The sequence below is a fragment of the Prionailurus bengalensis genome, chromosome B2 (genome assembly GCF_016509475.1).
Source record: "Prionailurus bengalensis isolate Pbe53 chromosome B2, Fcat_Pben_1.1_paternal_pri, whole genome shotgun sequence".
In the NCBI taxonomy this organism is placed as follows: Eukaryota; Metazoa; Chordata; class Mammalia; order Carnivora; family Felidae; genus Prionailurus; species Prionailurus bengalensis.
Genome location: NC_057349.1, coordinates 110676737 through 110820915, shown reverse-complemented (window position 1 = coordinate 110820915; position 144179 = coordinate 110676737). Strand labels below are relative to the sequence as shown.

At 36.5% G+C, this 144179-nt stretch overlaps 1 protein-coding gene across 1 annotated transcript; it reads right to left on the bottom strand.

Annotated features, from left to right (window-relative positions):
• Nucleotides 1-39034: 39034 nt before the first annotated feature.
• On the bottom strand, nt 39035-110005 carry CLVS2 (clavesin 2). The gene is made up of 6 exons (XM_043592238.1): nt 109649-110005; nt 108245-109169; nt 96796-96970; nt 56726-56836; nt 50241-50461; nt 39035-45185 (listed from the first exon to the last, which is right to left on the bottom strand). The coding sequence occupies exons 2-6, from the start codon at nt 108631-108633 to the stop codon at nt 45098-45100; spliced, it is 984 nt and encodes a 327-aa protein (XP_043448173.1). The 5' UTR covers nt 108634-109169; nt 109649-110005; the 3' UTR covers nt 39035-45097.
• Nucleotides 110006-144179: the final 34174 nt, after the last annotated feature.

Sequence of the window (144179 nt, the reverse complement as noted above, 5' to 3'; positions counted from 1 at the left end):
GAGTCATTGCTGCTACAGAAAAGAAAATGCCCAAGAGGCAAACCTGGAATGTGCCATGTGTGGCTGTGGGGAACGTGATTCAGACCCAGGTAAAATAATTGAAAGTAAGCAAGAATGGTGGTCCAGAAGACAAGACAAGGCTGTGTTTAAAAACAGAGAGAAAAACGGCTTCATATGTTGCTGAAAAGTCTAGAAAGATAAAGACTGGAATTGGGATTTATTGGTGACCTTAATAAGAGCAGTTTTGTACAGAGGTGAAGACTTAAAAACTGGAGTCAGTTCAGAGATAATGGAGGTAAAGAAGTGGCACCCACTAAAACAAAGAATACTTTAAAAGAAATTTATAGATTTGCTATAGAGGAGAACAAAGAACTGGGCAGTCCCTGGAAAAAAATGTGAGGTCAGGGGAGGTGTTTTGCTTTTTTGTTTGTTTGTTTGTTTGTTTGTTTGAACAATGGGGAAAACTGTCACATATAAGTTTGCTATGTTAATGATCCAGAAACAAGGAAAAGATGATGAAGCAAGAACCGAGAATGGCTGAAGTCATTGAGTAGGGCGATGGATGCCAGGATCTCTAACACAAGCATGGATGGTCTAATCCAAGGACACCAGGGAATGAGTAAGTGCCAGATTTTCAAGCCACTGGAGCAGAAGTGAGGTCCTACAGGCCACTACAAAGGAATGACTTCAGTCTTACCACTCGAATTTGGTTCCGAAATAATAAACAATAAACATTGTTTAAGCAGCCAAAGGTATTTTTCAGGCCCCATTGTGAGTAAAGCATGGGCCACTGTAGATGTATCTTTTACACTGACTAAGGGATAAATTTGGACATGTTGGCTAGATGGATGGATACAATTATTCCCTGGGAAATACCATTCACTTAACAAAAGTTCAGCTACCACTTTCACTCAAAAATCATTCTCTATTTGCCTATGTTAATTTGTAAATACATTTACAAGGCAAAATAAAGTCCCCTCTTGTAAAACTCTACATCTCTTAATTCCAAACCTGTCCTATTTTATGTACTCAAAAATTTTCCTTATGGCCTAGTTCAAGTGCCATACTCCCAAGTGATAAAAAAGTGAATTGTCATGATCCTGAGAAAAATAAGAAGTAGGAATTTATTTTGCTCTATTTTGCAGCCAGATTTTTTTGCTTGCACTTAAAATTTTATTTTTAAAAAATACACCAGATAGCAATGTAATAATGACTATGAATATATGTCTTATGAAGTGACTTATAAAATAATTTTGCATGTTTTGTGATAACACAAACTGGGGAACTGGAGAAGTAACTTGCTTTTCTAGGTTTTAACTGCTTCTACAGATAGAAGGAGAGATCAGCCTTGATGATAATAATACATTTAGAATGAAGTAGTTACCAAATGCATATTGTTACTTTTGTTACATGGTTCAGCTTCATTTGGCTATATTTCTCCCTTAAGAATAGTTTATTGAAATGATGTCCTACAGCTAGGAACAATTCAGTTTATAAAATCTTATAATACACTTACTTGTAATCACAAAGTAGAATTTTTTTATACTTTTGAACCTTTAGAATATATGCAATGTATTACCTATCTGTTTCAATCCTACTCCTGAATACATTTGGTGTAATCTTTACTAACAGTCCTCAATGTAATACTAATTGGATCAAATTCCCGTAAGCACGTTTTTGTCTCCTAATGTGCAACAAGATAAAATGGTTTTCATTGTAGACAAAATAGAAGCTTAAAAAATGAAATAAGGAAAATAACATTGAAAATGTATAAAATGCTGGAGTGACCTTTCTGCCGGGTTGCTTCTTGTGGCTTTTTTTTCTTTGCTAATGTGGTTTTATCTTATCATCTTATCATTTTAACCATTTGACCTTCATTACCTTAAAGGAGGACATGGGTTTTCTATTTTATGTCTCCATTTTATCACCCTTTAATAATAAATCATAAGCTATCTATAATTGTCTGCTTATAAATAATGCTTATAAATATTCTTAGAGAAAGCATAATATTAAATCCAGAATTTAGCTCATCCACCAGGCACAATAAGAATTTCCCTTCCTTGGGCACCTGGGTCACTCAGTCAGTTAAACATCCGACTTTGGCTCAGGTCATGATTTCCCCATTGGGGAGTTGGAGCCCTGCATCGGGTTCTGTGCTAACAGCTCAGAGCCTGGAGCCTGTTTCAGATTCTGTGTCTCCCCCTTTCTTTGCCCCTCCCCTGTTTGCACTCTTTCTCTCACTGTCAAAAATAAATAAACATTAAAAAAATTTATTTAAAAAATTAAAAGATTTTCCCTTCCTGTTAACATTTGCGGCATAAAGAACTTAGAAACATTTTGGGTTTCAATTCCTTTAAAAATATTTATTGGTTATGGGGACTATCTCCTTTTCCATACTTTCTGTATGGGAGGCAAAGAAGGGACTCTGTATACAACATCCTTTTTTTTTTTCTTTTGAGAGAGAGAAAGAGAGAAAGAGACAGAGTACAAGCAAGAGAGAGGGGCAGAGGGAGAGAAAGAAAATCTTATCTGCGTGGAGACTAGTGCGGGCTCAGTCCTATGACTCTGGTATCATGACCTGAGCCAAAATCTAAAGTTGACACTCAACTGACTGAGCCACCCAGGCACCCTTTCATTTCCCTTTGGCAAATACCTTTCCCTGCTCCCTAGTCTCCCTGCCAAGGCCCATGAAATGTACTTTTGCATTTCTCTTCCCTTAACCCAAACACATAAGCCTTCGGCATATGAATATGTGCATATGTGTATATATACACATATACATACACACATATATAAATACACATACATATACATATATATTATTCACATATATGTCTTCTATGTACATATACTAAAATATATAACCTTTCTATATAACATTTTGATCAAGTCCATTCACCACTATAGATATAGAAATGCATAAAACTGTATGGTACTCACATCCATGAAGCCATCCCTAAAAAAAAAAGAAACCATCTGACAATGAACAGGCCCTGTGCTAAGCAATTTGTATTTGTTATTTTGGTTAGTGCTCACAACTGTACTTATGAATAATGCCATTTTATAAATGATTAAATTAAGGTTCAAAAATATTAAATAATTTGTCAAAGATCAGGCTGCACTGTTGGTGAGTGAAAATCTTAACCCAGGTCTACCCAGCTGAGAGAGTTCACAGTGCTTCCATCTATTAATCCATTTGACAAATATGTATTGATAATGTATTATGTGCCATACACTGTGCTAGGTACTGAAGTATATGCATGAATGAGACAGACATAATCCGGGTCCTCATGCACTTACAGTCTAAAGGGGTCAAATGTATTTTTTTTTAAATAATAGTACAATCACTTAAGACAAAATCTGCAAAGTAAATGCACAAGGATAATTTTTTTCCTGCAAACATATTTATTTGTTATGCGTAGTATTTGTCTGCAGAGTGTCTTTATTATTTCAGTTAATTAGTAATATTTATAAATCAGAAGATTTCATACTCAGGCAGGCATACACATGCTGGAAGCCGAGCTATCCCAGCCTGAGTGGCAGGGCCCGGGCTGTGGACGGATTGGTGACTGCAGGGCTGCCCGCCGACAGTGTGTACTCCAGCTTTTAGGTAATTTGGCCTTATTAAATTGGGTACCGTCTGTTGGGGAATTGCCCTCGGCAGGCCCCCTGGGAAAAGAACCATTAGGGAAGAAAATAAGGTTCCGCAAGAAATTGTGCAGCCCGGCCTTACGTTTAGCCCTTGCCATCCCCTAAGGAGACTCCTCTACTTACAAGAAGGATAGCCTCATACATTTGCCAGCAAAGAGGGCCTGTAAAGGAGAGACATATGGATTTGAAAGTCCCAATCTGGCAACTAAAGAGTGTATCTCTGGGCACAGGTGACTTCAACCCCTAGACCCACCTGGCCCCCTGGAGGCATTCCAGGTGATGACTGAACCTAGTCGGTTAAGGTACAGAATGGTTCATTGGTTCCTAGGTGCATTGTCTCTCTGAGAATGTGTGAGGCATGGGGGTTTCTAAGGCTTTTTCGGCCCCTTCCTGGCACCTCAGACCGAGGCAAACACATTGTTCTTCTGGCCTCATGTGGTTAGGAGGTCATGTCCCTGTAACTGTTCCACTTGAGGTGCTGAGAAATAGAGGGCCTTTCACGAGAACAGCAAAGCAAATGCTTTGTAGATTATGGATAAACGGGGGTGCATAATAGAATAATGTAAGGAATTAATCAATAATCAAAGGGTATGTGGGAACTTTACGAGAAAATCGCCATGTTATTTCTTAAAGGTCGATTACACATGAGAACATTTTCAAAATTAGGTTAGAAAAACATAGATGACGTATGTTACAAGGAAATCACTAGCATATATAATGCCACGTTTACTACAATAAATTGGCCAGTTCAACACACTGCTGTTTTCTGTGTCCGTTTTTATTTTAGTTTTAGTTTCTTATTTTAGTTTTGTTTTATTTTCACCGAAGCCTTTCTTCCTTCGGGAACCCCTGGACCTGCTGGAGCTGGACTGGGGCATACACATACGCACACATAAATCTGGATTTCTGGCTGATCTGAAAAACTCAGATGTGACTCACTGGGCTGGAATTGCCTGCAAGGCAATGATTGGCTAAAGCTGAGGAGATATGTGTTTTTTAGATGGCAAGAGGCTCTCTAATGCACCACACACTCTATGGCTTCTTCTTATCACTTCATTCATTAACAAAACCTGCCAGCCATTGTAGGCATTTGAGCTTATAATCCTTGATTTGATTAGAATTTTGGTGAGTGTTCAGATAAGGAAAGAATGCCCAAATGAAATTACATATCCAAGTGAGGTAGGCAGAATTCTAAGATGACCTCCAAAAAGTTACGCCCTTAGAAACCCCTTCTCTTGAGTGTGAGTAGAACCTGTGAAAGAATAAGATGTTAGGCTATATGGCAAAGGTAAAGAGATTTTGCAGATATAATTTAAGCCCTGAATCAGTTGACTTTAAGTAAAAGGGAGTTTTTTCTGGGTGGGCCTGTACTAATCTGGTCAGCATTTTCAGAGAGGGCCCAGGTTTCAGAGACTCCAAGCAACAGGGAAACTCTCCTGCTCACCTTGAACAAACTGTCATCCTGTGGGGTGAGCAATGTTGCAGGAAACAGCAGGCTACTTAAAGGAGCTGAGGGTCTCAGTCCTATGGCCACCAGGAACTGAATTTGTCCAACAACCAGTGAGCTTGGAAGTGCATTCGACCTTAGATGAAATCGTATTCCAGGTTTAAACCTTCATTGCAACCTTGTGAGATCCTAAGCCGAGGACTCAGCTAAACGGTGCCCAGACTCTTGCCCCATGGAAACTGTGTCATAAGCTGCTCAATTTATGGCAATTTGCTGCACAGCAATAGAAAACTCATAGATATTTTCTACTTAGAAACACAGGTTAAGAGAGCATTGGGGGGTGCCTGGGTGGCGCAGTCGGTTAGGCGTCCGACTTCAGCCAGGTCACGATCTCGCGGTCCGTGAGTTTGAGCCCCGTCGGGCTCTGGGCTGATGGCTCAGAGCCTGGAGCCTGTTTCCGATTCTGTGTCTCCCTCTCTCTCTGCCCCTCCCCCGTTCATGCTCTGTCTCTCTCTGTCCGAAAAATAAATAAACGTTGAAAAAAAAAAAAAAGAGAGCATTGGGAATGAAAGGAAGCAGTTTATGCAAAGGCTCTATGATAGAGATATGGGGGGGAGGGCTTGTAATAAAGGTGTGTGTACATGTGGAGGAGAGTGGACGGGAGCTGCTGGTGTGCAGAACATGCAGGGACTCATGGCCAACATTTTATGTCTAATCCCAACATTTTAAGAAAACTTCTTTGGAAGGGTTTTAATTTACAGTATGGTACACTCACTTTTGTACTTTAAAAGAATAAGTTAAATACAGGAAAACAAGTAAAAAATTATTGAAGCAGACTATGTAGCTAGGATTAAGAAAGAGGATATAGAAAGGTGAATGGATCTGAGAATTATTTAGGAGGCAAACCATTATGACTTGGTGATTAGATGCAAGAGTGTTACAGAGTGGGGTCTAAGAGCTAAAATCTAGGTACCTCTGTTCCTAACTTAAATCCAAGTCAGTTTCTGTTTCTGAACGACTTGTCCCTTTGTCAGTTTAATTTACCTGAAAGCCTGTTCACTGTTAAAATTCCACCATTTTCTGTATGGAGTAACCATTGCTTAGTTAAGGTTTTGAAGACAAAGGAAGAATATGGAGTAACAGTGACATTTAGCTTAGGTTCTTAACACCTAAACTTTAAAGATTCTCCCTTCTTGGAGGCTTTAGGATGGTGGAACAGTAAGGGGACCTGGGCTGGTCTCATCCCTTGAACACAGCTAGATCAACATCAAACCATTTTGAACACCTAGGAAATTGATCAGAGTATTAACAGAACAATCTGCATAATTTGAGGAAGAGAACACAGCAGCTTGTCTTAACAAACAGACCAAACACACTTAGGATCTAGCTTCCTTTATTTTATTTTTTTCAATTTTTCAATTTTTATTTCATTCTATTATTGTTGTTGTTGTTTTTCCTTCTTCCAAAATGATAAGAGGGAGGAATTCACCTCAAAAGAAAGAACAGGAAGGAATGATGGCCAGGGATTTAGTCAATGCAGATATAAGTAAGATGTCTGAACTAGAATTCAAAACAATGCTTACAAGGATACTAGCTGGTCTTGAAAACAGCATAGAAGACACCAGAGAATCCCTTTCTGTAGAGATAAAAGAAGTAAAATCTAGTCGGGCCAAAATTAAAAATGCTATAACCAAGATACAAACCCAAATGGAGGTCATAAAAATGAGAATGGACAAGGCAGAGGAGCAAATTAGTAATATAGAAGATAAAATTATAGAAAATAATGAAGCTGAAAAGAAGAGAGAAACAAAGGTCAGGGATCACGAAGGCAGAATCAGGGAACTCAGCAATTCATTAAAATGTAATAACATTCATATCAAAGGAGTCCCAGAAGATGAAGAGAGAGAAAAAGGGGCAGAAGGTATATGTGAGCAAATCATAGCTGAAAACTTCCCTAATCAGGGGGAAGGAAACAGATATCAAAATCCAAGAAGCACAGAGAACTCCCATTAAATTCAACAAAAGCTGGTCATCACCAAGACATATCATAGTCAATTTAACAAAATATACCAACAAGGAAGAATTATGAAAGCCGCAAGGGGAAAAAAGTCCTTAACCTATAAACAAAGACAGATCAGGTTTGCAGCAGATCTGTCTACAGAAAGTTGGCAAGCCAGAAAGGAATGGTAAAAATATATTCAACGTGCTGAATGGAAAAAATATGCAGCCAAGAGTACTCTATCCAGCAAGGCTGTCATTCAAAATAAAAGGAGAGATAAAGAGTTTCCCAAACAAAAGCTAAAGGAGTTTATGATCACTAAAACAGCCCTACAAGAACATTCTACTAAAGAATGAATGGGTTAACCAGGATTAAAGAATAAATTTAAAAAAAAATACATGGAAGCAAATAAAAATGAAAACATGACAGTCCAAAACCTTTGGGATGCAGGAAGGTCAGTCCTAAGAGGAAGTATATTGTAATTCAGGCTTTTCTCAAGAAGCAAGAAAGGTTCCAAATGCACAGCCTAACTTCACACCTGAAGGAGCTAGAAAAGGAACAGCAAATAAAGCCTAAAGCCAGCAGAATAAGGGAAATAATAAATATTAGAGCACCAAAAAAAAAAAAAAAAGATATAGAAACAAACAAAGAAAAACCAGTAGAACAGATCAATGAAACTAAGAGCTGGTTTTTTGAAATAATTAACAAAACTGATAAACCCTAGCTAGACTTATCAAAAAGAAAAGAGAAAGGAGACAGATAAAATTATGAATGAAAGGGGAGAAATCAACCAACACCACAGAAATATAAACAATTATAAGAGAATCCTATGAAAAGTTATATGACAACAAACTGGGCAATCTGGAAGAAATTCACAAATTCCTAGAAACTTCAAACTACCAAAACTGAAACAGAAAGAAATAAAAAAAATAAAAACAAAAACAAAAACAAAAAAAACCAATGACCAGCAAAGAAATTGAATCAGTTATCAAAAATCTCCCAACATACAAGAGTCCTGGGCCAGGTGACTTCCCAGAGGAATTCTATCAGACATTTAAGGAAGAATTAATACCTATTTTTCTCAAACTGTACCAAAAAAAAAATAGCAGTGGAAAGAAAAGTTCCACACTCATTCTACAAAGCCAGCATTACCTTGATTCCAAAACCAGACAAAGATCACACTAAAAAGGAGAATTACAGGCCAATATCCCTGATTAACATGGATGCAAAAATTCTCAACAAGATATTAGCAAATCAAATTCAACTGTAGATTAAAAGAATTATTCACCACCATCAAGTGGAATGTTTTCCTGGACTGTAGGACTGGTTCAATATTTACAAGTTAATCAACATGACACACCACAATTGAAAAGAAAAAGGGTAAGGACTATCTGATTGTGTCAATAGATGAAGAAAAAGCATTTGATAAAATACAGCATCCATTCTTGATAAAACCCTTCAACAAAGTAGGGATAGATGGAACATACCTCAACATCATAAAGGCTGTATACGAAAGACCCACAGCTAATATCATCCTCAGTGGGGGATAACTGAGTCTATCCCTTATGGTCAGGAACAAGACAAGATGTCCACTCTCACCATTACTATTTAACATAGTATTGGAAATCTTACCTTCAGCAGACAACAGAAAGAAATAAAAGGCATCCAAGTCAACAAGAGGAAAGTCAAACTTTTGCTCTTTGCAGACAACATAATACTCCATGTAGAAATCCTGAAACGTTCCACCAAAAAATTGCTAGAACTAATATATGAATTTAGCAAAGTCGTGGTATATAAAACTAACCTTACAGAAATATGTTGAATTTCTATACACTAATAACAAAGTAGCAGAAAAAGAAATCAAGAAATCATTTCATTTGCAATTGTACCAAAACCAATAAGATACCCAGGAATACATCTAATTAATGAAGTAAAAGATCTATACTCTGAAAACTATAGAATACTTAGGAAAGAAACTGAAGACCCAAAGAAATGGAAAAGCATTCCATGCTCAAGGATTGGAAAAACAAACATTGTCAAAATGTCTATACTATCCAAAGCAATCTACACATTTAATGCAATCCCTATCAAAATACCACCAACATTTTTCACAGAACTAGAACAAAGAATCCTAAAATTTGTATGAAACCGCAAAAGACTCTGAATAGTCATAGCAATTCTGAAAAAAGAAAAGCAAAACTGGAGGCATCATGATTCTGGATTTGAAGCTATATTACAAAGCTGTAGGCTTCAAGACAGTATGGTTTTGGCACAAAAATAGACACTTGGATCAATGGAACAGAACAGAAAACTCAGAAATGGACCCACAACCATATGGTCAGCTCATCTTTGACAAAGCAGGAAAGAATATCTAATGGAAAGAAGCCTCTTCAACAAATGGTGTTAGGAAAACTGGATGGCAACATGCAGAAGAATGAAACTAGACCACTTTCTTACACCATACACAAAAATAAATTCAAAACTGATGAAAGAATGGGGCACCTGGGTGGCTCAGTCAATCAAGACATCTGACTCTTGATATTGGCTTAGAATTATCTCATGGGTCTCATGTGGATTTGAGCCCCAAGTCAGGCTCTGTGCTGACAGTACAGACAGTGCTTGGGATTCTCTCTCACCCTCTCTGTGCTCCTCTCTCACTCTTACTTGCTCTCTCTCTTTCATAAACTTAAAAAAAAATGACGAGACAAGAAACCATCAAAATTCAGGAGGAGAACACAGGCAGAAACCTCTTTGACCTCAGCCAGAGCAACTTCTTACTAGATACATCGCCAAAGGCAAGGGAAACAAAAGCAAACATGATAAAAACTGCGCAGCAAAGGAAACAATCAACAAAACTAAAAGGCAGCCTACAGAATGGGGGAAGATATTTGCAAATGACATATCTGATAAAGATTTAGTATACAAAATCTGTAAAGAACTTATCAAACTCAACACCCAAAAAAACAAATAACCCAGTTAAGAAATGGGCAGAAGACAGCAATAGACACTTTTCCAAAGAAAACATCCATATGGCTAACAGACACATGAAAAGATACTCAACATCACTCATCATCAGGAAAATACAAATCAAAACCACAATGGGATACCACCCCACACCTGCCAGAATGGCTAAAATTAACAACACAAGAAACAACAGGTGCTGATGAAGATGCAGAGAAAGGAGAACCCTCTTGCACTATTGGTGGGTGTGCAAACTGGTACAACCACTCTGGAGAACAGAGTATGGAAGTTCCTCAAGAAACTAAAAATAGAAATACTCTATGATCCAGCAATTGCACTGCTAGGTATTTACCCAAAGGATGCAAAAATACAGATTGGAAAGAATGCCTGCACTCCAGTGTTTATAGCAGCACTATCAACAACAGCCAAACTATGGAGAGAGCCAACAGATGAATAGATAAAGAAGACTATATATATATATATATATACACACACACACACACACGTGAATATTATAAATATGAATATTATATATGAATATTATTCAGCCATAAAAAAGAATGAAATATTTCCATTTTCAATGACTTGGATAGAGCTAGAATATATTATGCTAAACAAAATAAGTGAATCAGAGAAGGAAAAATACCATATGATTTCACTTATATGTGGAAATTAAGAGACAAAACAAATGAACATATGGGAAGGGGGGAAGAGAAGAGAGGGAAACAAACCATACTAGACTCTTAATGATAGAAAACAAACTATGGGCTGATGGAGGGAGGTGGGTGTAAGATGGGCTAAATGGGTGACGGGTATTAAGGAGGGCACTTGTTGTGATGAGCACTGGGTGTTGTATATAAGTGATGAATCACTGAAATTCTACTACTGAAACCAATATTACACAGTAACTAAAATTTAAATTAAAAAAAATAAGGAAGGGCACCTGGGTGGCTCAGTTAGCTAAGCACCTGACTCTTGATTTCAGCTCAGGTCATAATTTCACACTTCATGAGATTAAGCCTCATATGTGCTGTAAGCACAGAACCTGCTTGGGATTCTCTCTCTTTCTCGCTCTCTCTCTGCCCCTCTCCCTCTCACACTTTCTCTCTCTCTCTCCCCTTCTCTCAAGATAAGTAAATAAACATTATTTTTAAAAATAAGTAAAATTTTAAAAAGGAAAAAAATAATTTAAAAAAGGAAAAAAGTAAAAGAAAATAAAATAATATTCTCCCTCTTTCTTGGAAACAAAGAGTGGGTCACTGATAGGATTTATCCTTCCAACTGACCCCTTTTTCCAAGCACATACAAACTTCATTATGTGTTATGGACATTTTCATTTACTCCTTCATATACTGGCCCCTCTCTTTACCTATTTAATTTATCTGCCATGATGAAAAAAGGAAAATGTCATTACCACAACAACAAAAGATAAGAGCAATACCCAGAATCTGGTTGTGTCAGTGGTGGATATTATCCTTCCCCACATCTCAGAAAGTTAGCATTGCTGGTTCATGAAACAATGGGATGAAGTAATGAGGTGTTCTGCATTGAGATTTGATTTGGAGGTTGGAATCAAACATTCAAAAGCCTCAAAGGATAAACTCAATGACACTTTTAAGGAGTTTATTCAAGAGAATATATGTGTAACAGGAAAAGAATTTGAAATTTCAGAGAGTGAAATTGCAAACCCCAGGAATCATGAACTTGGCATGGCAGCAACTAGGATGGGAAATGTGGAGGCATATATCATAACCTGAGTGCTCAGTCCCTCAGAAAGTCACAGGTACCCAAATCTGGCATGTGAACGTAGTAAGTAAGACTGCCAGTTTGAAGAAACCAATCAGAGAGAAGACAAATGGAGCCTTCCCCAAATGCGTGGAAGAACTAAACATACCCAAACTTGCCAAGAACCTGACAACCTCCTCTCATATCCTTTCCTCTTCAGTTTGTTCCTCTTCAGGTAAGTACCAATGTATAAACCTACTCTTTTATCTCAGCTTCAAATAGAACAATTCTTGCCCAGTAACTCCTGTCTTAACTAGAAAGAGAAATAGCATCCTCTTATGTCTTCCATCTATACTCCCTCTCTGGAAGATTTCATCTAAGCTCCATCGCATGAAAAATCTATGTCCCACCATTTCCGAATTTTTATTTTCATACCTTGGTTTCTCTTGTGAGGTCACTTCTACCTATCTGCTTATTTCTGCTTACATGTCTAATAACTATCATAAACTCAACATGTCAAAAGAAAACTACTGATTCCATATCACTGACAAAGTCATTTTCTTCCATTCTTTCCATCTTAATTGATGGCAATGCCATCTGCGTGGTTCCCAACCTAAACCTCAACTATGATGATTTTCACCTCATTCTCAATTGAACAGTAAAAGTTCTATTGATTACTCATCTGAAATATATTCCAAACACTACCTACCATTCCACCGTCTCTACTGCTACTTGCTAACGTAAGATATGATTATCCCACCTAGACCTCATTAGTGGCCTCTAGGAGGTCTCTAATTCTATGCTAATGCCTTATAGTCCATTCTCCTTATATTTTTAAACATAATCTTAAAACCCTTCAATGGTATCTGATTGCAAAGAGACCAAAATCCAAATCCTGTCATTTCCTGATTTTATCATTTACTATTCTCCACCCCTCTCACTAATTCCTCTCCAGAAATACTGGACTTCTTTCTGATCTCTTAATAGACCAGAATCTTCTCCTGGATCATGACCTTAGCACTCACTATTCCATGTGCCTAGAACTGTCTCCCCACTCCTCTCTTTTCCCAGATTGTTACATGTTTTTCCCTCCTAGGATTAGCTCAGTTGTCACCTCTTCAGAAAGCTCTTTCCTAACCATCCTCACTGAAGTGACCCTTCCTTCCACCAAGTTATTCTCTTTGCTATTGCCACCCTTATTCTATTTTCTCTACAGCACTTAGAAGTTATCACACTTACTTGTTTACATGATTATAGACTATTTTCACATTAAAATGTAAACCTCATAAAAACAGAAATGTTGTTTATTCCCTGAACCTAGAACATTGCCCAGGGTGGATAAATCTTTGTTGAATGGCATAGACAGAGTCTGACCTCAAATCATTCATCAAAGCTTCATGTGATTTGACATATACATCCTGAGAAAAACTTTGAGGAACTTTGTTGCTTCTGGATTATGATGAGATGTTACTTAGTCCCCTGGATTATTTAACCAGATAATAACATCTACTTCAAATTTAATAGGACATCAGAGTAATGGTAAAAGTCAATATGAATTAATAAGGAAAACTGTTTCAAATATAATTCCCTGAAGAGTTATTATCTCTTAGAGTTCCAAGAAAAAAAATTCTTACCCTACTTCAAAAATAAGACCTAAAGTTACTATATTTATTTATAAATTGGCTCAAAATTAAGTACTGAATTATAATTTTTATCTTGTGATCCAGGATAATGAGTAATAATTTTTATATGAGAATACTTGATGAAGCATAGTAAATATATATTTAAGTGTTTATTTTTCCTAAAAGGATATTATTAAGTTATACATCCCCAAAATAACTAAGCTTCTATTTATTTCATAAAATGGTGCTAATTGCTTTTGGATTGAGATTCAGTTTCCCTATGTCCCTAAACTGATTAATAAAAGAGAAAGAAAAATCAACTTTTTGATGTACCTTACCCAGATAAACTCCAAATAATGTATTAGCTAGATGCATATCGATCTGAATTGTCATAAAGCTGAGATCCAGTCTCTGGTTTAAAAGCCTTTACTTGGGCACCTGGGTGGCTCAGTCTGTTAAGCAACTGGATTTCGGTTCAGGTCATGATCTCACAGTTCAAGGGATGGAGCCTTATGTCCAGCTCTGTGCTGACAGTTTGGAGCCTGCTTGGGATTTCCTCTCTCCCTCTCTCTCTCTCTTTTTCCCCATCCGCCCATCCCCCACTTGCACACACACATACTCTCTCTCTCTCTCTCTCTCTCTTTCAAAATAAATAAATAAACTTAAAAAAAAAAAAAGCTTCTGCTTGCTTTACATCTCCCATAGCAGGAAGGGCAACACCACACTCCCTACTTGCCAACCCCATCCACTACCTGCCCCACTTACCCCATGACCTGGTCACAGTTTGCCTTTTCAGTCTTGCCTCTACACTGTCCCCACAAAACCTCATTTTATAGCCATTGCTGGTGGGTCATTTTCACTAAAATATTTCACACACAGGCCTCCTGTTCAGACATTGACCATGGTTTTCCCTAGACCTAGAATGTCTTTCTCCACTAGTTAACCTGAAAAATGGTTTTCTCAGGCCTGAAGAACAAGCACAAACATTACCTCAGCTTTTGGTAATTCTGTTTTTACTCCCAACTATCTAATCTTATTCAGAAAAAAAATTGTTTCATCATCAGGAAACATTTTATGTTATAACTCTACCACTTTTCTGCATAGCACTGGTGCTTAACACATACTTGTGCTTATACGTTTATCTCACGTACTGGGCCTTACGACCCTCAGGACACAAACTATTTCTTACTCATATTCCTATCATAGCAACTAGATGAAGCCCACCAAATATTAGATGTCCACGACATATTTGCTAAATTGAATGGGAATAAAAGTTTGTCATAGAGGAAATGGAGCCCATAGGTTTTATTTATCTAGGTAACCTACAGAGCAATCCATCTTGCAACAATTTGGAAGAATCGTAAAGGAGTCTAAAGGAGTCCAGCCTTCAGTAGTCTTGTCATTTGACAGAAGTGAGAGCAAGAGTTGATATGCAAGTTACCTAGATTGGTTTCGTTGTACATATTTACTATTGTAAATTTCCCCATAATTTGGATAAAATAATTTTTAAAGGGTATTCACTTAATAAATATTTGTTAAGTACAGATTTACAAGAGCTGAGGCATACACAGCCTTGCTCTCTTTAATTTCTCATGGACCAAATCATTTAAATCACAGCAATAAATTATTTTAAGTAACCTGACAGATATCAGCAAAGAATCAATTTTATTATAATGCCTTATGCAAAATTTTTTAGAATTATCATTTCAAATAAAAATGATTTCAATCAAAATTTAAAGTGGCATTCTAGATGCCAGAAAAAAAAAAAAACAACTTTCTTAGACTGGGAGGTGGAAACAAAAATTTCCTATATTCCAAGGTCAAGGATCATGAACCTAAAGATTCATATACAGAGGGATAAATCAACATATCTCCCTATGGCATTCCTGACAAATAGCTATCTGAACAATATAAATGAAAATTGTGTTCTTATTAAATAATGCCCTGGATAAATCTTAACAAATTTTTAACAAAGTCTGGCTTGAAACTCTTTCAAAGCCTTCTAATATCTCCAGGGATGATATAGATACATGTTGTTTTCATACCTCAAACTTCTATGGAGAATCAATTATTTACCTAAGTCTAAATGTTACCTTTGAAATTAAATTCTTTTTTAAAAAAACATTTTTTTTAATCTTTATTTATTTTTGAGAGAGTGAGAGAGAGACAGAGTGAGAGCAGGGGAGGAACAGAGAGAGAGGGAGACACAGAATCTGAAGCAGGTTCCAGGCTCTGAGCTCTTAGCACAGAGCCTGATGCAGGGCTTGAACCCACGAACCATGAGATCATGACCTAAGCCGAAGTCGGACACTTAACTGACTGAGCCATCCAGACACCCCTGAATTAAATTTTCTATGCACTTTTCCGTGGGTGAGATAGAGTTTGGGGCAAATGAAAGACCTAATTTTTCTTTTAATTTGTTAAATTCCTTATTTTAATATATAACAAATACAACATAACACAATAAAATTTGAATTTTGAGTAAGGACCATCTATCTGCTCACCTCATTTCTTCCCAGTTTAATAATATAGTAGTTTGACAGACCCAATATTCAAATACTGAGTAGCTCATCAAAAAAAAGTTAGCTTGTTATAAACTGAAATAAGCATATTAAAAAAAAAAAGATCTTAGGAAATTAAATGTTATCACCTCCTCAAAATATTGACCTCTCCAAAGAAGACATCACAGAGCCATTGCTTTTAATCATTTGTTTTAGGTAATTAATTCTAGCTTGTTAGCAGAAGGTGAAGTACTATTTCCTCACTTATAAAGACTAGTTTGAAAAGTACTCTTTAAATACTACTATAGCATGCCTTTGAAATAATGGCCCTCATTTTGAATAGAGAAAGCTGCCTCTTGCATTTTATGTCATTACTAATTCATAGTAATGAATGAGAACCCAGATCATTTTGAGTAAAGTCACAAGACCATGTGGCCATGAGAGAATGCACTGCTGTCTGCTGCTCTTGCTATTTCAATGTACTTAGTGTCACAACCAATACTCATCATGGTATGGTTCCACACCACAAACTAGCCAATATGCGTTCTTATTGGTCAGGAAGCCCCTTTCCCTCTGCCTCACTAATAATTAAATAATTTAGATATTACCTCTGAATAACATCCTATTAAAATAAGACTTATATTTGTCCCATTTACCACAAGCTGTGCAAGGCTATACACACCTATATGTGTGTAGGTACATTTATGTACACACACACAGAAATGTATGTATTTCTTAAATCATCCTTATAGGTTAATTTTTTTTCTCATTTTAAGATAGAGAGCATGAACCTGAGAAAAGATAATAACTTTCTCCATATCATTTTCTAAATAAGTGATACCAGCTACGTTAGTTTGATTTAAAATTCAAACAAAATATGCCCTGGGTATTAAACAAAATTCTCTCTCCAATTGTTCTCAGTATGTGACAAAAAATCATATTTTGCAGTATATAAAATTAAAGGTATATTTTGTCATAGTGCTAAGCCTGTGTTCATTGACACACGCTGTTGGAAATGCCAGGAAACAATCACAACTAGATGAGGTGGGAACGAACCCTCAGGCTGTCGCAGGAATATTTCGCCCCTGTCATTTGAAAGCCATGGAAAATTCCGACCAATCCTTGAGGATGTCCACACAATGCAGAAATGTAGCTGGACCCACCTAGCACTGCTGCCAACATGTAACCCCGAGCCTTTCCCCAGTGAGGAATCACTTGACTTCAGCATCATTGCTCGCTGTTGCCAGCATTGATATCCCACTGCACTGACAAAAGCCACCACTAGCAACCCTGATGCTAAATGGCAACTGTAAGGCCTTGCTTCCAGACTGCAGCTAAGTCCCTCAGTTCATAAGATCACAATCAGGACCAAGCATACGATATCTCTCTTCCCCGTTTATAGTAGCCATTGCCCAGAGTCCATACCTCTCAGATTAGTCAATCATTTCCTCCATTCTCATTGCCACAATGCTGGCAACATATTTTCTCCTAGCCCGATTTCTCATTCTAACATTCTTTCCTAAACCTTTCACAGGGACCACTGATATTCCCTAAATTATCTGTTATATAAACTACTTTAACCAAAACCTAGGTATTCCCAGAAAATGTAATTTCTTTTTTATCCTTCTCAGGCCAGGTATTTTTGTTTGGTTTTTGTTTGTTTCCATCCCACACCCTCAATGCCTAAGTGTGGGGCTAAGAAGTGGCATTAGGGTCCTCAAGGTTTTTATCAGGAAACATCCAAAGTTCCAGAACGTTATGACTTAATTCACCCAGCTTCACCACTCTCCCCAACTCCAAATTCCAGGTCCTTCTTAAAGACTTCAGCACCTGTGCACAATCTCCATCTTTACCTTGGTTGCTATAATCATCCAAATGAGTATATCAGCCTCACGGATGAACCAGCCAAAAGTCTTGAGTCTGTGTTCCCTGGGCTTCCGAAGGATTTCCTCTACTCTACCTAAGCCACCTACTCCCTCAATCACAACCTGAACTCTGTCCTCTCAAGAAACTCAAATTACTCCCTGGGGCACCTGGGTGACTCAGTCAGTTAAGCATCTGGCTCTTGGTTTCAGCTTATGTCATGATCTTGCAGTTGGTGAACTTGAGCCCCACCTCCAGCTCTGTGCTGACAGAGCCGAGCCTACTTGGGATTCTCTCTCTCCCTCTCTCTGGCCCTCCCCTGCTCTGTCTCTCTCTGTCTCAAAATAAATCAATGAACTTAAAAAAAATTAAGAAACTCAAATTACTCCCAAAGTACCCATTTCAGATATTCCACGCTGACCCAACTCCTGTTATTCCAGTCACTTGCTAAGCACGCCCTGTACCCCCTGAAGAAGTTGTCCGTAGAACTCTGAGATTGCCAACTCACCACTTGGTAGTGACCCTACCATTTTTACCGTATCTAGCAGCCTTTCTGTCTTACCGTCTTTGCCTACACATCTTCAGTTTGGAATCATCAGTTTGGAAGCTACTCGCTCTGTTACGCTGTTACAGATGCTGTGAATCCCGCTGTCCTGCCCTTGATCATCACACCCAGATGAGAAAACCACACCTCCAGACGAATCTAACTATAAATCTAACTATAAAACGTCTCTAAAAAAAGCTTTCTGCAAATGTTTCTTTAGTTCTTCACTTTCACTGCACTCTTCAGTTTAGTCTGGCTTCTGGCCCTAGCGCTTGGGGAAAAAAAATGCTCTTGCAAAGGAAACTAATGCCACCAAATGGCTAAATCACAGGAAAACCTATTTGACTTTCCTAGGATTCAACCAGCCAAGCACCAACTTCTTTTGGCTTTGAAAAAAAAAAAACAAACTATTTCTTCTTCTTTAACAAGTCATTCTCCTAGTTTTCCTCTTATTTCTCTGACAGCCCCTTCTAGTGACACTCGTGCATGCCTTCTCTGCCTCCAGACTTTTAAATGTTGGAATTTTGTAGGCTCAGACCTAGGCTATGCACATGTTTGAATTTACCCTCATTCTTTAAGTGTTTATATCCCTTCCTATTTTTTTTAAATCATCAATATAAAGCACATTTATATCTTGATTTCTCTTCTAAGCCTTAGACCTATAGTCAAATGCCTAAATGATATACCACTTGGATATTTCACAATTAACTTGTTTGTTTATTTAATTAACAATTTCCCTCGATCTGCCTGTCATGGTAGCATAATGAAAAGGCAGTTAGCTCCTATATAATTGACAGAATTTTATGTCACAAATTCAAAGGTTAAAAACTGCATTTCACAAAATAACCTTAATATTTGTTTTATTTTCCTGAATCACCATCAGGCCCCCTGTAGAGTTCTTCAAAGTATATTACACTTGGTTCTTCTGAAAAATACTGTTTTTCATTATTTTCCAAATGTAACTGATCTCCTTTCAAATGCATATTGTCAGCATTCCCTTTCAAAGAGACTTTGGAAGTTAGTTTACTTGGTGAGCACAAAGTTCTTTCTCCCCTATGAATTACAAAGTAATTCTTGAAAGCCTGGGGTGGTAGTGGTTGCCCTACACATAAATGAGAACCTGTGATCTTGATGTGTTAATGACTGAGGGGTGGTAGCTTCCCTATGTCTACCTGGTGGCTGTGTGCCTAATTTTTTGTGTATCTGTAGATCATGAGTAAACAATGCCAGCCATATTTTCAAATTCTGGGTCTGTGGTCCTTTTTTTTTTTCTGAGAATTAGGAATATATTGATGGCCATGTCAGTGAGCCAATGAATATTTCCTGCATGCCTACTATAGGTGTAAGCCCCCAAAAGACACGGGAGCTGGGTCACTATATGAACTACAGGAAAAGTAAGTCTGAAGATCCAATTCAAACTGTGCTGTGATAAATAACTTGCTAGAGTTCCTCTTGTGTGTGTTTCATTGAAAAGAAAAACTGTGCCCCTAGCACCGATCCATCTCCAACCTGGTGGAGGCCTGGCAGAGTGGCTTCTCTCTGCAAACCTCTCCATAATGAAGGCCTTCTAGCAGGAAACTGCATCCTGTCTGTCTGCCTCTCACTTTGGAAAACATGTTTATCAACTCAGAGATGAATCATTGCAGCATTTATGCTAAATGGACAATTCAGGGCCACATAGTGATTTTCCACTGCTTCAGCAGACTTTCTCTTCTATTTACATCTGACTCTCAGCCCACTCCTATTGAATAGAGAGCCTGGCCTCCTTCCAGACTTCCCAAATCTGATTCTGGAGTTCCCTGAGGATAGGTCTGATTGGTGTATACTACCTTGAGGGGCAGCTTCAGCTGGCGAGAGGCGTGCTGCTCTGCTCTAATTTGTGTGTTACAGAGATGTCAGCCACTCTGAGTCATCAGCAAACGTAAGTTGGAGTACAAAGTGTCCTGAAATGATGTAGGGCAAAACAGAGTCAGTCTTCAGCTTCGTTCTCCCCTGACTGCTGACAATGCACAAGACACTTAGGATAGAGAGTTTCACATTGACTTCTATAATTCCTTAAACATAGTATCTGTCCTTTGTAAAGCAGTGTTTCGTGGTGATTAAACACCTAGGTTTATGAATGAGACAGAACTGGATTCAGATCCTGACACTTACCAGCTAAGTGTCCTTGGGCACATTAAATTGATGTCACTAAATCAGTTTCCTTCTGAGAATTTTGTCTAAGTATCCACACTATAGAGTGGTTTTAAGGATTAAGATTTTAAGGATTTAAATGGAATACAGTATATAAAAGGCAGAACATAGAACCAGGTACAAGAGGAGAGTTCAAAAACTAGTAATACTATTAAGGGCATTCTATTCATTGTCTGTTTCCATAATAATCCAATGTTCTTCCAGCTGCTACTAACATCATTTATTTCTTTTTATTTAGTCATTCCTTTGGCTTAACTCACCACAGCACAACTCTTTAAATCTTATCTTCCCTTCCACCTCAGAACAATCCATTCATCTAAAGGAATAAAGACAGAAAACTATTCACGTCTAAGAAGAGGCAGGAAATGAAAAATACTGATATTACTTTAAAACTCAAACACTAACTTTTTGACATTAACTGGACCCAGGGCCTACCAAAAACCTGGGTGTGGTGTTTGCTTTATTTGTTTGTCTTTTGCTCTTGTTTGTGATTTCTAAAATATGAATGGGCTTCAGAATAGGCCATTGAGCACTAAACCATAGAATATTTATTAATATGCCAACATTCATGGGATGTTACATTAGAAATAATACAAATATAGGGCAAAACTCAAAGAAAGCCCCCATTCATAAAATAGCTGAAACAAAATTTATTTCTACCCGTAGATGGGATTTACACTTGGGTTTTCAGCCACATTGGCAATCACTTGATGTTTGAATAAGGCAATGGCCCACTTTGATGCCCCTGTGGATCTCTCTCTTAGCCAATCCCATACTGCTAAAGACTTTGCTGAGGTAGCTACTTGATGTTCTCTTGGCCTTTTCAGTTTCTGAGATTAACTGACGTTCCTACCTCTGGTCTTCAATCAGTTTCTGGGTTTACAATCTCATATATCCCCAAGTTTGAACAGTTGTATTAGTTTGCTAAAGCTACCATAACAAAATACCACAGACTGGATGACTTAAGCAACAGAAATTAATGACCTCACAGTCCTGGAGGCTGGATGTCCAAGATCAAGGTATTGGTACATTTAGTTGCCCCTAAGGCCTCTCTTCTTGGTTTGCCAACAGGCTCCTTCTTGCTATGTCTTCACATGGCCTCTTCTTTGGCATTCTTTCCTCTTCTTATAAGGACACCAGTCCTAAAAAGGCCCATACTTACAACCTTATTTATTAACCTTAATTACCTATTTAAAGACTTATTTAAAGACCCCCTTAATTACCTATCCAAATACAGTTATATTAGTGGTTAGGGCTTCAACATAAGAAATTTGGAAGAATACATTCCAGTCCTTAACACCCTTGCAGATTTTTCATTTGATAAAGATCAACCTCCTTGACCTTGTCTAGTGGTACCTGACATAGCTGGACATTATTCTATAGGTAGCTTCCAAGAAGCGTGGAAGCATGACATTCGCCCCAAGGGTAGATCTGGGACTAATGCAATCAAATTACACAGGGCCTGGAAAAGGCTGAGACATGTCAGTTAATTAGGAGACCAATATTTATTTAGTGAGTTGGATTTTAAAAATTTTTTCTTCTTTATACTGAAATATTTCAAACATATAGGAAAATGTCAAGAATAATAAAATGAAACTTAGGCACTCATCCAATGTAATCAAAACTTAAGAGAAAATATTTTTTTTATTTTTTTAACGTTTATTTATTTTTGAGACAGAGAGAGACAGAGCATGAACGGGGGAGGGCCAGAGAGAGAGGGAGACACAGAATCTGAAGCAGGCTCCAGGTTCTGAGCTGTCAGCACAGAGCCCGAGGGGGGGCTCGAACTCACGGACCGCAAGATCGTGACCTGAGCCGAAGTCGGCCACTTAACTGACTGAGCCACCCAGGCGCCCCAACTTAAGAGAAAATTTAAGATAATTATTTTAAAAGAAATATAGTTATTTTCAAAGAAATGTGTTTGAAGTCCCTGTGATTTTTACTTTATCATACTTCTTTTCTTCTTACAGGCAATCATTGTTTTGAATTTGGTGATTTTTACCATCAGGTATGATATTCTTATACTTTTGCTTCATTGAATAGACCGTTGTTTTTGCCATTATTATTAAATTTCATATAAATGGCATCAGAATATACATGTAGCTGGAGCTATTTTGTTGTATGTCCTTCCAGGGTAGAATATATCACAATGTAACTATTTATTCTTCTCCGGTGGACATTTACATTGTTTCCAATTTGCTGGTTGTTACAAATAACACTTGAAGAATTTTTGAATCCAGCCTCCTTTCCCAGCGTGTTCAAAAGATCCTCTAGAAACTGGAGGAGAAGAAAAAGTGTTCCCAGGTTTCCAGGTTCCCAGGTTTCTTCTTTTTCTCTTCAATCTTTTGCTCAATTTTCTATGGTATTGACTGTCTTTTCTTATTGATTTTCAGGAGTTTATATATTCTAGATTCAAATCCTTTGTTGGATATATTCATTGCAAATAGGTTTTGCTGGCCTCTAGCTCATCAGAAATAAATTTGTTTATGGTTTATAATTAAGTTTACCTTTTTTATGGAGAGAATTTTAATTTTAATATAATCAAATATATGTTTTCCTTTAAAAGTTTGGGGGGAGGGAGTTGAGAAATCCTTCCCTACCTTAGCTTCAAGATATTCATCTATATTTTTCTTCTAAAATTGTAATGTTTGATTTTCACATTTCAAATCCTAACCCATTGAATAAATAAAGGTGTGTGAATCTATTAAGAATACTCAATAATTAAATTGGTAGGCATGCATACTTATAATTCTAATAGTTGAAAATTTAAGGATGGTGATATCCTTGCTACTGTTTGTTATATCTCATTGATTCTTGTTCATAGTCAATTTGTTCCTCGTGGATTTTAAATTTTGTACTATGAACTTATTTTCAAGATTCCTTTGTATGTGGAAGTCCTGGGAAACAGGTTTAGTGTCTTCCTCCAGAGTGGTTCTGCTTTTGGTTTTCTGAACCACTCATGTAGTGTAAATTGGAACCCTAATTCCGTATGGTTACCAATTTTCAGTGGAGACACTTATTTTCCACCTGGGCCCAGAGTAATGCTTGTACCTTTCCTCATGGGGATAAATTTACCTACTAAAGTAACTATGTTATTCCTTTAAGGAGGGTATATCACTTTGCAGGGCTTAGCTGACTGTAGGATCTCATTTCTGATTTACTATCTCTTTCTTGGACCCAAAACCTCATTCTACTTTTATAACCAGAGCAAAATAGAGTAGAAACCTCTTCCACCTTTTTCTAATGGCACCTTCCCCTATTCCACAAACCCACTACCCAGTGTGATCATAGAGCTTCAATACTTTTACTTCATGATCTTGGATATCTCCCTTATTTTCTTGCTTGCTCAGCTATGCATTTAAAAGGACAAAAAAACATTGTGATCATTCTAGTTATCTTGTTGCTATTAAGTGTTGCTGTAAGTTGATGTTCTGCTTTTCTATTTATAAATGTTGTATATCACATAGATTCACTTAGTGATTCACTTTAATTGGGCAAAGCAGGATTTATATCCTAAAATAAATAAATAAATAAATGTTCTATAGTTTCTATTTTCTGCATTTTTATACATTTTTTTTCCTATTCAGAAATCACTTGGGAGGTATAGCAAAGGGTTTAAAATTCAGGTTAATTTCCTATAAACAGTACGATATCATGAATTATTTATTTTCAGAATTTCAGCTGACTGCCTGGCTGCCAAATTTCTGCTGTCATGCAAATTGTAAAATAAATACAATAAGTAAAGCCCAATATTGCATAACAAGAAATGTTTCTCATCTCCACCACTTGAAACTGAGAGCAGGGGCAATTCAAATTTTTCCAATTTATGTCAATAATGTTTTGGTGTCCCACACAGAACATCTCAAGGCACTTTCCCAGCTGATCTGCTCCCAATAGCACTTACCTAGCTATACCCAGAATCAAAGGATTCAGTCTATGTAACTTTTCACATCTCATTCTAGAGAGACCATCCAGGAAAAAAAGTAAAAATCAACCAAAAGTTATTTTACATATCTCATCTATCTTTGCTGCTTTTTTTCTTCAAACCCCCAATTCTTGTTTACCCTTGGGAGACTAGTAAATGCCATGTGAATAATATAATTAACCAAGTAAAGATCTGCTTCAATTGTTAGTATTCCCAGAAATCTGTTAAACACCTTTTTTTTTTTTTACTATGTCATCTCAAGGATTGGATGAGTAAAGACAATATAACAGATTTTCCAAAATTAAAAAAAGATAAAAGTAAGCATTTAAGTGCTTGTCATTTATGCCTTTCTTTTAACTCCACAAACCTGTCCTGTGAAGGAAGAGAGCAAGAGACCCTTCCAGTGTCTCCAGTCCCCACTCAGTGGAGTTCATAATGTATCTTAAGCAAATGCACTTGTTCATGAAGGTAAGTCATCAGAAAGTAGGTTTCTCACATTTTTCTTCTCTTATAAAATGCTTTTGATTAAAAATAAGTCTGTGAAAAGCTCCAACACATACCTGTCACATTTTTTCTCAGTTGTCAGGAACATTAGAAATCATTTCTGATGGTCATCCAAGTAGCTTCAGATAATATATGTTTCCAGCATAAATCTCTTTTCTGAGAACGTCCATTCTTATTTTCAACTCATATTTTTACTTTAGTTTTGCCTTGACATAAAAATAGTGACATTTGCCCTCCAGAACATTCACACCATCAGTCACTACACAGCACTGAAAGTACTTCAATACATGTAGATATTGTTGCTTTATGAGATCTTCTGTGTCTTAAATCTGTTTATTGACACATTTTGCAAATGTGCCAATAGTGAAAACTACATTGTGCTAATAAATATGAAATTGTTTTATTACTATAAAATGACAAAAATCAATTTCAATAGCAATTAAACAATTCAATTGTATGGATTATACAATACATGTTATATATAATATGCCTGATATGCTGCATTTTATAACACATGTTATGATACAAAATTTCGATTAATTAGAACTCTTCAAAAAACAGAATATCCTGATCTGATATATTTTTTTTTCAACGTTTATTTATTTTTGGGACAGAGAGAGACAGAGCATGAACGGGGGAGGGTCAGAGAGAGAGGGAGACACAGAATCAGAAACAGGCTCCAGGCTCTGAGCCATCAGCCCAGAGCCCGATGCGGGGCTCGAACTCACGGACCGTGACATCGTGACCTGGCTGAAGTCGGATGCCTACTGCGCCACCCAGGCGCCCCCTGATCTGGTATCTTTAAGTAGCAGAAAATTGTAGTATAAATAACTTCAGCATTAGATAAGCAGGTTTTAGAATCCTGCTCCTTCTACTTACTACTCTGAACTTGTCTTTACAAAATCTTTACTTCCATCAAAGTGAAGCATGAGTTAAAAATACCTTCTTTCCACAAAAACAAAACAAAACAAAACAAAACAAAACTACTTGGCACATGTGTCTCTCTTTTTCCATGTTTATTAAGAACATTTAAAAAATAGAATAAGCTATGTATTAAGTAATAATTAAGGTAAAGTAATATAATTCTCTCTCTTCAGTCTAATTTCATTTTCTGTACTGGTTATAATATTGAAAACAAAAATAAGCTATTGGGACTAAATCAAAATAAAAAGCTTCTGCACAGTGAAGGAAACAACAAAACTAAAAGGCAACCCTTGGAATGGGAGAAGATATTGAAGATATTTGCAAATGGCATATCTGATAAAGGGTTAGTATCCAAAATATATAAAGAACTTATAAAACTCAACACCCAAAAAATGAGTATTTCAATTAAAAATTAGCAGAAGTCATGAATAGACATTTTTTTTTCCAAAGAAGACGTGCAGATGGCCAACAGATGCATGAAAAGATGTTCAACATCACTTATCGTCAGGGAATACAAATCAAAACTGCAATGAGATACCACCTCACACCTGTCAAAATGGCTAACATTAACAACTCAGGCAACAACAGGTGTTGGCAGGATAAGGAGAAAGGGGATCCCTCTTGCACTGCTGGTGGGAATGCAAACTGGTGCAGCCATTCTGGAAAACTGTGTGGAGGTTCCTCAAAATTTAAAAATAGAAATACCCTATGATCCAGCAATTGTACTTCTAGGAATTTACTCCACCCCCCCAAAAAAAAATTCCAATTCAAAGGAATACATACCTTCCCATATTTATAGCAGTATTATCTACAATAGTCAAATTATGTAAACAACCCAGTATCCATCTATTGATGAATAGATGAAGATAAATAGATATATACAATAGAATATTACACAGCCATAAGAAAGAGTGAAATCTTGCCATTTGCAACAACATAGATGGAGTTACAGAGTATTATACGAAATGAAGTAAGTCAGTCAGAGAAAGACAAATACCATATGATTTTACTGATATATGGAATTTAAGAAACAAAACCAAAGAGCAAAGGGGAAAGAGAGAGAGAGAGAAAGAGAGAGAGAGAGGGAGAGAGGCAAACCAAGAAACAGACCCTTAACTACAGAGAACAAAGTGATAGTTACCAGAAGGGAGATGGATCGGGGATGGGTTAAATAGGTGATGGGGATTAAGGAGTACACTTGTGATCAGCACTAGGGGATATAGATGTATGGAAGTGTTGAATCACTGTATTATACGCCTGAAACTAATATCACACTGAATGCTAATGAACTGGAATTTAAATACAAACTTAAAAAATGATATTGATAGTGAACATAATAACCAATATTATTTAACATTCATCAGTATTTTAAGACTTTGTCAGAATTTTCAATGTTGCTTATAATACTCATCTCAACCAGGAAAGCCTTGGTCCTCTCTGGCTTCTAGTGTCATGACATTGTTGCTATTTCCCAAGTCCCCATTTGCCCTCAGTAAGTTGCATTCTCCATTGATGGGGCATGAGTTGTTTAGTGGCAAGAACACATAAGGATAGTTGGTCTATGAGGCAGAAGACATTGGTCAAAAGCACTGTAGCAGTTTCCTCTTTCTTCAGATGGGCTTCTGAGGCTTGGAAAAGGATTAACACACATGAAAATATAAAAGATAAAAGAAAATATCTGGAGCAAAAGAGACCTCCTCTTATAGATGTTCTCCTTTATACTAAGATCAGTTTACAATGACAAAAGGGTCAATCTCTCAAGAAGACATACCAGTTATAAGCCTTTAAGTACATAAGAGTAGAATCCCAAAATACATGAAGTAAAAAACTGACGGAATTGAAGGAAGAAATAAACAATTCAACAATAATAGTTGGAGTCTTCAATATTGCATTTTCAAAATAGATACAACCTCTAAGATCAATAAGGGAAGAGAATACATGAACACTACAAGCCCACTATCTTCAGAACATTTCATATTTTATGTTTTGTTTACCTAAATGTAAAAACAGAGAGCTTCCATTACAGAATAATTAGCACTAATAGTTAACATTTGCTAGGTACCAGGTGCTATCCTAAGTGTTTTGCATGTTTCTTATTTTTTTAATAGTCACAACAATCTTAAGAAGTACAAGGATTTATCTCACAGCTGGGAAATGATAAGCAAGGATGCTATAGTATGAATTATGTCCCCCCACTCCCAAATTCTTGTATTGAAATCCTAATCCCCAGTACCTAAGAATGGGGCTACATCTGGACATAGTGCCTTTAAAGTGGTAATTAAATGAAAAATGAGACTCTTAGAGTGGGTTCTAATCCAGTCCCACTCCTGTCTTATTAGAAGAGGCTCTTTGAACGTGGAGAAATAGGGGAGTTCCTGCACAAGAGGATAGACCATGAGAGGACACAGCAAGAAGGCAGCCAGCCATCTGCAAGTCAAAGAGAAAGGCTTCAAAACAAACAAACTACACCAACATCTTGATCTTGGACTTCTGCCTCCAGAATGGCAAGAAAATAAATTGGTTGTTCAAGCTACCCAAGCTCTGCTTTTTCGTAAGGCAGCCTTAGAAAACTAATACAAAGGACTTAAACTCAAGAGTCTGATCTGAGAGACCACAGTTCTAAATACTACTCTAGAATGACATGGCTTACATGATTATTTTTCTTTGTTCTCAATTTCTAAATATGTATGTGTTATTCTAATCCATCTATGTTACTAATTCTTACTTTGAACCTTTTTATCCAAACAACTGTAGAGAGTTATTTAAGAATAAAAGTTACCTTAGGTTCTGAGTAACCTTAGCAACCTCAGGTTTTGTGATGGTTCAAAAATATTGAATCCTATAAGAGACCACCCCTGATTCTGGACCACCCATTCTGAAATGCATAAAATGATTTTGTTAGAAATTGTTTTAAAGGCAACCTGGAGGTTTCTGAACACTAAAGAATTTAGAGATAGAAAGAATCCCACTTGAATATTTTGGTTACTATAACATTTCCTCCTATAATCCTGCAATGATTTTATCCTTGTTATATGATTATTTGAAGAGAAGAAATCAGGGGCACCTGGGTGGCTCAGTCAATGAAGCCACCAGCTCTTGATTTCGGCTCCAGTCATGATCTCACCATCATGGGATCAAGCCCCATGTTAGGCTCTGTGCTGAGCATGGACTCTGCTTAGGATTCTCTCTCTCCCTCTCTCTCTCTCTCTCTGCTCCATGCCCCCATCTCAAAATAAATAAATAAACTTTAAAAAAAAATAAAGAGAAGAAATCCAAGGGAAATTACTGCCAGTTGAATACTTCTTGTGTATCCATGACCTCAGAAAATCCTGAGGTCATAACATTATGAAAGAGTGCATAGAGTACAAGCAAAATCTGAGAGCTTTTTGCCTAGGCTAATGCATAAATTATCTGCAAGGGAAAAATAAGTGACAAGGCAATTGTTATTCCAAGAAAACTTACTGTCCATCCCAACTGATGTGGACTGACTCGCTTAATGTGCACCAACAATGTCTATGACATTTATTATTAAATCAGTAGGTATTTACCTTTCTACACCCATAATATCTTTTCTTTTTTTTTTTTTAATTTGCAATATTGGAACACCTTACATTGAGGTACATGTCAAAAATGTTAGTAATAAAAAACACATCACAAAGGGAACTCCCAAACCATGAGATCATGACCTGAGCCAAAAATCAGAGGCTTAACCGATTGAGCCACCCAGGAGTCCCAAAAAGTTCTTAAAATGGCAATCAATTTAAAAGACTTTTGCACTATTGATATATAAATACTCTGGCAATACCTTCCTCTACAGAACAAGTAGAAATGCTATATTTAAAAAAAAACTATTTAAATGCTGCTAAACTGTCAATAAAATAAGGGAAATCCTCAGAGGATAAATATAAGGCAGGTGTGAGAATCCAAAGAAGGATACCAAAGACTGATGACAGCCATTGACTTGGGATTTTTTACAAATACTCTTTCACCAGAAGTTTTGGTTTGAATAGTTACTGAAGGTACAAGAGATAAAGGAGGAGGCCTGTACAACCCTGGAGCATTGGAAACACAGAACAGTGAATGAATTCAGGACTGCCTAAGACTGTTAGACACTTGATGGGGGGAAAACAATATTTGATTTCCATCATTCACTACATAGAAACATCAATTCCACTGAGGTTGTCAAAAGCAAAGGTAAAATATTATGAAAAAAAAAAGAAAAAAATCATTTCCTACAAGAAAATCCATAGCTTTAACAATGTTTATTAAAAATAAGAAAGACTAATAGTTCAAAACCCAAATTACAAATTTATATTAAAAAGACAAGATTCACAAAATTTAACATTAAGAGGCAAATTAAAAAAAGAATATAGTGAAATTAATGAAATAGGAAGCAAAGCTATAATAGAGTTTCAACTAAGCTACATAAATTTATAAAGCTATATAAAGAAGGTCTAAGACAATACTAATAAAGACACATGTGAATAATCTGAGGAGTAGGAAAAGGAGATGAATACAAGCAAGGCATCTATATGTTAAAAGGTAGAGATTATTATAAAATTTCTGCAAATCAATTTGAAAACCTCATTGAAAATGGTCGCATTCCTAGAAAAAGAAAACAGTAACTGAAACTAACTTAACTACAAACTGGAAATTTCAATTGTCCTAAAATCATTGAGGATATAGGATTAAGAGTTTAAATATTTACATAAGGAAAATGCCAGTCCCAGATCATCTTAACTGAGTTCTGCCAGACATTCAAAGAAGAGATAACCCAATTTTACATGAACTAGAAGCAAAACTATGTTTTCTAGAGATATATACATAAGTGGTAAACTAGAAAGTAAAATTAAAAGTCAACATAATTTGAGATAGTTACCTTTAAACAGGAATCAGAGGGCATTATGTAGAGACATAAAGGAGGATTTAAACTATTGGTAATGTTCTGTATCTTAGGCTGAGTGGTGGATACATGGTGCTCCTTCTGTTTTCTATATGTATACTATATGTATTAGCAATGTCAAAATGCTTTAAGACAGTAAAAAATTCTTAAGCTTTTTTAATTTGATTTTCAATAAATAATACATTCACAAAGTTCAACAATAAAAAAATGTAGAAAGGTGAAGAATGAAAATTTCCTTCTCACCCTTACCTTAATCCCTCCAATTTCCAACTCCCCCAACAAACAACAAATGTTATTAATCCTTTATATTTTTCTGCATTTCCTTAATATACAAGCAAATATGAATTTTTTATTTCCCACCCCACTTTTTTACATTAAGCATAATATAGTCTCTACAATACTCTGTCCCTTGCTGTTTTTCTCAGCAACATATTTAGAGAGCTATTTCAGCACACACAAAAAATGTTTCCTCATTTTTTAAGATTTGTATGGTATTCTCATTTATTTAAACAGATTATATCAGATCTACATAGTATCCTTTCCATGGATATATCATATATTTTTGTTTTTTCTTCCAAATTTTTGGTTCTTGGAAACCATTATCCTATAAATATCTTTGGAAATATTTATTCTTGGAAACACATTTGAATATATCTTATGAAATATTTCTCATGTGTGCAAGTATGCCTGAAGGATAAATTCCCCAAAGAGTAGGTGGATCGAAGTACAGTCTCATTTGTAATTTTGATAGATTATGCCAAATTGTCATCCTTCCTAAAAGCAATATAAGGAGAGCTTATGTCCTCATAGCTTCCTTGAAAAAGAGTAGGTTATTAAACTAGTCCATAGTTTCAATTTCTATTTCTCTCATTTTGAGTATGGCATAGCAGTTTTTCATATTTTTAAAGACACTATATTTTCTGGGAACCATCTGTTCATATCAACTGCCTATTTTTCTACTAGGGTTTTCCTTTTCTTATCAATTTCTAGAAACCTTTTAATATATTAGAAAACTTGACTCTATGTCTGTGATATAAGTTGAAAATTTTCCCCAGCTTTTCATTTGCCTTTTGTTTTGATTTTGCTTATGTTTATTCCATGCAAAAATTGTCGAATTTCATTTTTTAATTTAGTCAAATGTACCCTTTTTTAAAACTTTTTGGAATTGGGGCGCCTGGGTGGGGCAGTCGGTTAAGCGTCCGACTTCAGCCAGGTCACGATCTTGCGGTCTGTGAGTTCGAGCCCCGCGTCAGGCTCTGGGCTGATGGCTCAGAGCCTGGAACCTGTTTCCGATTCTGTGTCTCCCTCTCTCTCTGCCCCTCCCCCGTTCATGCTCTGTCTCTCTCTGTCCCAAAAATAAATAAACGTTGAAAAAAAAAAACTTTTTGGAATTTAAATCATAGTATAAGGCCTCTATTCTAAGATTATAAAGGCATTCTTTCATGCTTTCTACCAATACTTCTGTGGTTCCCTTTTTTTAATTTGAAATTTTTAATATATTTGAAATTTATCATAATATATGATGTGATGTATGGAGCTATGCAGTTTTTCACAATTTCCTTTCCTGAAGAGAAATCATATCTAAAGTAGATCACTGTCCATCTAGAATATAATAGTATCATAAGTACATTTTTAAAAATGCATTATTTTAAGACAGCACGACTCTGGTTATTATTTATATTTTCAGTATACATCTAATACAAGGTCTTCACATAGTATTTTAAAAGCCATAAAAAAGCAGTTAAAAAGTCGCATAAATTGATTGTGGCCAAGTGATTCCAAAGCCACTGTCTTCCAAAGTCAGCAATAGCAATGCTAAAACAATCTCAAGTAAAATCTGATGCAGAGCCTTTTTTACTCCCTTTTAGTGAACTGAACTAAAGATTTTTTATGTTTAGATTAGCCAATTTATTAAGACCCTCATTTCTCTCCGTTTTTTTAAAGATTTCAGAAAATCTAATCTGTTAAAAAGTCCATTCCACAAAATTCCTGTAGGATATCCTATGAGAACTGCCCATCATAAATCAATACAGTAGGGAAAACACCTGAATAAACTCATGGGAAGCTCCCAAACAGTACCTCAGCTCTCCTATACATCTGCATGGTTGCTTGACAGGCATCATGGTAGTAACATCCTGTCCCACCTGCCCTAACTTACCAACAAATATAGAGAAGATGCTCAAGAGCTAAGTGGAGCACCTGTGTTGAGATGTTCCCGATCCCATTTTCTTCTTGAAATCAAGGAACACATGCTTCTAAACACAGTAGTTGGCTTTGTTGAATGACTATTTCTTTTAGAGATAAGCCTGATAAAGTTTCATCTTCCTTTAGGACTGGGTTCATCCTGAAGCTATTGATTGCTAAGATCCTGAATGGTTGGGAATAGTGGATATGCCCAATCATCTGCCTCTGATTTGAAAATCCCTGAGTCCTGCCCTCTTTGCATGAGTAGATGTTTACCGAATGTAATGCCAGTGGAGAATTCCAAGCACAGTAAACAGTATGGAGAAAATGAGACAGGTTCATTATGCAGGCAGAACAGAGTTACATAGAAAAAGGGTTAGGGGAACAAGGGAAAGTTATTAAAAGGAACAACAATATCACTGGAATGGTTGAGTCTTGGTTCTACCCTTAATTTGTCGTATGACTTCCAGCAAGACAGAGTATTTATAGGCCTCCGTTAATATGCTAATAAAATTGGCAGCTTGGATTAATCTCTAAAGGATCTTCCAGTAGTGGCATCTATTATTTTCAGAGAATGCAAGAACAGAGGTAGTTTTTGGTTGAGGTGAGGGTGCCATAGCTGAGGGATAATAATAAACTTCTTTTCCTTTTTTACTGAAGTGTTCATAATAATCTGTCAGTCTCCATTAATCAAATATATTTGTAATTGGTAAGTATTCTCATAATTATTCCAATTAAAAATATGTATACTTACATGTCTTTAGTTTTTTTTAAGTCTTGAATTATACATAGTTTGTTTTACTACTCTCGAGAATAGATTGTTAAAACATGTTTACAATGCCCATTAAATGACATAAGAGCAGTTGTGGCAAAATAAGATTTGAAATTCTTTTCTATAGAAAAATGTTTTCAATCACCCTTTAGTAATAAAGTTGTGTAAAAATCACTATTTTTTTCTGAGACTGGCTAAAATCCCCAGTATATATAATCAATGAGGGAAATAAATTTATAGAGACTTCATAAACAAATAAGTTCACAAAAGTAGGCAATCTGAATGGTGTCCATAACTTCCTGCTTCTAGAAACAAGATGCTTTATTATGACCATACTAAATTATGTTTTTTTTTTCCTTCATAAATGTAATGAGTCAATTGCTGGTGTTCTTAAATATCTCTTTATAAAAGTCAGTATGTGAAATAACTCAATTTTTCTGTTTATTGATTAACATAGAATCAGCCTGCCCTAACACAAGCGCTCACCTTTAGTGATTTTCTATACGAATGAAAATAGAGAAGCTCCGTTTCCTTAAGACGAAAGTCATTTGCTGGGTTTTTTTTTTCCTATGTTTCAAAAAGGGAAACTTTTATTTATTCACAGCTCCTTCTAGCTAAGTTATATTCAATATTCCTGATACCCTTATTTTGAGACTTGCACATGGTGAGTTTTTAAGGTATTTTATAATACGACCACTTTATAAAGGCAAAGATTCTCGTTTCACATACCAAGCAGGAAATAATCCTTTTAATGCTACCTACATTAGCGCCTCTGGAGCTACAATGGTCAGAGTTCCCCCTAAGAGTGGGACATAGAATACATCCAAACATGTCCAGGAAAATAGTGGCTTTGTGGTTCAGATTAAATGGAAAGATTAAATTGAACAGTCTATCGGAATTTGTTTATCTTTGGTTCCTCTTTGTCTTCTTTTCTGATGAAAATCAGTGTTCATTTTTCAGTTATAATGAGTTAAAGCAGTAGGAAATTGCCTGACAAGGGGCAAAACTGGGCAAGAGCTGACACCTCTGGGTCACCCCGAGAGGCAGATTGTGAGATGCTATACCCCTGAGTGTCGACAGCCTTGAACTACTACCAGTGCAGAGCAGAAAGGAAGGAACCAAAAACTGTAACAGTCTTCCCCAAAACAGCATGGATATGAGATGATACTGCATTTTTCCATGAAAAGGAAGGGGCCAGGTTATCAAAAATTAGTTCCTGATTCTGTGCTGACAGCTCAGAGCCTGGAGCCTGCTTCGGATTCTGTCTCCCTCTCTCTCTGCCCCTCCCCCACTCGTTCTCCCTCTCGCACGCACTCTCTCTCGCTCTCTCTCTCAGAAATAAATAAACATCAAAAGTTTGTTTAAAAAATTAGCTCATATTGTTGAAACAATAATTGCCCCATTTCACAGACAAGGAAATAAGGCCAGAGGTCACACAAATTAAATTAGGTGTGTTCATCACGCTTAACACACTATCTGATTTCCGGAAGGGCAGGAGCTTTGTTTCACTGCCATGTCCCTGGAACTTAGAACAGTGTCTGGGCAGAGCAAACACTCAATAAACATCTGTTAATGTTAAAATGAAATAAACTGAAATCATCATTCAACCCACTCCACTGCTTCAGGGCTGGACTGTATAACTCATGCTGGTTTGTATCTCCATTCCATCATTCTAGAAATCAAGATGTGACTTTACAGTGATTTGGAGTTTATATCAAATTTTATCAAAGATATTGGATCGAATCAACAATAAATTCAAAAGAACATTAAAATATACCCACACATGTTTAAAATCCATTTGAAAGCATTATATATTCCCATATGCTAACATCAATGCCATATCTCCATATTTTAATAACAAATCTATTCATAGCTATTTAATATGATAGGTTTTCTAAATTTACAGGAGTTTAGTTTATGATAAAAAGATTGAAAGAAATATATACACATTCACATTTCTGAATCTGAAATTTCATTTAGTGACATTTTATTTAGCAGAACTTCATTCATCTTCAGAGATCCAAAGGGACATGAAATAACCTTCACATGAAGTGAAACATTAATACTATGGTTTTAAGAATATAATAGAGGAACTGTAAAATTTCTAAATCCATTTGAAAGCAGATAGAATTAATAAAATTTACCAATGAATATATTCCTAGGATTCAATCATAAAAATGACACATTAAAAAAAACAACAAAATTCAGTATAAGATGATATGAACAACAGCATCTTCCATGCACTGTGTATACTTGAACTTGAACCCTTTATTTCTGATGTAATGCTAAACACATTCTTGGAAACTGGCAAAAAAGGATGTCACAGAGGCAAATACCTCCCACTGTCCAGAGAATTCACACAAGAGAATTCTGCCTTTTCCCAAGCACAGGCCATTTAGTCTGTTCTCTATAGAAGGTTTTCCACATTCCTCATTAACCCTGTCATATATTTGGGTAATCGGCAAGAAATATGATCTACACTGATTACCAATATGCTACATCATGCCTATTACAAAGCCACTGAAAGACTGGTTGTCTTCTGAAATATTTTCAAACATCTATTCTCATTTTTCACATTATAGTTCCTTCTTCAATTTCACATTCAACACCATACTTATTCTCAGTGTCTTGTTAATAGAAGACCTGGTAGCAGATTGTAAAACTGGAGGCTTGAATTATTACAATGTAGAGAAAGGCACACAGTGCAGTGGAGTAAAGGGAATAACATAGGTTTGGCGAGAAAGAGAAGATAAACTGCAAAGGATAAAAATCAGAAACCTATCACACCAAGAACCAGTATTGAAGATATTTAGTTACTAAGATTATGCCAGTCAGTCCAAATTGTAGGGATACAAAGTATGGGGATATTTAGGGGTAACAAATGTGATTATGAGTTTCAGAAAATGATAGCTGCAATCGTACAGAGGAGAAGAGAGTAAACCAGTTAGAATATATGAACAATTCCTGCCATGTGGTGTCAGAACTAAAATTTCCAAATTAAAAAATATACAAAAGGTATCAAATATAAAACCCAACTGATATGACTTCTGTTAAAGTGTTCCCAGACTAAATAGTTATAATACCTATTTCTAAGAATAGGTATCTTTTCTAATGAAAAGATTGTTTAGAAACACCATAAAACTTCATTTATGTTGTAATTGTTTCAGAGAAGGAGTGATCATAATTTCTTTTCCCCCCTTCTCTTCTCCTCTTTCTCCTTTCCAGTTAAACTAACTATCTTGGTGTTTTCTCTTAATCTAGTTTCCAATTTTGGAAGAGTTATGATCTTTTAACTTGTAAATTTTAAATTGGAACTAAGATAATCAACAAAGAACAATTTACTATGGTTTTGACCTCAAAGTGACTTTTCATCTGAGCTATCTTGTAGTCTTTCCAAAACTGAGTGTAAGCTATGCATATTATAGGTCAAGAATCAAATGATCTTAGAGTAACTTCCAAAGACAAAGCTCAAAGAGTCATGTAAAACTGAAGTTCTGGGGGAGACCAGATCTGAGGGAGAGGGGAATTTAATTATTGGTTCATGTTTCCATCATCATCAGAGAGGGAAAAATTCCCCCTTTGAAGATGAATAACAAAAAGAGGTTTCTTATTAAGAAAAAAAAAAAAAACTTTTCCTTGGGTATGTGGATGGCTCAGTTGGTTAAGTGCCCAACTCATGATTTCAGCTCAGGTCATGATCTCATGGTTCATGAGTTCGAGCCCTGAATTGGCATGGAACCTGCTTGAAATTCTCTCTCTCTCTGTCTCTGTCTCTCTCTCTCTCTCAAAATTAAACAAATAAATAAATAAATAAATAAATAACTCTCCTTAAAAGCATAACATAACACGCTGAAACAAATTAAGATCTTCATGTAGTCTTTTTGGATTTTCTGCTAAGTCCAGGCACTATTCAAGGCACCAGTAATGAAAGGACAGGCAAAAACCCCTGCTTGTGTGGAGTTCATATTCTGTTAGAAAAAGATGTAAAATAAACAAAATAAATAAGCTATTTGGTGTATTAGAAGGTGATGACAGCTATGGGGAAGCAATAGACCAGAAAAAGGAAGTATGAAGAACCATAGGGCCATATAATCTTAAATAGGGAAATTTAGAGAGTTCTAAGAAGGTGACTTTTGAGCAAAGATGAAGGAAATGAGGGAATAAGCCACATGGATTTTGGGGAGTTGGGGGAGAGGCAGAAAGAACAGAAGGGCAAAGGTTCTGAGCTGGAGGAATGCTTAGCAAAGTCTTGGCACAGCAAGGATGACAATTTGGCCAGAGTATAAAGAGTAGAAGAAATATTCTTAAGAAATCTCTAGAAAAGCCAAAGTCATGGGTGAGGGGGTATATTGCGTAGAACTTTAGAAGCAAGAAATTAAAGTATTTAACAATTACTTTTGCATTACACAGGTGACAAGATGCAACCCAACCAGAAAATCTGCTATTCTGCTCTTCTGGTGCTTACAAACTTCTTATCAACTCTGCTCATTCTCCATCATAAGGACATTGGTTTTTAGTCTTGCGGGTTTTGAGAAAGTGAAATGATCTCAGCTCACTCTCACTAATGTGTTATAAATCCACTCTAGGCGCCAAGGGCAGAAGCAAAGAGACCAGTTTTCAGATTATTAAAATATTCCAGGTGGAAAATGTTGAAGTCTTAGGACAGGGTAGTGATGTCCTGGTTAGAGAAGTGGTCAGCATGGATATTACATTTTGAAGGAGAGCCCACAGTATTAGTGAGCTGATTGGATGTGATTTTGAGACAGAGACAGGGAAGAGAGGATGACTGGAAAGTTTTGAGTCCTGGAACCCAGAAGGTTGAGTTGACACTTGGGGAGATGAGAAGGCTAAAGGGGAAGCAGGCTCAGAGTGAGAGAAGAGAAGTTTGTTTTTTTTGTAAATGTTAAACGTGACATGTTCATTAGACACCCAAATAAAAATGTTTAGATAAATGAATTCAAAAGAAAGAATATTACTGGTCTTCTCTGTGGATTGAAGATCCAAAAAACATTTCATAATTTTCTATCATGAAAATCTTATATGTTTTTGAAAAACATTTACTTAAGCATTTACAAATCAGTAGGCAAATACCCAATCCTATACAACTGACTGATTTATGTTTTTATGTGTATAATGGCACATTTTTTCTTAAAACGTAGCAAAGTGTTTATGGTTTCTGATACTTTTATGATTCCAGTTAGAAAAAAAAAGGGACAGAAGAGAGCATACTCATTTTTATTTTTAGAGAGAAGTGATATTCAGAGACAAGGGTTTTTGATGTTGTTGCTGTGTAAAGACAGACTACACATCAGAGCCTTGACCATCATGTCCCCATGGACTCTTTTATTGGCCAAGTATTTAAGTCTTGATATCAGAAACCCTTGACATTTTGAAAACGTTTTCTGTATGTACACTTTAATACACTTTAATGTACTTTTTAGTGCAGAAAGAATTCCATATCTCTGGTTTCTCTTGCATTCTTTGGTTGTCCTGAATTCATTCCCACTTGTGATGCTTCTTCAGTTGCTGCTAGAAACATGGCCCCTTCCTGACATGGCTTTACAAAGAGGCAGCAATAATGATCCTTAATAATCTCAAAAGCTGTGTACAGGAAAATCATCTGCATCTGAGCCAGAGAAAGTCATAAAGTCTATCACAGAGGGTTCTAGCTAAATGTCTCTTTTCCCTCATTAGATAACTTTTCATCTATAGGTAAGTTAAATGAGGGAAACTCACAGAAGACACAAATGTGTATTTATTAAGCATTTTTTCCAAGTCAGGCTGAATAATTTTATTTTATTTAATAGTTTGAAATGGAGTTATGTTTAACAGAATTTATTTAAATCAATGCTTCTTTATAATTTTGAATGTATGTCTAATCTCATAACTTTACGTCAAAAGTGAAAATATCAGCTATTTAATGGTCATCCGCATTGCTATATGCAACTTAAAAGTTAATTCACTTCTTCATTCAAACTATCCTTTGAAATCTTGTCTAAAACTTACAGAATACTAAAAATGATGTTTTTATTAAATTAAATATGTTTTCTCCTTTAATCTCCAAACATGTAAATGTCAGAAAATCTCAGATATCCTAACCTACATAGCTAACTAAAATTTCTCTAAAAAGAAAGTTATTGTCCATTTTTAGATGATATTTTAGAAATTTACATTTCACAGGTGCAACAGATCCAATACTACCAAATTCAACATTCACCATATGCAAAATTATTTTTAAAGCAGAAATGTATTTATTCCAAAATTATATTATACCATTTATAATGTTGTATTGGAATAAATCACTCCCTCAAAAGGTCATAGGTATTTAAACCAAATAGTAAACAGTGTGCTTGTATTCTTATGTAGGACTTTTATAAATTACCTCTTAGACATCTTGTTTTGTTTTCTTTCTGGACAGTTTGGAAAAAAAAAGTATGTGGTTTTGGAAATTTATTTATCTTCTAAATAAGTCTGAAAGCTGAAAACTAGATTAGAAATAAGACAATGCTTGAAACTCTATTATATGTAAACCATTTATAGTCCATTGAAATTTTTCAAAATAGTTGGTGATTGATTAACTCTTGAAAGTTCTATTAACATTTATTTCAATTTTCACTGAGGTCTCTCTCATTCACCACAAAAATAATTTTGACAGAATAAATGAATTGATATCATTAAAGATACAAATATTTGCATTGAAACTTGAAACTAAGCCAAATATTGACCAACACCTTCTGAATTGTAACATGTCCACTATCTACTAGAAAAGTGCATTCATTGTATTTAAATCTATGCATATTTGGTTTTTTTCTTAATTTAAAAAGTATCATTTACACCCTCCACCTTTGAAAAACAGTAAAATTTGGCTGTTTCAATCCACAGAATTGCTACTTTATATTTTTTCCCACAATGCAAAGGAATAAATTCCCACAGTTATCACAGAATAGACTCCATAATAGTATCTCCATGTGTGGGGTTAACCTATGGATGTTTACAAAATAAAAACTTGAACTTGTGAAAACTTACATTCTTTAAGCCACTAAGATCAAGATATAATAACGTTTCAAAGTCAAGTCTCCTTTTGTAGTCTTACTTATTTGCCACCTTTCAACTAGCAAATAGTGTTAAATAATTCCAATTGCACGTTGAAATCAGTTTTCTTTCCACTAAAATGAACACAAAAAAACAAATCCTTTTTACCACTGAAGATAATTACACATCCTGGATATTTAGCCAATCTTGTACTTTTGTGCCAATACATTTTATGTAACTTGCTGATTCTTAAATGATCTAATGGTATCATAAATTTAAAATGCACCACTATTTTTTAGGCTATATATCTATATAGCATACTTAAAAAGGAATATATGCCTATGAGCTTATTGATGTAAAAATGTAAATACTATATCTGAAAGTTCAAATATCATGCCAGACCTTTGCTGCTTTTATTTTGTGTGTTGAAAATCACTCTAAAATGTCCTGATGGCTGATGGCAGCTTTTCAAGTAATCATCAATAAATACACACAAAATAAGAATCAAAAAAGTTATTAACTAACCAGATCAGTTAGACATTTAGATACAACAACAGAATACATAGCCTCTCAGCAGGTTTTCTTCATATAATTTCTCTAAGGGGTCACAGACACATCCATAAACCTTTAGGTTGTTTGTAGAAGGAAAGGAAATCTGTTTCTGAAGAAACACTCTGCCATGGCTCTACGGGTTTCTTTTTGTGAGTGATAAACATGTTCCCCGAGGTCTAAAACAATGCTCAATTTTCTTGATGCATTAGAGGGACCTCTGTTCCCTCGGGAATAGTACAGAAACTTCAAATATTTACTTTAACAATGTGACCTAGTTAACAATATTAGAGAGAACCTAGCTGCTTGGCTTTCCTGCTTATGAATGTATGAATTTTCAGTATGGTAAAATAAACAAGCATTTTTCTGTGAAAAGACTCAAGGAATGTCTGCCTACACTAAGCAAACTATTACCGAAATAAAAGAAATCATGCATGCCCACTTCAAAAACTTCCTTGAACAAATACTTGTATATTGTTTTAGCATAATGCCAGACTTGTCAATAACGTGTTCAAGTTACGGTATTGAACTTACACAATAAAGACTTAATACTCTATGGGAATGTTCAAAGCAAGGCCTCAATATCCTTCTTCAAATGATATTTATATTTCACCCTTATGACATAGATGCATGTATTTACTTTTCCAAAGAGAATATAAATAGAATCCATATTCTAGTATCACTGCTTTATCTCATTTTTAAAGAGGCACTTCTTCATATTTCTTAGAGTGTATTTTCACGATAATCTCTTCCTTTAAAAATATCAGGCAAAAATGTGTATAAATATCACTGACAATAAAAGGAAAGCTATTTATTTTTAAACTAGCTTTGGAAGCAGCCGCCCCTGAAACAATGGAAGGAAGAAAGGATATAAGAACTAACTGGCAGAACAGGCGGGGTGCGGGGTGTATGAACAACTGGCCTATTCCAAATGAAATGTGGTAATTCTTTGATGTCTACTACTTTCAATAACGACGGCTACAAAAGTAAAGCATAGATCTCAAAATAGGCAAATCCATGAGGGCAAACAGCTGTGTGTGTGTGTGTGTGTGTGTGTGGTGTGTGGTGTGTGTATGTATGTGGGTGTGTGTGAGACAGAGAGAGAGAGCGAGACAGAGAGAGAGAGGACTATCACAATTAAATTGAAAGAATATGGGGGTGCTTATTTATGAAGTTATGTGACAATAGATATAACACAGAATATCGCATCAGGAAAAAGCATCCCTAAATGGTGCAAGTTAGCTGGTGCTGAAGGGAAAATTTATAGAGTTGACCAAATATCCCTTGACCAAGCAGCTCCAAAAACATTCCTGGAAAACGAGTCTACTCACACATTGAACTAGATAAAGCAATTTCAAAAGGCATCATTGTTGTAATTTTTTCATTCATTTAAAAATATTTTACACAATGCAGCCAACTCTGAATTGCTCATTTGAAGAAGAACAGACACACAGCAATGGGAAATGAAGTTTCCAGATGTTGGGCAAGGGAGATAGTGGGAATCATACTTAGATAGGTATGTATACACATAAAATATGCCTTTCTGGTTATTTTTACATATGACACTAGCCTTATGAGAGGGGAAAGAAGCTGGCTATACTAGTTGACATCTGAAGCTGGTAGAATCCTAAAAAATGCCAATAAATAGTGTATTTCAAGAGAAACACATGAGACTGAAAAGTTGACAATCCTTCTGTACTTTGTTTCTCTTTTATCCTAATGCATCCTATTGCCTAACACTTGCTTCTGTAGTATATGAAGTCCAAGACTATAAAATGTACATCAGGTAGGCAAAAACGTAAGAATCTCATGGGTAGGGTTCTAACAAAGATAAGAGTTGCTGTGGCTTTTTATCCCCAGGTCATTCTAATCTCTATCATATTTATGGGCAGGGCAGAGTACCTGACAGTTGTTATTCTTCTGTACTTCCTTGAGGTTGGCATTTCTAAGGTGTATTTCAATCATATTATTTATGTATAGATTATGTATTTTTACAAATGTTAGATAGGCCATCAGTGAGACTGCAGATTGGTGTCCTGATCTTGATTTTAAGACTTTTGGCTATAGAATTGTCACTGGAATTTTTGAAGCTTTTGGCCAAAAATATATAAAAGCTGCTACATGCCTTTATTTCTGTTGGTTTCCAAGAGCTCCTTGAGATATGTTTCTTTCAAAAGAATATTTTAGTGGTAAATTTTCGATCTCAAAAATTGTCACTCTGAAGAGGTGGTAAAAATCTTGCTTTTTCACACTGGGATTTGAAATTTAAAGTAAGATTTTTAAAATGTGCTATAATTGTACAATTTCTATGAAATAAAAACTAAATAACATAAGGATTCCACATCTAGATTTGAATTATAATATGCTATCTCAGATGCCCTCAGAAGCTTTCATTATGTCTTATGGATGCAATATGTTCCTTCAGTCTTTTCTGAAAAGAAAATCTGTACTTACAGAGTCATTAAGATAATTACTTGGATTTTTGAGAAAAATTGTATTACTCTTGGTCACCTAAAACCTATGTTACGTTGAGACCTGTTGTTTTTTAAAGGACAATTTTTTTTCACTAAAATGGTACAAATTCAAGATTGCATTACAAATTAAATTGGAATTCCCTTAAACAGGTTCACTGAAAGTCTATTTCACTAAACATCATTTTCATTAACTTTAGCAGAAGTAGTTTTCCAGAGTTAGTATCTCACATAATCATTTATAACATCTCTAAGACCATTGAATATGTATGATTTATTTTATAAGCCTGTCACATCAAGAATTTATTAGAGCTCAATAAAAATATATATGTGCATGTGAATATATATGTTTATGTTTCCAACCAGTACACAAGAATTAGAAATTAGCCCCTTATCCGTACATGGCAACTTTTATGCCCAAAATTAGCTGTGAAAACACTATTCACATATGAGTTCTCTTTCTCTTGGTCAAAGAGTTTTTTTGGGGGGGGAATGTTCTTAAAGTACATTAGACAGGGATACAATGGGGTCTTAAATACTACATTTGATCTTAGCCAAAAGGCCGAGAAACGATACAATGGGGTCTTAAATAAAAGACACGTTGTGAAGACAGCAGTTTAAAAAAAATCCACTCTCTTTCAGAATTCGACATCTTAATATGGGGAACATATCCTTTCACAAGACTCCAGGAATTAAACAACATAGAAGAGTTCAAGTGTTTAGTTTACCAGCTCCTCTGCCATTCCTTGTCTCCAAAATTCAAGGCCAGTGATAGTCACTAGGACACATTTTGTGTGAAATGAAAATCACTAGACAGGAAATACACTTATCATACTAATTTCCTAGAATCATCTAGTTACCTGTGTCCATTAAAAGTACATTGGAATATGACAACTTCGGAGAAAAACAATGAAACAATCACTATGATAGCTGAAATATGGCTTCATAGGAAACAGGGCTACATTTAATTAGCTTCCATTGCGTATGTGTCTTTTCTGGTTTTTGTTATAATTCATATCACTGGTATGGTCTCGAGCCAATCTTTTCCAATTTAAGTTACTACCAAAGTTTACAAACTTGACATGAAGATTACATTATATTTACAAAGAACTTGGCACTTACAGAATAAATTATTGACTTTTTTCTTTAACTCCAGACCAGGGCACCCATGGTTCAGGCAAATGGGAAAGCCCAATGCCTTATTATATATTATGCTACATTAACATGAATAAATAAGTTTCCAGCTGGTCATTCTTCCACAGTGCTGTCCCTGTTGCTGAAAACAAGTACCTTCCATTTCTAATCCATGGAGAGTGTAGAGAATTTATCAGTCCAGAGAGAGCAAAGGTTGCATGTTTTCTTCTTCATTTTTATCCATGCGTTTTAGTACTGTAGGATCCACTACCGACTGGGATCTGGAAATGATAAGGCTAATGTCAGAGAGTTATTACCAAATAATCATGTTCCCTTCTCTGTCTTTTCTCCATTATTACTGCTCTCATGGATGCGGATTATCTTGCCTACATCAAAGGCTTTATGAACTGGGAATGCTGCACGTTTACAGAGGGACATGCTTACCATGGGTTTTGCATCAGAGGGAGAAAAAAATCCCCTCTGAGCTCTAAATAAAATAATGAGCAGCAAAGAATTCTAAATGTACCATAATAGGCTTAAGTTCTACTCTTCCCAATCGATCAAGAGTCGTTTCTTTGAGAGTGAGAATTTATAGCGTAGGACAGATGGATGATAATAGCACATCCCCAAGTGGAAAATTATTACAGTGAAACTATTGTTATGAGAAATGATGTAGAAGTGATAGGAGCCTTGGTTCCTGTTTTAAAGAGCTCTTGGAAACAAATTCAACACGAATGTGCATTTTAACCACCTTTTTAAATGTTTGTTTATTTATTTATTTATTTATTTTGAAAGAGAGAGTGAGAGCAGTGGAGGGACACAGAGAGAGAGAGTCCCAAGACAGACTGCGCTATCAGCGTGGAGCCCCATGCAGCACTAGACCTCACCAATCATAAGATCAGAACCTGAGTGGAAATAGAGTCCATTGCTCAAACATTCGAGCCACCCAAGCGTCCCTAACCATCATTTTTCATTTTGGATGACCACAATAGGAAAAGAAAAGGAATCAAAATTTGAATGTGAGCTTTTGTTAAATTTCCCACCAGAGCATCTGAATAAAATCAGTCTTACTCTGGAAAGTTTCATGAAATGATTTAAGGCTTTAAAAGAGTAAAAATCCCTCTTGTTGAGGCAGCAGCACTTTGTGATTACAAGAGCAATCATTTGAACTCCTTATACATGCCTTTGATAGTAGGTAGGGATTATATCTCAATTCATCATTAGGAAACAACTTGAAACTGGGCAGAGGGAAAGTCAATGAAACATACTACTGTTATGGCAGGAAACTGCATTCTTAATAGCTATGGCATTAAAGAAGCAGCTGCCCTTTTAAAATTCTCCTCAGCAATGAATTTCCCCCCCGCTGCTGCATTCCAGCCAATTGGCTATTGCTGTGGCAATATGCCTCTTAGCAGACCTCATTAACTCTCAAAAAAAAGACTGTAAGCTAAAATACAACTGCACATGCTAATGAAAAAGAACAGCAATGGAACTAATTATCAAAGCAAAAATAATTATAGGATTAACTGATTAATTGACTCTTTTATTTAAATAAACCTAAATTCATCTCTAAAGAGGGAGTGAAAAGAAAGGGGAGGACATTAAAATAGGAATGTTTCATTTCCTAAGTCATTTTCACTGTTTTATCTCAGTAATAGGTTATACATGTGTATATCAGAAAGGAGACCAACTAAAGTTGAATGAGCAGATGGGTGAGAGAGAGACAGTGGAGGGAAAAGAGGGAGAGGGACAGGGAGGAGAAGGGGAAATAAAGGAGGAGGAAGGAGAGAAGAAGGAGGAAGAAAAGAAGGAATAAAAGATTGTGTATCATTTTTAAAGGCAATAATAATTTATCTTCAGAAAAATAATTTTTAATGTTTATTATTTTGGAGGGAAAGAGAGACAGAGCATGAGCTGGGAGGGGTGGAGAGAGAGAGGGAGACACAGAATCCGAGCCAGGTTCCAGGCTCTGACCTGTCAGCACACAGTCCGATGCGGGGCTCGAACTCAGGAACCAAGAGATCATGACCTGAGCCAAAGTCAGACCTTTAACCGACTGAGCAACCCAAGCGCCCCATATCTTAGGAAAAATAATTTATTTGATGAATAAAATAACATTTTAACACAGTGAAAAATGGCACAAAACACTTACGAATTAGACCTTTAACACTGCTTTACTTGGACTCAACTAAAAACAAACAAAAAAATGGTCTCCTAAGAAAAATCCATGTTAAAACAAAAAAAATTCATTTGATGCCCTGCACTAAAGTATTAACGTGACTACTAGTAAATTCCATAAGCAGGGACATGATCAGTTTCTCTCCTTACAGTGAACACAATGTGTATCAGTCTGTTACACAACAGGATCTTAATATCTTTAATTCTACCCAATAAATAGTTTCCATAACTGAAAGAAGTTTGGTATTAAGCATTTAAAAGCAAGAGTAATAAAGATAAAGCCATTTATCCTATAAAAAAGAAATTCTTAACAGAAAATCCATTTTAAAATTCTCACCAAGTTAGATTTATTCTATGAATGTTGAAGCATAACCTAATAATATTGAATATGTACATGCCAAAGCTCTTCAGGCAGCACAAAGTGCACAATTTAAGCATTTGCCAAAAGGTTCTATGAAAACATATATCACACACACACATGTGCACACACACACATACAGTCTTTTAAATCCTTAAGTTCCTTGACTATTTTTAAAAAGTGATTAGAGAATATGGTTATTTTAATAAAATATTTTAAATTACAGTGCACTATTCAACCTGGGATTAAATTCTTAGTTTGCTTTTATCATGAACTACCAGTATCAGAATTGTTGGATGATGAATGTTGGCTCCATATGTAGAACAATTCCTCAATAAAACAAGCCAGGCAGAAACGATTTCCGATTAAGATTTTTCGGTATTTAATTGTCCCAAGTGTACCATTATTTTAGTCCAGATTTTTTTTTGCTGTGTTATACAAAACAGCAGAGTGTTTTTTTTTTTCAGTTTTTATTTTTGACAGAGAGAAAGAGCATGAACAGGGGTGGGGCAGAGAAAGAGGGAGACACAGGATCTTAAGTGGGCTCTGCACTGAGAGCAGAGAGCCAGATGTGGGGCTGGAACTCACAAACCGTGAGATCATGACCTGAGCTGAAGTTGGATGCTTAACCAACTGAGCCACTCAGGTACCTCACAACAGGGCTATTTGTGCAGGATCATAATTGTGCAGGATCATAAGTGAATGCGCCTGTTTCAGCTACAATAGAAGGAGTTGTTTATCATTAACTCATAGTATATGGGAACCTTCTCCACATAGCCTCTACTGTCTTTGCAATGAATAACTTCTATTTCTTTTTTTGCATGAAACCCAATAACTTAAATTTAATCACTCAGTTATCATTTATTCATTTATTATGCACCCACAATGTTGCGTTATACCTTTGTGTTTAAGAGGACAGATTTTGGACAGAAGTGGATTCCAATTCCAGGTCTGCTATTTGCTAGCTCTGTGACCACGAGAAGGCTATTTAAACTTCCTAGATTTTGTTCTCTTAACTGTAAGAGGGAGAATACAACACCTACATCATACAGATGTACTAAGGATCAAACTCAATAATGCATGCATAAAGTCCAGCACATACTTTGGCAGGTCACAAATGGTAGCAGTTAAGGAAACGACTGATGGAATTGGATTGTTGGTTTTCCAATATTAGCAGTGCTACTTTGTGTCTATGTGACATGTGGGAGTTATTTATCTTCTCTTTATCTGGATCTCCTCACCAATGAGAGAGGAATAGTACTAACCTATTAGTTATTTATAGAAGCAAATGAGTCAATGTATACAAAGCATTAGATGGAGTTTGACATGTAGTAACAACAGATGTGGAATATTATTCAATAAAATCAGAGCTCATATTACCATGGCAATATTAATATTGCTACTCACTCAACTGTTACATGCCTACCCTAGGCACTATCCTAGGTACTAGAGATATAAGGCAAAAGACATTCCTCCACTTTGAAACACCCACAATCTTTTGAACTTTGTATCTTTTCATGTACTATGGTATTCCTCCACAAATTGACACAGAGGCAGAAAGTCTTCTTCCTACACCTCTAGCTAAATGCCCCCAAAGGAGGAAATATCTACAAGTCTTTGGTAAAGGAATGATTTTTTTCCCTCTCAATCTAATGATAACATAAAACTGGGGGGAAAAATAGAGAAAAGGAGACAATTTTCTCCCATTCTTAACAGGGAACTGCCATTCCCTGACTTAGAGAAGATGAGACTCAAGTGAAATAACTTTCTTAGGCTCATTCTTCACAAGTTTTCAGATAACACCCTAAGAACTTCACATAATACAAAACCTACCCCCAAACAAAGGATGTCTGAAATTCTAATCAATCCATGTCAGCAGCAAGAAACTCAGGGTTGGGAGGTCAATGTGCTGTGAGCCAAGTCGTCAGAGGACAGAATGGCCTAATTAATTGGAGAAGAAAATCAAGATCCAAAAAGACTTCAAAAGGTGGACAGACTGAGCCAAATCTAACAAGATGGTGTTAATCAATTAAAATTGTCTGCTTGGAGGAAAAAGCTAAACACAGAAAGAGAGAATTATGAGGATATGGATCTGTAAGTAAAGAGCCTTCTAGTGTTAGGGAGCTCAAGATGAGTCAGCAATGTGCTTTCACTGCCTGAACCACAGCAATAGAGTCAAAAACAGAAATCAAAGGAAGCCACTGAGGGCAAAGCTAGGGTTCTGGAACCTAAATGCAAGTAGTGATAGCATCAGATGTCACCTATTCAATTCTGGACATGGCACCTAAAAGGGGCCACTGACAGCAGAGCACTGCTTCATCCACTCCACTAGTACCCAGTGAATACCCTCTCTTTGTGCCAGGCCCTACTTCAGTCACTGGCAATTCAGAGAACAGGACAGACAAAGCCACTGAAGTCTTCATGAAGCTTAAATTTGGGGAGAGGAAATAGAATTAAAATCAGTGATTTGACAGACAAAAAAATAAAGGAAGTGACTGATAAGCAGTGACCAGAATGAGGAGGATGTAGAGTTGATTAAGACCAAGTGGTTGAGGGGCGCCTGGGTGGCTCATTCAGTTAAGAGCCTTGTTAGAGTCTCTGTGAATATGGAACAAAACTGTGCTGACATTGCCTTGTATGACTTTATCTTTGACTTAACTTTCTTAGACATCTAATGATGGAGGCATAAAAGGATTTAAAATCCCACCAAATATATATTCCCCAAAAGTATAAGACCTGGAGTTAACTGGGGGCACCCTCACACTGGCTCCAGCCCACTTCCCAGCCACCTCCAGCATACCTCTTCATGGACTTGGGAGAGAGTTCCTTTTCCACCTCTTTTACAGGCATACTGTAGGAGTCCACATTGTATTCACTGTCATCATCATACTCGTGATCTAGCAGTGTTCTTGCCCACGTTCCCATATCATAAGGGGGCAGCATTCCTCCAAACTCAGAAGGCAGGATCTCAGGATGAATTAGTTGGTGTAGACTGTTCAGGTTGTTACCATGCAAAAATATCTACAAATGCAACAAGGGTGAGGCGAAACACACACAGGAGAATAAATACAATCCAAAGGCTAGCAGCAGGGAGTGAGGCTAGGAAAAGCAAAAATAAGAGTTTTCCATGTCTGTTAAAATATTTAAGTCCTTCATCCACTCTGTAAAACAGACAGGGATGGTATAGTTATACTAATATTTCATATAAAAATCCTGAGGCATAGGAATTTTAAGCAGTTTCTAGAAAGTCAGAGGGTGGTTGGGTTAAAGAGCTGGAACCCAAAATTTATAGTTTGAGGTCATGAGTAGAATCCAATGTGCATATTGATCTGTACATCATCCTGATGTTAGTTGTGCAAAGTTAATGGTGTGCATAATGAATGCTGTTAAAATAGACCATTCTCATAAGGGACTCATCAACTGTAGAGCCCATCCAAGTTATTAAGCCCAAAAGCTGTTACTACTTTGGCTTTTTCTTTATCATCAATAAAAATAAGAACACTGTAACCACTAAATTACTGCTTTGTAATGCAAAGTGTGTAATGTAAATAAAAGTAGATTAGCATCATCATAATGAAAGGTTGAGTGAAGGTTCACATCCCAAAGGACTTAAGTTCTATAATGTTGCCAGCATCTTCTCTACTAGTGGTTTCTATATTTATTGTTCAAAGAAAAATAAAATAATGGAGTGAAAATGTAAAGATTATACATTAATTATTGGTATTACTGTCTACATCTAGCTTTTTTTTAACTGGAAAATTATTCAAGCTACAGATGCAAGATTTATTCCTCCATGAATTACTACCTCTTTCCTCTTCTTTCATTTCAATCTCAAAACTATAGATTGGTCTTCTCTGAAAAAGCATTGTTGTCATCTCAAATAATTTATAGAACATTTGTTTAAGGATTATAGTTTATAAGTAACTTAGAAATAGTCACTTATAGTTTAAAAGTGACTCATATTTCAGGTTCATGATGAACAAACAGGCTAATATATTTATCTTCGCTGTCTGTATTTTTAAAGTCCACTAAAGTAAATATATGGGAAAACAAAGAAAAACTAGTCTACAGTATTCAAACAAAATGATAGGGATGGGAATGATCAATCAACAAGTAATTTCAACAGATTATGGACCAGTAAAAGCAGGTGAGAGAGGGTCCCTGGCCAAAATAGGCAGAGGAAATGGCTGCCTGAAATACTTGATGTGGGGCCAACAGAAGGAGAAGATGCCATCTGCTGCCAAGTACATCAGGCCAATTGCAAACTTCACACACTTCCACTCCTCTTTGCAGAGCACAACAGTCCCCCTACCTACCCCCACCACACACATACACACACACACTCTTAGGTTCTTCTTAGGAGAAATTAAAATAATTGAGGCCAGTGGTAAGTTAAGTTCTGGCACCTGAAACTCTTATTTTATTAGTTATACAATCTTATTTCATTAGATGTGTTCCTTCACGTAACAAACCTCCTTTCAAGTCACGCATGAGTTATCATCATAAATCCTTAGGGAGGTAAATGTAATCCTAGCACACTACTTCCTCTCTCTTTGCTAACATTCTGCTACCTCCTCCCTCAACATCATTTTCAGCTTTGGCCTTGCTTCCTCTTTCACTGAAAAAATAGGGCAACCAGATGAGACCCACCCACCAGCATCTGTGTCCATATGCTGTGCCTCCGCTTCTAGTACAATGGAAAGATAAACTCTACAAAGGCCAACCTCTCCACCTGTGCACTAGAATCCATCTTCTCTCCTCTACTCAGTTATGCTGCTCAAGCAGTTCTTTCCAGTCTCTCTCACATCATCGCACTTCCTCCGTCTGGTGGATCTTTCCCATTAGAGAACAAACCTGCCAACTCTTCTCTTTCCATTCCCTCTCAAAAAGACACACAAAACCTCTCACGGCCAGATTTCTACTTCCAGTTATTCTTCTATTTCTCTCCTTCTCTTTATAACAAAACTCATCAAAGGAGTTGTTTATATTCACTGTCCAAATACTCTAGTCCCATTTTTCCTGAATCCGGTCCAAACAGGCTTTGCCTCCCACGATAACATGGAGATAGTTCTTGTCAGGCTCTTTCTCATTGCTAAATTCAGTGTCCGATTCTCAGCCTTTGTTTTTCTTGAACTCTCAACAGCACTGGATATAAATGACTCTCCTCATTGAAACATTCCCAGCATCTCACGATTTTCTCCTACTTTGACAGATGCTTCTTTTCGGTCTCTTTTGCTGATTATTCCTCATCATCCCAACATCTTAATGTCACAGAGTTCCAGGCTTCAGTTATTGGATTTGTTCTCTTCTCTAAGTGTACTTACTTCTTGGTGACCTCATTCAGTCCAGTGGACCTAAATATTGTCCATACACTGAAACATTTATATATCAAATCCAGACCTCTCCTTTGAAATTTATATCACTATTTCTACTCTCTACTTAACATTTCCACTTAAAAGTTCGATGGGCACCTCAAACTTAATATGTCCAAAACTGAACTCACAACTTTCTTCTCAAAATCAGCTCCTCCCTGTTTTCAATGTCAGTTAGTGGTATGACTGCTTCTAATTTCTCAGGCTAACACCTTCAACCCATCCTTAATTCCTCTCTAAGTTGTCAGTAAATCCTTTTGGTTCTTTCTTCAAAATATATCATGAATCTGAACATCTGACCAACTCCACCTCTACAATCCTAAATGAAGCTATCATCATCCTTCAAACTGTATTACTGCACTAACCTTCTAATTGTTCTCCCCACTGCCACTCTGGCCACCTGTGCTCTATTCTTAACACAGCGGCCAGAATGACCATGTCAGATCATGTTATTCCACTCACAATTCCCCATTGGCTTCTCCTTTCTCAAGGAGTACATCCTGTAAGGTCCTCCATAAACCTCTTCTTTGAACACACCTACCCCTTTACTTCCTGATAAAGCATACCATGCATGCATTTGTCCCAGGACATTTGCAATGGATGTTCTGTCTGAGGATTTTTGCCTTTAGATATTCCTATGGCTTATTCTCCCATCTCCTGCAAGCCTTTTCTTGCAAGTCTCCTTTCAGGAAGACCTCCTCTGGTGAGCCTTTTTAATATCATAACCCTGCCTAACCTGGAAAGTTCTGTCCACTTTCCCTACATCATGTTTCTTTATATCATTTCTCACCATCTAGCATATTATATAGTTTACTTAGTTTTACTGTGCATTTACTGTTTTGACAATTCATAAAATACTGTCATGTCTCCAAACCCAAGGTTTCTTGAAAAATATATACTATATGAAGATTCCAGAACTCTTAAATGTAAATGCACCTCTGGGATGGGCAAAGGATGCATTGCAATAATCCAACTATTTAATTTTTGCTTTAGATTTTTCTTTGTTTTAACTAGTTGTTGATAGCGGCATGATTTATTAAAGTTTTGCTATTTTTTTTCTCCTTATATTTTTCTCTTCCACCATTTCATTCAGGAAGTCTTGTCTTTGTGGGCTCCCTAGCCTCAGTGTACCTTACAATTCTATGAATTAGCCTAAATAATGCTTCTATTTTATTTCCCTAAACCATGCCATTAAAGAGATTATGGCAAGTGACCTGAGTGGAAGGGAGGAAAATGAAATACATTTGGGAATTAGCAAGGAATAGCAGAGTCCACCATATGGAGGAACAGGTGGAAATCTGCACCCATCAGTAGGGAAAGCTATATCCTGTCATCTCTTGGTGAGTGGCAAGACCACAGCCCTAGAATAGCTGAAGGGTGCATGAGAGTTGAAGCCTAGCCATTGGTTTCTAGCCTAATTACAGATAACTTGGGAGCAGAAGGAAACCTTTATTCAAGGAACTAGTACTGGCTTCAACAATGAAGATGTCAAGTGGCCATGATGGATGGGAAGTTTGGTTCTGCATGAAAGACTCCATATATCAACGAGATTTTGGGAAGAAGGGACCCTTCTACCACTTCGGGTTCATATGCCTATCCGTCCAGCATGTTGGAGACTCAAAGTCAGATTTCGTTTAATGAAAATAAGTAAATAAATAAATAAACAAACAGATAATCAGGTGTTTCCTTTTTGTGACAAAAGATTCACAATTATTCCTTAAGTTTTCTTTTACCAGTTTTTCACAGCATAGATTTATAACATCTGAGGAAGTGTTTGAGTAATGTGGTGATGCTGAATGCATCACTTGGAATACCTGTAAAGAAATATAATTGCTTTGTACATTACATTAATTATTTAAGTAAAAATTAAAAGTGTTTTAACCTATAACTATTTATAAGTCATATGGTTTTAATTAAAATGGTAAAGCTCAGATACTTCACTTCCATCTGGAATAATGTTACCAAAGAATTTTTCTAGGCATTGTCAAAACTGTTCAGTTCACTCAACCGCAAACCTGGAACTTTCCTCATTTTTTAGACTTGATCCTTTTTAGTCTTTTTCAACAGAGCAGAACATTGTGCTCAGAACAAGTCACCCCTGTACTCATAGTCTTTCAAAGTATTTCTCATTTCACTCTGACTGAAAGCCCAGACCCTTGCAATGGAATACAAAGCCCCATGTGATCTGTCATGTCACACCCCCTTCTATCCCATCATCTACTACCCTCCTCAGCGTCTCATTCTGCTCCAGCTTTCTGAGCCTCCTTGCTTTTGCTAAGTGTATATACTAGGCATGTTTCTACCTAAGGGCCTTTGTCTTTGCTATGCCCTCTGTCTGGCACTGTCTTTCCCATAAATCCACATATTCAGCTCTACTACCTCCTAGCTGTGATTTAGAGCAATTTGCTTAACCTTCTGTAACTCATTTTCCCATCTATAGAGGGAGAAAAATAACAATGCTTCCCCTTGAGCCATTGTTGTAAGGATTAAATGAGTTAACATATGTAAAGTACTTAGAACAGCATGTGGCATAGAGTGAATACTACAGAAGCATTCACTAGTATAATGCGTACTAAAAGCCCCAGCAGGTGTTTTGGATCACCTGATCATCTCTTCATAAAACAAAGTTTGAAAGTGTTACTTGTGAAGCACATCAATACATTTTTCTGAATTCTAACACATTTTTCTTAATTCTTAAATCTAATACATTTTTCTTAATTCTAGTAAATTAATTTGACTCTCACTGGTAGAAACTATTCCTGATATAAATTATAATTGTTTACAGAATTCTTCCTCCTAAACTACTGAAACATTTTCAACAAACTCATATCCAGAAGACCTTCTGCTCACTAATGTTTGATACAAACACATACTGAACAATCACTTCTCTGTTATGCTCACAAGGAGGCTTCTACAACATGGCATGGAAATACCTGAAGTGCCTTCTCATTCATTGGGAAACATGGAAAATTGCCTTCAATAAAGATTTAGAAGTAAAGTATACTTTACTTTGGAACTAATCGTTTGAAAATTGGTCACAGCACGGTGGTAAAAATAGCTCTAAATCTGGAGATGTCTGGATTCCTATACGAGCTTTATAGCTGTGGAACTGAGTAAGCAAGTTACTCCATCTTAAGACTTACTTTCCTTAGCTCCAAGATAGGAGATACTGCTTACTAAATTTACACTTCAGAAACTTTTGGAGGCTAAAATGAAATAATGTGCATTAAAACACATTTTAAAGTCTGTATTATTAATAATAATGAGAAATGCGTTCAGCATTTATCACGTACCATGCACTGTGCTAAACGCTTTATATAAATCATCTTATTTGCAGAAAAAATGATTATTTTGTTGCATGTACTTTGAATATCCTCATTGTTAAATGAAACCGAGCCTTAGAACTCAAGTAACTTGCAATCTAAACAAATATTAATATTTTTAAACATCAGCATTCTTTCTGAAATGTGTGATCGATCATGATGATCACCACAAAATTATATTAGATTTCACAAAATTCACTATATTCAATATGATACACATTGTGAAATAACTAGCATTCATATATCCACTAATAAAATGATAACTTTTCTCTAGATCTTACTTGAAATTAGGTGTACTAATAACAATCTAGTAACATGGCATAATTTTTTTTTTACTTTAAACTGGGGCTTTATCATGAATGTACTGACATGTTCTCCCAATTTGTGGGAAAATAGACAAGCAGGCTTGTGGGCTTTTGAATATTTCTTTTATATGGTCCTTAAGAATTTTTAAATATCTTGTATGCTGAATATTTATATGCAATATAGAGGTACATTTACCACACCCGATATTATATACACATTATGCATCATAATTCATTGAATATGGGAGGAGAAAAAAGTATAAAAACAAAGAAACAAACAAATACCCTTTTCCGAGTCTTCTCCTTTAGGAAAGGCCGGATCACGGTATACAGGGCATGGATATACCATGGCTGATTGACAAAATGAATTCCTCCAAATCGTGCTGGGAAACTATCCTAGAGTAACACGAAGCGGGGAGAAAAATCAAAACATGCTTTAATATATTGAGAAGGCTTAAGGAAATCATATGGTATATAAATTTGTTATTCCACACACTTAAATGAGATTATTTGTATAGTTAAGATGAATAACAAAGACCCTTACCGTATTAAACATTATAAGGTTCATACTGAAAGTGAAGCATATGTAATAAAGCAAATCCTTCTCAAGAACAGTTTATTACTAACTTCAGCGCTTTTAAGAGTGCCATATTTTAAGCCTACAAACTGTTAACAGTCATTATAGGCCAAGAAGAAGAAATAAATACTTTTATTTATTTGTCAAATACTGAATCTAGTTAGATAAGTGTTGTATTTAAATCATTTATATTTATATTAAAGTGTACCTAATTTAAAATATTTTATTAAGTTCACTGTAGTCAACAACGCGAGCACCATATTTCAAAACTCACTTTATCGTATTTTGTCAACTTCATTATAAACATTCTCCTTCCCTTATCTCAGCCATAAAAAAGGGGAAACAGACTTATGCAAAATAAAACCTTAGCGTTGTAGTGTAAGAAATTTGGGGTTGTATTTTGCTAGGTTAAATTAAGTCAAAACCCTTTGAGCTCACCCCACAGTATGAAAACGGGCCTGTCAGAAAGCCACCCTCCTCTTCAACAAGAACTCACTTGTGTAAGGTTCGAATATGAGGTGACGTAGAGAGGTAGAGAGGGCTTTTTTTCCTATCTGTAACTAAATAGGTGCATCCCATTCACTCTATAATATGAAGGGAATCCTTCAGCTGAATGAATTACAACATCTCACAGTGCACTTGAGGAAGCCACATAAATGGACTGATTCTTGCTACTAGTTGAAAAATTCCACACTGAACTGACTACAAAAGTCTTCTTTAAAAAAAAAAAAGGGCTATACCACTAGAAGTCTCTCTCAAGGTGTATCATGATAATTAGCATTCTTCTGGATTCTATTTAGAGCATGAATGGGAACAAATGAAAAGTAAAGGAACTGAAATAATCAGATGCATTTTTTTAATTTAATATTTTCTTAAACAAGATTGTGTAGTCAAAAACACACATGGCATAACCCCATTAAAATATTTTAGTTTTGGGGGGACACTTTGGAACATTAATAATTAATTCGTGGTTTTGCATATTGATTTTCAGAGCGAATAAGCATTTTTTTTTTTTTGCCAAGCGATATCTATCTCTGAGACTAACACATTATAAAAAGGCAACAGTACTGGCTGCCTAGGTGGCTCAGTCAGCTAAGCATCCAACTCTTTATCTCGGCTCAGATCATGATCTCATAGTTTGTGAGTCTGAGCACCACATTGGGCTCTGCACTGACTGTGTGGAGCCTGCTTGGGATTCTCTCTCTCTCTCTCTCTCTCTCTCTTTGTCTTTCTGCCCCTCCTCTACTTCCTTTCTATCTCTCAAAATAAATAAAAATAAACTTAAAAAATAAAAAGAGAACAGTACTAGATAAATAAATAAATAAGAATAACTAAAGATAAAATTTGTCTCCTTTAATGCCAGTGTCTTACTTCTTTTATAAATACATAGTTTTCATTTATCAAGAAGTTATTACAATAATAGAAATGAATCAGATAGAAATACAGACATAGTATGTTTTTAGGTTATGACATTTTTATACATAAAAAGAAAATAATGTATATACAATAAAGAGAATGCTAAGATAAACACCCATGTGCCCTCTACTCACCTTAAGAAATAGAACATGGTTAATAACCTTAAAGTTTATTGTATTCCTATTCTTTGATCTTCTACATTTTAAAATTTATATTGTAATTCTTTTGCTTATATTTTATTTTATAAACATATAAATATATAAATATAATATTTTACTTGTTCTATAGTTTATATCTTATATATTTTATTTATTTTTATATATTATAGTTTTTGCTGGCATGTATATATATATTTTAGGGATATATGTGTTTATATATATGTATGTATATATATGTGTGTGTGTATATATATATATAGAGAGAGAGAGAGAGAGAGAGAGTTAAGTTTTCTAACTACTTAAACTTTATCAAAATGTCAGTGAATATATTTTTCTGTTGTCACATAACATTGTTTTTAAGGTTTCCTGTATTTGAGTTTTCTACATGCATAGGTATAGTTCATGGTCACTATTGTATAGTATACCATTATATGATACCTCACAATTTATTTTGTATTGTCAATGCATGGTGTTTTCCAAATATTTTGTCTGTTTTGCCATTACCAGTACAGCTGCTTTGCAGACTTCATTCTTGGACATGTCTCTTGGGCATGTTCAAGTGTATATGTGGGGTATATATCTGAACTGTTAACACTGAGTCATAGAGTGTAGAGACTTCAGCTTTACACAACTGGTAACAACAAGTATATCAATTTATACCCCTCCTTCCCCCAGCAATGAGGAAAGTTCCAGCTCTTACCCATACCACACTTGGTACTGTCAATCTGTTGAATTTTGCCAATTTATTGGGTATAAAATAGATTTTCATGTAACTTTAATTCCCTAGTTACTTGGTCTTTGCTTATTTTAATTCCATCATTAATAACATTATTTAGTAACATAACCATTTAATTAATACATACTTATTTTGTTTTATAGTCCTTGAGCACGTGAATTTGCTTACTGTCTCTACTGATCTTGCTTACAGTATCTTGTTTATGGTGAACTTATATTTGGCTAATATTAGCCATTGGGAATCCTGAAGGAGCTGGCTTGAGGATGCTTTTCCCCAGATGAGATCTGTATCAGCTCCTACTCAGTGCCATCAACCTAGTTTGGCTTTAATTCAATTTCCCATCTTGGGGTTTCTGATTGTACAGTGTATATTCAAACCTCAGCCTCATGAGATAATTATGGCCTCAGACTATCACAGAAGATAATTACCATTATTATTAATACCAATATTATCATTATTATTATTTTCCCACCTGCTTATGGGAAAGGCAGAGAGGTTTACCTAAAGGTTTCCTAGCCAGCAGTGATTTTCCTAGCACAAACCTTCCCTAAGGGTGCCACACCTGGAGGAATGCAAAATCTCACATCTAGTCCCCCATTTACCCTCAACTAGGGCAAATCTAGTCTCTGCTTCTGCCCACCCCACACCTTAGGCAATCATTACACTCTAAATCTGTAGGCTCCTGCAGCCAACATTTGCCTCCAGAACCACCCAGGTTTCACTTATTCCCTGGGTTTTGTTTGTTTGTTTGTTTTGCTTTGTTTTTTTCAGTAGACTCTGTGTTCTTGTCTCAGGGTCCAGAGGCAGGTGATGGGTAGGTGCGATTCTTTTGCTGTGATTTACCTAACACCTTTGTGTTTCCTGGCAGGAAGATCTTCAAGAAATTTTAACCTACTGCATTACCTGAAGCAGAACTACTTGGAATGCTTTTAAAATACACTCTTGAATGAACATTTAATCTCTAGAACAAATCTGAATAAACACCAGCTATCAAGTTTTATGCCAAGTGTTTAAGACAGTGATTTTTAAACAAAATCACACAGAGGCCACGCTTCTTCTATGTACTTTAGAAGGCCATGCTTCTAAAAATGTACACAAAACTTAAGCATGAGTTCATGGGCATTCTTGACTGTATCTTTACATAAAGAATGACTTAATCAGTACCAAATCACATTTAAGACAGGGTGAAAGTGGAGAACACTGACTTTGCAATCAAATTAATCCAGGTTAAAATTCTGATTCAATGCCATCTCTCAGGCATCAAAGTCCAAAACAAGGATGACATAATCCCTGATTCCTTCCTTCTCTTTACTGTGATGCCCTTGTTTCCTTCCTCTCTCTCTTCTACTTGTGGTATTACAATTACACATACGTTGTACCTTCTATAGCTGTCCTCCAGTCCTTGGATACTCTATTCCATTTTTCTTTTCAGTGTTCTTTCTCTTTGCTTTTCAGTTTTGCAGGTTTCTTTTTTTTTTTTATGAAATTTATTGACAAATTGGTTTCCATACAACACCCAGTGCTCATCCCAAAAGGTGCCCTCCTCAATACCCATCACCCACCCTCTCCTCCCTCCCACCCCCCATCAACCCTCAGTTTGTTCTCAGTTTTTAACAGTCTCTTATGCTTTGGCTCGCTCCCACTCTAACCTCTTTTTTTTTTTTTCCTTCCCCTCCCCCATGGGTTCCTGTTAAGTTTCTCAGGATCCACATAAGAGTGAGACCATATGGTATCTGTCTTTCTCTGTATGGCTTATTTCACTTAGCATCACACTCTCCAGTTCCATCCACGTTGCTACAAAAGGCCATATTTCATTTTTTCCCATTGCCACGTAATATTCCATTGTGTATATAAACCACAATTTCTTTATCCATTCATCAGTTGATGGACATTTAGGCTCTTTCCATAATTTGGCTATTGTTGAGAGTGCTGCTATGAACATTGGGGTACAAGTGGCCCTATGCATCAGTACTCCTGTATCCCTTGGATAAATTCCTAGCAGTGCTATTGCTGGGTCATAGGGTAGGTCTATTTTTAATTTTCTGAGGAACCTCAGTTTTGGAGGTTTCTATTGATATATTCCCAAACTCAGAGATCCTTTCTTTAGCCATGTCCAGTCTAATAGTAACTCCATCAAAGGCATTCTTCATTTGTTACATTTTTTATCTCTAGATTTTTTTTTCTTTTTTAGACTTTCCATTTCTCTACTTATACTATCCATCTGTTTTTGTATGTTGTCTACTTTATCCATTAGAGCAGTTTGCTCTGTCTCTTCAAGGTGTGTTTTTAGACTTTTTTTAGTACACTTTATAATTTTTTTCTTGATAGCCAGACATTATGTACCAGATAAAAGGAACTGCTGTAATTTGGCCTTCTGTAATGTGGTGGTGAGGTGTCATGGGAGGGAAATGTTCCACAGTCCTATGATTAGGCTTCAGTCTTTTAGTGAGTCTGTGCCTCTGGACTGTGAACTCCCAAGTGTTTCTCGGGGTTTTTTTTCTCTTCCCTTAGGTGGGACAGGTAGCCTAGAGTTGTGTATTTCCCTTCTGCCACCGGAAGGCTGGAGTGTGGTATCTCCCTACCCCTAGGTCAGTTAGGTTCTATTAATACCCTTGCAAATTATGCTCTGGTTAACTAGCTTCTCCTGAGGGCAAGCCCTGTTAGAAACAGAGGATGGCAATTGTGATGAGCACCAGGTGTTCTATGTAAGTGCCGAATCACTAAATTCCACACCTGAAACTAATAATACACTAAATGTTAACTAAATGGAATTTAAATAAAAACTTGGAGAAAAAGGCAGTAAAAATAACAGAGTGCTCTGGCATATTTCAAAGGTTTTCTTCCCTTTCCCCCTGACATAAACACAAGGGGATTTTTCCCCAATATTTACTGTGAGAATCTGGTCCAGCTCCTAGAAGTAAATCTCACAAAAGCGTGGATGGCCCCCCAAGACTGGGCCCCCTGGAATTTTTAACTCTCAAGTTCATTCCCAATGAGACTCCAGCAATTTGTCATTCAAATTTCATGATGTCCTGGCTGGACACTGATTCTCACCATAGTTTGTTTCCTGTTAAGAGTCTCTGCTCCAGTAAGCCAAGACTCCCTCTGTTCACCTGTCTGCCCGTCCAGTCTTGCTGATAGTGGTGTTCCCTGATACCTCACCTCTCTTGTGAATCCAAGAAGAGTTGTTGATTTCTCAGTCTGTTCAGTTGTTCACTTGTTAAGACAAAGTGGCGACTTCCAAGCTTCTCACAAACAGAACTGGAAACCAGAAGTCTGATTCTCTCACTTCCAATCATGCCCGAAGCCCTGCAGTATTTATATCTTCAGCTCTGTGTAGCTTCATATTTTCATATTCACCCTCATGACCACAATAAAAACCCAAACCCCACTGTGTCCACTCCCCTGTTTGGCACCATGTCACTTCCCTGCAGCCTCTTCATGTCTGTTTATGTTCAAGTGCAGTTTTATAGCATGTTGACTTTGTTCTCTTCCTCATGCCTGACATGGCCTTCCTCCCTCTTTGAATTGTCTTCTTGTGCTGATCTTTTAAGGCCTAGCTCATGCCACACTATCTCAAGGAAGCTCTTTTTGATCTTTTCTCTCGTTTTTCCATGCCCTACTCTCTCCGTGAAAAGTCCATTCTCTGTCATCACGAGCACAGTGTCTAAGTATCTTAGCGTACTTGCCACAAGACCCTTAAATTTTCTCTTTATTTGTCTGCCTCCACTACTAAACTGTGAGCTCTGAGTGCGCGATTGTGTGTTGTATATGGTCTGTTGGTGCTTGGCCTGGCATCCATTTCCACCCACTTCATGCCCCACCCCATAGGGCAGGAGATGGAAGGCTAAAACAAAAGAACTTTACAACTGCGATTCTAAATAACAACGTTCTGTAGTTCTGTCATTCTGTCGATGAGAAGCCCTTCAGCAAGATTTAAAGAACCAGTCATTACATTTACATACAGAGGCCACCATTGCATTGTTGCTGCAGTGGCAGCTGCTAGGCAAGCTCTAGAGGGGCAATTGTTTATGGCAGTGTCTGAACACTACCTTTCCACTTCCTAGGTGGCACTTCGGAGAGTGAGAGACTCCTGGGATGGGAGTAGTGAGAGGGTGGAGACAGCAGTTTCTTGACCTCTAGATCACATCTGCACGGCTGTGACCTCAAAACCAAGAAAGCGGACATAGTCTGCTAATGACATTGTCATCCCTCCCGTTTTTCCAATGAGGTTTTAAAGCGTGAACTCCCTGTATTTAAATCCATCTGTCTTTGAACTATCCAGAGAGATTTCTGTTTTGTGTGTCGAACTCAGTTCCAGACCGTGTGTAATTCATCTTCACCTTCCCAACAGTTTGAAAACGTGTGTGTATGTGTGCGTGGGTCTGTGTGTTTGTGTATATGTCCTATAGCAAAGCTAGGTGGATGTTTTTTGAAAATAATAGATTCTGATATTAATTATTTAAGTAAACTATTTAAGTAAACTGAGCCCCAATTTCCTTATCTGCAAAATGAAACATTTAATAGGACTGCTAACAGCCAACCATAGCTGTTAGCCATTAAACACACCTCCTAAGTACTGGGTTACCATATTAACAATCTATTTTTTTACTCTACACATATAGAAATGACTATGGAGGCAATTTTATAATGTGGTTTAATGGGTAGTTATTTGGTCCTAAAACACTGCATAGTACAAAATAATAATCAAAATAACAATATATAGCATGCTGATCATTGACTCTGCTGGCCACAGTGTTATTCACGGGAGACAATGAAATAAGTACATTGCAATTAGTGAGAGTGCAGTCAAGATAGGTGGAAGAAAGTTAACAGAATTTCTACCTTCTGAAAGCTTTTGGCAATTCACCTGCTCCCATTCATTTTCCTCTTGAGTGGTAAACTTTGTTGTGCTGGTTGCACAGATTATCTTGCCTGAATGCTTGAGTTAATGGAAACTTGGCCCACCAAAGCTCCAGTGGAATTCAACATTTCTCCAAGCCTCTGTTGACCATATGCTCAAGTAAATATCTTTCTTTGGGAGAAGATAGATTTGGAAGTACTCCCTTCATGCAATATGTGAGTTTCCTTAAAAGTTGATTGCTATTGCAAACACTTACAAAATGATATCAATCAAAGCAAAACCTCTACCTTCTCCTCATTGGCATATAAACAATATACACATTATAGATATTGGCACTATGGGCACTATATAGAGAGGTAAATATATGTATATGTATCAAATATACATAAGTAAGTTATTCATATATTTCTAGCAAAAATATGTATGCCTTACATGTCTAGCTATTCAAGAAGAAAAATTAGAAAATGAACCATTAATATATTATTCAATTTTTTAATTAATTCTGATGAAATAAAAAAATTACATGTTAGGATAATACTATTACAAGTAAATTGTTAGATCTGAAAACACATAAATCAAAATAATGTCTGGTGTAATCGCAGTACAGTTTGTAGTCATAAACATGAACAAAATGAACTCTTCCATGAGAATTAAATCCACAACTTTGGTCTTGTTTCACAAGATTGTCTAAGGTTCCTAAAACAATCAAGTGTGTTAAGAAGTATCCTCAGTGTGAGCATAGGCAAAAATTGTATGTGTAACTCACTCATTCAAAACCAAGTTCATTAGCCTTTTTAAAAAAATATAACTTATTATCAAATTGGCTAACATACAGTGTGTGCAGTGTGCTCTTGGTTTTGGGGTTAGATTCCCATGGTTCATCACTTACATACAACACCCAGTGCTCATCCCAACAAGTTCCCTCCTCAAGGTCCATCACCCATTTTCTCTTCTCCCCCACTCCCTCATCAACCCTTGTTAGCCTTTTTTCAATGCTTGTTTTTCTTTTCTACCTTTATGGTACTTTTCTGAAGCACATAATTTCAACTATTATGTGCACTATAGAAATTACTCTTCTAATTCCATAACTCTCTCTCTAAAATTATACTGAGATTAAAAATATTGCACTATTCTGTTAATGTTTTTAGTATAATTAGAGAACATGATTATTGTAGAAATTCTGAACATCAAATAATGTGTAATTTTTTAAAAAAGCTACTCATAACTTTACCAACCAGAGACAAAAGCAATATTTAAGCATTTTGGTGTGTGCTTCTATTTTTTTTAGTTAAGCTTTATATAGATGACATGAAATTCTATCTAAAAGCCTGGAATTATGAGAATAATTATAAGAATAATTTTTACAATGCCTCATAGGAATACTATATATATATATATATATGTGTGTGTGTGTGTGTGTGTATAGTCTTTAAAAAAATATATATATATACAATATACATACAGTATATATACTATATATATATATATATATATATACTCTCTAAAAGTGTGCCCAGGTATAGAAAGAAGAAGGTGGCTATTATAGCAGATGGTACTACTAGTTCCTTAGATCTTATCAATATTTCCTTCAGATATATTTAAACTTATTAAGATTGGTCTGCTTTACAAAGAAGTGTTAGGAAGAGGAGAAATTGGGGAAGGCATCCCTCAGGCAGAAAGATCTAAACGGCAGCACAGAACATTGAAGAGAATGGAATGAAACTACAAGAGTGACTAGTGAAAGGTTGCCATTGTGAGAATACAGATCTAACATTCTGGATGGTTTTAGGAAAGGCTCAATTAAGAGTTCTGTTAATAGAGAATTCAGAAAATTTTATTAAAAAGTTTTCTCGGCCAATCTAGTAAAGAAAATCAAGACATTGCAAAAAAAAAAAAAAAAAGAAGGAGAAGGAGAAAACTTTGATGTGTCTTGATGTGCTAACCACACCATATTTTCCCAAATATGTCTTTTGAGGGTATTCTTTCTAGCTGGTATAATAGCATTTGTATACTTGTATCTACCTTTTTGAATGAATGTTGTATAAGCTATTTGTATACACACTCTACCTATCTTGTAAAAGGTTAAGATTCCTGAAGAAAGTCACATTTGCCCTACTTCCAAAGCCTTGCTTCCATTCCCCACCTCTAGTGTTCTGTGCAGTGTCTGAAACTAAAGAGAATGGAGCTACCTCTATAATCTTATATTTTTAGTCTCATCAATACTAGACAGGCAAACCTAGGCAAGTCATTCCATTGCTTTCATGAGGTAAACAAGGATTTTTACCAAAATATGCTAACTAGCATATTTTGCCAAATTGAAAGAAAATAATCAGGAAACTATTTAATGACCAGCTAATTGGAATGTCTTTTTCTATGCCTGCTTCATAACTGGTAATGAGCCATGTGTAAATGGATGCAAATAACAGATTGAAAACAAAGGCTCTTGACCTGGTACAGAGAGATAGTAGTTTAAACTGGGGGGGTACAAATACAGAAGGATGCTTCACCTCCAATCTCTTAACTTCTAAATGCCCATTAAAACCTCATGCTGCCCAGGTAGCCAGACAATAAAGGAGATGGGTTAGATACAAAGTATTGTGTAAGAAACAAAATTTCACCCAGATAGGTATTGCTCTGACATGTAGGGAAACAATAATTATTAACATTTTCTATAGTTTACTCAACACTTAAAAGGGAAAAAATAAATAAATGGTTAAAAAATGAATAGTCAATTCTTGATAGAGGAAACAATCAGCCTTCAAAGATATATCACATTGTATTTCAAAACAAGCACTTAGAAAGCCTTTCTATTTGATGAGCAATCTCTGAAACAAAATGCACATAAATTACATGCTTAAATTCTAATGATTTCTCAGCAAATAGTGTCTTAATTTTAATAAGTGTTTTAAGAAACATGGATTAACTGTGATGGATCATTTAAAAAAGTAATTAATAGTATACATTAACTTTTCATTAATGGTATTTTTATAATTAAAATTTTTTAAGATATGAGGGGCACCTGGGTGGCTCAGTCAGTTGAGCATCTGACTTCAGCAGGGGTCATGATCTCACAGTTCATGGGTTCAAGCCCTATGTCAGGCTCTCTGACTGTCAGTGCAGAGCCCGCTTCAGATGCTCTCTCCCCTCTTTCTGCCCCTCCCCCCCTAAATAAATAATTTTTAAAAAGATTTAAAATTTTATGGGGCACCTGGGTGGCTCAGTCGGTTGAGCGTCCGACTTCGGCTCAGGTCATGATCTCACGGTTTGTGAGTTCGAGCTCCACATCGGGCTCTGTGCTGACAGCTCAGAGCCTGGAGCCTGCTTCTGCTTCTGTGTCTCCCTCTCTCTCTGCCCCTAACCCACTCGCATTCTGTCTCTGTCTCTCTCAAAAATAAACAAACATTAAAAAAAAAATTTTTTTAATAAATAAAGTAAAATTTTTAAGATATGAGTATATTTTGAAATGATTTTGCCCTCCCAAATGGTAAAATCCTAATCTAAATATGCATTAAAACAAAGATACCTTCTTAGATTAAATTTTTTAATTTAAAAATAATGTCCCTATTTGCATTTGCAAACTTTACATACATAATATCTGTTTGTTTTAAGACCTTTGGCAAAATGTCAGCTATTGTTTAAATTGTCTATCATGAATACAGATGTGTCAACATGTATATCTCTTAAGGGTGGTCAACAGAATATGCTCTCCCCAAAGGCAAATGCATATCATTTATGACATTTTTAATTAAAAAATAGCCATCTCCCCCTATATACATAAATATTTAGCTAATGAAGACTTCATGACACCGTGACTCCTAGTAATTTTCTTTTGCTCTGTCATTCTCCTTTTATAAAATCCAATTCCTATTATAGAGATGTGTTAGATATTCTCTTTTTCAGTTTTGTCTGAGGGTGTCCTCTGGCTTAATTTTTAAGTTAATTAGAAGGGCACCTGGGTGGCTCAGTTGGTTGAGCGTCCAACTTTGCTCAGGTCATGATCTCACGGTCTGTGAGTTCGAGTCCCACATCAGGCTCTGTGCTGACAGCTCAGAGCCTGGAGCCTGTTTCTGATTCTGTGTCTCCCTCTCTCTCTGACCTTCCCCCATTCATGCTCTGTCTCTCTCTCTGTCAAAAATAAATAAACATTAAAAAAATTTAATTTTTAAGTTAATTAGAAGTGGTGCCCATGTACAATGATGCTGCCGGATATTCTCCTTTATAGGGTGCATAAAAGAAAGCATGAAGGGACTTACTGAAGGGCTATGTCTTCTCAACGCAAATTACTAGGAAACGTGCCATAGGATTCTAAGGTGTTAAATAATCATGGCTTTTAATTGTGAGTGGACATATGCTGTAGGAAGCTCAGGTCTCACGCCAACATTTTGAATGCAGGGGGATTGGATTGCATTGCTTTCGTGATGCTACAATCAGCATCTATTGTTTGGACTGAGAGAGTCTTTTAACTTCCATTCAAGAGGACCAGGAGGAATCTGCTTGGGTCACTCAGAACACAGTGGTGGTCAAGGGCTACTCCAGTTTATAAAACTGCAAGCCTAGAGAAAAGCAAGGAGTTACACTTTCCTCATCCAAGATAGCACATGATTATCATCTGCTCAAAGTGAAAACAATGTAGTCTTAATATAGACGATCATTTCTAAATTTTTACTTTTGTTTTAAAAATCTTAACGGTAGATTTGGCTTGTTTAAATCTATAAGCAACCCCAATTCCTCTTCAACCAGTAAATTACCATTTATAAATAACAAATACAACAATCGCTTATAAATAACATTTAAATATATTGTAAACAACAATATAATAACTTGTTTTATCCTGATGCCACAGACAAAACACAATGTTATTCCTTTTTTTTTTCTTTTCCTGCTAGTTATGAACACATGTATTGAAGGAATCCATACACTCTTGGCTTCTAGGTTCCAATGATAAATCTACTTACCCACAAGATAAATGAGTCTCTGTCAGCAAAAGTATCCCTGCCACATATACAGAATTACTAAATAGAACAGAGAGACTATAATGGAGAGAAAGCCTCCTAGAGTACACTATGACTATATGGTCAGGACCTCTGAAATTCGTGGACTAGAACTGACCAATCTATCTCAAAATCTCAAGTATATTCTAATTCTAGACAAATCATTATTTTGTTATTTTTTCCTGTGCCCACCATTAATCAGTTAATGCTGGCTAACGGGGCTTCAAACACAACCCTCCTCACCCTACAGGGGTCCCCGGGACACAAATTCTGGTGTATTCATTTAGATAAATCCCTACACCTAGATAAAATTCTTAAATTACACTGGTGACTCACTTTGCATGTGGAGAGGAACATCTGGGTCTTCTGGGTTTTCTTTTTTTCAGTAGGCTCCAAGTGGAGCCCAATGCAGGGCTTGAACTCACGACCCTGAGATTAAGAACCGAACTGAGATCAAGAATCACATGCTTAACCAACTGAGCCACCCAGGTGCCCTGATCTGAGTCTTGGCTAGGGTAAAATATAGGCAATTTAGTGGGATACTAGATAAAATATTCCTCCTTAAAAGAGTTCTTTCTAGCCAAAACTATTTCTTAAAGTAAAACCAACAAGGAAAACTAATTGCAATACGTTTAGCCATCATGTAACTGAATGGGCAGGAAGATCTTTCTTTTGTGAACAAAATAAGTGTGGTATTCTGCCCAGCCACTTTTTCTGTCAGAGAAAGTTGATAACAGATTGAAGCAAATCACAGCTATTGAGCCTTAACATGGAGACACAAGGCTTATTTACGTTTGTCGCTGCGGGTGTGTGCCTGGTATGTGTGGAAGTCAAGACAACCTGGAGAACATGACACCAGCCATTGTCACAACTCTTCACAATCCATGAAATACAAGTTTCAATCAAGTATAATAGCAGGAGAGAAACCAAAGTAAAAACTACCAACTTATAAAATTGTTACATCATCATGTTTCTAAGTCAGGTTCTTCTATTAAAAGTGAATGCATAGCAAGAGTAACAAATAATGGTGACATTTCTAATCAAAATAGAATATGTAGTCATTTTCTATGACCTGTATCTTGAGGCCTGTAGCTCCAATCTCTAAGTCAGCTGCAACAGGCCTTACTATCAATAATGGATTAGGTCTCTCACTTGACTTTTAAACTACTTTAGTAACACACATTCAGAAGTGCTGACATTCTCATATTCAAAATTGCCAAAGGGGAGTTAAGCTGCAGAACTTCAGCTAGAGGAATTGAGAAGAGCAAATTATAAAAAGAATTAGGCAGAAGTCCTTAAGTGGATATTTCAAGACACTCCTGCCTACATCATGCATGTGCAACTAGACCAGATTGTTTTTAATGATGAAACTCAATCCTGCAAGGGTTTGGCAAGATGGGAGCCATCAGATTCTGTTGAGGGGATATAAATTGGTAAAACATTCCTGAAAGAAATCTCAAAATATACTTCTTTTGTTTCTTAATACCAGTATGAGAAACCAATTATAAGGAAATCATCATAAATTGGGGTAAAATTTTATGTACACCAATGTTTCATACATATTTTGTGGTGAGGAAATCACTAGAATCAATTTAAATTTATTTAAAAAGAAATATAAAAGAAAATATTTAGGAAAATATATCAAAATATTAACCTAGTTAATTCTGTGTAATTGAATAATAGATGACTTTTATTTTATGCTTTGTGTATTTTATACTTTTCAAATGTTCTAACATGACCATGTACCATACACAAACACACATGCTTGTTAATATGCATAATAGTAAAAACATTATCTACTTTAAAAACATCAACACAAGGACAACAACATAGCCCTCTAAGCATCTATTAAATTTAGCAAATATGTACTGCACACTAATCAAGCATGGGAAATGTAAGGGGAATGTGAATGAAGCAAAGTCCTAACTGAAGAAACTTATATAATACTGGTAAAGAGAGTAAGTAACATAAAGCAAGAAAAAATAATTTCCACAAAATGTGATTGGGTTTGAAGGAGAAAAACAATTCCATCCTGAAGAGAAAATTTGGAATGATGATGAAAATACTCTCCAAAGAGGTAGTACATGGAATAGATCATGGGGCATCAATGAGAATCTGGTACTTGTGGATGAGGCAATGGAGTGAGTGTAAGAATGTCCCAGGGAGAAGGAGCAGTAAAACCAGAGATGGGAAGACTGGGCCACTTTTAGAATATAGTTTTCAGGAATGTTTGTCAGGAGTTGAGGGTGAATGTGAGGAAATGGTGGCAGCGTGGCAAAGAAGACAGTTATGGGGTCTACTTGGACCGCCATCCAGGTTGTCTTGCCAAAGGGCTTGTAGTGGGCATTCTTGAGAAAAGAGTGGTATGTTACAGTTGTGCTGTAGGAACATTAGTTGAGTAGGGGTGTGTAGTCTGTTATGGAATTCTGACATTTTAATGTTTATGTTTTAGTGCAACCACTTTGATGTGGAGACATTCTTTCTCAGGTTAAAAATAAAACCCAGGTAGATGTTTAGTTTAATTATTTTTTAAAATGACCCAGTAATGTGTGACCCACCATCTACCAGGTCTTCCATCATGGCCACCTACCACAGGGCAGCAGGGATGAGGTGGTGAGGGTTAGAGATGGATAGGGGTGGAGTTGGACTAGGGAACTGTTAGAGTTAAGGATGAAATAAGGGTTATGGGTGTCTCGGGTGCATGTTTCTTGAAATAGAAAATGGTGATTTGATGCTTTGACCTGCCCAGTTTGTTTGATGAAGTCTTATGAAATGTCCTACTTTATTTGATTTCAAGAAGATGGAGACATGCAGTCAAATCTATTATCACTATACAGATAACTAGAGCTGAATCTGAGTCCTATCATGGTGGTAAACCATAAAAGGAAAACATGTGACATATGTTAAGAAATGATTGGATATGGAGAACACCTGCCATAGAATGGCTGAAAACAGGTTGATACTTTTTAATCTTGCTTAGTTCACCACTAATTGTACTAGAAACATATAACAAAAGGATCATAGTTAAGAGGAGGTCTGAAATGTTGAGCTCTCAGTGTTAGCAGGCCATATGTGTGAGATATCCCCAAGCTTGGATAGCTCACACTGAAATAAAGACATAGAGAAGCAGAAACAGAGAAAGAAATTGAGATCCACGAATACATTGAAAGGCTCCAGTATTCTGTGTACTATTAAAATAGTAAAAATACACATTTTTCCCCTAATTGAAGTCCCTGACCAATATCATGGAACTGGCTTGAGTAAGGGGTTGGAGAGAGGAGGTCACTGAAGCCAGAATGATGTTTTCCAATCATTTGCCAGAACGCTTTTAGCTCTACTACCGCCTTCCAAGACTGTGTGGTGTCCATATGGGTTGTGAGGCAGTGGATTATAAAGACAGCTTGAGAAAGTCTAAAGATGTTTCAGGCACGTGTCCTTCAGAGAAGCACACATGAAAAACAGCACGACTAGGGCTCATGATGTAGGCAATCCCCCATCCACCTGTCTGCTAATGAGGAATTCCCATTCAGTCTCTGAACATCTCCTGCAGGGCTGGGGATAATGAAGACAATGTCACAGTTTAGCTAATCTTGGAATATTTGCTTGTTCTTACTTGTTAGTTTTATAATGGGAAGGAAGCAAGGGTTCAGATTGGGATCATCATCCCCTCTCCAAAATTCAGAAACACTTAATAAGTGTACCTCTCACTACAAAAAGAACTTTTAATGCTTCAAAGATTTCACTGTGCTCTTCTTGTGTTTATCACACAATTTTATAGACACTTAAAAATTTTCGCTAATTTGAGAATATTCTAATTAAACACCAGGAAATTCATGTGGCCTCAGAAAGATCCTTTTTCCTTTTGCTTTACTCCCTGTTTCTTTGTTGGCAAATAATAATCATCCAAAGCTATTCCTTATAAGTTTTCCTTTCCATTGCTGCAAAGTCTTTCTACAAATAAAGTTCCTTAGGAAGTAAGGAACTCAACAAGTTGTTTACCCATGGTACACTTCATTGGATTAGCAATGTCAGTGATTAGCCTTTACTGTCTCCCCATTGTGGTACAATGCACTCAAGGTCTCCATTCATTCTGGAATCTTGCAGTATAATTGAAGAGTTCATATTAGTCTTTGGTCTGCCAATTTGTATAAACAAGATATGCAAGCATCTATATCTGATCAAGCATTGACATCAGGGCAACCATACACATTTGCAATCTGTCTTTCCATAATCTCAGTAATGGCATGTAAATAAAAAAAAACAAAATTTCCAGCCCAGCCACATAAAGTTGCATAAGATCTCAAGGAAACACAGATTTTTCTGAATTAAGAAATGTTCCTGACTATTGCTGTGTGTATGGATATGTGGTTGTGTGGTTAAGAGAGTTCCGTGGCTTTGACTTCTTCCTTGCAACTCATGAGTAGAAGCAAGAGATTACATGCCTTGCCTTCATTCATCCTTGAAACCTAAGCGAACACAACAATTCTGAATTAGTGACAAAGCTGATAGAGATCTGTTTTATGTAACATATGAATCTGACTTAGGGTCATGCATGTCATTTTAGACATTGAAGTATGTGACATATTTAGGCTGCTTTTGATCTATATAATGTTTTAATTCACTCTACTTTTTAGAATAGATTGTGGTTCATCTGTGAGTTACAACTTAAGTGGATTCTAAAAATTTTGTAGACAAAACAGTTACACCTTTTCTCCAACAACTTTATCTTCAATACTCTCCCAACCCCATCCATGTAGTTTGCCATTAGATCAGACTTGATGATATTCCTTTTCTCCTACCATCCACTTCCCATTCTTTCAATATGGATCTTATTTGTTTTCAAGTTCATATGTGTGTGTGTGTGTGTGTGTGTGTGTATCCAAAAGAAAGCTGCATTTGAAGGTTTATGCATTAACTCTGAAAAGATAGTCCCCATGCTTAGGTAAAGTCATCAAAACATTCCTCTACATATAAATGTTAACAAAGAGGTGGATTTTTCTTTGAAGAGTTTTGCTTTTATCTTTCTAATATTCTTTCTGTCATATAATCAAAACCAAAATGGAACAGCAAAAAAAAAACCAACTTCTTTTAATAATTCAAATAAAAATGCTTTTTAAATATTATCCCATGGTGTTCTTCAAAAGAGATAATAGACAGTGTCTCTTCATTCTCATTCAACAATTATTTATGGTTCCTACTATATATTTGCACAATGCTGGTGGTGGGACTCAGATTCTGTTACTTTGTCACTTTTTTCACCATTCAGAAGGTATCTGTGTCTATCTATTGACTATTTTTTTTTTAATTTTGAAATAATTATAGACACACAGGAAGTTGCAAAACTGAACAGGAAAATCCTATGCACCCCTCACCCAGTCTCCCCAAGTAGGATACCTTACTAGAAAAAAAAATCAAAACCAGGAATTTGATACTGATATAGCCATAGAGCCTATTTAGATGACATCAGTTTTGTAAGTACTCTTTCGTGAGTGTGTATTTATGTACTTCTATGCAATTTTATCACCCATGTAGCTTTCTGTAACCATCACTAAATTTCATATTATTGCTGCTATATAGATATGATATTTGTAAAAAGAACAAAATCTATGTCTTTTAAGGATGTAAATTTAAAATACTTTCTGAATATAACCCCATGTTCTCCGAACGTTAAATAAAATGGATTTTTAAGGAAACGATACCTTACCCAGAAAAAGCTAAAAAATTACCTTGTTTTAATTTCATGAGCCAAATAGTATTGGTTTGAAATGTTTCCTTTAAAACAAAAAAAAATTAATATGCCAACATGGAAAAGATAAAACACAATGTTGAGTCAAAATTACACATCTAAAGATTGAGAAAATTTACTAGGAAAGCATACCACCCTAAGGAATAATTCATTTTTAAATATCTCACATAAAATAAAAACTATCTCACATAGGTAAAGAAAAAATCTCACATAGGTAAAGAAACAACAGACAGCAAATAGACTTTTGGTGTTTATGATTTACAGAATGCCCACCGCCTCTTGGACTGGCCTGTGATTGCACCATCTTAATTTTATAACTGAGAAAAATGAGGCACAGAAAGCTTACAGATTTGAAAAATTAAAGTTCCAGTCAAGCTGTTACTGCTCAAGGTGATCATGGACTTTACCATGGTTTCAAATCTACTTCTTAGTCCACTCTGCTGGAAGTTTATATTCATTAGTAAGTGCAAAAGAGATCAAAATTTGCCTATTAAGCTAGCTCTATCATCCTAAGAAAACACAGCACACACTCCTACAGCAGTGGCATTGTTCGGTCACTCTACAACCAACATCTACCTTTATCATTTTCTTAGAATAGGCAAAGAAGAAAAGCAAATTTTATTGATGACATATTCATTTAAGAAACATGTGTTAAGTCCCATTTTTTGCCATCCCTTAGTGATATTAAGACACCATCCCTGCCAGCTATAGATTTTACCACTTAGTTGAAATAAAATGTTTACACTCTATTTTACCAGGGAGCATTTCCATGGCTCACAATGATACATAAAATTATTTAAAAGTAGATGAGTACTGGGGGCGCCTGGCTGGCTCAGTCAGTGGAGCACACGACTCTTGATCTCGAGGTTGTGGGTTCCAGGCCATGTTGGGTATGGAGATTGCTTAAAAAGAAAATCTTTAAAAGAAAAGTAGATGAGCATTTTCTAATTTAAAATGACTGAACACATATACTTGTTTCCCTTACTCCTGAGACACCATTGAAAATGATGGAAGATGAATATTTTTTAAAGGAAATGAAAACTGTAAATAGTGAGTGAAGAAAAAACCAACATCGCATAAATTATTTCAAAGCATTTTTAAAATAAGAGAATGAGATAAAACTCTTATGAATAAAACAGAAGCAATGTAGATGTGAAAACCAGGGTAGGGGAGAGAGAGAGAGAGAGATTCAACAAGAAATGGTAGATTTAAACCAGTTCAGTGAAAAAAACGATCCAGAGTGACAGCCATCCAGCAAGATTAGAAAGCAACTAGACAAGTTAGAAGAGAAGGCCACTGGGCTAAAAGAAGAATGGTTTTTAAAAGAATAGAAGAAATTTCATGAGTAAATACTATCAAAAGATAATAATATATTGGCAGGAAACAGTGGAAAAGGGCCTTTTACTTTTTATTATAAGCTCTTCTATTGTATTTTTATGAAGAGGTAAATATCTTGTATGATATAATATTTTTGAATGGAATTAAGTATAAAAGAAGGAAAAATAGGACCGAGAGGCTGAATCTTGAGACTAAGGCAATAAAAAATGTCCAAATATATATCCATGTGTGTTTTAGCAGCAGAATTTACAGGTGTACTCCCTGACAACCTTCTTAAAATGACCGCTTGAAAGCTTATCAGATTCTTTAGCAGATATGTGAGCCAGAGTTAGAACTGGCATTTTCTTGAGAAAACAGAGGTGACCTGTTAAAGACACCTAACACAACAGAAATTTATCCTTCCTCTGCTCTCTGATGAACTAAATGATAACCTTTCAGGCAGGAATAAGATGGCCTTTACTGAATTATTTCAACCTCATCCTAATGCATTGCAAATAAAAGTACCATGTGAAGCCATAGGATTTACTCCATGTAGTTTGTCAGAGGTAGTTTGAGTTTCAGATACTAACATGAAGAAGAAAGTATGTGTTGTCATTTGGATCTGCACAGCTTGGTTCCACTCCAATATTACCTGGACAGCAAAGTTCACTTTGGAGCTATGGAAAGAGACAAAGGGAAGCACATCTAGAAAAAATATTACTGAAGACTGGGGTGACCTTTATGCTTAGCCAGAAGGGAATGAGCAATTCTCCAAGCATTCATATATGAGTCTGAACAACATATACTTTCAGGTGACATAAAGCTTTACTTCAAAGTGACTCATTCCTACTGCTCACTGCTAGAGCTTTGAGAACATTAAAACAGAATATGAGATAAGGTTCTTGGATAACTGGGACTCCACTGAAGATTAAATATTACACAATGGATTCAAGAATCCTCTTACCTGTCTCTTATAATAGCTCCGTAGGACCAGAAATGAGATCAAAGATCAGGCACAGGTAGAATTGAACAAGAAAAGAACTAAATTTACACACTTTTATTAACAGCCTATTTAAAAACGTGCTTCAAAGAAATAAGAAAAAAATCATAAAAGGAGACACTGGGATATTATAAGACAGCACTGTGGTGGTGATAAACTGTAACTTCCTGCCGTTTTTGACAGTCGGCATTTGCAGCGCTTTGACAGAGCTTTGCTCTCTTTGTATGGCTTGCTAAATGTCCAGTGTGCAGAGGTTACGAGCATCTCACTAAGTGAGGGTAATACATCTTCAGGTCTAACAGCATTCTCCATGTAAGATGATTCATGAGAACTATTCTCCCAGTGCATTTGACAAAAACTGCCTCATCAATCTGTGTTTTAATACACTGCTGCTTTGCTATCTATGAATTCATCATCAGGAAGTATTTATTAGAAATATGGTTGATGGCATGCTTACAGTGAACCACCAGCATGTCCCAACTGTTACAATGTTTCCCTCTGCTTAATCCATCCTTTATCACAGGACCACTAGATTTAGTTATCTATTGAAATATACTATCCTGTCAAGTTGAAACTTAACTGATCACCTACAAATAAAAAAAACTTAAAACACTTGAGAGTGGCATTCATGACCTTCTAAGTCATGATTAAGTATCACCTGGCTTTTGCGGAATACACCCTAATTTACTTATTCATGAATGTTAAGATACACTAAATTAACATACTTGATAATACCCAAATGCACGGTGTACATATTCATCTCTGTTTCTCCCCCAAACTGGTCTCAGCCTATAATGTTGCTCACAATACATTTTCCTTCGTTCAAAACCCTTTTAGGGCCTTCTATGGATATCTCTTTTCTTAATCCTTTCCCTAAGTAAGACCTATTCGCCCTGTCCTTGCTTTCCCTTTGGTATATCATTTTCACTTTTACAGAGCCTTGTCTGTTCAATAATATACTAAATAATATAATAACATATATTAAAATAATATAAAATGATATAATACATGTATATAATATATTAAAATATAATATTTTCTAATAGTGAGAAGTATTTGCCAAACTGATCAAAATATATTGGAGCAATTATACTTTTACTTGGGGATAAATTGACAAAGTATTTTGGGTTTAGTAGTCAACCAGAATGAGACACTATTTAGAAACTATGTCATGAGAGAAAGGTTGGAAGAATAGGTGATATGTATTTGGAGAAGGATATTGTAAAATGAAAAATATCAGATCACTTCTAATGTTCAAAGGACAGACATTCTATGTTTTTGAAATATTGTTACATAAAGGACAGTGTATTCGGTGGTCTGGCATTAATCTTGTTTTCAAGAGCTGGCATAAAGTGCAAAATTCAGAGGCCAGTTTTAGCTGAATTTAAGGAAGAGCTTTGTTGCCAAACTCTTAAAGATGAAAAGGTCTGCCTTGCAAGGAGCTGCACTAGCAGCTGAGTGTGTATAAACAGAACTTGCATAATCATCTCTTAAGACTACCACAGAAGTAATTCTTATGTAAGATGGCTTGTGTGATTTCTAAGTTTCCTTTAAATGCTAAGATTCTAAGATTCTAGACATGTCTACACTAAGCTTTTCATTACAGGATTTGACATAGTACATGCTCCTGTGTCGTGCACCTATTAAAACTGATTTAGATCTGTACTGAATAGCCAACAGCCCAATAAAGAATCACACATGACATGAAATAGCATCCCTATTAGATGAGGAAGATCACATTAGGATGCTCTCTGATATTTTAAGACTCAGTTTCCCATTCACCTGGTCTTAATTACTAGTCTAGAAAGTCTCCAGGAAAAAGAAAAATCCAATCATGTATCTGTAACCCTTAAATATTTAAAAGTATACAAATAATACAACAGGCTGTATAAGATCATGTTTTAGGAAAAACAGTTCTGATCGCCATGTCGAAAGGGGACTGGACAGGGATAAGTGGGACTCAGGGCCAATCACTTGTCTTTTGAGATTAACAAGGTGAGAGGTTAAGAAAGATTTAAATGATGACAGGAGAAAAAGGTGAATAGGAAAGGACATAGACAAAAAGTACCCTCCCCTTCTTTTCCATTATTACTTGGCCTGCACTACTGTGGACTTCCAGCATCTCTGGGCTGAATTGCTACGAAATTCTCCTGACTTCCTGCTTTTCCAAATTCTTCCTTTAAAATTATTCCACACAATGGATATTTATAGAATGAAATCATGAGCAGATGATGTCAATCATTAATTTTTCTGTTGGTCATTTCTCATGAGTTATTCTCCTCAAAATACTCATCGATTCTCCATTCTTCATAAAATACAGTTTAAATGCAAAGTCGCTCCTATTTTGACCCCAACCCCAAGTCAGATTCCTCAAGCTTATCTTTCTTGCCTATGTTGTATCAACCCTTTACATCAGACTGCCTAGACTCGCTACATATTCAAAATGCAATATATGCATTTTCACCTCTAAACCTTAGCTCTGTTGTTTCCTTCCTTACGTCTCTGTACAGACCAATACTGTGTCATCCTTGAAGATCTAGCTCAATTTTCAACTCTTCCATAAAACCTTTTTAGCGTTTTTAGTCATACACTATAATCCCCTCCTCTGAACTACAAATAATTTCTATCTGTAAAATTTATTTAGTCACTTATTTAATTGATTTTAATCACAGGAAATCACTGACAGAAATAGCATGTATTCTCTAAAAAGCATGATTGTCTTTCTCAGGTGTAATTTATGTTCACTTTTTTGTCTTTTACTTAATTCCTCTCTGGCTATCTTATTCAGATTTGCATAAAAGTATTTTTTTTAAATAAGGCTTACTGGTGGTTCCTTGAATTCAACTTCCTTCCTTCCTCCTACCAAAAAGTAGTTAATACATGCCAAGTATAGTAGTATAATATTTCGAATTATATGCCAGCCTGGTAGCTTCATAAAACATGTTTTTTTAATCATGTTTGACTTTTTACTCCAAAGCATATTTATATTTCCATTGACTCTGCTTCCCTGAGTCTTCCTGTAAATTTCTTCTGTGGTCCCCAAATGTGACCCATCACAGCCATGTATGTTAGCACTGCATAATTTTCTTAAGATTAGCAGCTGCAGCTGCCTGATTCTATTAATTTACTCATCAACTTATGTTAATCTTATTTTAAAATAGAAACTAACCTTTTTAACATGGCATATTGTATGCTCGTTAAATAATTTGCTTTGTTTTCTACTGTATATCATGGCTATTTGAAATAAATATTTTATATTTAAAATACCATGTCTCCAATGGTAAAATGTATAAAATGCAGGAAGTACAAAAAAGAAAATGTTACCATAGTCCTACAACTCGCATAATTGTTCACATTCCAATGCATTTCTTCTCTTTTTTAATACATTATTAACATAAATGTGATCATATTTTACATTCATTTATATCATACATACTTCACTTAACATTATATGTAGCCATTGCCTATATTATTACAAACTCTTCACAAACATCACTCCTAAGAGTTGAAAGAACACTCATCAGAGAAACAAGTTGGTGTTGCAAGGTCCTTCTTTATGGGGCTCTGTAGTCTTTCTCTTGTCATGAATTCTGAGTCTGAGAACTAGCTCAGAACCTAGAAAACTAGGCATGGTATTGTAATTTTACACTGGGATAGCCGTCTTCATTCCTTTTCATTTGTTTTGACTGAATATTTTAAGCATCACTTATTGTCTTCTCATCTATCTCTCCCAGAGGAGCACCGTTGCCCCGTAAAGGCCAGGCCCTTAACTGCCACTTCAGCCTTGCCCCTCATTGTAATAATTGCTCCCAACACACTTCTGATGTTTAAATGCCATCACCTGGCCAATATTTTTTTCTGAATCCTACCACCCCCATTGGTCAAGAGGTCCTTTTACTGAGTTACTCTAATGTATGAGCTCTCTTTTCCCCATAGTTCTTTTGATTTCTACTTCCTCTGAATCTTTCAAATGCCTGAGATATTGCATCCTCTAGCATATGCTCTTGCAAAAGTCTCCCATCTTACTTCACCATAAGTGAAAGTTTTAAGAACTGCACTTCTACTATATGCCTTTAGTCCACCCAGAACGAGTGATATGATCCTCCTTGCCAGCCAGCCTGTGAGTCATTTAGCTGAACTAAATGTCATTCTTGCCATGGAGGAGCTTATCATACAGCTGAGAACAGTGAGGAGAAATATGTATATTAATCACATCTATACCAGTCTCTTCATGTGGTTTTAGTAGAAAATATTTGTGATATTCCCAAGAGTGAAAATCTCAAGAGTCTTACACCACAGGAGTAAACTGATGAGTTCCACATGCCATAAAGCACCCATACTTATTATAATCATATTTGACCACTATCTTACAGTCTGGAAGGACAATGGTAGGGGCTATAAACTTCTAAGAGAAAATTGCCTACAGTTTGTCTTAGAAACTGGGAGGGGGGGTCTTTCTTCTCACATAATTTTAGTTGGTGAGTTTTGTATGATCTGCCAAGTTAAGCTGATTAATTACATTACATAAAAATAATATTTCAGTTTAAAGGAATAACCTTCTTGTTACATCAGTTTGCATAGATTCTCTTCTGGAGCACAGGGCAAGAAGTACATGGCCAGAAACGATTTAACCAACTGCCTTTTCTGACTAGGTATCATGCCAATCTCTCTCATATTATATCTTGTTTAATTCTCATAATAATACCAGGTGGAAGGTATTAATCCCATTTTTAAATATGTAATAACAAAGACTGGGATCAGTTAAGTCGTCTATCGAAAATTGAAATCTGGATGTGGCAAAGGCAAGATTTAAGTCCAGAAATACCTGATTCTAAAATCTGACCTATTCTGGCAATTGTCGGGAGGAGACAATTTTGCTTTCAACCATATACCTTATCACTGTTCTCCAAACAGTGCCTTCTAGAGAAAGCAGATAATCAGAACATGACTCTCCCAGCAGTTTGCTTGAGTGAAAGAAACTGATCTCTTTCTTCCTTATATGGTCTCATGATGAAATACAAATTATAGCGTCACTTCTCCTAACCTAAATCCAACTTAAGAATGGTTCATGTTCTTTTTTTATTATTATTATTTTTAGAGAAAGAGAGGAAGAGAGAATGTGTATGTGCATATGTGGGTAAGGGGCAGAAAGAGAGGGAGAGACAGAATCCCAAGCAGGCTCTGTGCTATCAGTACAGAGCCCCATGTGGGGCTCAATCTCATGAAATGTGAGATCATGATCTGAGCTGAAATCAAGAGTTGTTCGATTAACTGACTGAGCCACCACCCAGGTGCCTAAGAATGGTTCATATTCTTAAAATTAGGTTATAAATAACATATGGGAAGCCTCCAAGAAGAAAAGAAAGGGAAGGCATAGTTCTAATTCCAATGCCGATATATGAGCTTCCAGTAAACAATGCCCAAAACAGGAGTTAAATAATAAAGGAAAAGTCTTAAAAGGAGAACCTTGAGCCACATAAAAAATGAAGCCTTAATTCAAACACATAAACCATAAGACTCAGGATAATGAAAGAAATATTTACTTCTGCTGGGATTGTGACCTATTCTAGAGGTAGATGGGCTTACTTTAGAGGCAGTGATAACTAGAGAAAATCAAAACTGGAAAGCATAAAATTACAAACCACAACAATGGAATTCCTGGGAGCTCTCCATGGTGCTACTCAATTCAGCCTCAGCCACTTTTGATGATTTTTATGCAGTACTGACGTCACCTTAGCTCATCTTTGGGTTAAGGTCTTTCCCAGATCTAAAGATTTATAAAACTAGAAAACAGCCTTATATTTACAAAACTAAGATTTACAGCAGAGTGATTGGACTCTTCTTTCACTAACTTAATCACATCTCTAAGTTTAGCACATAGCAGTAACCCATTATGATGCTGACCATCTACCTTGGTTGAGATAGCAGACCTCAGTTACCACTAAATGTAGTTTGTTTGCCAATCCTGTAGCAATACATTATTGTCCTGTGTGGAGTAGAATATGCTTTCCTTATCCATATTAGCAGAGATAATGGGCTGACCTGAGGCATCTCTTTGAAATCTTTTGATGGGGCACCTGGGTGGCTCAGTCAATTAAGCATCTGACTCTTGTCTTGGCTCAGGTCATGATCTCACAGTTGGTGAGTCTGAGCCCTGTGTCAGGCTCTGCATTGACAGTGTGGAGCCTACTTGGAGTTCTCTCTCCCTCTCTCTATACCCCTACGCCCTTGTGCTCTCTCTCTATCAAAATAAATTAAACTTAAAAAATAAAAAAAAAGATTCTGAAATCTTCTTTTGAAACCAGGTGATAAAGCTGTCTATCTGTCTGAATCACTACCCAGTTGCAAATAAACCCAGCTTTCTGCGCTTCAAAGTTTTAGTTTAAGTAGGCCTATACTTATTTATAAAAAACTGTAAGTAAGTATATTCTTTAGAATTTTGATTTTGGAAATAAATTTATTCTATATTTCACCTCAGAAAAAATATCTCTGGGAATTTAGATTGGAAAACATAATAATAACAACAAAACTACTACCTCATGAAAGAATAATTTCTCTCTAGACCTATATGTAAAAGTAAAAATATGATGCCTCCTGATCTTTATTTCTGTCATTCTGTGATCATAAACCTGATAATGACTGGCTTTAAGGTATTACTTACAGGCATTTAAAAAGACTTTAAGGCATTATGGAGCTTCCAAGTCAATATAGCAAACTGAATGAGCTCAATGTCCTCACCTCCCTCTATAAATTTAAATGATAGTAAACAGTTCGAACAATAACAAATTTATAGAAAATTTACACAAACGCTGTAAAAGAGGCAAAGTAACATTATTAAATCAGGTATTTGATAAAATTTTAAAAGATGAAAAATACATGGGGGTCTGACTTCTACTTCAAGAAGATGGGATAGTCATACTTTTCCTTGTTCTTCCCATTAAATATAACTTTAAAAACTGGGCATTATATGTAAAACAAACATAAGAAGACTATGAAAGTAGTTTCTAACCAGCTAGAAACTGTAGGACCCAAAGAATGACCTAGGTGAATTCCCTGTTTTGATTTTTGCCTTATATATTTCAGACTTAGAGCTCAGGAAACTGGCACCTGGAAATTCCAATAGGCACAGACAAAAAAAGGCCCTAACAAAAGCTTGCCCTCACTGGGCAAAGGACCAGGAAAGGTATACTCACAACATAGAAAGCTTTTAGGCAACAGCTACTTTACTCCAGCTGTACACCACAGGGAAAAGAAAAGAGAAGAAAAAAAAAGAAAAGAAAAGAGAAGAAAAGAAAGAAAAGAAAAGAAAAGAAAAGAAAAGAAAAGAAAAGAAAAGAAAATCATGTGACCTCACCACCATCCACACCAACAAAGGGGGAGAGGGAAGCCTGGAAGTGGCACATTTCCAGGCTGTTATGAGGCACCCCATCCCCCACAGAGTAATGTCAAAGCAGGTTGAGTGAGCAGTCAGGACTTTCATTCTCTATTCTATCAACATTAACACCCTAGTTGTGAGATGCTATAGTATTTTTACAAGATGTTATCACTGAGGGAAACATGAGATTTCTCTGTACTGCTTCTTACAACTGCACATGAATCTACAATGATCTCAAAACAAAATTTAAAAGTTTAATAAGAAAAAATACATGTGATCATGAAACATTATGATATGCAGAGGATTAAGACCACAGACATAAAGTCCATGCTATAGAAATAAAAGAAAAATGATCAGAGAAAAATTCAGAAGAAAGAATAATAAAAATGTTTCTTTTTCTAGCTAAAAGGAACAATAAAAAGTTTCATTATGATCTGGTAGACACATAAAAGATCTGCTCCCAAGAGCATGCTTGCAAATGCCAAAGGTGAAGAAAATCCTAAAATCTTTTACAAAGTGTAGATACCTACAGAGCAACAAGGGTTTATCTGAAGCCAGCTTTCTTATAAAAAATAATGGATGTCTAACAACTATGAAATAATGATTTCAAAGTTCTAAGGGAAAATTATTTTGAATTCACATTTCTATATCTAGCAAAACTATCAACAAATGTGAAAAACAGAAGAAACACATTTAAGAGAATGCAAATACTCTGCCATTTTACCTCCTCTGTACTCTTTCAGGTAAAACAAACCAAGAAACAAATGAGGCATATAAATTGCTAGCCCTTTACCTAGGCAGAACTAGTCTGGTACAGAGTCATATAATGAATTGTAGGAAAGATGCATTTATTCCATTGTGCTTGAATGTAGCAATTAAACTTCCTTGAAACACTGTCTAATTATCACCTCTTACTTTCAGAGAGCACAAGCAAACATTTAAAAAAAAAGTTATTTTAAAGACTCAGTTTTCTAAAAGAAAATACAAGATATCCACCATTCCTCTTCTTCCTATGATCACAGCTAACCTACATTTCTTCACCTCCTTTATAGTTATGGGTGTCTACTTGGCTGTTTTTTCTAGCCAATAAAATTTTAAAGAAAGCAATGTGCACTGTTTTCAGGTCTGTCCGAAAGAAATATATAATGTGTGTTTCTCCATGCTTTTTCAACCTTTAGGGAAATAGAATGGAATGGAACAAAGTGACCCTGAAGACTATACCTAGAAAATGGCAGGACAGTATGGTGGAAGGAATGTGGGTCATTAATTCACTAGGAGAAGCACCTTATTGGACTGCGTGGCACGATGTTTGAACCAATGTACACATTTTGATCTGTTTGTTATAGCAGCTATTAGTACCTTATGTAACTACCTCATATTCATTCACATCTTAAAATTCCAACTAATTGGGGCTTTGGAAAATGCAGTCAACTTTAAGCTATAGAAACACACTGTTATTAACTGTGCATCAAATAGTATTCTAGGAGGCATTCCTCTTATGAATTTATTGTGGTTTCTCTAACTGCAGCTCTTTTCAGAATAGTTATGATGAAGGATAAAGAGTATTTTATTTCCAGATAAATCTTAAGAAAATATATAAAATGGGAATGCAAACTGGTGCAGCCACTCTGGAAAACAGTATGGAGGTTCCTTAAAAAACTAAAAATAGAACTACCCTATAACCCAGCAATTGCACTACTAGGCATTTATCCACGGGATACAGGTGTGCTGTTTCGAAGGGACACATGCGCCCCCATGTTTATAGCAGCACTATCAACAATAACAAAAGTATGGAAAGAGCCCAAATTTCCATCGATGGATGAATGGATAAAGAAGGTATGGTGTGTGTATATATATATATATATATATATATATATATATATATACACACACACAATGGAGTATTACTCGGCAATCAAAAAGAATGAAATCTTGACATTTGCAATTATGTGGATGGAACTGGAGGGTATTATGATAAGTGAAATTAGTCAGAGAAAGACAAAAATCATATGAATTCACTCATATGAGATGAACATAAGGGAAGGGAAATAAAAATAATACAAAAACAGGGAGGGGGACAAAACAGAAGAGACTCATAAATATGGAGAACAAACTGAGGGTTACTGGAGGGGTTGTGGGAGGGGGGATGGGCTAAATGAGTAAGGGGCACTAAGGAATCTACTCCTGAAATCATTATTGCACTATATGCTAACTAATTTGGATGTAAATTTTAAAAAAAGAAAAAAGAAAAAAAAAAAAAGAAAAAGTATAGCAAGAGTGCTACCCATGGAAGAGACAGAAGAATCACGTACCTCCATGATTTGGGCAATATGGTACCAGAATTTTAAAATTTACAAAAACAAAAATGACACCTCAATTTGATATTCAAAAAAAATTTGATTTAGATGTCCATGAAGTTATATTTATGAAGGTAAAATGGCTAAATATTTGAAAAATAAGCATGTCAATTTTATCAACATCTGTAGGAGAATCTGATGACACTAGGGTCCTAATATTTTCCCAGAATTATTTAGTAATGACTGACAAATAAAAATTGCATATATTTAAGGTACACAGCAGATTATGATACATACACACATTGTAAAATCATTGCCATAATCAAGCTAATTAACATATGTTTCACCTAGCATAATTACTGTGTGTGTGTGTGTGTGTGTGTGTGCTAAAAACACTTAATGTCTACTGTCTTAGCAAATTTCAAGTATACAGTATACCACTACTAACTATAGTCACCATGCTGTACATTAGGTTTCCAGACTTATTCATCTTATGACTGAGACTCTGTATCCTTTGGCCAGCATCTCCCCATTTCCCTCATCTCTCCGCCCCTGATAACCACCATTCTATTCCTGTTACTATGAATTTGACTTTTTCTAGATTCCACGTATAAGTGAGATCATGTACTCATTTGTCTTTCTGTGCATGGTTTATTTCACTTAGCATAACGTCTTCCAGGTTCATGCATACTGTTGCAAATGGCAGAATTTCCTTCTTTTTTAAGGTTGAAGAGTATTCAAAACTAATTTTTTGAAAGGATAAGTGAATGTTCATTTTGCAGTTTAGAATTGAAGAGTAAAAAAATAAAGTACCATTGGGGAAGAGGGATATATCAAGATGCATTTGCATTGATACTAAAAAGAATAAAAGAGAACTTGCACTTACTCATCTTTTTTGTTCTCTAGTTAAGGACATGTCTAAACATAGCAAATAAAATGAAATGCAGAACAGCTCATATGGTTCGTTCAGTTTTTCATTACAGATAATTACTTTCTATCCATTTATCATTATCTCACTGACTCAGACCAAAAGATTGCTGTTTGCTTCTTTCCATTTTGTCACTGCAATTATTTGGCTATTTGAAGCAAAATGATAAGTAGTCTCTTCCTCAGTAGTTGAAAGTGTACACGTAGTAAATTTTATTGATAACACTCTCTACTTTAAGTCAGTAAATACGTGTTGAATAACTCAAGAGCACCAATCTCTTCATTTTTGTCAAAGTTGACACCTACTTCCTACAACTAGACATTTTAAACAGATTTAGCTGCTAATCAAAAAATAAACAGCAATTTTGAGGCACCTGGGTGGCTCAGTCGGTAAGCATCTGACTTCGGCTCAGGTCATGATCTCATGGTTTGTGAGTTCAAGCCCCGCGTCCGGCTCGGTGCTGACAGCTCGGAGCCTGGAGCCTGCTTCAGATTCTGTGTCTCCCTCTCTCTCTGTCCCTCCCCCGCTTGTGCTCAGTCTCTCTCTGCCTCTCAAAATTGAATAAATGTGAAAAAAATTTAAATAAAAAATAAACAGCAATTTTAATACAAGAAAAGATAATGATATATACATTTATATATACATGTATGTGCTGTGTGTGTGTGTATGCATAGAATTAACCTAGCCCATTATCAAAGATTATATAATCCTTAGCTTGCTTGCTGAACTAAATATTATATATAGCTTTTACATGCCTATTGTCAGCTTTTAAAAAGACTTCCAACGTCCTACTTCTGGGGACTAAACCTCTCAGCCAAACCACCACATTATCACACCATGAAATAAAGCAACTTCAAGGGTTTCACTCATTTGTTTTAGGTTAAGTAACAACTGAAAGGAAGCACACTTAGCTCAGACAGCTATGCATGTGATGAAGAAAATGTCACTTTTTTTACCGACTGCCCTTGTCACTGTTTCTCAATATGGTTCTGCCTGTGCATACACAATGTGGAAATAAACTCTCCCACCTTCAGGCTGTCTGAATGAATGCAGTTCATAAATCTGTGTTCATTTTTTAAAAGACAGGCATTGTTTCAGCCCTCTTCTATCAATGCACCATAATGCTGCCTTAAGTTTACAAGGTAGCTTGAATGCAAGAGGTTTCTGCTGCTGTCCAAAGCACTATAAGCTTGCAAACTATTGGCAGGTTAACAATCATTGCAAAGAACACTGTTGCAAAGCACAGAGCCCTTTTGTTTTATTAGGAATTCCTAATTAATTCAATATCTCACTGAGTTCTTTTTGGATATTCTCTCTTAACCATTCTACACACAAACACACACACACAAACACGTGCAATTTGGAAGCTGCCAGAAATTGTAGGTAGGATTTGGAGGACTGCACAAACTAATGCTGGACTGAAGTTAATGGGGCTCGTCACCCGCTAGCCTTGGACAGTGATGTTCCAAGTCATTAGCATGTCTTCTGTTTTTGGCAAGCTCCCCCTGGTAGGACTGGGATTCCAAACAGTCAGAGCCAGAATTTGTAGCAGCAGCACTTTCTGCCTTCCACATGAATGACTAGAGCTCTCAAAGCTAGCAGATTGGTGACCGCTTCTAACACTAGACCCTTTAGACAGAAGAAAGGGCTGCCATTAGGTACTGTGAATTGATTACATATTCTTTATTCTTTCACAAGTCCTACTTATTAAGGGCTCTTAAAATATCTGGCACTGATTTAGGCATTTTGCGATGGCCCTTACATCTGAGTCTTAAGTAGAAACTCAAAGAGCTATTCAGTTCCTTGTTACAGCCAACCCCCCTGACAGCAAGCTGCGCCTTGACTACATTATGTACTTTTCAGCAGATGGAGTTTGGGGATTCCTGTGAAATTGTGAAACAAAAGCACTGAGACACAGGAGAACAGAGCTGGGAGGGAATAACAGATAGATATATCCAAAGAACAACAAACAACACAGGTAGGGTTAGGATAAGTTAAAAAAAATGACAAGAGATTCTGGATTCGTAAGAGTTTGATTTTTCATTACTAAAGAGTTTTAAGAATGCTAGTATTTTAGAAAAATAAAGCAACAATGACAAAAAAATATTAAAAAGGACATTGCTTCACTGTAAATTCAAGCAGTCTAAGCTGTGCCAGGTATCTCCAAACATTTCATGTTTTAATTGGCTTCCCAGGGCTACAAGTCACATCCACTTAATCGTGTATTGATTTTCTAAGATGCTTCCTGTTACTATGACTACCCCAATCAATGAACTTCTTATAAGTAGCGAGATAATTTTCTTTCTTGTTTCTTTCCAATGAAGTCTGAATAATTTATTTCCACAAAAATATCTGATGTTGCTTCTCATCTATCAAGGAGCTACATTATATTGGTAAAATTGATGCCTCTCATTTGTTTATTTGTTTATTTATTTATTTAATATTTATTTATTTTTGAAAGAGAGAGAGAGAAAGAGAGAGAGAGACTGCACACATGCGAGCAAGGATGGGGCAGAGAGAGAGGGGACAGAGGATCCAAAGCAAGCTCTGTGCTGACAGCAGAGAACCTTATGAGGGCTCAGACTCACAAACTGTGAGATAATGACCTGAGTCAAAGTCAGACACTAAACTGACTGAGCCACCCAGGTGCCTCTGATGCCTTTCATTTAAAAAAAAAAAAATTAACAACTCAGGCAACAACAGATGTTGGCAAGGATGTGGAGAAAGAGGAACCCTTTTGCACTGGGAATGCAAACTGGTACAGTCACTCTGGAAAACAGTATGGAGGTTCCTCAAAAAATTAAAAATAGAACTATCCTATGACCCAGCAATTGCACTACTGGGTATTTATCCAAAAGATACAAAAATGCTGACTCGAAGGAGCACCTGCTCCCCAATGTTTATAGCAGCACAATCAACAATAGCCGAATTATGGAAGAAGCCCAAATATCCCTAGACTGACAAATGCATAAAGAAGATCTGGCATATATACACAATGGAATATTACTTGGTGATCAAAAAGAATTAAATCTTGACATTGGCAACAACGTGGATGGAACTAGAGGGTATTATGCTAAGTGAAATAATTCAATCAGAGAAATACGAATACCGTATGATTTCACTCATATGTGGAACTTAAGAAACAAAACAGATGAACGTAGGGGAAGGGAAGCTAAAATAAGATAAAAACAGAGAGGGAGACAAACCATGAGAGACTCTTAAATACAGAGAACAAACTGAGGGTTGCTGGCAGAGTCTTGGGTGGGGGATGGGCTAAATGGGTGATGGACATTAAGGAGGGTACTTGCTGGGATGAGCACTGGGTGTTACATGTAAGTGATGAATCACTAAATTCTACTCCTGAAATCATTATTACACTATATGTTAACTAACTTGGATTTAAATAAAATTTTTAAATTTTTAAAAAATTTAAAAAATATTTACAGATTCTGCACAGAGAAAGCATACAGAATTATCTTGGACCAAGATCATGAGTGGCTTATCAATCTGTGGATGTGTTGATAAAAGTTCTTTTTGGCTATGAGAAAAGTTCCTTTCACTTGGGCCTTCATCACAGGGACTGAGAGGCTGACAATCACTCAAAGTGGATGCTCACTGGGAAGAAGAAAGTGGTTCTGCCACTAGGAGTCAAAGAAAGTGCAAGGCCACAGGCCAGCCATTTGTGACTTCGTTAGTTAGAATTGTGCTCTCTACCCCAAGAAACAAATTGTATATTGTGAGGATTTTGGCATGGGGGAGGGAAGTCACTCTAATCTGAGCCTACCCACTTTTTCTGAAGCACAGCCCTAGAAACAATAAAACAAGATTCAGGAAACACATTGGTCTTTGGAGTCAGACAACCTGGACTCAACCCTTCATGTCAGGTGAGAAAAATTGGTTAAGTCTCTTAAACTTCTTGAAGTTTCATTTCCTGTCCTATAAAATGAGATCAACGTAGTTACCACCCAGTAATATGGAGGCTCTCTAAAAATTTTTTTTATGTTTATTTTATTTTTGAGAGAGACAGACAGGGCACAAGAAGGGGGGCGGGGGGGAGAGGGAGACACAGAATCTGAAGCAGACTCCAGGCTCTAAGCCGTCATTGCAGAGCCTGACATGGGGCTCTAACTCACCAACCATGAGATCATGACCTGAGCTGAAGTTGGTGCTCAACTGACTGAGCCACCCAGGTGCCCCAGTATGGAGGTTCTCTAACTCTAACTTCTCTATCCTTCTATCAAAGTCCATTCTTCTACTTGAGACATCTTTCCAAAGCAGAAGAGTGACCAGGTCACTTTCCTGTCCCAAACCTCCCCAAGTCTGGAGAAACACAGGCCAAACCACATAGGGTGCCATCCGCCACCCCACTGAAACAGTTCTCAGCCAGTCTTTCTTTGCTCATCTCTGATCATTTGCCTCAATTCACTTCTTGGTCTAGCTTCCTCAAAACAGATTTATCATGTAATTTTGACCCCTTACAGCTGTGTGTTTGTTCAAAACACCTCCCCAAAGTTTTCCTGTCTGACAGGTTCTTCCTGTCCTCATCCACTTAGTAAACTCTTGTTCATCCATCCAGGCCAAGGATATCCACATATTTGCTATCTTTCCCACTGTGCCTGGAGTTTCTCCCCCAAAAAATAAAGATTAATTTTCACCAGGTGAAACAATTTCGTTTTTCATTTGGTTTCCAACATGAACAAATATTTTATTTGGCGTCTAATGTGAAAATATCTAGATGTTACTTAACCACACAGTGAAGTGATAAAAAAAAAATGCAACCTGTGTATTGAAAACCTGAACACTAAAAGAAAAATGTGATGTTATTCAGATTCCCAAAGTCAATCAACTTTAAGTCTTCACAGTCTAAGTAGTCACTGAATTGTAAGAAAAACAGCACACTTGCAGAAAAATATGCCGCCTGACAAATGAGCTTATCCACATCAATTACTTTGAGCATTGCTATCACCTCCTAAGCAAAAGATGTATCATTTCTAATTTAATACTCTAAAATTGGTATAAGTGAATGGACTGAGATTCAAACAAGGTACGTCTTTTGCCCAAGTATTTAATATGTAGCATTGTTGTCATCCAAACCCGGGTCTATCTGCCTCTAAAGACCATTCTATTTCCATCCCTCTGCATTATCTTTCTATTGACCTTGCACTTTGATCATAGGTGGATCTTAAAAGCAATGGTCTATGTGTCTTTTTCCCAGGTGTCAGGTGCTATCTCTAGCCAGATCACTCAAAATCCTCTTTTGCTTGAGAAAAGGGGGACTGGTGTGTGAATTTAGAAAGGTTATACAATCACTTGAAAAGGAAAAGAGATGGGGCCTCTTCAAAACACAATTACATCATCCTATTAATAACACACCTAATTAAAGTAAGTTTTCTTCCTGGCACTAGACCCATTGGTAGCCTTTCTTATTTTTGGTTCAAGTACCTTGAATATTTGTTGTGTTCGCCTAAATAAAAGTAATATATTATAGCAAGATTATAGCATGGTATAAATTCTCACTGAGTTGTTACAAAATATCCTATCTCTTCATTTTCTTGACTAGGTTCATTGGAAAGGGTTTACTATTGTGGTAGTGGTGGTGGTCTTGATGAGGGTAGTAGTTGTGTTTAGCAACCTGACATTGTGTATATATCTTACTTCAAACTTTTTTTTGGACTTACATTAATCTCAAAAAAAAAAACAGTTTAAATTGATGCTTAGAGTGAAACATGTATCAATACGCAATGATATGTCATACATAATATATGCAAAGTAAAACAGAGTCACGATTACGAAAGCCATAAAAAAATGTTACTTCAGTAGAAGACTATGAAATGCCCCATGCCCCAATGAATGGAATGTTTTTAGCACATCTTATATTCTTATTCAGAATTGCTATTGTTTTTAGATCTAGATATAGAAGTAGTCATAGATACAGACAGAGACAGGGATACAGAGCATTTAAAAATCAATCTGAACTTGAGAAACATCTAGTTTAAAGATTAGTAACAAGTCAAATTTATTCCCAGAAAGAGTTCCTTTAGGTGGCTTCCCAGTTGGCAATTAGAGGAAATCAACTCTCTTACTCAGTCTGGGTCCTGGAAGAAAGGTAAGGGGACTGAAATATTTATGGGAAATAGAAACAAGGCGGGCAGCCAGTACAAGGGATCCTTCCCTCTCCAACACAAACACAAAGATTTAAATTGACGGTAGCTCCTGTTGTGCTGACACTTAGCACTTAAAGAAATTCTGATAGTAGCCATGCTTATAGGGAAGTTCCCAAACATGTCCAAGTTGTCAGTTTTCTCTCCTGGAATGGCTTACAATGTTACTATTAAATGACTCCAAAAACCATGTAAGTTGGTAAATAGCAACATACTGAGTCTATCCTGAGATGCTTTTTTTATTTTCAATTGCTTACAAATAATATGAGTTCTCCAGTCCTTCATGTAGCTGAAGGCCTGCCTATCCCTAGTGCAGAAAGAAGACGATGGCAGGTAGGGGCACCTGGGTGGCTCAGTCAGTTGAGTGCCAAACTTGGGCTCAGGTCATGATCTCACAGTTTGTGAGTTTAAGCCCCACATCGGGCTTGCTGTTGTCAGCACAGAGCCTACTTCAAATCCTCTGTCTTCCTCTCTCTCTTTCCCTCCCTTGCTTGTGCTCTCTCAAAAATAAATAAAACATTTTTAAAAAGCTAAAAAAAAAAAAAAAAGAAGATGGCAGGTTAAAAAAATTATAAAAGGCTAGATTACCATTATGTGTTAAGTAGCATGGTTGTAGAAGCCATTTTCTTTACAAAGTGACACTTTATTTTTTTTAAATGTTTATTTTTGAGGGAGAGCAAGTGGAAGAGAGAGAGAGAGAGAAAGAGAGAGAGAGAGAGAGAGAGAGAGAGAGAATCTCAAGCAGGCTCCTAAATTCAGTGCAGAGCCCAACGTGGGACTTGAACTCACCAACCGTGAGATCATGACCTGAGCTGAAATCAAGAGTTGGATGCTTATCGGGCTGGGTCACCCAAGCACCCCGCAAAGCGAAGGACACTTTACACACTGCTGACAACAGGGTAGAATCAGGAGTGATTCTACATGATATACACATTTCCAAACATGCTTATCCTATGTCCTCTCCCAACACCTATTATCTATCTCTATGGAGTTTTAAAAAAGGTGTTGTTGAAGAAAAGGCAGCAGCAAGTCTGACTCACCAAGAGCAAGTCAGGAAACCTGCATCAGGAAAAACCTATATAGAGAAAAAGGATCAGTGTGTCTCATTCACTTCAGAGGCAACATCCAAACTGTGAATTCAATTTGGTGATGATGTCCTGCTGCCTGGAGAAGAGGACCATTTTTATTGAGTCATCAGCCATCAGTCTAGGTGCCTACAGACACAGTCAGAAATTCCTATGGAGCAGAGGTCTGCATGATTTTGGCTATTCAACATAAAAAAATAAAGTTTGACCTTCCAGCCTAATGAATGACAAAGATATAATTAGTTATTTTAAAACGAGTGGTGGGGCGCCTGGGTGGCGCAGTCGGTTAAGCGTCCGACTTCAGCCAGGTCACGATCTCACCGTCCGTGAGTTCGAGCCCCGTGTCAGGCTCTGGGCTGATGGCTCAGAGCCTGGAGCCTGTTTCCGATTCTGTGTCTCCCTCTCTCTCTGCCCCTCCCCCGTTCATGCTCTGTCTCTCTCTGTCCCAAAAATAAATAAACGTTGAAAAAAAAAATAAAAAAATAAATAAATAAAAAAAATAAAACGAGTGGTATTTTCAGTGGTAAAAGTTACAAAAATTGACTGTTGACTTGCAAACCTCTAAAATGCATGTTGAATACACGGAAAGTAAACAGTAAATAATATCACTGAAGAGTAACTTCTCAAATCTTTTTTAGGAATTTAAAATTTATCCCATAAATATTGTATACAAAGTACCATAAAGCGAACTACAGAGAGCAGAAGGACATCCTAAAAGTTAAAAAGAAATTATCAGTAGTAGGTTTATGACATGTCGCTAATTAATAATTGATTTTCCATTTTATAATTCCTAACCAGGTAAGTGTCATTCCCTGGAAGAAGCACCATTCCTATATAAATTCTATGTGATAGGCTTTCCACCAAAAACAGCAACAACAACAACAGCAGTAGCAGCAGCAGCAACAAGAAAATCCCCAATTAAGTCTAGAGAAGTAATTCAAAACAGTTATTCCAAATCTTAGATATCAAAATACATACTGACTGATTGCCTTTCTAACAGCTTTTTGGGCAACACGAAGGTATTAATAATCATATCCTCAATTCATCAGGTTAAATTGAGTAGTAAAGCAAATAGTTACCTAATTAATTAATACACACAGAAAAAGAAAGAGAAACAAAACAAGAAAGCTAAATAGCTAATAATTAAAATCGAAAATGTGCTCTTTGTTCTGCTTCTCAAGATAAAAATCTCCAATTGGCACCCACATTTATGTTTAGATGTAGTAAGATTTGCACTCAGCATTACAAACTCCCATCTACGAAAAGGCCACATCTTTCAACTTTCCTTCTATAATCCTTTGTCCAGTTACGGTTTTAGTGCTTGTGCTTAAAAACTATTTTTTAAAAAATGTTTTTATTATTCTTTTTTTAATTTTTTTATTTTTAATTTTTTTTTAAGTTTATTCATTTTTGAGAGAGACAGAGACAGAGTGTGAGCAGAGGAGGGGTGGAGAGAGATGGAGACACAGAATCCAAAGGACACTCCAGGCTCTGAGCTGTCAGCACAGAGCCCGACGCAGGGCTCGAACTCACTAACTGCGAGATCATGACCTGAGCTGAAGTCGGACGCTCAACCAACTGAGCCACCCAGGCTCCCCCTTTTATTATTCTGTAAGTAAGACATTTATTTCGTCATTCTAACACATCAGATGAGAGAAATCAAACGTGAAAGACTGAGAAACTGGGTAATTTATAAATCTTTACCTGAAGGCCTTCAATAGCCAGTCGCAGCATGCTTGGTGTAAGTTTGGAGGCTTGCTTGAAGGTGAAGTTACTCCAGTCTATGATCAAAACAAATCCATTCACTTGAAGCTCAGGATCTTCAATCATAGCTTCTAAAGAAAGTAAGATGGCACGCAAAATATCCACCAGTGTGTACCTATCAGCAATAGAAATGTACTGCATTAAATTTGACAACCACTTTCACCAAAACTATAGATAGTGTTTACCACACTGTAAATTTCCTTTAAGATACCTCAGGAGTCTTAAGATTATTTTATTTAAAAATCTTCTCCTAAGAGGACATTTATTTACTGCACTCAGGGGACATATTAGAATTTAACATGTATTCTACCAAACCAAACTAAAATGCTTTTGAAAACATACACTGTTTCATATTTTACAACCATTTCTTTACTTCCAGCCCTTCCTATGATTTTCTAAAATCTCATTTCGACTATCCTGAAAACTAGGCATGGTAGTTTTTTAAGCAGCTCAGGAACACTCTCAGTAATTCTAACACTTGTACCTTCATATTTCCAAAATTTAAAAAAAATTAGATTTGAAGAAATTTCACCAATAAACAAGAACACTAGAGTTAAATAACACTAGGATCTAAAGCTGTCAACAGATTTTAATTACTTGTACTGAGTTTATGTCATAAAGCTGCAAGAAAAGAAAGGTGATTGAGTCTTGATCTTTTTCAGCCTTGCACTTAGCACAGTGCCTGGCACATTGGAAGAACCCAATGAATGCTCTTTATGTTGCTGTAAAATGGGAGTAGACTAGAGCACAAGAACACTGATTGTGGAGTAAGACACAGCCTCAGTGAAGGCAGCAGAAAGAAGAGCAAAAAAAAGGCAAATTTGAGAAGTATTTTAGAGATGAACTTGTTAAAATTTGATACTTGATTAGATGCCGAGACTAAGATTAAAGGAAGAGTAAAAGATGACACACACAAAGATTTTCTAGCCTCAGAGCCTGAGTAAATGGTAAAATCTTTAATCAAAATCAATAATGCAAGAAGAGGATACCTTTGGGGATAGTTGGAAATGTAGAGTTTAGAATAAAACCCATTGTATGAGAAATATGTGGTACACTCAGAAAGATATATCAAGTAAATATCTGAAAAAGTAGATCCTAAACTCAGGAGAAAGCTCAAGGGTGAAAATTCCAGAGTCAAAAACATACAGATCTTAAGTTCAAGTAAGTGAAAGGGTAATGTAATCAGAGCTGAGAAGAAAATGAGATAATTATTCAAGAAGGAAATCCCAGCATTTCAAGAGGAATCACTGAATTTATGAAAATGTTAACAATTTCAATTTTTGAGCAGCCTGCATTTTAAGTTTTCTCCCCTCATATATTCAGGTGGACATGTCTAGGAAAAGCTAGAGAAATAAATCTTGACCTCAGGAAACAAGTGAGATGAAGAGGATTGCTGGATTAGGTGAGTGGAAGTAATGGGCTCACCAGGAAGACAGTATGAGACGGTGAGTACATATGAGGGAGTAGTTCTATTTTTACTTCTAAAAACATCTGGAGGCAAATGGAGAAAGCATAGTAATTCAGAAGGAACTTCAGGTGATTTTTCACTTGCTTTGGGTATCATTTCCTCATCTGTAAAATCAGTAGTTTGGAATAGAATCCCTTTGGGATCCCAACATTAATCAAGCATGGTGTCAGAAGACTTCAAGATGGAATTCCTTCCCTGTCCCTCATTAGCTGTGTGGTCCAGGACATGTCATTGATCTGTAATTCTGAGCCTCAGTTCCCTAATATGAAAAATGGAAGTACCTATTATTATCTTACTATATCTCACTGGCGATGGTGGGGTGGGGGAAGCGGGGAGGAGAGGAAAGTCAAAGACATGATGCAGGTGAAAGCACTTCCATAGTGCTAGGTGTACAGAAAGTGCTCAGTAAATGTTGGTTGGAATACATAAAGAGCATGCTTTTTATTGTAATGGTAACCATAGACATAGTGTACTAGGCAAGATATAATCAGAACTGAAGGCTGTTTACACTTAAAAATTATTGATGATCATGGGGCGCCTGGGTGGCGCAGTCGGTTAAGCGTCCGACTTCAGCCAGGTCACGATCTTGCGGTCCGTGAGTTCGAGCCCCACGTCAGGCTCTGGGCTGATGGCTCAGAACCTGGAGCCTGTTTCTGATTCTGTGTCTCCCTCTCTCTCTGCCCCTCCCCCGTTCATGCTCTGTCTCTCTCTGTCCCAGAAATAAATAAACGTTGAAAAAAAATTAAAAAAAAATTATTGATGATCTTTAGATAACTTATTCTTATAAAAGGCAAGGATCAAAAAATTATTTTTAAATCTATGGAAAGTATACAGGCTTTTTATAGGCCTAAGGATATAACATCTCAAAATACTTCCTGAATACATAAGACAATAAAACTTTGTGTAGAGCTCTGTTACCTATTTGTCTTTAAATCTATGAAATATGTATGGCTGAATGCCTTTATTTGTCACACCATGGCTGGCCTATCTCCTTTATAAATATAATGGCCTAACTTAGTGTTATGACAAAAAGTCTATAGACCTACATAGACTGGAAAGATGAAGGAAAAAGGTTATATTTCTGGTTTAGGCTTAGAGCCCCATTTAAAATATATGTTCATTTTAATTCCTGAAATTCATCATAATATCATGCTAAAGTATTTTTAATTAGAAAAGCCCAATTTAGACTCTATCTCCGTTATGATCATCCTTATGTTACCTATAGAAATACCAAATAGCATTAATACCAAAATAGCAGTAAGTAACACTTGAATCTGAAATCAGCTTTGGAAGGATGATGTATTATTTGCAGTGAGAATAAACCATAGCACCAGTGAAGGCAGAATTCAAGAGGCATTTTATTTAAAATAACACACTTTGAGTATGGTTTTCCAAAACTGAGGCCAAGTCAAGAGAAAAATTTATGCATATATTGTTATTCCAAAGGAAGTAAAACAAGGCAAATCCTATTATCAGCAATGAAGAAAAGCATGTTTGCAAAGTTTTCAAGAGTAAATTTCATCAAGTTTTTAAATTTAATATCTTGCTTCAAAAAGAGAATCAAATGATCTTTATCTAAATCATTATATGTCTAAATCAAAGAAAAGAAACATTAAAACATCTTAGCTAACTGTATTCAAAGGGCAGGTCAAAACCACTCTTGACACGCCAGTCCTCTGTTGTCAAACATGTCACATTACTACCATTAACAGCTCAGCAGGCTATTCATAAGCAGAATCTTATTACATGAGATCTTGCCAAAGTCTGTAAAATATCTTCCAAAGAAATGAGGGATTTTATATCTTCAGGAATCCTAACTTCATCCTTCTCTTTGAAATTATGTTTAGCTGTTGTACTCTACAAATCTGAGGTCACTGCAATAAATATGTTCATGTGTGAGGTTTACATCCCAACAACAGGAGCTCCACCATTTTTCTTCTTCCTTCGTATGTTGGAAGAAAGCCATAAATAACAAACTACCACATTAATGCAGCTCTTGACTCTGGATTGTGCTTTCCAAAACAGCATTAAGTAAATCCTGAATCTGAAGTCAACTTGGAGAGGATGATGCATAGCATGTAGTAAGAAGAAATAATAACACCAGAAAGGGATTTTACAACTGGGACACCAAGCTATACAGACCATGGCTCTTGAAAGACAGCAGAGCTGCTATAATATGTAAAAACTGTATGGAGAAGACTGACACCTATATCTCCTATTTACTACCTGTACAAGCAAGACCAAGGAAGCGTGTTCTCCTGCCTCAGACCACGCAAGGATTTGGGGGGCTGACTGGCCTGTGCTCTCCTGGGGCATCCTCTACAACTTACAATCGGTGCAAAGAGCAAACTAAATCACAAACAAGTCATTACCTTCCTACTTCCCAATCTTTTCTTCCAGCCTGACAAGGAAAAACTGGCATCTTGGCATCACACTGAACAGCACAACAGCAAGCAATTTCCCTTTGTCACTAAATCAATCAGCCATTATTAAATTCTTCATTAAGGCTGCCCCTCCCCTCAGTTTTCATTAAGCCATGTTTCTAATGTCTGAAGCACTTCCTATTAGAAAGGTGCTAAGGGGAAAGACAAAGGCGAAGAATTGCCTGTATTAACGCCTCGGGGTATCATCAGTACTAAAGTTGATGAACCTATCTAGGTGTTTTATATTACTCAGTGGCAATAATAACACCTCTATCTGTGTAATCATTTAAGAGTTCCAAGGCGATTTCAAATGCATTATCTTAATCTCAAAACAAGCCCAGAGTCTCTGTGCTGGCTTTGTTCCTATTATTTTGGAGATGAGGACACAGGGTCTCAGGGAATTTGAACAGTTTGCCCACAATCACCATGGGAGTACAGCGGGGAGCCTAGATGAGAAGCCGGGTCCTTCTGACACCTCAGTTCTCTCCACACCCCATGGTGCCTCGTACCTAGAACGCAGTCTAATGAATAGCTGATCTGCTTTTTCAGGTCTCGGCGGTATGTATGTCAGAAGACAGATCAGGAAGTCAATACCAACGTGGCACCATGCCAGGTTCCAGGGCATGTTCCAGCCTGGCCCCAGCAGCAGGCTTTGGTGAAGGAAAGGCAAGAAGACATTCATAAGAGTCTGAATAGAAAGAGGAGAAGTCTACAAACCCTAGAGAAAATATGAACTCTGAAATATTCATCTGTCTGGCTTGTGTCACTGAGTGCAGAAGATTAGCTGTCTGAGCCTTGCTTTAGTTTTACTGCTGTGGGAGTGTAGGTGAGTGAGAACAAGTGAATCACGGAAAATGAAACATCTACAGGAATAATGTCTTTCTTTGGGGGAAAAAAGTTTTAAAAAATGTGCACCTACTGCCACCAAAATAAAATAAAGTAAAACAAAACAAAATAGAATTGTAATGGAAAAAATGCAAATGTCAGAAAGGCAACTGTTCAGGGTAGAATACTCTAAGCAAATGTCTGCTAAGTCTTTGTCTTCGGAAGATTTATTCTAGCAACTTAACTTTCTCATTGTCTATTCTGACGTTCAATCAAGATTTTGTAAATGACAGATGGCATTTTTCCGCTAGGTTTATGTTTGTCCTTAGACTTACGTTGATAGCTGTCTACACACACAAAAAAAGTCTGACCAATTCACCTACTAGTTGTATGATCATGGGTGAAATATTTCACCACCCAGTGCCTCAGTTTCCTAATCTGCAAAATGTGGATGTTAATAACACTGGCCTTGTAGGATTTTGATAAAGATTTACTATGTTAATGTTTGCAAAGGACTTAGAAGAGTGCCTGGCACATCACACATGCTATAAAAGTGTTTTAAATCAATGAATAAATAAAGTAATTAATTAAAGCATTAAAATGAGACAATAAAAGGTTGAATTCAGTTAACAGAGAAGGCGATGTTCTCTCGGCACAACACTGTGTAGTCCACAGCTGCCCCTTTGCCCTGAACTTCGAGCGCAGGCAAATCGTACTCTCATTAAGCACTTACAATCTTTCTAGTAGTTATTTAATGTTTCATGTTTTTTCCTCCTAGAGGTCATATATCTCTTGATGGTACAAAGAATATGTCATATGTCTTTATTTGCCCTGTCACCTACTAAATTTCCTTTATATAACAAATGCTCAACTCAGGTGTATTTCAGCATTTATTTATTTATTTATTTATTTAAAATATTTATTTTAGAGACAAAGGGAGAGGCAGAGCATGAGCAAGGGAGTGGCAGACAGAGAGGGCGACAGGGGATCTAAAGCTTGACACAGGGCTCAAACTCACGAACAGTGAGATCAGGACCTGAGTCAAAGTCAGACGCTCAACCACCTGAGGCACTTTTTGTTTTTAATGATTTGAATGGAGTACTGTTTGTTCAGTTATTTGATGTTGTAAGGACCTGACGTACAGGGACATCCTTTCCCTCATGTCAGTAGTACTGTTTATTATGTTAGTAAAATATATGTACTTGCCCTCAGTCATGTAAAAGAGCTCAACCTTTCTAAGAATGGAAGAAATGTGTTCATTGACTAAGGATAACAGTAATTTACTAACTATCGGCTTATGTTTTAAAATATCTTTAAACATTGTTTTAGAGGTATCCTGTCAGTGCAGTGTAGTAAACCTCAAATCCTTTGCTTCTCTTCAACTTTGTTTAAAGTTGTATATCTAAAATATGAAAATAGCCCAGTTCAAGTCAGACCCAATCAACATCCTACTTTAAGGTTGGCACTCTTGGTCTTTGCTGTTATTTCAAGATTATTTCACTAATTACTGTATAATTGCCCCAGTTTCTAGAGACCGTCCTATTTTTTTCCAGAGATTCGTTCCAATATTCCACTAACATTTCGCAGGACAATTTTTTTTTTCTTTCCCATTTTCCATGGTATGAACCAAGGGCATAGTCTGGAATAAGATGCAGTTTCCCAAATCTTTGTTAGAAGAGCCTCCTTATAAGGAAGCAATACAGAGAGGTTCTGCTGGAACAGAAGTGCCATGGAATCCGCACATGCTTTTCCAGTTTTGACTGAATCTCAAAACCCACCCATAACATAGCACAATGATGTCTCCAGGGTTTGAAAGGTAAGGATTCCTGACCTTGACACGATATATAACACCTTAAAACAAAACGTTGAAACATAAGTAAATATAAACTTTAATAAACTGAGTCTTCAAAAATCAGGCCCCAAGATGAAGCCTATTTTCTTTTGTTTGTTTTTTTTGTTTTGTTTTCAAGATCACTGAGTGTGAGTGTTTCTCCCTAATTATCTAGTTAATTGTGCTTGACCGTTCCTAGCAATTTTTACTTCATTTTGTTTTATTTCATAGCACACTTCCAGAGAAGAATAAAACTTCATGGTGGGATTAAAACAAATCTGTATAATCTATGTCTATCTTAAAATTTTAATCTATTATCAACCTAACCTTCTTTCAGTTTGGAGACTGACCACATTATTTTAATAAATGTGAGCAGAATCATAATTCAATCTGAACTTGCAAACATTATCATTGTCTTTTTTGTGAAAATGCCACACAATAGGAACAAACAAACTACAATGATATGTTTTTTTAGGCAAATTCCAGGATGTTTGACCTGCTAGTCTTCTATCCCTTCCAGAGCTTCAATACTGTAAGTGATAATCAATGTTTATCATGACAAGCCAAACATAATGCAAGACGGTCAGTGCTTCTGAATTGCCACTATATTAGGAGTCGTTTATTTTAGCTGTATGTAATTGTTTTCTAAAGGTTATTAACCAGCTTCCAGATAAATGCTTGTTTGCTGTACAAAAGTGTAGAGGACTACTCTGAATTCTAATGAGGTAAAATGCTACTTGCATGCTGACAGCCTACGGGCCAACTATCAGAATGGGTGTCATCAGGACGTTTCAGGTGACATAATTTCCTCACGAGTGTTTGCAAGAACTACTGTCCAGTGAATTTCAACTTCTCAGATACCTGCTCTCATGCTCTAGGGTCTAAACTGTGATCTACTTTCATTCCAAACGTCCTTTTCTTAAAGTAGTATGATCCCTTCTAGCTTCAGTGTTACATTATCCTCACGTTCTGTTGTTGCAATCAAATGGACAGTTTGAAGGTATCTGTAGAGTCCTAATCAGGGCACTATCATCCAGGAAAGAAATACAGCACATGATATGTGGAAGATTATTGCATCCTAGTGATGTGGTGTAACGATTCAATTGTTTGTAATTTTGTGGAATTTGCTTTTGTTTTCAGAAATTATGTTAGACAAACTGAAAGAAATGAGATGAAATTGTATGAATCTTTACCAAGGTAGAGCCTACTCAATAAATGTAATAAGTAATCTGAGCCTGTTCTATCCTTTTGAGAAAAACCACAAATCACACTGAAAGTCATTTTGACATTTCAGTATTTTAATTATTTTTTAGATATATTAGAATGTGATAATGCTGTGAATATTATTATTTTACCTTAGTCTTCCTGAAGATTCCATGTCTCTTATAAAAGCTTTGGAAATGGTCCAATTCTTTGCAATAACCTGAAACTGACCTGCACTACATTGCAGTGGAAAGAGCCACTATTTTATTTATAGTCACCAGCTCACACACATTTACTTTTGCTAGTCTCCCGAGGAGCACAGAAAACTGTCCTACAAATTTAACATAGGAGAAAGTATATATAAGATAACTTCCTACTTAGAATTCTTTCTTTTTAATGCGTAACTCACTTCAACTCAATATAGATTTGCATTAACTCTAGGTCACGTGCTATTGTAAATATAATAACATAAGACTTCATCTTTTTTGTTATACAGATCAGTTATTTCAGAGATCTTTACAAAATTTTTCAAAATTCATTAAAAAAAAAAATCTTGCTTTTCCCTTGGGAGGTTGGAAATAACCTTATTTCCAAATAAAGGAGACACTTTCTTCTACCTTGTTTCTGGAATTTCCCTGTGTAACCTTGGACATTCCCACCTATTGTTTCTTTAAAACAATGCTATTTTATTTTCTTTAAAACAATGCTACTTTTCAAAAAAGTTGTTGAAAGCCAGGCAATTCACTGAACAAGGAAGGTGGTCCAAATCATGATCAGATGTGCAGTCTTCTCAAGAGACCCAGGTTGTTTGGTCTGGAAGGATGAGAGCAGGATCTGACTCCCAGAACAGGGAAGGCATGGGAACGAAGAGAATTTGGCAGGTAGCATGTTCACCTAACAGAACAGCAGTAAGGTAAACATCGAGGGAAGGTGACACAGACTTCTGTAGAAGTCCAGTCAGTTAAAAATTGAGGCTGCGCAGTGTGGGAAGGAAAAGGATTCAGACCAAAGGTAGGAGAAGGGCTGCTGAGACCCTGATACTGCAGAAAGGTATTGCCAGAAACTGTCCTGCAGGCTCCAGGGCAGTTCTTAGACACATATCTCAATGATAAAAGTTTACAGAGAATGTTAAGACGATAGAACTGATGATCCACTAGTCCTTGTTATTAGATACATGTAGATCTGAGATAGGGGGCAGGTAGGAATAAGGAGGGAAAGATTTTTTTAAGAATATAGGAGGAATTTTAGACAAGCTCAAAATAACTTGTGTACCTTCTGTTCTTGACATTCTATAACTTCTTGATTATACCTGTTTATTTCCAACCATAGAAACAGAATTTACAAATTTTAGCCTAAGGGTCCTGATAGAGTATTTTTTTATAAGAAATAGCTTCTCATTTTTAATTTCACACGTATGAGATTTTAATGTTTAAATTATAAAAATAATTTTATATACCAATTAATAAATCATCACCCATTATGGATTTCCAAGGAGATAGATTCTGATTACTAGTAACCTATCCTTTCTATGAAAGAATGAGATAGAGAGCTATAACATATTCTTTAAATCTGGAATATTAACTTCCCATATAGAGGAGAACTCTTTCATCTTAATTAGATTTATGTCAGTGTGAATATTAGTTCACTTATAAAGATAAGTGAATAAAGGTCTGATGTATATGCAAGTTTCACTGAATGCAATCTGCCTCTCTAAGATCTTTAACAGAGAGATTTTGAGATATATTTAAATATAAAATTTCCTTAGCTCCCATTTTACTGTAGCTCACAATAAACAAAATGCCACTCTGATATATGGATTAGGTTCTTTCTTGAAGAAATTTTTCAATTTTGATATACACAATAATTGATTTGCATAACCCTACAATGTCCATCTCAGATGGGAAACAAAAATTTCTTAAAGAGAAATTGTGGCCAAATAGTGGCTTTTCTTGGTCCTTAAAACTTTGCCACCTCATAAAAAGTAGAGTGAGATCTTTATAAATAACCAAAATAAGAAACAGAACTCTATTCCCCCTCAATAGCTAACTCTAAGTTTCTTCTTAGCTTTATGATTCTTCAGGTAGTAATTTGTCTTTATATTTATCTAAAAGAAATCAGAGTAGTTCTCAGAATTACAGGGAATAGGTGACTATATAAAGAGTAAAAAAAAAAAAAAAAAACCAAAACCTGTTAGGGGCATCTGGGTAGTTCAGTTAAGCATCTGACTTCGCCCAGGTCATAATCTCATGATTTGTGAGTTTAAGCCCTGTATCTGGCTCTCTGCTGTCAGCACAGAGCCCACTTTGGATCCTCTGTCTCCCTCTCTCTCTGCCTCTCCCCTGCTCTTTCTCTCTCTCTCTGTCTCTCTCAAAAATAAATAAAAATATTTTTTAAAAACTTAAAAAAAGTAAAACCCTGTTTAAAATATTAGCTCACATTCTAAGGTTTCAATAATCCAAGAAGCCTATCTAGAAAGCTGTAAGATCAATAAACTTTCTCAGTAACTGTAAAAGTCTTTTACAATTGTTCGTGAGATGTTTTCAACTAACCAGATGCATCAAAAGTCACCATTCACAGAACTAAAAATACACCAATGTTATAACAACCAGCTTCTTATGATTCATAGTTCTGCTAACATTTTTAAGTCCCATGAAATATATTTAGCTTTGAACTTAATTGAAACTACCTTACACAAGAGTCTTTCATAATTTTTTATATCTTTCAGTCTGAGAAAATAATTTTGACTGAGCAAGTGGAAGAGTCCCTCTCTGCATCTTGCTATTATAATGTAGATGAAATAAAAATATTATTTCCCCTCCATTAAAAAGCAATAGAGCTCAAAAGTCTACCAACTGACATATCTGAACATTTTCCACTCCCTTACAAAAGATGAGAAATCACATCAGACAGGAAACACATTCTTTAGATTAGTGGCAGGTGTAGAACACACACACCAGTCAGCCTTTATTTTCAGTGTCAGCAGGCATGCTCAGCGAGAGGGCACAACTCTTCCTTTTCATTGAAGTGACACACATCGTATTATTCCTTCATCTACACATCACCAAGCAGAAAAGTTCCCAAGCCACAAAACTACTTGATCTTGCTTGAACACCACGCTATTCTTTAAAAATAAAACTTCAGTGCTAAGAAGAGGGATGATGGTGATGGTGATGGTGATGATGAGGATGATGGTGATGGTGATGACAGTGATGATGATGATGAATTTAGTTTAAGAATTTCTTTAGGAACAAGGAGGAAAAGTGGTCTCCACTCTCAGACTCATTTTTCCATAGAACAGTAAACTTATTCAAGAGGTGAAAAATATAGCAGCTGTATTTAGAAGGCGAATGATTCAGATTGCAGCACAATAACACAGTTCTGGAAAACACTTAAAACTGCAGTAGAAACTAGGTGCTCACGAAGCAAGAGTTTCAAAGGTAAAAAGAAAAGCCTTTCTTCCACTGCCCAGGATGTCCACCAAAACCTCATTTTGTAGTTTCAGTTTCTCTTCCCCTCCCCATGAACCAAATAAACAAAAACACCAAAGCTGTAAAACTATGACATGACATGACTCAGGGTAAAATCCGGAAAATGGGGGAGTAAAAGAATCCCTAGTACAAGTTTGAATTTAGGATTTACCTGCTCTGATCCCAGTTGGCTGCAAAAAGGACTAGAATCTTCCTGCCATAGTGGTCCAGATTGGCCAGGCCCCCAGGGAAGCCATCTTTCAGTGCCTGCTTGATTCCAGGGTCAGTGGCCTTGAAGCTTTTGAACATGTCCAGGTTCTGCTGCCGGTACTCAAAGTACTGGGCCAGAAGGCGGAAAGCTTCAAAGTGATGAAACTTCCTGGCCCGCAAGAAGCGTAAGATGAAGGCATCATCTGTGCGCAGAAAGCCAATGTCCGGCCTGGTGATGACCATATCCCTCACCTCCTGGATGTCCTGGTGCAATGTGTCTGGGTTCTCATTCAGCTCCAGGCGAGCTTTCTCCAGGGTCTCAGGAGAGAGACCAGCTTGTAAATGAGTCATCGTCCCGCTTGTTCCTGAACCTTCCCTTCCTCCTGCTGACTGTCCCACAACAGACCTGGCCCTTGCCACCACCACACTCTGGCCTCCAGACCTCCCTGCCGCCTGCTTCCTCTTCTGTACAGGAAATTGTTTGTCTTGGCGTCCAGACCAGTACCCTGTTGCTCCTGCTTCTCGGCAGCTCTTTTGTGGGAGTACGAACTTCTTTTCCCACCGCCTAAAAACAACACCTCACTTTGGTTCCCTCTTCCCTTTCCTTTAAAGAGCTGTGGACCTCTGGCGGGCCCAACACTCCTTGTCCTTCCTCAACCCTAACAAAACACCCCTAAGCCCACCCAGCACGGTTGGCACTGATCTTGATGCTGTCCTCTTCTCTTCCAAGATGCAACAAAAACAACCCCCACGCACATCTCAGCCCCAGCTCTGTGATGCTTCTGCGGTCCCTACTGAAGGATGCGCCTGCCAGGGATAACGATGGGAATTCTGATTAATAATAAGGTGGCTCTTCAGCGCTGAGCTCCAGGGCGGGGAGAGAGCGTCTTTGCCAGAAAGAAAAAGAGAGAAGGGGGGGGGGGGGATTATTTTTCCTTATGCCTATTTAAAGATGTTATTCTTAAAAGACATTTGTGGGATTTTGTTTAAAATGATTATGATCCAATTAGGCGGAGACTCTGCAGATAGCGCACCTTCCCTCCTCCCTTCCTAGATACACCGTGATCTCAGAAGGCACCAGAAGGGTTTTGGTGGCGTTGGCACCAGCGTGGGCTACCCACCCCCCAGCCCCACCCGCAACTTCTGCCTTCCTCTAACCCTTTATTTCGACGGAATTATCCCGGGGGTGGAGGGGGGAGGTGGAGGGAGGAGGGGGATCTTTCCCAGAACACACATTTCAAATGCGAGGTTGGGGGCGGGGGACGGGGGGAGAGAAGGTAGAGAAGAGGAGTGGAGGATAAAATTAAAATGTCTCTACCTTTTCTACAAAACCCCAAAGCAAGAAAGAAGAGCGGCGGGCTCCTACCAGCAAACCCGGAGGCGGGGACGCTAAGCAATGCGGCACTCCCTGGCATCCATCAGCCCCGGCTTCGGCGGCGGCGGCGGCGGCGACAGCAGCATCAACTCCTCTCCGCGGGATGGAGCGAGCAGCGAAGAGGGGCGGCAGCTGGGACCCGGGCCGGAGACGCACTGGGGAGCAGCCGCGACCACATCGTCAGCCAGCAGCCCGCTGCCTCTCCCAGCGGGAGGGTGGGGGTGCGGAGCTAGGGCCACCGGCGTCCCAGGTCCTCGCCCGGCCCGGCCATTCGCGTTCCCGGGAGAGGAGAACGAAGGGACCGGGGTTCGAACGCCTGGATGGACAAGGCCACGCCGGCTGCCGCCGCCTTTGTGCGCCGGAGCCGCGGGGCGGTGGGCGCGGCGGGGCGGCAACTGCGGGGCGCGGGCCTCTCCACGGGGGCCCCGGGCGGCGGGAGTCAGGCGCGCCCCTCCGGGCTCTTGCTGCCGCCGCTGCTGCCGCTGCTGCTGCTGCTGCTGCTGCTGCGGCCCCGGCTGCCGCTGCTAAAAGAGGACTCGGCTCAGCCCAACTCCTCTCTAATTATCCCAGCACAGATCTGGCTGCGACGTAAGCGCTCACTCAGCTCGCGCACGCACCCCGCTCCTCTCACCCTGACTCCGCTGGGGAGGACTGCGATTTCCGCCGCATGCAAATATCCTGAGCCCCAAGTTTAGCCTTCCCCTTGTCCCCACTCCTCGGCAGGCTACTCGAGCGGGCATCACCTGGCCAGGCGGGGGCATCGACGCCTCGCGGCCTCCACACGCCCCTCTCTCACCCTTTGTGTGCAAGACCCCGGAGTGGCCGGCGAGTAGCTGTTGTAGATGGCAATGCACACGAACACACATTTTCTAAGTCCCTTAGGAGATCATTTCGATGTGGGAAGTACACAGAAATATTTTGTACTTTTTGCATTTGTTGTTGACAGATATGTTTAATTTAGAAAAGGAGACCAGAGTGGTCCCAAAGCTTTGTGTTGATGATTACACCTCTGGAGGAACTTACATGAATAGTATTTCAACGATGAATTCTGGCTGCTGACTTACTATTGAACAGAATGGAAATGAGCACCGGGGCAAAAAACAAAAACAGTCCCAGAGGAAGGAAAAATAGACACTTCTCATCTCGTAATAAAGCATATATTTCTGGAGACACATGCAATCATTCTCTTTAGTGTTACACACCTGTATACTGGAATCATCATTAAATGAACAGTCTTTCAACCTCAGATGACTGTCTAAGGGTTTGAGGAAAGGGATTGTTTTCTCTTTTCAAAGCACAGCATGTTTTACTGCGCATGTCCCTAAGAGCAACTTTTGGCTTACAAACTAGAATAGGGTCCTAAATTCAAGTCAACTCAATGCAACAATTATTTCCTGAGCTCCACTGTGTGGGACGTTCTTGTAGATTCTATGGATTAGCGGTCTTGAAGACAAGTAAACATTGTCATCCTTGATGACTGTTAGAACCCTCAGATTACAGGCACACACTTCTTATTGTTCTTTAGCAATGATGTTCACCAAAAGAAAAAGGAGAAGGATGACAGACCTCTGGAATTTTATTCATTAATTTAATGCAAAGTTTAGTAAGAACCAGAATAAAAGAATACATTACATACACACACACAGTCATTACTCCCAAGGAATTTACACTTTAAATGGGAAGGCAGAAAATTACACACACACTCACACACACTATATTTTTTAATATAATGTATATTTATTTATTTATTTAATGTCCTTCTAGGACTTTATGTAATTATGACTCTTCAAAGGCATTCTGAATATAATGTGAACTATCAACATAATTTAATTCACAGTTCAAAAGATTTTGAAAGGTTTCTTTTTGGCCAATATTCTAGAACTTGAAGAAAATTTGTCTCCTGTGGATTCTATAAAGAGATTTTCTGAAGAGGTTCCACCAATATGGACAGACAGTTCTTCATGGCTCTCTTGTGTTTCTGAGTGTCATAGGAGCAGGGCACAAACTGCCCTTTTTCTCCTATCTTTTCAAGGCTGTGTATACAGTGTTAGTACACAGCCTTGGAAGAGATTGGAAGCTAGAGATAGTACCTCCATCTGAATGAAAGTTTTGCTTAGAGCTTGGAAAGATAGAGGTAGTATCTCCCTTCTTAGCACAGGGCAGGCAGGTTTATTTTGGTCCCCTGTTCTCAAAGCTACTGTCCTGTAACACCACCTACTATGTGGGCCAATAACATCCGACCCTCTTCCCTTAGGCTTGTGAGAATCAGGGCTTAGGAAACAAGCCTAAAATATGTTGGTGCTTAGACTACTTGCTGTTCCTGAGTAATAAAGTTGTTTATCTCTAACTCAGAGGTTTTGCAACTTCCACAGCATGCATGAAACTCTGGCCAGCTAACCTGTTAGCTTGCAAGTAGGCTTAAATCTTAGAACCTAAAGGTACTTAAAAACCAATTACTTAATTTTGTTCTCTGAGATGGAAACAGTAGACCATATTTTTAGAAAGGAATTATAAGATAAAATTTACTTTGTTAGTCCAAAGTATGGTGTGACCTATATTTAGTGATTATATTTTTATTATTTATAAATGATAGGCTTCTTCAAATAGGTTCATTTTACTATATCAATATATGGTGTAAATTGCCTCTATTATGCAGTAGGTTTGTTGGAATAGGTCAGACACTATATTTTTATTTATATATATTTTATATATATAATATATAATATATATATTATATATTATATATATTTTATATATAAAATTCTTATATATAAGAATTTTCTTCATTATATTTACAAACTATTAAGTCCTCACTCTGATAATTTTACTCTTATTCTCCCTCTACTCTTACATTTGAAATCAGTTCTGAAACCAAAATAAATATGCAAAGTAACCTAAGAATTAAACAAGGTGTTTATCCAGATGACTTCAGAGTGTTTGATTCTTATTCAATATTAATTTACCTTGCCAAATTAATGCAAAGTAATGTAAGAACTAGAATAGAAGAATAAATTAACTAAAGGATTAATTAAAGTATTATTGGAAAAAATAATTAAATTAAGGACTTCTGGTGTTTTCAAGCAACCTTAAACCACAATTTGGTTTGCTATTATATTTAAAGTGGACATAGTAAGTAATTTACATTTTAAAATACTTTATCCCATTTACTGTTAAATAAAATACACATGCAGAAAGGGGCACAAAACAAGATGCACAGCTCAGTGGTATATTACAAAGCACGGACTTGTGTAAATGCCCACCCCAGTTAAGGAATAGAGCATTGTCAGTACCCACATAGCCCTTCTCTCCTCACCTCCTAACTACTTGCCTTGCCTTCCAACAAAGGAAGCTACACGATCTTCATTTTGAAGGTCATCACCTCCTTGTTTTTCTTTAAAATTGTACAAACTAGGTGGCTGTGCACTACAATTTAGTTTTTCCTGTTTTTTTTAACTTAAATGAATGCAATCATTCATTTTAATTTTGTGATTGGCTGTTTTCATTCAGTGTTACGTTTGTGAAAGAGGGCTCTTTTCTCCATGTTGTTGCATGTAGTTAGTTCATATTTGGTGATGATGCATGGAATTCCATTTTATAAACAATATTCTTGTCTATTCTACTGTTGGTGGAGATTTGAGTTGTTTTTCTATTTTGGGCTATTATGAATCATGACATATAAAGATTCTAATATATGTCTGTTGGTGCACATGGGTATATGTTGGAATGAAACTGCTGGGTCATGTGGGATGAGCATCTTCAAATTTACTAAATGACACCAAACTCTTTTCCAAATGGTTGTGCTATTTCACCCTCCCCCCAAAAGTATATGAGATTTCTCACTGTGCTACATTGTGACATATCTTATTATTATCCATCATTTTAACTTATCCCATCTGATTTTGAACAGGCATGTTTGTATGGTAGTTTGAGTATAATTTCCATGATTTTTAATGAGGTTGAGCAAATTTTCATATTTTTTGGCCATTTGTATAAACTTTGTGTGTGAAGTGTCATTGCACTTTTAATATGGTCTCTGATTAGTATAATTTTAAATTTTAAAATAGTTCAATTTTTCTTCAATGAATAGTATTTGGGGGGTTTTGTTTAAGAATATCTCAAGGTCACTCACATATTCTCTGATAGTACCCGTTAGAAGTTTTATTATTTTTGCCTTTCATTTTAACCTACAATCTACCTGAGACTGATTTTAGTGCATGGTGTGAGAAAGGGATAGAGTATTGTTTTTTTTTTTAATATGAATATCCAGTTGACTCAGCACCATTTATTGAGACTGTTTATTGAAAAGACATCTTTTTCTTATTGAACAGAAGAGCTACCATTGTCACAAAATAATTGTGCATATATGCATAGACTGAATTCAATATAAATTTTAAATTTCACAAGACATCCTTGTTTTATAAACCAATGTTCCTCAACGGTTTGCAAAATGTGAGCTTCAGACCAGCAGCATTAGCATTACCTGGGACTTTATGAGAAATGTAAATGCCCACCTCTGACATCTTGAATCAAAATCTTGGGATGGGATCTCACAGTGTTGTCTGGCCAGCCTTTAAAGTGACTCTAAATTACATTAATATTTGAGAGTCATTGCTCTAGATTTACATACATGTGTATCCTTTTCCGTGTTCTTTATTCCTTCTACACAAGGAGTTTCCAGAAATTCTGAGTTTCCAAAAAGAATTGTTCTTCTTTTACCAGACGCACACCCTTTAATATGCCGCTCAGTACAGATCTGAGGGTTATAAATGACTTGTTTCATTTGCTTGAAAGTCACTATCTTACTTTCCTTCTTGAATATTTTTGCTAGGTATGAGATTCTGGATTTGCAGCTATTTTCCTTCAGCACATTAAATATTTTAATTCATTTTTTTCTGGCCTATAGTATTTCTGTTGTAAAGTTAGATCTCACTCTTTTCATTTCTCTTTTGAAAGTGATTTTTTTCTAGCTGAATTTATTTTTTCTTCCTGTCTTTCATAATCAGCAGTGTCCTGTACTCTTTTTATTACTTTGCTGTTTCACCACTTTTTATTCTTCTATTCCTTTATACATTTAAAAAAAAAATCCTTCTTGAGTTTTATCGAGCTTCTTGATGCTATCGTGATGTTTTTCATGTGTTTTGGAATGATTTAAGTCATGCTATCTCCATATGTTGCCTCTATTCCATTTTCTTTCTCCTCTGTTTCTGGAATTCTGATTATACAGATATATATCCTCACTGTTTCCTCCATGTCTCCTTAGTGTATCTTCTGCATTTTCCTTCAATTTTCTCGGCATCTTTCCTTTTGGATATTTTCTGTCTGAACTGGTTTCAATTTATTAAATAATTTTTCAAATCTCATTAGCCTGCTAGTCTGCCTCATAACTGTCTCTTTATTCAATCCTTAATTTTAGTTCCAGGATTGCTGCTTAATGCAAAGAGAGATACACATATGTCAATTATGTAGGAATTGTCAAGCTCAGTTTTTATCTCTATAAGCATAATAAACATAGTTATTTTAAATTCTTTGATAACTCCACTATCTGGGTTCTTGGTGGATCTGCTCTATCATTAATTATTGTTTCCATTGTTTCTGCTGGTTTTCATTTGTTATTGTATTATCTATCCCCTTGAGTTTCCACCTATTTTAAAAATTCTATCTGTTCTTACTTCCCTCTGATCCTGTTTTTGTCTCTCTAATATCTTTAGGCAGGGTTTCCTTTTGTTGATTGTCACTTCTAGATGTTCTCACTCAGCACTCTGATCAATCTCCAAAATGCCCAAACTGAATCTTTTTTCTTAAGAAACTATCAGATAATTTAAACCAGTTTCCGAATTTTCTTATTACTGATAGACTTTGTTAGATGTTGAAGACCATAATTTTATATCTACATCTATAATGTATAATTAAGAGATATATAAAGATGTTTTACCTGCACAAACAATGCCTGCATAATTAAATCACTCCTAGGAGCTCATATGTTCATGAAAAGAACAAAACTTTACTTAAACATTAGAACACATTTCTAAATTTTTCCTTTAGTATTTATTTCTCAAGTGTTTTTCTATTTCATCATCTGTGAGTCTCATTTGCAGACAAGTGACAGCTGAACTCTAAAATATAAGAAAACATTTATATGTTTAAAATTTTAACTAAATTAAAATTTTAAGTTGGGAACTTTTATTTAATTTTTATTTTGAGATAATTTCATATTAATATGCAGTTTTATGGACTAATACAAAGAGATTCCACTCACCCTTAACTCAGTTTATCCCAATGGTAACACATCACAATCACGATATTGATATTGATAATCCAGACACAGACATTTCAATCACCACAAGGATCCCTCTTGTTACCTTTTTATAGCCACACCCACTTTTGTAAGCTCTGCCTAACTCTCAGACCCCAAACACCAGTGCCCCTAATATATCTAAATACACCAAAATTTTAGAATTTTCTTCCTTCCACAATTAGAGGATTCATAACCAGTAGTCTCTCTAACACAAGAGAGCATTAGAGACTTTGAAATAATACCTTGACAATCCATTGTAACTTGTACACAGTCTCCATTATGGTAGTTAATAGGCAAAATTCTTTTTTCCAGAGGTTTATTTTAATTTTTTTACTTCTTTTTGTCATATCTATGTAGTACTACAGATAAGTTAAAAATTAAAACAAAGGTATTGCCTTTAAAAACATCACATTGACTGGTGTTGCAGACGGAGTTGACAAATTCTCATTTCATCTTAGTGTTGTGTTACCAATGATATCACACCTTTACAGAAACTAGTAATAGGAAATTGATCCACCTATTCCCCTGATGATACAAATGCTTCCCAGAAACCTTATTAGATGCAGTGGAGGCGATTGTATTCCTCTTCTTCCTTTCAGAGGAGTAAATGTGATCGAGGAGATGATTATATTAAGTCTTATTAGTCTGATAAGTTTTATTTAAAACTATAATAAATAATATATATGACAATTTTAATACTATTTCATATTACAGATCTATAGTAATTAAGTTTTGCAATTTTATTTTATTTTATTTTGCCAAGGTTCTCCCTACTTTTAATAAAGGCTTTTCTAAATGGATACACCTTGCCCAGGTACATTGCCCAGGTAGTTCCAAGTGTCAACAGTTTCCATATAGTTGTACAGGTGAAACTAGATTAAAATAATCACTAAGGACCACCTCGAGGAAAAACACTCCATAAAAGATTGAGAGGTGTGTGTGCGCATGTTTGTATGTATGTGTATAGGGAAAAGAACCAGTGAAGTTCTGGATGGATGTATATAAGCCTCAGCTATTTTTAAGACAGTGTGCAGTCATGTGTCACTCCCTGGGCAGCAGTTTGGGATCAACAATGCTAACCTCCCTAAAATGTGTTTCCCTATTTACAATACTAAAGAGTCTGTCAGGGTGAAGGTCCTTCGACAGATAAACACGGTAAAAACTACTATTTTTAGTAGTTGGATTTCCCAGAGTTGTCATTTCTTAAATGAATGCACTTGTATTCAGACTTGTCGATGTAGTGCACATGCCAGTGAGTAAATGTCACCCTGTTGGTGATGCCGTGTCAGTAGATAAGAACAAATTCAGTTCTGCCTCATTGCTCTTGTTTTGAGGCATATAATTTCAGTTGTAACATATTTTCAGACCAACTGCTCAAACTTAAATCTCTTTCATTTTCTCAGGAATGATTTTGTCCTTCAAAATATTGACATTCCTGTTATTGTATCATATCTACTAATAATCATGGGATAGGACCTGAGTTTCTTTTAATGGAATATAATTAGCTAAACTTCACGAGAGTTAGAAGTAAATTTTCTACAACAAGCACATAGCAACGATAGGTGTTTGCCCTTCCTTACAGTCCCAATGCTAAGTACACATTAAACACTCAAAGGCCACCAGTGAAAACAAGTGGAAGAAAAGTAAAATTTGTAAAGTTAAAAAAAAATCCCTATGTGTTTCATCTGTTATGTTTTTTTAAACTGGAAATAGTCCTCAAAATATACAAGTAACATATTTTAGACTCTTGAACGAAATTGTCTTTGACATTTGATTCAATGTGTAATAAATTGGTTTTCTATGATTTTTTTTTTGTAGTTCACTTAAATCATCTTTTGAAAGCATTTTCCTTAGATTTCCAGTGGTTTACTTCCTCTCAAGCTGCAGTTACAGACATTCACGTGTCTTTCCCAAAGTATTTATCTTCTGGCTTACTAAAGAGGATTATATTATAGAAGAAAGCCTTGAAAATGTCTAGCTGACTGTGTTAATGGATTATTAAGATGAAATTCTTAGTGATACAAAGAATGATTTAGGAAGTCATGGATTAATCCTCCCATGAAGTTTGAAAAAAAAATGTTGTTTAAAGATGCAAATGCAGTTTCAATCCTTTACTAATTCATTTGTTCTTTCACCAAATATTTATTGAGAACAAATTATGATGTGCTCCCTGTGTTAGGCAACTCTGCTTCATTTTCAGCTCACCACTGTAGGATATACTATAGATAAATTATCTGAACTATTAGAGGTTTATTTTGCCAAAGCCTCATTTTCAGAGTTGCTAAGGTGATGTTTTCTAGTTTAAGATAGGCATAGTTCCGTAAATTTAAACAGAATCCTTCAGGATAATGACCACTACTGGTGATAGTATAGCTTTTCACATTGATGCTATGACCAAAACGTTCTCCTTTTAGCATCTTACACACTGATTGGCTGTCTGGTATTCTGGCTTTGCTTAGTCTGGTTGCTCTCCTTGTTGGCTAGAACACTGCCTTTTATCTGATACCAGGCACCAGTCATCAATAGACACTTTCTCCAGAAGATGACTGTGAACTCTCTGCCTTCCAAATGTTCTCCCACCAGTCAAAGGGCTGCAGGCTGTTCCTTGACTACATGAACATGAGGCCAGGTCCCAGAGCCTCCTGCTTCCAGAATCATGGTCAAGAGCACATCCCTCTTCCAAAACTGTGTGAGAAAGAGATAGGCCCCTCCAAAAAAGCACCAGGGGCCCAGCAACATCTCAGAGAGTAGATTTTTTGGCTCCGTCTTTCTTCCCTTATCTAGCCAGCATTGTTCCTCAATCTACCAAAATTGAAACTCAAGGGAGAATATAACTTGAATAGCCTAGAATAGGTCTTAATGTGGCAGTCAGCTCAAACTGTTAACCGTCCATTTTCACAGTACTTGATTATAAAAGTTTAGAGACAGGTTTATGATAAAAGTTTCCCATACCTCAGCAACTCTGCAGTATATGCCTGGGTACTATGAAAAGTAACTATGGAAAAAGATTTGAACAACGTTCACAATGAGGTAAAACATAATAAGACAATATCATAATAAGAAAAAAACTGTGAGTAGTCCTTTATACAGCTAGGGTTTCCAAATTGTATATTTCCAGAACACTAATCACTGAAAACCATATCCTACTTCTATCTTCTGATCTTATAATCCTTTGGAAGTTACAAAACAAGACTCTAAAGACAGTTGCAAGTTTTCTAGGATCCAAGTTACAAGGGAATACCAGAAGAGTTTGATGAATATCCACTCTAGAGCAGAAAAAATAAAATACTGATGTCATGATTTCAAAATTAATCAAAGAGTAAGTAACTTTATAAGGTTATGAGAATTCCTAAAATATAAAACAACTGAGGAAAAATAAAATTTGCAGCTCAACTCTTCAAAATGCCCCTTGCTTCATGTGCATGGATTTACTCATGACTCCCGATAAGCATACTTTCTCCAAAGGCTACCCATTACTTCTGCTCACAGCCTTGGAGTGGAGCTCCAGCCAGATGGGGGCAGGCTTCCCAGCAGAGGGAGCCACAAACTTGCTGGAGCTTGACTAACATCCTGGGGCCAAAGGGGCAATGGTCACCTGGGGTCTGGGCTGTGTAATGCCATCTGAAAGTAGGGTTGCCTGTTTTAGGGGGGAAAAGGTTCTTAGATAAATTTAAATTTCAGATCAACAACAAATAAATCTTTTTTTAGCATAAATATGTCCCATGAAATACTTGAGGCATACTTACACAAATTTTTTTAATTAAATTCAAATCTAACTGAATATACTGTATTTTATCTGGCAGCCCTATTTGAAAAGTCTGTTGCCTACAGAGGGGATGAAAGAAATTTTAAGAGTAAATACAGGACCTATTTTACCAACATGAGAAATTTAATGGAAACAGGAAAGAAATAGGGGAAGAAGATGGAAAGCAAGACCAGCCTCATGGTGATGGCTCTGCACCCATTGGTAAGGTAAGCAAATGCCTGGATGAGGTTGGGGTGATGGGGAGTATGAGCAGTAGATTGGAGAAGCAGTGGATATAGGAAGTCAACAAGGTGCCCACAACCTGGAAAGCTGCTCATTTGATTTATCTGGTCCATCTTACCTGACTGCCTGGACTTTTAGAGGGAGGGTAGACTCCAAAACTTGCCTCTGTCTCTTGCAAAGAGAACTGGGAGCTGGAGAGTTTGAAGTTCAGAGAAACTCAGTGAACGAGTGAAATGTGTCTTTGAGTGTAATCTCAGCCTTTGAAATGTGCTGTGGCTTAAAGGACCTGGAATCATCAGGCATGACTGTGTCTGCTTGTCTCCACAAGGAGATCCTTGGACTTCCTGAAGAAAAGAACCAAGTCATATTGATACTGACTTCTCAATACCTGATGCAAGCCAGTCTCAAAGGAGCTTGCTGTGGATGTTTATGCTGATTTGATATTTTGTGATTATGAGACTAAAAATTGTTTTTCTCCAAAGAAAAGAAATAGACCTTTCAGAGCATCAAAAACTATATATTTATTTCAAAAATGATCAATAAATCAAAATATAACTCAGACTTTTAAAGGGGGGAAACAAGTAATCTGGTAAAAATGATTGCAACTCTTTATTAATATAAAGTTCAACTATTTCACTTTCTTTGAACATTAAAAACTGTTGAAGCTGTCTCTGAGAAAGACAAAACATTCCTGTGTTACAGGAAATAGTTAGCTACACTCTGGCATAATGTGACCAGGATTTAAATTATTGGATGGATGAGGAGTACCATGCAGAGAAGCAATGAGCTTGATTAATTTCTGCTGATGTGCCTCTAGAATAATGTCCCATCTTATCTCCCTTCATGTCACGCCACCAACCAGGTGCCTTGACTGCCATGAGACTCACTTTTATAAACAGCACATCCTTTCCACTAAATGAACAGCATAATGCACAACGCAGACGGGTGCTTCAGCCTAAGAAGCTTAACCTGGAAAAAAATCATTTTGAGCATAAAATTTTATATTAGACACTTTGACAATAAGGAAACGGCATGCAATTAAGAACATCAGTCAGAGCAAAAGCTCTGGCTTATCTCATAAGCTTTATCTTTTGCTATAATGCCCAGACTGCCTGGTTTACATAAAAATTAACTTAGCTGGTGTGGGTTAAATCACCCTCTAAAGTTCATTTTACCACTTGTATAAAAATATCTTCTGAACTTTTTGAAAATTGAGCATTTCTCACAGTGCCAAATAATCGATCAATATTTTATACTAATGCCTATTAGCTGTCATCGTGCTTCCATGAAAATGTATTCCTACAAAACATTTTACCTTCTAAAGAGAAGTCACCAAGTTCATAATACTGGCAGCTGTTCAGGTGAAGACAGAGAGGCAGGGTCAAAGAGGGATACCATAGGGCTTTAAGTAATTCACTACCATTTTATTTTTTAGTATGTTAGTGGGTATAAGGGTTTCCTCATAGTATTCTTTCCATTTCTATGTCTTCTTGAATGTTTTATACTAAGCTGTAAAGAAAGAAGACATCAGAATTGCTTTAATCATACGCATACTTTCGTGATGCTTATATACAGGTCAAGGTATATGAGGCACATTTATTCAGTATTTAGTATTTTGTATAGTATTTAGTATTTTATTTAGCATTTTGTCTTGTTTTTTCACCCATCCTTTCTGATGTTTATATATTCATTCAATTACAAATCAAAGGAAAGCATTTTGATGAACTATAAAAATGGCTTGGATTTTAACAAATGGTATCGCTTATAGAGTTCTTCAACCTCAGAAACCCCTCCAACTACCACCCTATCTTTTTCTTCTCCTCTCCTTTAAAAGTTTTGAAAAAGCTGGTTAAGTCCCCATCTCCTCTGCATCACCTTCTAGTCACCTTCGACCATGCCCTCTGACTTGCTCCATTAAAATGTATTCACCAGGCATTAGTGGTTGTCACTAACAGGTTCTTGCTAAAGATCACTTCATCTCTGCAGCATTTGCACTGCTAATACCCCCGTCTTTCCTAGCACGTCGTCTTTAAGCCTCTGACGTCTGATACGTATTCAGCTTCTCTCTCTTGAGTCCTATTTCCACCATTTATTACCATTTTCCCTGACAATTTTACCCTAAGCCTCTTATAAGCCTCATTTTCTTCACTGTGAAGATTACTCATTGTAGCATTACTTGAACTGTGTTTTGCATCCTTACAATGGAATACGAGGCAGCTATTTTAAAATATAAATCAAATCAGTTGCAATCATCTGGAAAAATTAAGTTGCACAAAGGTAACACAATCCTTTAAAAGAATTATCAATAGCAATATAAATATGCAAAGTGTAGGAAAAGTTAGAGGGATTTGCACTAAACTTCACCAAAAGTTTTTTATAAAATGGAATAGATAGTAGAGTTATATCCTAAATTATGTATTTGTATCATTGTAAATTTCGTGAAAGCATACATTACTTTAGCAGCTATAAAATATGAAAGTGAAAAATATGGATATAGTAGACATCATTTTTGTCAGATTGATTAAATGATGTAGCACTTGGCACTATGGTATATGGAAAGCCCACAACAGACATTTACTATTATTGTTATCTCACTGCACCTTTGTAACAGTTCATTATGACTTCCTCCAGTCCTAAAATGTTTGTGTTTCCTAAGCTTGCATTTTCAGCTCCTTCCTCTTACTCTATTCACGTGTCCTGCCACTCTTATGTCAAAGACTCACACCTCTCTAGCCAAATTACCCTAAGAAGCTCCAGACCCTCATACTGGCGTCTCGAGCATATTTTTGCTTGTAGATCCTTCAGGTCTAAAGACGCATCATGCAGGGGCCCTGGGTGGCTCAGTCAGTTGAACCTCCAACTCTTGGTTTCAGCTTAGGTCATGATCTCACCGTTGTGGGATCTAACCCCATGTCAGGGCTTGCACTGACAGCGTGGAGCCTGTGTGGGATTCTCTCTCTCTCTCTCTCTCTCTCTCTGCCCCTCCCCACATGCATGTACACGCTTGCGCATGAGTGCACTTGTATGCACGTGTGTGTGCATGCGCTCTTGCACTTATTCGTGCTCTCCCTCTCACTTTAAAGAAAATTAAAAATACAACATGCATAACACTGAAGTCTTGAATTTAACCTTCTATAAGGACTCTAGCTCTGAGCTCCCTGTTTTAGTGACTAGTACCAAGACATTGCACAAGCTAGAAACCTAAAGATCAGCCACTATTCTGCCATCATCCTTCACAGCTGATCTCTGGTCCAGTCAGGTCTTCCCCTTTATATCCTTTACAGCCCTAGAGATTACCCCCTTCCATCCAACTCCATTGCCATTCTCTTGGTCAGGCCCTACACCACATCTGTAACCACCTTCTATTGATTTCATTGTCCCAGCATTATACCAATTCATTTATTCAACAAGCATTTACGAAGCCAAATTTATAGCCAGTGGGGAGAAAAAGAAGTAAATCTGTAGTTACAACTTATGTTTTCATCAGTGTCAGCTCTATTACTCTTATTTCATAGAATACCACATACACATTATTCAGGTTCAATTTTCTTAAGAACACAAGAATCTTAATGCAATCATATGATAGGATGACAATGATATTACAGTGATAATACAATTGGCCTTGAAGATATAGAGTAGACAAAAACTGGCTTAAGGATTGGGAGATTTCAGAGAAAGCTTCCTGGAGGAAGTGATACTTGAGTTGAAGCCTAAAGTATGAGCCGGTGCTGCCTGGACAAACAGAAAGATGAAAAATGTCCCAGGTAAGAAGTACCATCTTCAATGTCCCAGAAGCCAGTTTTCTTAGCATGAAGCATTCCGTTCTAGTATAGCTGAAATTTGGCATCAAGATGGAAGAAACAGACAGATCCCTCTAAATTCTGTAATAAGATTAGTTATACTCTGTCCTATGGAGGCTGGCAGCCATTGCATGATTGAAAGCAGGAAAGTCACATAGTAAGATGATCACCCTGGCTACAGGGGTGCCAGTCCCAGCCCTTGAATCAGAGTGAACTTTGCATCTCCTCTTTAAGACCTTTCAACAGATCTCTATTTCCCTCAGCTTAACGTCCAGGTATTATCTGATCCTGGCTTACTTCTCTACTCATTCTCTTGTCATTCACTCAGCTTCAGCAAAATCAGTCTCCTAGCACATCCTTGCAAGAGTACTGCACAGTCTTGCTTCTGAGTCTTTTCACACTCTGTTCCACAGTCTGTTCCCCAATCCTGAAATATGCTTCTTGCACCCTTCTTCACTGGTTATTTCTGGTTAGTCAGGACTCAACTTGAAATCAACCTCATTATAAGACCTACCCACCTCTGCCCAAGATTGATCTGTGCTCCTATTCTGTACTCATAACTTTGTATGATAACCTCATATCATATCACATATCATGTTCTAGTGCAATTGCCCACGTTCTCTTTTTTTATCTCATTCTCTAGTGTGCATAAGTTCTGAAAAGTTAGGGCTTTGTCTTTTAGGGATGTGATAAATATATGTTGAATTAATGAATAGCATCATTTGGTTTTCTGGTTCAGAGTCAATGCCAAGTTTTTCAAGGAATTCAAAAGCTCAAATAAATATAGCAAATCAAATATAATAACAATGATTTAAAACAGATAAGAAGTAGCTTTGTAAATTATATGGTAGAAATTACATTAGTAGGAGTCAAGGTACCCGATATTAGTTATGTCTTTCTCACTTGCTGTGCTGCTAAGCTTGATTATTTAAGATCACTTAACCACTTTTTCTTCACTTGTAAAGTAAGAGTGTTCAGTTAAATGATTTCTAACATTTCCTTCAAATTTAAAGCCCTTTGTTCGGATAATAACATTAAATGTAAGTAGAATATATGTAAAAGTACTAATGTTTACCAGACTGCCTAACTAACAACATGCTTTATTTACTTCTATTCAGTTGTGTAAAATGGGAGTAATGGAAAAAAATATTTATCTCTATAAGCCATCATGGTTTGACTAAATATGTTTCACACTCTCCTTAAAAATCAGTTTGTCTCTTGTGATCTTGCTACTGAATGGAAAATCTAATTTTTAAATAAAATTGAAGTGGAATACAGTTTATCTCAACTATAAATGGTGACTTGAAACCTACTTTTAAATCTACTCTCAGTAATTCAATTCTAATCACTATGATTCAACTTTAGATAGAAATTCACTTATCAATTGAATGATCCTTTTTTCTGACTGTGTTTTATTAATATATTTTCATGCATCACCTTCTTTGATTAGAGCAATACAGAAACTGGCATGGAGAATTCAAAGCCTTCGGATTATACTTCTTCAAATGAGTATGATTTAATGTCAGAGCATTGCCATATGGCTTATAGATGTAAAACTTTCAGTTTTGGATGAACAAGGTAATATCACCTTTGAGAGTCTATCCACAAACTGTCAGAGCAAAATTAAAAGCAATTCATCAAAAGAGCATGCTGACTGTCTTAGTAGAATGGACATTGATTATGTACCAATTAAAGCAAACATGACTCACACTGAATGGAAATCAATTGACTCCATCCATATAATAAGCTTGATCCTCCCCCTCACTGTCTAGGAGAAGGGGACTACGAAGGTGGCTGGGGGAAGGAGAGGTGTCTGCATGTTACACAGCGCTGTCCTGAAGTTCAGGTAAGCTGAATATAGTCCCAGAGAATGTGTGGCCAAGTTGAAAACAGACAGGCCAGCATACAGGCTCCACTCCACTTAGTGGCTAGCTGATCTGAAGAGGGAACTGTTCAGGGACCCCTGTGCAGTGCTGGCCCCCAGGGAGAGATCCAGTGCTTCCCCATGGAGGAAGACTGCACTAATGGGAGATCTGGGTAAGGGGCAGAAGAGGCCCCTTTCCCCATTAGAGCCAGTGGTGTGCATTCCTCAGGGCAAAAGCATAAAGCGCGTGCTTTCTAAAGCGTTGGGTGTTGGGGCCCCTGGGTGGCTGAGTCGATTAAGCGTCCAACTCAGTCTCAGGTCATGATCTCACAGTTCCTGAGTTCAAGCCCCGTCCCCCTGATCAGGCTCTGTGCTGACAGCTCAGAGCCTGGAGCCTGCTTCGGTTCTGTGTCCCCCTCTCTCTCTGCCCTTCCCCCACTCTCTGTGTCTCTCTCAAAAATAAATAAACACTAAAAAAATTTATATAGTGTCAGATGTTGACATATCCCTCACAGCAATGGGAATTTCACGACACATTCTCCCAGTGCTGCTATCACACAAAGATTCCCAAATGCATTTTTTAAATGGAAAAAAAAAATCTGTCTCTATATAGTTTGTTACATAGCGCTAGAATGGTGAGAGCAAAAGACTTAAATCTCATCAACTCCATTTATCAGAAGTTGTAAACCTTTTCTGGTTTATACAGACAATTGAGGATTGCAGTGGGAGAAAACAAGAGCAACCACTGTGGTGCCTGAGAAGCTCTCTGAGTAGCGTGAATTCAGTAAACCTTACACAAAATCATGACTACATGATTGACTAAAAAAGCTTACTATAATTCTATGCCCTTTTTCCCACAGAAACTGTTTAATTACATGATGTGATATAGCACATTTAGAAAAAATTGCAGATTATAATCGTCTGTTCTCTTATTTTTATTTTAAAAGGTGTTCTCTAATATCAATTACAAATACAACTCTATTTTCAGCCTTCCTTTGAGCTTGTGGATAAAAAGAAGAAAGGAAAAATCTGCATATATTTCTTTAGACTTCACACTTGTTTCATACAATTTTTTTTAAATGGTCTCTCAGGGCAAGAAAATATATTACCTTATATTTTATTTTTTCAGGCTCTGATTACAATTGCAACCCATTAGTCCAACATTTTGTTTCTTTACCACTCAAGTTTTCCTCTGGATTTAATTGCATCTTACTTTGTCCTAACTTATTTGCACCTCCTTCAAGTACATGTTTTATTCTGTCTAGCAGCTGACGTTTTTGTTTTTGTTTTTGTTTTTTTGCATGTTTTTCTCTATGACAGGATTGCAAGTTCTTAAAGGGCAGTACCCATGGGTCTTTCATCCCTTACAGCAACAAAAAAATGATACTCTCTGAAAAGGAAAAATACTCAATATTTTTGTGTCTAATTGAAAGGACTTTAATTTAACCATTCCAAAATAATCTTTTTTTTTTTAATCATTTAGGAAAAAAACTAGTTTCTTGTAAACAGTCGATCATGTTCACCATGAACAACCAATGATCTGGAAGAGTCTTTGTGAGAAGATCCATTTAATCACCATGTGAGGCAGCAACACACCCTAAACTGAATGCAAAGATAGGATGCTTTAGTGTAAGCAGCAATGCACAAAACATAGCACTTTTTTCTTGCTATTCCTACATAACAATAAACATCTAAATGAAAAGTGGAAATGTCTGTCAATTATATGGTGTTTTATCAACAAAAGACCAAAATGTCAAATGGTCTAAAGGTATACTTTATATACACTATATATTCAATTGCTATTTCTAAATAGCTACCTGCTTGACGTCAGTTGAAGTGACTCACTTTATACTTTTCATACAACCCTGTACAGACTATATCTTTAATTCATTTTTTACATACTGGTTCTGCCATTTAGCACATTTTTACTTGGTACTTACATACTCAAGCCTTGATAAAATGTGCCTTTGTATTTGAGGTTTATAAAGCCAATTTGCATTCTTTACATGTTGCATCCTTGTAACAATGCAATATTTGGCTCTGTGGTAAAAGACATTTTAAAATTCTCACCTTAGAAACAAGAACTGAGGGCCCAGAGGTTAAGGTGCATGACTGAAACCCCATTGTCAATACCTGCTGAGGTAGGACCAGTAACTCAAGGGAACTAAAAGTTTTCAAAGGCTCCTTTCCACCCTTTAGGACATGAGCATCTATAGAGGAATAACTGTGATTGTCACATTCATTTGAATATTTTCTTGCATAATTCTTACCCTTTAGCAAGAGCTCTAAGCACATGAAATTATTGACAGGTGAAATGACGTGATGTTATGCTAGGAAATGGGGTGCCTGGGGTGCTCAGTGGGTTCTTGATTTTGGCTGAGGTCATGATCGCAAAGTCACGATCTCATGGTGATAAGATCCAGCCCAGCTTCAGATTCAGCACTGGGCATACAGTCTGCTTAAGATTTCCCCGTCTTCCTCTCTCTCTGCCCCTCCCCCACATGTGCACATGCTCTCTTTCCTCTCTTTCTCTCTCTCTGTTAAAAAAAAATTGCTAAGGAAAAAAATTGAGAGTAGTGGAAAGTTTAAAAGCAATGGAGAAAATGTTGATAATTGTTGAAGCTGGGTTATGGATATTTGGGACTTTGTTATGGTCTTCTCTCTAGTGTTGTGTATGTTTGAAAATCTCCATAATGAAAAGTTAAAGAAAATAAAGAGGATTTTGAAACACCCACTTGGGACCATAGATGGTAAATTATTCAAGTGAGTGGTTCCTTCTGATGCTTACAAGAAAGTAAGTTTGGAGAAAGTCCAAGGTTACAACTCAGAATTTTAGACCTGGGTGTTCTGCTTAAATCCATTCCCTTTCAATAAATAAAACTTTCACTTTCCAAAGCATTCACTGACTGCTCAAATTATTCCATGGACTAACCAAACAAATAAACAGTCCAAGGTACAATTAGGCATAAAAAACAAAAATTAAAATTCCTTTTCAGAACAATGGTGAGAATTATACAGAAGTGGGAAATGATAAGAAAACACCATTTGAATATGTTATTTTCAAATTCTATCTACTATGGCTTGGCAATCTTTAAGTTTAAGACATTTTTTTTTTAAATTATTTTAGGGAGAGAGAGAGTACAAATGAGAAAGAGAGACAGAGAGAGACAGAAAGAGAATCTTAGGCTGTCTCCCCACTCAGCACAGAGCCCAAAATGGGCCTCGATTTCATGACTCTAGGATCATGACCTGAGCCAAAATCAAGAGTCTGTCTCTCAACTGACTGAGCCACCCAGGTAATCCTTAAGTTTAAGCTTCTTTAATGAGACTTGGAGAATATCATTTTAAATAATTCACAAATAAAACCAAGAACATATATAAATTTAACATATTATTAAGAAGAAAAATGAAGGGCATTTGACTCTGGCTCAGGTCAGCTGTGTTCACAGCTCAGAGCCTGGAGCTTGCTTCAAATTCTGTCTCCCTCTCTCTCTGCCCTTTGCCCACTCATGTGCTCGCGCGCGCTCTCTCTCTCTCTCTCTCAAAAAAAATTAACATAAAAAAGTGTTTAAAGAAGAAAAATTAAATTTGAACTTGAAAATCATGATATTGGACAACTATTTTGAGATCCTTCTACAGCAACATGAAGAAAGGATGATACAGGAAAATGGCTACAGATTCTTTACTGCTGCACCACAGGGTAGGTGTGACAGCCCTCAGCATGCCACCTATGAAGGAAAAGGAATGTAAAGTAAGAATCCGAAAGTAAAAATGGAGATGTAAAACATCAGGCTTGCTCCCACCCGGAGTGACACAAGAGTAAGACTTGGCCCAAGAGATTAAATGTCCCCTGAGAAAAAGACAATTTTTCCCATTTCTTCTAAAGACACACAGACCTGAACTTTCTGTGGAGTGTAGCTAAGCTACCTCAAATGATTTATGGCCACCGCTTTGAGCATTTAATTGTAGTCTATGTCTATCAAAGTAGGCAGCAATTAAGAGAGAAAAATAGACACATTAATAGTTTTTCATTGTTTCTGCATTAACTAAGGCCAGTAGAATTCAGTTTTTTTCAGGAAGTCAGGAACATACCAAGCTTGAAAACTGAAGGAGAAGAGAATATAAGTTAGCGACACATCAAGTGAGACCAAACCTAAACGGTGAGTAATGCTCCTAGCTCTTCCCTTTACCTTCACATCATCGCCCAAGATGCTGTGAATCAATGTCAACATTTCTGTTGCTTTTGAGCCGCCATAGTGACTTTGTCAATCATTTAAGGAAGGCTAACACTAATGTAGATTTTCTCCTACTAGAACCCTCGTTAGCTTTCTCTCTCATGTTTTAAGGGAATGGACTCTGCAGTTACGCTGCTTGGGCTTGAATTCTTCCACACATCACTTAGCTGGAGCAAGATGCTTAAACTCTCTGATCTTAATATATGTACAGGTAAAATGGGCATAATTGTATCTACTTCCATAGAATTTTTATGAGGGTTAAATTAGATAACACATGTACAGAGCTTACCAAAGAATTTGACACAAAAGTAGGTACTTAGTAAATGGTAGTTAATAATATTCTGCTCAATATAACATATATTCCTTTTTCCTAATTTTTTTTTCTATTTAAGTGAAAACTGTGGGTCACAGGCCAGTACATCCCAATTTCTGATGCTAACATATAGTCTTGATTCCCCAGGAATCAAAGATCCTATCTTATTAGAATATAATCAACTTCATTGTTTACTTACCCAGAATCTATCCTAAGTCTCTTTTTTTCTTCCTAATAGGACTTAATTGATTTTTATTTGTTTTTATAGTGGTAAAAAAGAAAAGAAGAAAACACAAACATACATGTGAAATCTACCTTCTTAAATGTTTAAGTGTGCAGTATAGTATTGCTAACTATATGCACATTGTTGTACAACAAATCTCTAAAACATTTTCATCCCATTGAAATGCAACTCCCCATTTCCCCATCTCTCCAACCCCAGGCAGCTAACATTCTACTTTCCGTTTCTATAACTTTGCCTACTTTAGATACCTTACATAAATGGGATAACACATTATTTATCCTTCTGTGACTGACTTATTTCACTTAGCGTAATGTCCTCAAGATTTGTCCATATTGACAGAATTTTTCCTTTTTTTTTAAGTTTATTCATTTATTTGGGAGAAAGAGAGAGCACAGGAGAGGCAGAGAGAGGGTGAGAGAGATAATCCCAAGCAGGCTCCACACCGCTAGAGCGGAACCAGAATCCACGAACTATGAGATCATGACTTGGGCCGAAATCAAGAGTTGCATGTGCAACCAACTGAGCCAGCCAGGTGCCCCAATTTTCTCCTTTTTTAAGGATCAGTAATATTCCATTGTATGTATATACCACTTTTTAAAATCTTTTCATCTACTGATGGAAATTTAGGTTGTTTCTACATCTTGACCATTGTGAATAATGCCACGATGAACATGGGAAAGCAAATACTTTTCTTTCACATCCTGTTTTCATTTTTTTTTGATATATATACCCAGAAATGGGATTTCTGGATAATATGGTAGTGTTTTTAATTTTTTTGGGGAACTTTTACATTGTTTTCCATAATTTACATTTTATGTTCCTACCAAACAGTGCACAAAAGTTCCAATTTCTTCACATAATGACTCATTATTTTATCTTTGTTTATAATGGCCATCCTCATAGATGTGAGGGTTTTGACTTGCATTTCCCTGATGATTAGTGTTAGTGAGCATCTTTTCATATACATTTTGATCATGTGTATGTCTTCTGGATAAATGTCTATCCAGGTCCTTAGCACATTTTTTAATTGGTGTCTTTGGTTTTTGGATATTGAGTGTTAGGAGTTCCTTATTTTTTATTGGATATAAACCTTTTATCAGATATGTAGTTTGCAAATATTTTCTCCAGGCTGTCTTGTCTTTCCACTCTGTTGATTGCTTCTGTTGCTGTGCAGAACTTTTGTCCGAAGTAGCCTTACTTGGGTTTTTTAAGGTTTGTTTGTTTTGCTTTTGCTACCTATATTTTTGATGTAATGTCCAAGAAATCATTGCCAAGACTAATATTATGAAGCACAGCCTATATATTTTCTTCTAGGAGTTTTATAATGTCGGGCTGTGTCTTTAAGTTTTTAATTCATTTTGAGTTGACTTTTATATATGATATAAGGGTCCAATTTCATTCTTTTGCATGTGGATATCACACAAAAGATATGTGGATATCCCAATACCATTTGTTTGAGAGACTGCCTTTTCCCCATTGTGTAGTCTTGGCACCCTTATGTGGACACTTTAACAATATTACTTCTTCCAATCCTTGAAAACAGGATGTCTTTCCATTTGTTTGTCTATCTTCTGTTGCAATTGTTTGAGGTACAAGTATTTCCACCTCCTTGGTTAAGTTTATTTCTCAATTATTTTATTCTTTTAGATGATATTGTAAATGGAATTGTTTTCTTAATTTCCCTTTGGGATTATTCGTTTTATTGTATGGAAACAAATAACTTTTGTGTATTGATTTTGTATCTTTAAGTTTTCCTGAATTTATTTGTTAGGTTTAACAGGTATTTCTTTTTAATTAGTCTTTAGTATTTCCTTTATGTAAGGTAATGTCATCTGTGAGCAGAAGAAATAATATTACTTCTCACTTTCTAACTTTGATAACTTTTATTTATTTTTCTTGGCTAATTGTTCTAACTAGGATTTTTATTTACTATGTTGAATAGAAGTGGTAACAGTGAGCCTCACTGCCTTATTCCTGATGCTAGAAGAGAAGTTTCCAGGTTTTGTCATTGATAATGTCAGGTATGAGCTCTTCATATATTATAGCCTTTATTATGTTGACATAAATCCTTCTATTCTTAGTTTTTTGAGGTTTTTTATCACAAAAAATGTGTTGAATTTTGTCAAATGCTTTTCCTGTGTCTATTGATCATGTGATTTTTGTCCTTTGTTCTGTTAATATAGTGTATCACACTGATTCATTTTCATATGTTTATGCTTACTTCACAGGGATAAACATACTTCATATGTTTATGCTTACTTCAGCCACAGGGACCTTCAAAAGGTCATGGTTTATGATCCTTTTAATATGCAGTTGAATTTTATCTCCTACTATTTTGCTAAGGATTTTTGCATCTGTACTCACTGGGGTTACTAGCTTGTAGTTTTATTTTCTTGAGGTTTTTTTTGTCTGGCTTTGATATCAGGGTAATGCTGATCTCATAGAATGAGGAGTGTTGCCTCCTCTTTCATCTTTTGGCAGAGTTTGAGAAGACTTGGTGTTAACTTTTCCTTAAATTTTTGGTAGAATTTGCCAATGAAGCCATCTGCTCTTAGGCTTTTTTTTAAGTTTCTTCCTTCCTTCCTTCCTCCCTCCCTCCCTCTCTCTCTATTTCTTTTTCTTTCTTTCTTTTTCTTTCTTTCTTTCTTTCTTTCTTTCTTTCTTTCTTTCTTTCTTTCTTTCTTTCTTTCTTTCTTTCTTTCCTCTCTCCCTCCCTCTCTTTCTTTCTTTCTTTCTTTCTTTCTTTGAAATTTTGTGATTACTGATTCAATCTCTTTAGTAGTTAAAGATCTGTTCAAGTTTTCTATTTCTTCATGATTCAGCATTGGTATGTCATATTTATCCATTTCTTCTTGGCTATCCAATATGTGGGCACATAATTGTTCATAGAAGTTTGTAGAATGCTTTTTATTTCTGTGACATCCACTGTAATGTCTCCTTTTTTATACTTGATTTCATTTATTTGGGTTTTCTCTCAGTCTCTCTCTCTCTCTCTCCCACTCTCTCTCTCTCTCTCTTTTAGCCTAAAAGTTTGTCCATTTTGTTACTCTTTTCAAAATACAAGTCAGTGTCATTGATTTTTTCAATTGATTTTCTATTCTGTATTTCATTTATTTGTTATGATCTTTATTATGTGTTCTGTTCTGCTAACTCCTGGCTTTGATTGTTTCTTGACATATAAATTTAGTTTATTTGAAATCTTTCCTCTTCTTGAACATAAACATTTACTGGTATAAGCTTTCCTGTTCGTACTGCTTTTGCCACATCCCATAAGTTTTGCTATGTTTTCATTTTCATTTGTCTCAAAATATTTTTTTAATCTCCTTTTAGATTTCTTATTTCATCCATTTGTTGTTCTAGGATATATTATCTAAATTCCACACATTTGTGTGTCTTCCATTTTTTCTTTGGCTATTAATTTCTGGTTACATTCCAGTGTAAGGCAGAAAGTTATTTGGTGTAAGTCTCATCTTCATAAATTTGTCAAGACTCATTTTGTGACCTAATATGTGATCTACCCTGGAGAATATCCATGTGTACTTGAGAAAAATATATTTTCTTCTGCTCTTAGGTGGAACGTTTTGTATATATCTGATTCATTTAGTCTCTAGTGTTTTTCAAGTCCTTTGTTTCCTTATTGATCTGTCTGGATGTTCTATCCATTACTGAAAGTGGGGTACTAAAAATCTTCTATTTCTATGTTACTGTTTATTTCTCCCTGTAGTTCTGTCAATGACAGCTTCATATTTTGGTGCTCTGGGGTTGGGTGCATATATGTTTATCACTGTTATATTTCCTGTTGAAGTGACCCATTTATCATTACATAATATTTTACTTCATTTCACGTTGTCATAGATTTTTACTTAATTTTTTTTTTCTAATGAAAATATGGCAGTCCTTACTCTCTTTTGGTGACTATTTACATGGAATGTTTTCCATCCCTTCACTTTCAGCCTATGCATCTCCTTAAATCTAGAGTGTTTTCTAGACAACAACATATGGTGAGATCTGTTTTTTAATCCATTCAGCCACTCTATGTCTTTTGATTGGAGAGTTTAATCTTTTTATGTTCTAAATACTTACAGATAGGGAAGGATTTACTATTGACGTTTTATTGTCTTTCTGTCCTATAGATTTGCTCCTCTTTTTTCCTATTTCCTTCTTTTGTGTTTTGTGATATTTTGTAGTGACATTCTCTGAATTCTTCCTCATTTTTTTTCATGCATCTTCTATAGTCATTTTTTTTTTTTGCATTGTTATGGACCTTACATAAAACATCTTATAGTTATAATAATCCATTTTGAATCACATTCAAAAACTACTCTTTTACTTCACACCCCTTCACACACATTTTATGTTATTGACGTCACAAATTTTATTTTTTATATTTGTATCCATTGACATATTTTATTAATCTATCTATTTATTATTTATGTATTTATTTATTTTTGAGAGAGAGAGAGAGCACATGTATCTGCAGGTGGGGAAGGGACAGAGGGAGAGGGAGACAGACAATCTTAAGCAGACCCTATGCCCAGCAGAGTCTGATATGGGACATGATCTCATGACTGAGATCAGGACCTGAGCCCCAATCAAGAGTTGTCACTTAACCAACTGAGCTACCTAGGTGCCCCTAATATATTTTTAGAGTTATAGTTATTTTTCATACATTTGTACTTTAAATTCCATACCATGTTTTTAACTCAATGATATAACACTGTGTTTAATGTATCTTAATGAATCTGTCAAGTAGCAGCTTAGATACATTTTGTAAGAAGTGTTCTTCAAGAGTTATGTATAAGCTTTGGAGAATGGCCAGGTGTTGAGTCACATGCTTATACATAACTCTTGAAGAACACTTCTTACAAGATATATTAAGTGAAATGTGTCTTGAAAAACGCATTACATGATTTATGTGCCACCATCACAGTATTACTGTATTCTTTTTCTGTATATTTATATTTATCAGCAAGCTTTATACTTTCTTGTTTTTGTTTTTGTTTTGCTTTCTAGATTCCTTTCATTTCAACTTGAAGGACTCTCCTTAGAATTTCTCGTAAGGCAGGTCTAATGGTAATAAACCTCCCCTACTTTTGTGTATCTGGGAAAAACTTAATGTCTCCACTTTTGAAGGACAATTTTAGTGGATATAATATTCTTAGTTGGCAGCTTTTTTCTCTCAGCACTTTCAATATATCATTCTATTCCTTTCTGGCCTATAAGGTTTCTTCTGAGAAATCTCCTGATAAGTCTTATGGGGGCTTACTTGCCCTTGACAAATCCCTTTTATCTTGCTGCCTTTAAAATTACACCTTTGTTTTTGGCATTTGAAAACTTGATTATAAAATGCTTCATTGTAGACATCTTTGAATCGTTCTAATTAGAGTCTGTTCATCTTATTTAATCTAGATGTCCATTTCCTTCTGCAGATTTGGATTTTCAACATTATTTCCTCAAATAAGCTTTCTGCCCTTTCTCTCTCTCTCCTTCTGGGATGCCCATAAAGCATATATTGGTTCATTGGATGATGTCTCATGCACTCATAGTCTCATACACTGTCTTCACTCTTTTTTATTTTTTTTGCTTCTCCAACTTGATCATTTTAAATGTTGTCCTCTAATGAATTTTTCAATGCAGTTATTGTATTCTTCAGCTGCAAAATTTCTGTTTTGGTCCTTTGTATATTTTCTTTCTCTTTGTTGATATTCTCATTTGGTGTGGACATCATTATCCTGAGCTTATTTAACAAATTTATGACAGTTATTTTGAATTCTCTGTCAGGTAACTCATATGCCTCCATGCCTTCAGCATGAGTTTTCTTTCTTTTTTTTAATATGAAATTTATTGTCAAATTGGTTTCCATACAACACGCAGTGCTCATCCCAAAAGGTGCCCTCCTCAATACCCATCACCCACCCCCCACCCCCCATCAACCCTCAGTTTGTTCTCAGTTTTTAAGAGTCCAGCATGAGTTTTCAAATATTTTTTTTTTCCTTTGTATTGGGATCCATACATTTGAAAGAACAGCCAAATCTTTTAGTCTTTACAAACTGACTTCATACAGGAAAAGACTTCCACCAGTCAGCCAGCTGTAGATTATGGGAGCTTCTCAAACCTTTTCTGTTGATGCATTTTCTCTGGACTTGTGTATGTGCATTCCCAATTATAGGGATTTTCCATTTATTTTTTTCAGCAGTTTGTAAACTCTTGTTTCCTATGTTGTCTGTCTGTAGTGCTATAGGTCCTCTGGAGCTGTCACAAGCCATCGTCTTCTGTTCTCAGTGGCTCCTAGGCTTCTAGAGTATGCCAGATCCTATCAGCACTCCCATTCAGGTGAGATAGAAACTAATGCCTTTAACAGCCCCCTGAAAAGCTGGCAGTTTGGATGCATGCTCTATTCTTGTCTTCTTCCCCCACCCCAAAGGAGAGTCCACCAGGCTACACCTGCCCTTATTCTCTGGAGGAGCAACAAGCCATACAAATCTCTTTTATTCTCAGCAGCTCTCAGGCGTTGAGTATGCTGGTCCTGTAAGCACTCCAAGACAAGCAAGACAGAAATCTGTCCCTTGGTCAGCCCCCTGAAACATTGGAACGTTGCATGTATGCTCTAACTCTTCTCCTCCTCAAGGAAAAGCCAAGAGGTGGGGATTTTCTCCTGCTTATTCACACTGACCTGGGAGTAGGGACTATGGCAAGTGTCTGTGTGCTAGTCCAAACTGTCATGTTTATTCTTAGAAGCCCCCAACCTGATGCCCTTTCCTATCAGTGCTTAGATTCAGGGAAGACAGAAACTAGTCCCTTGGGCAAGCCCCTGAAATATCTGAGTGTTGGAAATATGTCAGTCTTTTTCTTCCTTCCAAGATTTTATTTAAATTCAAAGTAATTAACATATAGTGTAGTATTAGTTTCAAGAGTAGAATTTAGCAATTCATCACTTACATATGACACCCAGTGTTCATCTCAACAAGTGCCCTCCTTAATGCCCATCACTTTAGCCCATCCCCCGACCCCCTCACCTCCATCAACCCTCAGTTCGTTCTCTGTATTTAAGAATATCTTATGGTTTGCTTCTCTCTCTGTTTTTATCTTGTTTTATTTTTCCTTCCCTTCCCCTATATTCATCTGTTTTGTTTCTTAAATTCCACATATGAGTGAAATCATATGGTATTTGTCTTTCTCTGACTTATTTTGCTTAGCAAAATATACTCAAGTTCCATCCACGTCATTGCAAATATATCTTTCTCTCCTTAAGTTGAAGCCAGGAGCTTGCAGTTTTCTCCCAGTCATGCTGCACTGTGCCAGCGGGTTGGGACTATGGTGAGGGAGCACCACAACTTTTCCTCCCAGCTTCCAAGCAGTTGTTCCCACACTTGCTTGGGGCATAAAAGCTTCTTAGTTTCTGGATTTCTCACAAAGGCAATTGGTCCATGTATTGTTATTCAGTGTCTCTGTGGGAGAAGCAAGGTTTGGGGGCTCCTGTTCTACCATCTTGTTCTAACAGAACCCAATTTTATTCATTTATCAATTCTACCCATTCAGTCCCTGACTTTCAAGGGAACTGACTCCACTCCCCATCTTTAGGGGTGGACCTAAGTGCTCTAAGTGTCATCTCGTCTCTTTTGCTAATGATAAGATTAGTTGGGTTTAAGCCAATGAAATTCAAAGAAAGGGCTGCTGCTGTTGGAAGGTTATAGGAAAATCCGCCTTCTTCTGAGAGAGCCTCCTGAAGTGATGTTCTCTCTCACTCTGTCTGCATGTGAATGAGGAAGCATGAACCTCAGGCATATCTTAGGCATATCTTAGCAGGCATATCTTAGGACCATGAAAAAGTAGGTCTTAGGTTGAAACCCAAACCGTGTATAGCTGCACAGACCAAAGAACCAGAGTCCTTGGCAACATATTTTGTTCATTGAATCCATCAACTCTAAAGCCCATTCTTAGCTTTAGGTTTCATGCGGTGTGGATCCTTATTATGTAAGTTTGAACTATATACGCTGATAGTTGCAGAACAAAGCAAATGGGATGAATTAGAGAATATCAATATCTCTAAAGTTCAGTTCTCTGATCTGTAAGGTTCTTGTCATGACTAAATATGATAATGTTTGTAAAGATTCTATCAGTGTAACACATTCAGTTCTCAGTAGGTATTAGTTCCGTCTGCTTCCTTGTAAAATGAAACCTAGGATTTCTTTCTCCACATACCTTTAGATTTGTCAAGGAAAGTGCTTTCTGTTTCTTGTTTACTAAGATAAAAATAAATCTCATATGGTTCCTAGAAAGAAAGAGTACAATTTCTCCCCCCAGAAAAAAAATGTTTTTTTTTTCTCTTTTGTTCCCAGGAATAAGCTTAGTACAAATCCCTTGTCAATTCTCACCCTTATACCTTAGCCTTATTTTTTTTTTTTTTTACAAAATTTTAAATTTGCATGCCGAAAGAACTGTTGTTCATGATGTTATAGACATTGAGGCATAGGAACGTAGGATCCAGGAGTGACAGTTTGTGTTCCAAGTCTAAGACAAGAAAGAATATTCCCCCAGCAAACCCTACAGACCACAGTTAGGCAGCAGTGTTTACATAAAAGCAAAAGAGAAAATGTACTAACATGGTAGGCAATGGACTAGACTCCAGGTTTTACCCAAATATACATAATATACAAAAATGCAAAAGTAAGGGGAGACTTGAGTCCCTGCAGAGTATCATTTGTAGTTTGAGGAGTCCATTGGTTCAGTAACTTCCACTCTGTAAGTTGTTATTGAAACTCCCACCTTTTTTCATAGAAACCTTGGAGCATCAATCAGATGGACATTATGCCAGATAATAAGCTAGAACAGATTTACACGGATACAATAAAAGTTTAATATTTCATGTCCCCTCGTGAAAGATTTGTGCATTTATGAACTATATTGTTTATATGGTTTCTGGAGTCATTGGATAAATGGCACTGATACAAACAGTGCCCGTTGTGTAACATAGAGAAGATTCTTAATTTTGTGTGTTGTCAGGCAGTGTTTATGATACTTTAAAACTTCCACACAGCTAGTGACAAATTGTAATGGAAGAGACAGCTAGCTCCAATATAACTCTACTATAGATTTTTGCTCTCAGAACACATTATCAAAGATATTTTTTTTCCAACGTAGCACACATCACTGCCCTGCACTTATGGATGTAGCTTCCTGCAAGTTGTTTTTATTTCTCCTACCTACATTTTCTTTTCAAACAAGAGCTGTGCTACTTTAAGCAGCTTCAGCGTAGCACGCAGTTTGGGACTGCATGGTTTCAAATATTGGTCCTATTACTTTTTAATCCACCTATGTCTATAGCTTTTAAAATGGACTATGGGGCGCCTGGGTGGCGCAGTCGGTTAAGCATCCGACTTCAGCCAGGTCATGATCTCGCGGTCCGTGAGTTCGAGCCCCACGTCAGGCTCTGGGCTGATGGCTCAGAGCCTGGAGCCTGTTTCCGATTCTGTGTCTCCCTCTCTCTCTGCCCCTCCCCCGTTCATGCTCTGTCTCTCTCTGTCCCAAAAATAAATAAACGTTGAAAAAAATTAAAAAAAAAAATAAAATGGACTAAAAGCTCTGTAGAAAAGAAGCATACAAATCTAACACAGAAAGTTCTGGTATAGCATATCAAACTGTATATTCCCTGTGTATAACTGTTTGTTGCTAATAAGGCGCTTTAAGAAGTTCATTAACTATGAGACTACTTCATCACAATTCACAAAGGACCTTGTACTTATCATGTACACAAATAGCTGTTTATACCTTTCTTCTAGATCTCTGATATAAGCTTCCAATTTGGAAGCAAAAGATTATAATAAGCCAGTGGGTTACAAATTAATAGAACTTAAACAATTTCATGTCAATTCAAGTATTTATTAAATACTGTAGCATCAGACTAACTTGGGAGTAACAAAGAAATGATAAGACATAGTTCTTACTTTAGAATTTAGTTGAGAGGCACCTGGGTGACTTAGTCGGTTAATGTCTGACTTCGGCTCAGGTCATGATCTCATGGTTCCTGAGTTCGAGCCCTGCGTCAGGCTCTGTGCTAACAGCTCAGAACCTAGAGCCTGCTTCAGGTTCTGTGTCTCCCTCTCTCTCTGCCCCTCCCTGCTCACACTCTGTCTCTCTCTCCCTCAAAAATAAATAAATGTTAAAAAAAAAATTAGTTGAGAAAGGACAATAAATGTGGATATATATGTGTATGTGTATATATTATATAGGGAGAGTTTCATACAACTATAGCTATATATCATCATATAGTTATATATAATTATGTAGTATAGTTACATAATTATATATTGTTTATATATTATATAACATACTTTTAAATGTACCTAATAATATGTAATAAATATCATATTTACATATATGCTTACATGTATATATATACATTGCACATTTACATTTAATGTATAATGTTTATTATGTCATATACATATATTGTCCATAATAATATAATTATAAGATAAAGCACCAAAATCTAGTTGTTTTATTCATTCACTCAACAACCATTTGTGGAGTAGAACAGAGATTGGCAAACTTTTTCTGTAGAGGGCCAGATAGTATGTATTTTAAGCTTTGAAGGGGCCATATAGTCTCTGCTGTGCAGTTCTACAATACACAAATGAATGGATGTGGCTGTGTTCCAATAAAACAGCTTTTCCTGTAACTGGCAGGGCTCTATGAACTAGCCTTTTGCTTGCCCACTGTCGTCATTGAATCCTTGTTTGCTCATAGGCACGAGGACTCCTTGTCTGTGGCTACCACCATGTGGCTTAGTATTTGTTTCTACCCAGAATTCTATTTCCCCAGATATCTGTATGACTTGTTTCCATGCCTCCTTCAAATCTCTGCTCATATATCACCTTCTGAATCAGGTGTTTTTTACCATGTTATTTACTACCACAGTATGTGATATTGAGACCTTCCCACAATCTTGTCCAAAACCCTGTATTTTCTCCACGGCACTGATTTAGCCCAGTGGTTAGTGAGAGCATAGATAGACTGAGGCAAAAATGTCTGGGTTGAATTCCGGTTCCTTTACTGCTGATGGTATGACTTTAGGCTAATCATTTAATCTCTTTAAAATTCAGTTTCCTGGAAACCAATTTGACAATAAATTTCATATTAAAAAAAATAAATAAATAAAATTCAGTTTCCTTTATACATAAAATGAGCATACTAACAGTATATGACTCATGGAGCTATTTGAAATAATTAGTGGGTATACAGTTAGTATAATATATATATAATGTCAAATGACTATTGAACTGAATTAAATTTCTAAAATAATAGAGGAATAAAAAGAAATAAGCAACAGAAGGCAGGAATGCAGGAAAAAAAAGAAAAAAATATGAAAAGCGGAAAACACAAAATAAGTTGCAAAAAGAAATCAACATAGTTAACCATTAATTATTATCATTAGCTCCAATATCTGTAAATGGTTTAAATTCACCTATTTTTTTTTTTTAAGACTGTTGGGTTAGATTTTTGAAAGAAATCCACCTCGGGGCATCCGCGTGGTTCAGCCAGTTAAGCGTCTGACCGGCTCAAGTCATGATCTTGCAGTCTGTGAGTCTGAACCCCACATCGCGCTCTGTGCTGACAACTCAGAGACTGGAGCCTACTTCAGATTCTGTGTCTCCCTCTCAGCGCCTCCCCCACTTGCACCTTGCCTCTGTCTCTCAATAATAAATAAACGTTAAAAAAAACTTAAAAAATTAAAAAAAGAAAAAAATCCACCTCTATGCTACTGACAAGAGAAACATCCATCATACACATACATACATGTATATACATACATGTACACATACAGATTGAACATAAAATTATGGGAGAAGGTATATTTTGCACAAACGAACCAAAAGAAAGACAAAGTAGCATGCAAATTTTTGACAAAACATAAGTTAAGGCAAAAATATCTTAAAAGAGGTAAAAAGATACATAAAAATAGAAGTACAACTCCATCAAAAAATATAACAATGATGAAATTGTATATACCTGTCTCAGTCCATTCAGCCTGCTAAAACAAAATACTACAGACTAGGCGGCTTATAAACAACAAACATTTATTTCTTACAGTTCTGGAGGATGGAAGGCTGAAATTAGGGGCCCAGCCTGGCTGTATGAGGGCCCTCCTCCAGGCTGTGGGCTTCTTGAGTATTTTCAGATTGCAGATTGAGCTGGGAAGCTCTGTAGGATATTTTTTATACGAATACTCGTCCTATTCATGCGGATCCATGACTAAGCACCTCTCAAAGGTGCCACCTCCTAGTACTCTCACATTGGATGTATTGGATTTCAACGTATAAATTGAGGAGAGGGACACAAACATTCAGACCACAGCAGCACCTAAGGTACACATGTAAGAATTTTTATTATAGCACTATTTATAAAAGGAAAAAAAGCATAGTAACTCATTTTAAAAATCACAAGATAAAAAAATTTTTAATTAAAAATATATTTTATATGCCACATTTGTGGCAAACATCTAATTCAAATATTCACCAGTAGGGGCGCCTGGGTGGCTCAATCAGTTGAAGGTCCGACCTCGGCTCAAGTCATGATCTCACAGTTTGTGGGTTTGAACCCTGCATCAGGCTCTGTGCTGACAGCTCAGAGCCTGGAGCCTGTTTCAGATTCTGTGTCTCATTGTCTCTCTACCCCTCCCCAACTTGTCCTCTGTGTCTCAAAAATAAATAAACTTAAAAAAAATTACTAGTAAACCACAAAAATGTAGATAAGTATGAATCATGACATCAACATTAATTTTTATTTTCTGGAAGGAATTGCTCATTAGATGCTTATAAAATTGCTATTATCAATTGAATATTGTTCACATGCAGATGTTTCTATTTTTTGTTGCTTCTACCCTTAGTTCAGTACAGCAATTTTAGCCATATACCCATAATAGAAATTCTTCACATTTTTATTGAGAACATAAATATTTATTAGCTTGTCTTATTTCCCTCCAGGGTAACCTCAATCTATATCACCACCCACCATTCAAGCTCTCATTTTCCACACTTCAATTTTGCAAGGATGAGGTTATATTATTTATGTTTTTTTCACATATACATTCTACACATTTGGGATGCTATGAAAACCTTCTATTCTCATTATCACTCATTTAAATCATTTTGCTCAATACCACAGGAGAAATGGTTTGAGAAGGAATAAAACAGATTTCAGTTGTTACATTTTAAAGATCTAAGCAAAAATGTGTGGATAACATTTTTTTCAAACTATGTTATAAATGACACTCTATTGTCATACAAAAGGGGAATTTTCTGCATCCATAGGTGGTTCTTTCTTAAACAGTCCCCTCACTTGAGGGGACTTGTGTTTGCCTACGTAGTCTCTCTATCTCTCTCTCATCCTCTTTCCCTTTCTTCTTCTTAAGACTTGAGTTAAGTTTGAGCTAAGGAAAAGAGACAGCATTAAATTCTAGGTAACATTAAAATTTTGATTTACACTTGATTTTACTTTTTAATATCTGAAAATGACTGAAAAGCTATAGAATCTTTTTAAAACACTGAGAAGGGGTAGGAAAGATTGATCCTGGAGAATGTGTTTGAGTGCATATACTAGAGAAAACCTCTGCTTTCTAGTAGTACCCTACTGAGTTCCATCCATTTACAGAACCAATTAAAATTCATTTCTAAGGTCTGGATTTTCATACCATCCCTATCCAGATTGTGTTCACTGGGCTCCATACAGGTCTTTGTTTCACAAGTGCTTCCAAGTTGACATAATCTCCAAAGGTCTTTCCTGC

Bases quoted from the DNA above. Each gene is read 5' to 3' on its own strand.
- CLVS2 (XM_043592238.1), bottom strand. From the start codon at position 108,633: ATGACTCATTTACAAGCTGGTCTCTCTCCTGAGACCCTGGAGAAAGCT. The intron at 96,971-108,244 runs GTAAATCCTAAA...TATTGCTGATAG, and splicing joins GCCAACTGGGATCAGAGCAG to GTACACACTGGTGGATATTT. The intron at 45,186-50,240 runs GTATGCTGGAGG...TATCATTTCCAG, and splicing joins TCTCCCAAGTCCATGAAGAG to ATCCCAGTCGGTAGTGGATC.